Here is a 144,179-nt window from a genome sequence, read left to right on the forward strand (position 1 = left end):
GTTCAATGTCCAAAATAATGCAAACATTCATAAATTTTCTGTCTTGTCAAAATAGATGCATCAACATATGTTAACAGGTAAAATACTTTTGTTCAACAATTATTTCATGTCTTATCTTTCATTTCTCCTTTCATAATCACATGATTTTTAACAGTTTCCTTCTGGCTCTGGACTATCCAAGTCTATACCTCAGTCATCATCCGGATCGAATCCATTTAAAAAAGTCTTTCAAGACTGTCCCAGGATGAGCTCCTGGCCGGCTGTCCCACGTACCAAAGTCCGTGAGAGGCTGTCCCAGGCATAAGCTCCTGGCGGGCTGTCCCAGGCATGAGCTCCTGGCCGGCTGATCCACCTGTAAGCCAGTGGGGGCTGTCCCAGGCATAAGCTCCTGGCGGGCTGTCCCAGGCATAAGCTCCTGGCCGGCTGTTCCACATGACAAGGCTAGTCCATACCATATATCTCTTTCTTTTCATTAAATCATTATGTGTTGATTTCATCAAATCAATTCTGACTTGCATTATGATCAATTCAGATATGTCATATCCATATAATCATGCCATCAATCTCTGATACATATATATTGACATAACATACTCATGCTCAAAATCAAATAACAGTATCTCAGGTATAATAAATTCATCGATCTCAAATCCGACGATGCAAAACCAATGATGCAAAATCAACAGTAAAATAGCATATATATAATAGTGATCATGTACAGGGATTCTTACCTTTACCGGTGACTGATCCAAACACAGAAATCAATGTTCTTCTTTGATTTATGAATTTCTTTAACAAAATATTCCACTCGATATCATTTGCAGATGATCATCTCTTCGTAACCCTGATCAATATAAAAATCACATATGGAGAAAATTACCGATAGTCGACCTGATAACACAAATCTAGGATCTCTCTTAGGATTAACCAAAATTAGGATTTACCTAAGTATTTGGATCCTCCACTGATCCATAAGACTTCTAGAGAGAGAAAATCCATGAAGAGAGAGAAAATTCTAGAGAGAGAAAGTGGAGAGAAAGTGGAGAGAGAATCTTCGTATCTTTCCGATGAGGCAATCATGGTCGAGACCATCAGAGGTCCTATCAGGATGACTCAATATGAATCAAGTGTTATAATTTTGAATAGAATCAGACTGGAATCAGATCTACCGCACGAATTTCGGAGCAATCTCAAATCATCTTATTTTCATCCTCAAGTTTATTCTAGGGTTCATGATGCAATCAGAGAGGAAGAAAAGATCCTAGAGAGACAAAATCCGTAAAGAGAGAGAAAAGTCTAGAGAGAGAATCTAGAGAGAGAAAATGTAGAGAGAGAAGGTAGAGAGAGGAGAGAGAAAAGAGAGAGAAAGGAGGGAGAGGAGAGAGAGAAAATTTCTCTCTCTTCTTCTTCTTTTTCTATTTTTATTTTCTTTATTTTTATTTTTCTTTTATTTTTCTTTTTCTCTTTTTCTTCTTTCTCTTTTTCTTTCTTTTTTTCCTTTTTCTTTTCTTTTCTTTTCCCTTTTTCTTTTCTTTTCTTTTCTTCTTCTTCTTCCTTCTTCCCGCGGTCAAAAACAGAGAACCCGCGCTCTTTCCGAGCGCCTCCCCCATATCCGGCCAGGTGAGCCACCTCCGGCCACCCTTTCCGGCAACGTCCCGACGCCGGTGGTGCTACCCTGTCGGTGGCAGTGCCACCGTCCCTGTTGCCGGCGGCAGAAAAGGAAAAAGATCACACAAACAGGGTATCCCTGTTTGAGCCCGAACCGGCACCTCGCCGGCTTCCCAAAAACATCGATGACCGGAGAATAAAAAGGAGAAGAGGAATACCTTGTTCCGCCGTCCAAAGAAAGCTCCGACGACCCCCTTTCTTCTGATCAACCACCCACGGTAACCTTTGAGAAAATTTCTCAAATCCCTCGATTTTCCTCAAAATTTTTGTTGTAATTTCCTAAGAGAGGACGGAGGATCTTTATACTGGAGGTTTCCTACCCTAGCCGGACTCTTTGAGTCCGATTTTGCCGGAATCGTGAAGGAAGAAGACTCTGGCACGGAGTCTTCCTCCTCCTCTATTTTTTTTTTTTTATTGGCTGTGGCTGATTCTGGACCGGGGTGTTACACCTTTTATCAGACTTTTAGGGTTTCTACGACTACATTTTTTGTCGGATAACTCAATTTCGATCGATAACACGCGAAAGAATTCTTGTTTTCTCATAACCTTGTCTTATTTTGGGTCCAATTAGGAAAAGGAACGGATCTTGATGGTTTGAAAGCATAAACCCTTGTTCTGCGATGCTACCACATGTCTCAAATTCAAGTCATTATGCGAATGATTTCTTTTTTTCTTTTCTTTCTTTTTTTTGGAATAATCTTGTTTACTTTTGGAATCGATTAGAAAAAAGAGCAAATCTTGATAGGTTTCATTTTTCATGGCTTCCCTCCCACTGTGATATTACCAAATATCCCATTCGATTCAAATCATGCAGAAGATTCCCCCCCCCCGTAATCTTCCTTTCTATCTTTTGGTGCTGATTAGGAAAAGGAACGATTTCTTGATAGCTTTTAGCGCTAGATCCTTGAGCATGAAAGACAATACTATGATCTGCCAGCAATCTTGTATTAAAGAGGAGAAGGTTGTAACACCTGAAACAACAAAAGAGAGATCTTTGGTAGAAAAAAAGAAAGAAAAAAAATTAAATAATAATAATAATAATAATAATAATAATAATAATAATAATAATAATAATCTTTGTGTCTAGATGTCAGACTAAGGCAAAGGAGGTGCAAGATGATGTATTTTGACCTTCAGAAGCTTAGATTTGAGACTATTACAAGATCTTTAACCATGGCAGCGGGTAGGATTTGCTTACAGAGATGAGAGGAAAGGAGAAAAAGATCGGTCAGGATCCAAAGAGTTCTATATCCTGTTTATCCGATAGGCTAAGGGATAGAGGATAAATCTAAATTCGATCCATTAGCCCAATCCATCAAGAAGTAACACAGATAGAAGCTGACCAAATTACATTACATTTCATTTTCCAAGCATTTCATTGTAATTTCAGCCATTGTAACTAAAGATAAATAGATTGTAACAGTGAGATCTGAAAGCGAGTAAATGAATGAAAATTTTTCTTTAATTCTCTCCTCCCTCTCTTCAGATCACCTCATTGTCTCCCTCCTTCCCCATTCTAATCTACCTGAGATCCATCCCTCTAATTCTCTACTTATACCTCTATACTAAATTCTAATCCTTTTTCTCTCTTCCAACACTTAGAATTCCAAACAGCAGGTTTGTGATCACCTTCAACAAACCAGGATATTACAATTTTGGTATCAGAGCAAGTAGAGCCTTGGACCTGAGGCATGAAGTTCTGCTATAACTGAGTTACTACTTCCTAATGGTATTGTAGCAGATCATCAGTGAAACAGCAACAGATCGGATTGACAACAGCTCAGGCTAGCAACTGATCAGATTAACTGAAGAAATGACTGAAGACAAGCAGCAGATCAGATCAGTAGTACATCAACAGTGATCAACATCATATTAGAGCAGTTTGAAAGCAAATTTGAAATAGATCTACCAGTCCAATCAAATAGGCTGCTGATGCATTAGGTAATCCTCAAATTTTTGAATCTACTTCCAGTGGAGACAGTGGTAATTGATAGGAGAAATATCCCAAAGTTTTTGTGGAGTGATTACTATTCCAATCAGTTAGGAACAGCAACCTGATCTCATTAGATCATCATCAGCCACCTTAATTGAATATACTGTTACTAAGAGACTGTAAAATTTTTTCCACCAAGTAGTTTCAAAATAGTTCAAAATAGGGATCAAAAATAAAAATCGATCCAAACACTATAATCAATTTAATTGGAGTGAAGTAAAAGAAGAAAAAAAAATGGTAAAGGGAACCAGATTGAAGGAAATCAGTGAAAACCTCAGAATTTTAAAAGAAAAAAAGTAAACACTCTCCATTGAATGCCACAGTCACATTGAAGACAGGTTATAGCAAGTAACAGATGAATATAACACTAAAATATGAGTGCTAGTAAGACAGTTGGATGAGATGCAGATAGAGAAAAAATAAAGATATGAAGCTTTGCAAATAGAGGCAGCAAGAAGGCATGAGATTATGATACAGGAACAAAATCGTAGGCACGAGCAGTTACTGAAGCTAATTGCACCACAGCCATCAGTTTTCTAGCCCACTCCTTCATTCACTACAAACAATACCCTATTAGCCATAAAAAATGAAAGAATAAATATAATGGAGCAACCTAGCACTAGTTCTTCAGCAATTGCAATTGAGGATAGGGGCAAACGAATAGTGCCCATGCCATACCATCATTTGGATAGGCTGGGAGATACCCAGAATAGAACCTAATTTCACTTACCTTACCCCAAGCTAGAATTTTTCACTTTTAGTGGAGAAGAACTTAGGGAATGGAGCAGTAAATGTGAGCAATACTTCAAAATATATCAAATCTCTGTTATCCATTAGGTGGAAATAGCTACAATGCACTTCATGAGAAAGACACACAGATGGAAAGAAGATACTTAATCGATAAATCAAATCTGAATTGAGAAGAGCTAGTAGAAGCAGTGAACAGAAGGTTTGATAACGGCAGTATGAAGCAGCTAATTAGAAAATTTAATAAATTAGTACAAATAGGTACTGTGGAGAAATATCATGAGAAGTTTAAAGATATGAGAGCTAGAATGTTGTATTACAACCCAGCACTAACTGAAAGATACTTCATAGAAAGTTATATCAGTGGATTAAAAGAAGAGCTGATACGATACATTGATTTATCTCATCCTACAGCACTGGAGGAAGTATATGAGCAAGCTAAATTACATGAACAGGCATTGTTTATGATGTAGAAAAGGAGCAAGATGAATCACAGAACAATCATAATATAGCCAGCATCATAATCCTAAATCGGTAGTACAAAGGGAGGGTGTAAAACCATAATTATCAAAAACTCCAACTTACCTCAGAAGGATAGTAAGCAGCAGTAGGAACAAAGAAGGACTGTCGATCTTTGTTTTAAATGTGGGGAGAAATCACCCAGGCCATCAGTGTTCATAGAGAACAAGTCATTCCATCAGTGCTACAATAGAAGCAGATGAGGTATTTGATGAACAATTATTGCATAAAGAAGAAGAAGAAGAAGAAGAAAAGGAGACTGGTGGAGGAGGAAAAAAAAAGGAAATAGAAACTGCTATGTATGCCTTAGTGACACAGAATCAGAATGAAACTATTAAGATCTAAAGAGAGGTTGGTAATAAAATAGTAGGTATCTTAATTGATACTGAAAGTACCCATAGTTTCATTGATTATCAGGTGGCTAAGGAAGTGAAAGCTATTCTCACTCCAGCAACTCCACTTATAGTAACAGTGGCAAAAGGATACAAGGTATTGAGCAAACTTTAGTGTGTTAGCTTCAAATGGACCATGCAGAGAGAGCCATATCAAGCTTATCTAAGGGTGATTAGATTGGATGGATCAAGTATAATCCTAAAAATAGATTGGTTGAGAACCTATGGCAAGATAACTTTTGACTATCAAGATAATGCGGTAACTTTCACTAAAGAGAAAAAACAGATGACTCTAAAAGGTATTACAGAAGGGTCTAAACTGAGGTCTACTAAGGCTAAACTCCAAATGATCACTGCCACACAGTGGTACAAGTCTGGATTGAAGGATAACTGTTGTGCTGTTAAACATCTGGTGAACTTTGAGAAGGACAAGGCTAAAGCAGAGATACCCACTTCAGTGAAGATGGTATTGGAACAGTATACAAATATGTTCTAAGAATCCAAAGAGTTACCGTCTAGCAGATCATAGGATCACAGCATACCACTATTATCGGGTACCAACCCTATCAACATCAGACCTTACAGATATACTTTTGAACAGAAGGATGAGATAGAGAGACAAATACAGAAAATGCTCAAATCTACCATCATTCAGCCTAGTACCAGTCCTGATGCATTACCAGTGCTTTTAGTCAAGAAAAAAGATAATAGTTGGAGATTTTGTGTGGATTACAGACAACTAAACAAGGCAACAGTGAAGGACGAATATCCTATTCTTTTAATTGAAGATCTCTTGGATGAGCTTGAAAGGTCTCAATACTTCTCTAAGATAGACCTGAGATCAAAATATCATTAAGTAAGGATGAAACCAGAAGATATGCACAAGACAACATTCAGAACTCACATAAGGTATTATAAGTTCCTGATTATACCCTTTGGGTTAACTAATGCACCTGTCACATTTCAAGCCATCATGAATGAGGTATTCTCTATTTATCTTAGAAAATTTGTATTAATTTTCTTTGATGATATTTTTGTATACAGTCAGACTGTAGAGGAGCATGTGGAATACCTCAAGGAGGTTCTAAATCTATTAAGAAAAAATCAATTGTATGCCAAGAGGTCCAAATGTTTATTTGGACAGCAATAGGTGGAATATTTGAGGCACATTATTTCAAAAGAAGAAATGGCCATTAATCCAGAAAAAATGATAACCATAAAAAGGTGGCCTACCCTATCTACATTGAAAGAGCTGAGATGATTTTTGAGACTCACAGGTTACCATAGAAGATTTAGAAAAAGATATGGGGCAATCAGTAAATCCTTAACTGAGCTCCTTAAGAAGGATAATTTTTATTGGGATGAAGCTGTCACGCCTCAAATCCGAGATATAACACGGCCATGCTACCGAGGGATGGAGCCCATGATAATACAAAGTCAATCAATCATAATCAGCTAAAATCTATCAAATAAAAGATTTAATTTCATTATTCATCAAATAATTAAATCAAAATTGGTTCAAAGCATCTAAACTCAAAATCAAATACAAAACCCATATAACAAAATTCATCAGTACTTGATTACAAGCCCATAATAATTCTATAAATTCAGTTTTAGCTGCAAATCTCTATGCTTACTGGCGTAGACCATCCAGCCTAGATCATCCTTATTTTCTAACCTTATTTGTCTGGATAGAAAATAAAAAATAAAAATATATGAGCTACACCAGCTCAGTAAGCAAACCTTACACTATCTTATCCAGATCAAATATAAGTTTATACATGTATCAATAAATCATTTAGAAAAGATGATTATCATTGAAACATAAAATTTTCATAATAACAATATATCATAAATCAATAATGCTCTTGTACATGCATAAATCATGCGATTTACACAAACATAATTTTCAATGCACAGCATAAATAAATTCATAAATTATGTCAACTTTGTATATAAAATTATAAATCATTTGTCATTTTTTTTCATATCATGATTCTTAATAATTCTCTCAGACTAAATGCTAAGGTCACTATTATACTCGTGACAGGATCATAATCATGTACCAACTACTATTACCTGCTGGCATGATCGTATACCAACTACTGTTACCCGTTGACAGGATCATATGCCAATTACTATTACCCATTAGCAGGATTATATGTCAATAACTATTACTCATTGGCAGAGTCGTACATAACTATCTGAGAGCCTTTTTCCATATTTCTTAAGATAGGCATTCTTATGTCATATTTTATCAAATCATATTTTCTTAAATCATACGTAAATAAGATACTAGATAATTTTATAAAATTCATAATTCATAAATAATTTTTAACAATAAAACAATCATAAAATCATTTTATTTATAACCATGCATATATTTCATAAATATGAAGTTCGTATGTCATAAAAAAAATATTCATATTAATATATTTATAAATCATTATTTTACTATAAATCATAAATTTTATAATACATATATTTGATTCTTATTTTATGAAAATAAAAAATAATTTTTTTCATGATAAAATAATTAATAATTTTAATAGTAAATAAAAAGTGTTAGGATTACGTATCTTTTTCGTCCTAGATCTTTTATCTTCCTTAAATGGATTAGATAATCTTATTTAAAATATTAAATTAGGATCAATTTTTATTTTATAAATTTAATAAAATTAAATAATAACAGAAAGTGATTGATTAGATGATCAGTCTGATAAACCATCCGGATACTGAATCGATTCGGAGTCATAGGTCTCTAAAAGAGGAAAAGATAGCCTAACATAGGATCCATAGGTTTTTTAGTGAGAGAAAAGAGAAGAGAAAAAATTTTTAGAAAGAGAAATTCTAGAGAAAAAAAGTGGAGAGAGAAAAGAAAGAAAGAGGGGAGAGAAAAGAGAAAAAATTCTCTCTTTTTTTTTTATTTTTTTATTTTTTCTTTTCCTTTTCTTTTCTCCTTCTTCTTTCTTTTCTTTTCTTCTTTCTCTTCCTGGCCGAACAGAGGGGCCGAGGGTAGGGGCTCGGTGGCTCGGGCTCCGACGAAGGGCGGTGGCACGAGCGGAGGTCCGACAATGGCAGCCGATAGCGGGGAGCAAGAGATCGCCGGCAGCGAGGCCTGCCGGCAGGGGATTTAGAAAAAAAAAAGAAAAATAGGGGACCCGCCCCTTTTCTTGGATTTCTCCGGTCATTGGCCAATCACCGACGGCCATGTGTCACGCCCCAAATCCGGGACATAACACGGCCATACTACCGAGGGATGGAACCCACGATAACACGAAGCTAATCCATCATAATCATCTAAAATTCGTCAAATAAAAAGATTCAATTCTATTATTCATTAAATAATCGAACCAATATTGGTTCAGAGCATCTAAATCCAAAAGCAAGTACTAACCCGAATCTCAATATTCATAAATAACTATAAATTCATGATTATAAAATAAATTAAACTTTTGCTGTCAGATTTTTAAGCTTACTATGCCGATCTTCAAGCTTGGATTCCTTTTGCCGATCCTAACCTTATTTCTCTGTTCCAACAAAAAGAAAACAAAAAGAATATGAGCTACACTAGCCCAGTAAGTAAAACTTGCGCTTCCTTATCGGATCAAACATAAGTTTTTCATGATAATACAATATTTAAAAAATAATAAATAATATAAAATAAAGTATTTTATAGAGCATATAACAAAACAAGTTATAAATTTATCATGCATGCATAAATCATGTATATTTCACAATCATGAATTATAAATCATTTTCATCATGCATTCATGTCATATTTCAAAACATTGCTCACAGATATTCATGCTAAGGTCACTATTATACCCGTGACAGGGCCATGTTTCTTAATCGACAGAGTTCTTAATTCATGTGCCAACTTTATACCCGCTGGCAGGGCCATATTTCGTGTGGATGTTAGCTCCGGATGTCGACCTTCCCAAAGGGATTCATTCATAGCCATCTGAGAGCCTTTGAAATCATTATATCTTTTTCTTAAAGCATACATATACATAGATGAAAAAATAATAAAATTCATGCTTCATAATCATGCTATTTTCATAAGACATATTCATGAAATCAATGCTCATAATAAAATATACTTTTTTATATCACATATGCTGATTCCTATTTTATGAAAAATTATGATTTCATCAATAGCAATTCTTTGCATAAAAATATGATCATTTAAAAAAATAAATAAGGAGAATAAGATCTACTTACCTCATTCATCTTAGACCTTCAGACTTCGTTAGAAGAATCAGCTAATCCTATTTAAAATATCAAATCATCATCAATTTCTATTCCATAAATATAATAAAATTAAATCATAAGAAAAGAGGACTGTTGTCCGGATGTGTCGGACCATCCAGATACCAGAGCAATTCAGGGTCTCTGATCTGAGGGTCAGATTTAAGTGACTTGATCAAGAAATCATGAAGCACAGATCGAATTAAGGTCAAGATCAATCAATAGGGTTCTTTAATAATGGGTTTGAAAAATACTTGATATGACCAAATGAGGTTGACATACAGCACGAATATCAAAGCAACTTCGGATCATCTTATTAGAGTCAATATGAGCTCCTAAAAGATGAAGGCATGACTCGATATAGGATTCATAGACCTTTTTAGAGAGAGAAAGTCGGTCATGAGAGAGAAAGTAGAGAGAGAAAGTGAAGAGAGAATCTTCGTATCCTTCAAAAGTGACAATCATGATTGAGATCATTAGAGGTTATATCAGGGTGACTTAATATGGATTAACCATGATTGATGTTATCAATTTCGAAGAAAGATCGGATCGGGATCCGATCTACTGCACAAATTTTAAAGCAGTCTCAGATTATCATATTTTCATCTCAAGTTTATCCTAGGATCTGTGATGCAATCAAAGAGAGAGAATGACCGTAGAGAGACAAAATCTATAAAAAAAAAATAAAAGGATCTAGAGAGAGAAAATAGGAAGAAAATCTAGAGAGAGAAAATATAGAGAGAAGGTAGAGAGAGGAGAGAGAAAGACTTAGGAGAGAGAGATGAGTAAAACTTTCTCTCACATATATTTATTATTATTTTTTTTCTTTTCTTTTTCTTTTTCTTTTTCCTTTTTCTTTTCTTTTTCTTTTTCTTTTTTCTTTTCTTTTTTTTTCCGTCTTCCTGCAGCCTTCTTGGGCCGAAATAGGGGAAGACCGTGAGGTCCCCCCCCTCCTCGGTGGCTCGGGCTCCGATGGGGTGGCGGCTTGACCGGAGGTCTGGCAACGATGGCCGACCATGTGAAGCCGGTCGGCGATGGGGTTCGACCGGCAAGCTTTCCTTCCTCTTTTTTTTTTTTTTGATTGTGGACTGATTCTGGGCCCAATTGGGCCGGGTTATCACATTCTATCCTCCTAAAAAAAATTTCGTCCTCGAAATTTAACATACCTTCATTTTTTAATAAGTATGGATATCTCGTCTTCATATCATCTTCAAGCTCCCATGTAGCCTCTCTCTCTTCATGATTACTCCAATGAATCTTCACATATGGAATGATGCGCCGTCTTAGAACGTGCTCTTTTCGATCAATAATTCGGAGAAAAAATTTTTCATAGGTTAAGTCTTCATGAACTTGCAATGGCTCATACTTTATCACGTTATTTGGAATATAAAAGACATTGTGCACTTTAGATAAATTTGGTGGTAAGGCTAGTTCGTAAGCAACATCTCCTACTCGATTTAAAATTTCAAAAGGTCCAATATATCGCGGACTCAGCTTGCCATGTCTCCCAAATCTCATGACACCCTTAGTAGGTGATACTTTTAGAAAAATATGATCACCGATCTGAAATTCTAATTCTCTTCTTTTTCTATATGTCCAATTCTTCTGTTTATCCTGTGCTGCTTTGAGTCTTTCCTTGATCAATTAGATTTTCTCTCTAGCATCCATTTATTATCAGTAAAATTCTTCCTTATTTACAACTAATATATTTCATAATATCTTTTGATTTAAAGGATTAATAATGCTAATCAATTCAGACCATCATGCTTTTGCTGCGCACTCTGATCTCAACTTACCAAATTATCTAAGTCTATCAAAAATATCTTTGTATATTAAATCAATCAAAGATAGATCCAACTTTCAGATTTCATATAAAATTTAGGATAAAATTTAAGGTTTTCTTGTCATTACTATCTCTTAGGCATAGCATATCAAAATTAAATCTTCATCCACCTTCTATGTTTGAACTTATTACATAAGCTTCACCACTCCTCAAGAATCCAATATGTCTAGAATTAATTTGAGTTAACCTTCAATTTACCTTACAATCATTTAGACAACTTCCAAACCAACCTTTCTTTGCAAAGAAATTAACATCAAAATCAGCAAAATTATTATGTTCTTTATCCATATAGGTTTAACATTCCAATGTCATCGAATATACCCAACATAATATATCAATACCTTCCACTTCATTCTAGGGTCAACACTTCTCGTACTTAGGCCAACCTTGCTAATTGAAATCTAAGATATAACTCATCAATTCTATTATAGACATCATATGCCACTTATGCATAAATTTTATCATAATACCTATTGATTCGAAATCAAATTATTGATTCCTTTCTTTTATATCTATCATGTTCCTCATGATCTTAGCCTCAAGTTCAAATATTACTAAAGTCACAATCCCGAATAATGGTAACCTTAAGTTTAAATACCACTTAAGTCATATTCTCTAGTGATCATAACCTAAACTTTATATCATTCTATCACGTCCTTAATGATCATAATCTTAAGCTCTGATATTATCCATTATACTCCACTCGATCACATCCTATTGATCATATATAAAGTTTTGATATCACTTTATAATCTCAATGATCTTAAACCTACGCTCTGATATTATTCTATCATATCCTAATCATTTATATCATAATCCCCAATGATTATAACCTAAGCTCTGATACCATAAAATGTCACGCCCCAAATTCGGGACATAACACGGCCATGCTACCGAGGGATGGAACCCACGATAACATGAAGCCAATCCATCATAATCATCTAAAATCCATCAAATAAAAAGATTCAATTCTATTATTCATCAAATAATCAAACCAATATTGGTTCAGAGCATCTAAATCCAAAAGCAAGTACTAACCCGAATCTCAATATTCATAAATAACTACAAATCCATGATTATAAAATAAATTAAACTTCTACAACCAAATTTTCAAGCTTGCGATGCCGATCTTCAAGCTTGGATTCCTTTTGCCGATCCTAACCTTATTTTTCTGTTCCAACAAAAAGAAAATAAAAAGAATATGAGCTACACTAGCCCAGTAAGTAGAACTTGCGCTTCTTTATCGGATCAAACATAAGTTTTTCATGATAATGCAATATTTAAAAAATAGTAAATAATACAAAATAAAGTATTTTATAGAGCATATAACAAAATAAGTTATAAATTTATCATGCATGCATAAATCATGTATATTTCATATTCATGAATCGTAAATCATTTTCATCGTGTATTCATGTCATGTTTCAAAATATTGCTCACAGATATTCGTACTAAGGTCACTATTATACCCATGACAGGGCCGTGTTTCTTAATCAACAGAGTTCTTAATTCATGTGCCAACTTTATACCCGCTGGCAGGGCCATGTTTCGTGTGGATGCTAGCTCCGGATGTCGATCTTCCCGAAAGGATTCATTCATAGCCATCTGAGAGCCTTTGAAATCATTATATCTTTTTCTTAAAGCATACATATACATAGATGGAAAAATAATAAAATTCATGCTTCATAATCATGCTATTTTCATAAGACATATTCATGAAATCAATGCTCATAATAAAACATGCTTTTTCATATCACATATGCTGATTCCTATTTTTTCAAAAATTATGATTTCATCAATAGCAATTCTTTGCATAAAAACATGATCATTTAAAAAAATAAATAAGGAGCATAAGATCTACTTACCTCATTCATCTTAGATCTTCAGACTTCGTTAGAAGAATCAGCTAATCCTATTTAAAATATCAAATCATCATCAATTTCTATTCCATAAATATAATAAAATTAAATCATAAGGAAAGAGGACTGTTGTCTGGATGTGTCGGACCATCCAGATACCAGAGCAATTCAGGGTCTCTGATCTGAGGGTCAGATTTAAGTGATTTGATCAAAAAATCGTGAAGCACAGATCGAATTAAGGTCAAGATCAATCAATAGGGTTCTTTAATAATGGGTTTGAAAAATACTTGATATGGCCAAATGAGGTTGACATACAGCACGGATATCAAAGCAACTTCGGATCATCTTATTAGAGTCAATATGAGCCCCTAAAAGATGAAGGTATGACTCGATACAAGATTCATAGACCTTCTTAGAGAGAGAAAGTCGATCATGAGAGAAAAAGTAGAGAGAGAAAATGGAGAGAGAATCTTCGTATCCTTCAACAGTGGCAATCATGATTGAGATCATTAAAAGTTATATCAGGGTGACTTAATATGGATTAACCATGATTGATGTTATCAATTTCGAAGAAAGATCGGATCGGGATCCGATCTACTGCACAAATTTTGGAGCAGTCTCAAATTATCATATTTTCATCTCAAGTTTATCCTAGGGTCTGTGATGCAATCAGAGAGAGAGAATAACCCTAGAGAGACAAAATCCATAAAAAAAGATAAAAGGGTCTAGAGAGAGAAAATAGAAAGAAAATCTAGAGAGAGAAAATGTAGAGGGAAGGTAGAGAGAGGAGAGAGAAAGACTTAAGAGAGAGAGATGAGAGAAACTTTCTCTCAGATATATTTTTTATTATTATTATTATTTTTTTTTTCTTTTTCTTTTTCTTTTTCTTTTTTTTTTTTTCTTTTTCCTTCTTCCTACAGCCTTCTTGGGCCGAAACAGGGGAAGACCATAAGGTCCCCCCCCGATGGCTCGGGCTCCAATGGGGTGGCGGCTTGGCCGGAGGTCTGGCAATGATGGCCAACCATGCGAAGCCGATCGGCGATGGGGTTCGGCCGGCAAGCTTTCCTTCCTCTTTTTTTTTTTTGATTGTGGGATGATTCTGGGCCCAATTGGATCGGATTATCACACCATGACCTTCGGAGAAAGAGGCTAGGGAGGTGGGGGTCATGACCCATAGGTGCGGCACCATGGGCGGCGGCGCTGGTGGCCAGAAAAGAGGAAGAAAGGGCTCGACCGAACAGGAGAAAATAGAGCCTTCCTTTTTTGTGGGTTTTCTGATGAACCCGACGGCCGGCGGCCATGTGCAGTAGCATGGAAAGAATGGGAAGAGGGAGAGAAAAAAGGAGAAGGGCTTACCTTAAGCTTCAGCAGCGTCGTCGGCTCCAATTTCTGGCGAGCACGAGTACAGGAGGCCGCGGCTTCAACGGAAGAAATCAAGGAGAAAGTAGAGGGAGGAAAGCCAGTGGAGGATCTTAGGGAGGGGGAGACTCATTTATAGAGAGCCCTAGGACCTTCGGTGGTCCTAGGACTCCTGTTCTAAATGGAACTCATCGGAAAAGAAGACTCCCGTTTTTCTTTTTCTTTTTTTTTTTGGGGGGGGGGGGGGGGGGGGGGCGGGGGCCTTGGTGGGCCGCTTTCGGGTGGGCTTGAGGGGCTTTAGGACGGGGAATTACATTTCGAAGAACAGAGGAAGAGAGGAGGAGAAGAACTGGTGGTGGTTTACGTGAAAGGCGGTGGAGCAGCAGCATGAGTTCCTTTATGTGCCTGTGCCATTCGACCATTGACAGGATCACCGAATCCATCTTCGACATTGCCACAGTCCTCCCACCTAGTGAGACACCGCTCCCTCACAGGGATAATATTATCAGAGAGGTACATCCTCCTCTTCCTCTTCTCTTCATTTCTTCTCTCTTTCTTCAAATTACAGCTGAAGAAGAATTTTCAAGAGTGTGATATAGTTTCTTCCTTTTTCCCCCTCTCATTCAATCTACAATTGGTGGTAACCACCTTAAAATTTGAAACTATCATGGCCCCATGTTTGTTAGACCGAATTAAGGTTCCTCACACCTCAATTGCCTCAGCCACTGTGCTAGTGTCTATGAGTCACTGAAAAAGAATGCTTGTATATGTTTCCTTGGGTAAAAATGCTTTAAAGTTTCAAGGTTTTTAACATTTGGCAGATGAGTTTCTTCTGTTTCAGAAAAGTTATATAGAGGTCGTGCTTTCTTTACAGGATCCTTATCAGAGGCTGAGGCTTACGCTTCTAAGGTTACATTTTGTTCCACTTTCAAATAACTTTTTCTATTTCTTCTTTCAAGCTTCAGTGTGAAGGCTCTATGGATTATTCAGTTTATATGCAAGCAAGAAGCATGGAAGGTCTGGGATAAACAAAAATTGCAGAGCAGCGGTGAGTTTACACTTGTTGGTTTTGGTGTTTCGCAAGCACCCATTGAAAGCATTTGTAATTTGTTCCAGGACCAGGTTCAGCACAATCGGTTCTTGTCAACTCATGCCCTCAGAGCGCATATTTAGAGCATTGACAAGGTAGTCAATGGTTCTCAATTGATAAGTTTGCCGGATTTAAATCTGACACAAATCATTTTGGCACTTCTTCTGTATACACTACTTGTCATGCTGTCCAAGTGCTATACATTATTTTGAGCTATTCATGGGCCATCTAGAATAAAAGCATTATTAATTATCTATTTTATGTGTTGGTTAAAATGAAATTTCATAGAGGGATTCTTGATTAAGTTCAATGGCAGTAGCACCTAATTATAAGTGGTTGGTTTTACCAATTAGGAACTTAGTACACCTTACCTTGATAGTACTCAGGCTGTGGCCATCAAGTTTTACTAATTTTGGTCATTAAAGTTATGATAACTTTCAAATTTGTAAAAATTTGCGGTAGGTGGTAGCAAAAAGATCAAGGAACATACCAATGACGGAACGAAATACACATTTTATGAGGGCAATAAGGATCTAATACATTGTATAAGGTCCTAGAGCATTTGTTACTGTAATAAAAACAACTTGGTATGAACTAGTCTTTGAAACATGAATATCTATCATTGAAAGATGGAAGCTTGTCTTGCTGCTTGAGACGATCTTGTAAACCTGTCTAACTGCGAGCCTTCACCGTTATTCCTCTGTTCACCTTGGCCTTTGAAACTTTTAATATAAATCACTTTCGGTGGTTCAAATTCCACTAACGCATATCTTGGCAAGCTCTCAGCCTATTCAATACCTCAAATGTTTCATACCCTGATAGTTCCTAAAGAAGTTCGGTCACTTTGGAAGTAGCATAAGGAAATTACTGCAGATCTTTGCCAGCCCTCAGTTACTGATGGAAGAATCAATCAGCCTTTTCAAAAAATAGATATTTTTGGAGGCTTGGAAAGTGAAGGGTGTATTGTAATGATGGTAGGTGCTTTCTTTTCTAGGCCTTAAATGAGGATATAATAAGCTATTTGAAGAAAGTTATCATTCATAGTTTAGTAAGACAAATTTCTTCCTCTTGCACTACTTTTAATCTTTTTAACTAGAAAACACTTACTTTGTAAGGACTGTGGAGGAGAACAGGACAAATAGCACGACTTCCCTATGATTGATAAAATTATGAGAAGAGATCCTTTTAATTCCTATGTGTATGTACCAGACCTATGACCAGACAGAGTAAAGTCTAGCACTCATGATGCATGCTTACTGAACTTAATGGTCTCTGGAGAAGGGAAAGACGGGTAGCATGACATCACAATGATTACTGAAAAAGAGAATATTGATTTAGAAATTATTTCCTATATAACAATAAGAAGTTTGGTGAGCTCATCAGTTTTCATTTTATAACATAGTATTTATACAACCTACTAGAAAACTCATTCATATCATTCAAAGCAAGAGCAGTTACTGGGAACTTGGTGACCAAGCAAAAGTACACATCATGATGCTATAACATATCCAACCTTTACCTAATCCTTTCACTGTTCTTCCCATTATTATACTCTTTGTGAAGGATTGCTCCATAGTCTCACAATTTTTTTTCCTTTTGAAAGAGCCTCAGCTCACAGTTTAAAAGATATCATGCCAGCATTGCAACCAAAAAAAAAAAAAAAAGGCCTTCCACTTCACTGTTATTCTTGCATTTATGCATTAATTAGTTTCAGATGCTATTCCTATGTAGTCACTTCAATTGGGCTAACTAAACCAAAGGATGCAGTAGGGACAGGCAATGAAATTATAAGCTAGCTAGATGCCTTGGATCAAAAATGATTTCTCCTTCTCGAGAATCTAATACAGATCTGCTTCTTGGGGGCCAATTTCTACTTAGAACTTATTAATCAATATATATCACATTCCTATGTTTACCTTCCATAATAAGGGCCACTAGTCATGAGGTAGAACCGTCTAAACCTCTAACAGGTAATCTTTACATATATGCACTATGGGTGCTTTCTACCACCTTCTACATATATACATGTGGGTGTATGGAGTGCAGGTGCACATGCATGTGTAGAGGACTTAAGCATTTCAAAGTTTCTAGTTTACTTGCCATGGCTTTGCCATGGATTTTATCAGAAATTAAAAACTGACTTCTCATTTGGACCAAGAAATCCTTTTCTGTGCATAGCTTCATTAAGGTGCATCTGTTTTTTTGCAAATTTTGTTTCCTTTAACTGTACTCCTTTGTCATTCTATATAACCTTAAGTTTCCTATCTTACACACTAACTGCTAATTGTCACTTTGATGTTTATTTAACATTATATTTTTTTTGCACTGCTGTTGTATTGCCTGGTAGTATTATACAGAAATCCATTATTTTTTCTAATTCTCAAGCTATCTTTTATTTTCTAGATAGTGAGCTTGATGATGATATGCAACTGCTGGCTGAAGGGAAAAAAGTTATCTGATTGCGAAGGTGAAGACAAAGATGGATGTACTTTGTACAATCAGAATCATATATTGCCAGGGAATTCCTTGCATGAGTCAGTTTTTTGATGGCAGATTATCATCAGATTGAAGTCAGCTTCCTTGAGGCTGTAAGCTTTTCTCTCACATTACTGGAAGATATAAAACTGGTGTTTGCTTTTGTTGCTTGTGGCTGTTTTGTAAGCTTTTAGGTTCTTTAGGTGTCTGGTACATCTCCATTATGTTGTCACTAGGCCTGCAGTCCCTCACTTGCTGAACTATTCTTCTTTCAGAATTGCTGTTCACCTGACAGGCAAGAAGTTCAGAGGAATTCAGAAACCATAACAGTAGAATTATTAGTGAGCAAGGTATCCTGTGAACAGATATCTCAAGGAATCTTGACCACATGACTCTTTCAGTTCAGGCACATGCATTGTAACCCTGAACTTATAATTTCTTTTCTGACGTATTATGAACTTTATGGTTTAGCGAAGATATACTGTCAGATTCTAAAGCAACTGAATCCTAGTTAGAGGATATTTTATCCCCATAAGTACCGTTCAAGACATCATCTGTAATCATTATTGTTCAGACCAATGATATTCTTGTCTGATACTATATGTTGCACAGTCATCAACCTTCTGAAATTACCAGAAGGTATATCAGACATCAGAATTCACATTGCCATCTTGTTGTAGGCCATCAGTTCCTTGCAGCTGAGAAAGAAATTTTTTTTTTAATACAAGTCAATGAATTGGTCCAATTTTTGCCGAAGCCTCTTCAATAGCTATAAAGTCGAAGGCAAAGGCATAAACTTTCTGCTCATTTGCACACACCTAACAAAGAAGATCGAGGCAAGATGTTCCATTTCGATCTCTTGTTATACTCATCAAAGTGATATAGGTAACAGCTCTATGTACAGTTGCGGTTGCTGATAAATATAGTGCTGTTAAATGCATGGAGCATATTGAAACTTCTATCACATGTTGTTGAATATGACCCCATCCTGATTGCCGCTTTTATCTGTAAACTAATCGAGTAATATTGAAAAGATTAGTGGTATGGAGGAAAGGTTTCAAGACTCTGCTTTTCTTGTGTTCTTTTCCTGCCATGTGAATGCCACTTGTTCTAAGTAGCATGCATTGCAATAAAGTGAAGACAAGTTGCTTAATGGAGAAGATTTCCAACTGAAAAGCATCTGCAAGGAAAAAACAAAAAGCCACCATGGATCGCTTGATGTCGTGTATGTGCTCTGTTATGAAAGATGCCTTCAACATAACTTATGCTCTTGCTGATATAAACTTTCAATTTAGTATTTGTCAACAACATGTTAGATGACAGAGAAATTATTTTATTTTTCCAGAACAGGTTTTGAGATATATGCGTATCTGAGTGATTAAGCTTGTTAATTATCAATATCATCTATGACTTAATGTTCAGGTCAAGGGTGAAGAATTTGAGTACATCTATAATCAAGCATCTTGTAGAACTTGAGATGTTAAGAAGCGCCACTTATTATTACCTCAAGAAAGGAGGTATTATTTAAGAAATACATTTACAGTAGAATAATTTTTGTTTTGTCAAATTTAATTGCCTGGTTGCTAAACAAAACTAAAGCATTATATTCAAATAACAGTTGGTGAAAAGGTTTTGAGATACTTAAAGATCATGAAATGCCATTAAATGATTATGTTCACCTTGATTATGCTTCATTTGAAGCGACAGAGCCTAGGTACCAAAAATAATTAAGTTAATAGTCTCCCTATATCCACAAGGTGTCAAAAATGTTGCTGCACCAAAATATCGAGTTTGTGTCTTCTAATTGCATAGGTGCAAAGCTATTAATCACTTAATCATGGAGCAGTATGTCATGTCAAGTGACTGTTACTTTATTTCATGGGTCCAGAAAGGTTCATATTTAGTGGAATCTGGTTCATGAAGAACCACCATGAGAAGATTTTCTTATGAAGGTTCTCCCATTGGACATCAATAACATAATGACTTGATGCATCAAATATCTGGGTGAACAAATAAGATACTAAATCATAGTACATTGTAATCATGTGTCCAAAATTAGATGTACTTACAGAAATCCCTTCCTCTTCTTATTTTCTTGGAGAACATAAACAATGCATGACTACTGGCATCATGCAGCCAAGTGCACTAAATATATGAATGAAGAATCTCATTCTCTGCCCTGTGGAAGCCAGAGAAAGTTGGGTGGAGAAAGGGGTCCCTGTTACATGCTTATCAGCACTTAGTGAGGTAACTTATGCTGCTCCCTTTAGCTTTAATCTGTCAGACCTTTTACTGACATGCCTACTCAGTTCAAGATTTATTTGTCTGCAGCCAAAGATCTCCAGTCCTTTGTTTTATAATCAAGGAAACATTTTGTCATTGAGCAGGTGGTATATGCAGTTATGCTTATTTTAGGCAAAAGTGTCAAGCAGCTTAAATTTTGTTCTCTGATGAAATCATCATTAAGGTGCCCACTGTGAAAATTTATAGATAGCTTCAGACTAAGGTGGCTGTGAGTTATAATATTAGAGATCTCCTAGATCCTGTACTTATGTGCATCTCTCTCTCCCCTCCCCCCGCTCCTTTTCCTTTTTTTTTTTTTTTGGTTAAAATAGAAAAACCTTCTTTCTCTAGTTGATTTCTGGTTTCTTTGCTCTCCATTTTCCAGTGAAAATTGACCAGTTTATGCAAACTGAAATTCCAGTCATCAAAAAGAGGATTCTTCCTAGCAGGGATACAGTCCAAAGTTTTTTGTTTAATGACAGCTGAGAAGCATCAATAATATGTGATGACAGACTCAGATTTAACTGTAGTGTCTCTTCGTTTGAGAACTTGCCAAAATCTTCCTTCAGGACATGTTTGTTGGTGGAACAAGGAGGTGGTCTGTCGCATTCATTGGAATGTTGTCTAATGGTCTTGTCTGATGGTCTTGCTGGATGGAGCCAGACAATTCAAAAGATGTATCCGTATAGCTGGGTCGTCCCAACAAACTAATCCCATACCGAAGTTTGTAATTAACAGGGTTTTCTTGCCAGTACCGCCTTCCGAAAATTTTGTTCTAACCATCCAAAACTTCGTTTGATCAAGGAAACCAACCCTATGAAGGAAGCAAGTTAAAAAAATTCAATTGAGTACGTGCAGAATAATTCACAAATTTGTAGGTCAGATATGCCTTTGGGGAAATTTAAATTTTTTCACTCAAATCACCCCACCATGTTCTAATATATTATCGCAGCGCACAACAAAAGCATGTGGCTCTGGAAGTACCTGCGATGCTTTGATTTAATGCACAAACAATTGACGCTAGAAGACATACAAGATCACATGATTCTTGTTGGTGATAATTTAACCTAAAGAGAGTTTCAAGCATGATCAATTTTATCATTCAAGCACCCAAATCACCCCACCTTTATACGCAAGTAGGGAACTGAAAACTATCACTGTCGTTGTGAAGAGCAATACTGCTGCTTTTCACTATAAAGCAGTGTTATGGGGAACACAGTAGCACCTCCATCCAGGGTCACATCTGATTTGGGGGCCATAATCTGGCCTCTATAAACTGTTCTCACTAGCTATGCCTGCATGCTTTTCACCATTAAGTCCTTGCATTTTAACTGTGATCACCAGATGCCCCCAGGTGTTATTTTCTTGTGAACTTGGGGCATTTGGTCTGGGCGATTAGAAGACACACTGAATCTCCTTGACAGTGCTGAGGCTTGGGAACTTGAACCTGAGGAAGTAGCGTGTGTCCTCCAGCGTACAAACCAAAGGATTAAATGAAGTATGGCTCCAGATTGTACTTCAGACCTGTACCGGTTGACGTGCCAATTTGTTTGGATTGCTTCAACCGCTATTCTAGTCCAGGAAGCTATTAAGTTGGAAGTGAAAATAACTTTTCCATCTTGTATTCCTTTTCATATATATACCCATGGCAGTGGGTTGGAAGTTGGAATGGTATCAAGTTTGCTTTCGCAAGTTTGAGTTGTTACAGGTGTAATTATTTTGCAGCTGGTTCCAGTGCGACGCTTGCTGCATTGAGGCTTATCATAAAAGCTATTTGAGTTGTCAGTTTGTGTAAAATCTATGGAGGTTTAACTAAGTTGCAAATATGATTCAAGTGGTGAACAGAAGTATTTTCTATCACAGCCAATGATTTTTGTACAAATGAAAGAAAGAAAGATGTAGCATGATCCGGATGCAATCGGACAGAAACAGTTTGTTATTTGTGCTGCTTGTGATTGACCAGATTTCAGGTTAGAAACAAATGTAGCCAAAAGTTCAACCTTACGAGAAACATAGAACCTTTGATTGCTAAACAAAAGGGGGCAGATCTCAATTCTTCTTAGTCGTTATAAGAAGTTTGGATTTGAATGAAGCTTTTAATCTTGGCATACATGATTAGGCCTGCAATTCTTAGCCATCTCCAGCTGAAGTAAAGCACAACCAAATCCTCAAAGCGTAGCAAAATCAAATTCTCAGAAACTAGTAAAAGAAAAACTCACAAAAACCACATATATCAAGTACTGATCTTATCCTCCTCATCCCTGCAAAGGGCGGGTCTCTCCTGATTCTCACAAGCTGCAGCAATAATCCTAGAAGCAGACAGAATAATACCCAACATCACTTACACTCTTTCTCGCGCATACCTGCTCTTGGGACTTCTTGCAGTAGGCTATTGCCCCTTGGATGGAGCTCTCCACTTCAGAATTAAAACTGCTGCTCCTCTTCAGAATCTGTGGCTGGTAGTATCCATTTGAACTTGCATTCGAAAAGGAGGAAGAGCATGATGAAGAGGTAGATGAAGATTTGGTTGTCGAATTCCATTTAATGATACCAGAAAAAGATCTTCTATGACCCAACTCTTCATCATTTGGCTTCCCACCATGAATGCTCCTCATGAGAGCAGCAGCACTGTTGTCTGCCGCTGGGTATCTTTCTCTCTGAATTTGGCCCAACGGCTTCTTTTTCCCCGCCTTCGCATGGCCATTTGAGCATTCCTTGGCTTTAGGGAGGGCACATGACTCATCCGAGCAGCTTGATTTGGTGAAGAAAGACTTGAGGTAAGCTCGCGATGCCTTCAGCTTGAGACCCACAGATGAGTGGCTGATCGACTTGAGCCTCTTGGACCAAGACTTCTTTGGATTTGATCGAACGAGCCCGATAGAACATTCGAATAAGTAGTCCTCCGGATTTAGCTTTCCACGAGCGTAGCCAGAAGTGGCAGGAGAGATGTTGCAGGACTCAAATGGAGTGCCTGCGGCAGTGTTGGTGGTGGTGGTGGTGGTGCTGGGAGTGGTGGCCATCTTCTCTTCAAAGGCATCTGGAGGCTTTGCATGAGGTGGGCTGGTGGAGCTCTGGAGGAGCTTCTGAACCATTTGAAGGCGAGGCGGGAGGTGTAGAGGGAGGAGCTTTCCTTTGTAGAAGAGCTCATCGGCAGGGGAGGTGGTGCTTTCTCTATCTCTTGGGTTGGCAGACATTTGGAATTCAAATTCTCTAGAATGTGGAGGGGAGGATATGGTGTAGTACAAGAAGGTGGCAGAGCTGATATCCATATCTATGTAGTCTTCTTCTACCAAGTGGTCGTAGGGAGCAAGGCTCTTCGCCATACCACTATTTGGATGGCCAACTAACAATTGCAGCTCTGTTCGGTGCTCTCTCCGATTCCTTGTCTCCCAATGTGATCAGCACTTGCTTGATGGTGTGGCTCTGGAATGGAGGTAGCCTTGGAAAAAGAAGTGGGAGGAAGAGGGCATCCTTTAGTATGAATAGAGCCAAATATACAAGAAGGAATTATGGAGGGGCTGTCATCCAAGATAACAAATGCAGGGAATTACAAAGGGGAGCCTTCTTATGGTCCACACTCCATTCGTGTGACCCATATCTCGTCCTCTTTTTAAACTTGTTTCCCCGACCCTGTTCCGAGTTAAATATAGTCATTCATTAATAGTACCTTAATTGGCATTTTTTTTTCTGATTGTTTCTGTGGTTTGAGCATCAGACTTCGAACAAGGCGACAATAAGAGTCAAGCTTTGATTGTGTTAAAACAAAGACAATATGAAACATCATCATGTATGCGGAAGTGGAAGTGTTTTAGGCGATCTAATGAAGTAAAGAAAAACTGATTGAGATGGTAATATTACCACGGTTAAGTAAAAAGAAAAAAGAAAGGGCTAACTCAGTGCTTGAAGACAAGATGGATTGTTGAAATGGAAGAGAACTTGAAAAGGCTCGCGTGTGGCCCCTGATGGAGTGAATGGACCCACAAAGCAAATGACAAATAATTGGCGACAGGCCACTCTGGCTGGAGCCTTTTTTTTTTTTTTTCACCCTCCCACAACACCCCCACCCACATATATACATAATCTTCACCCTCCAGGTTACTCAGTGCATGCTTGGCGAAATCCTGCGGGATTCAAAGCGATACGGACAACATGGTGCGAGAAGATCGCGGCTCGATCTTGGTGAGATGGAAAAAAAAAAAAAACTTGGGGACTTATTAAAGAACACTTCTCGAGATGTTTCTTTGTTTTTTTTTTTTTTTCCTTCCCCACGCACATATCCACCCCTCTTCCACTCTCGTCCCTAGCTCCTCTGTATTTGTTTAAGCAAGGTTACAACTCAACGCTAGTTTAAACCACAACGTCGGGGACCACATTCTTAATCCTTTGTGGAGGGATTGGAAATCAATGCGGCCAAATTCTACAGCTGCCATTCGATCAAGATCAGACACGAGGCGTGCTCCCTTCAACTTGTCAGCATGATATCTGGTCCGCCTCGTACTCCGGCACTGTTGGGTTTGCCATTATTGAAGAAGCTGAAGCCCGCACTGTTGGGTTGGAAGGGCATCACTTCTGGACACGCCACGCCCTTAGCCTGTCAACAGAGATGTCCGATCGCATCCATCTATGCAAGATCATATGGCTATCAGGTGTTGTTTGGATTATTTCGACGCGTACACCCCGTCACCCTTCACTAATGATGGAGTTGGTATATAAAGCTCATCATATCACGACATTTTATGGTCGACGAACCTCATAGTTTGCATCCCAAGTCCCGAAGAAATTCTAATTGTTTGTCCATACACCGGGCCCTGCCATCATCTTTGGATTCTTTTCACTTGGAAAAGGTTCAGCTCAAGTAAATTTACTATTTAATCTCTCCAAATACAACATCCGAAGCCCTCCGCAAGGTCTATCGACCCAACCCCTTCTTTAATGGCTCCTACAGTTGCAAGGAAAGCACGTAGGTTCCCCTCTCTCAACACCCGTTCCTAAATCTGGTGGACTGTGCTTGTATCCCACATCAGAGACAATTTGGATCAGTATTCCGCACAAGAAGAGACAACCGACTGGATTTGGGCATCACCAGTTGGGATCATCACTCAAGGCCAGAAATCCTGAAACGCAACAGTAATTTGACACCCATTATTTACACAGATACCTCAACGTATAGTCAACAGAATGCTCGCAAAAAATGCAAGTACAGAATGCAACTGTAGATGATGAAAAAAAACAGTTGCAGTGTCTAAATTATCCAGATAGCTACAAATTATGTTTAAAAAAAATAATATACACCCAAAGGTAAATATACAATTCATTTTTGAATGAGTGTCCTACGTAAAAAATTCACCGTCATGAGTATAGAATGGCTCTTCAACGACTGCTATTCCAGAGTCTATTTTTTGGATTCTGAAATACCTGACCTTAGTTCCTGCTCAAGCTCATCAAACTCCCAACCACCAATCTCATCTGCTGAGTAATCTTTGCTGACTCTTCCAAATTCTAGCTCCAGTTTTGCCAGTTCTGATTCTGGATCCAAGTGTTCGGTTGTTGCTTGTGATGACTTGGGAGATTCTAGCCCTTTGGATTTAGGATTAGATGTTGACTTGGGAGACTCAACACCTTTGGATTTAGGTGAATTAGATGTCTGTGTAGTATGACATGGACCATTTTGTGATCTCTCTTCAGATGGTGTCGACTTTTCTTGAGGAGTCTCAACATCTAGTATTGGTCTCTCAATGGATTCAAATTCTCCTCTCATTTTCTCAACAGATTCAAATAATTCTTTGACCTCAGGATCATCTTTCCTGCATAAATAATGAACATGATTTCTGCAATGTTTAGCAAAAAGAATGAATTTATGACAACAGGTATGGGCCACATGTCATGGATAAGAATAGGATAAGAATAATGCCATGATCATAAAACGGGAGGGAGAGTTTAGATGCTGGAAAGCAATACCTTGATGCGTTCCCTTGTTCAGCATAAAACAGCTCCTTCATGCGATCAACCACACCAAAGGCCGTTATAATCTGAGAAAATAAGCCATGAGCATGACAATATTCAACATCAACAAAAACAATCTAGTTGTCAGCAGCTTCATCAAAATCCTTAAATAAAGTAAACAATGAAATTCGAGAACTGAACAAAAACTCCAGGGTACAAACACATCCACTTCTAAGTTCCTATACTTGACATACACTTTGGTCAAAATTGTACATGGCAGACAATCTACATGTAAAAGTCTAAAACTTGAAAACTTATCAAAACCTTAGTGTACTGCACCTGCTTAAAAAATCTAGCCCTTGCAACTGCACCCATGCTTAAAAACCAGTGTTATGAGAATAGAACCAGTCCAGCCAATTAGACTGGCAAACCCCTCAACTGGACTTCTTGCCGGTCTGATTCCTCTAGAAGAACAGATGTAATTGGACCAACTAAACCCAAGTGACTCAGCAGGTTTTTACCTAGTTCTTCAACCGCACAAGGACATTTCTGCACTAGACTTTAAACATTGTTAATCTCAAAATTTTTGGACAATTTAGTAAATCGACTGAATAATATTTTTATTTTAAAAAACCTAGAAATTAATCCTATTACCTTGATCCCTCATCCTCCTCTCTAGCATTCTACAGTTCCATTCCTCTCCTCTCAGGTTCCGACAATGATGACCACCAGTTCCAATGACCACATGATAGGAGTTCCAAGCACCCTTCCTTCACCAGCCAAATTTCTGCTCCCCACTATCCAACAGTAACCGCATACTTTCTCTCTCCCCCTCCCTCCTCTTCGTGGCCTTACAGTCATAGCAAGACTTCCCACATAAGCACCCTTTCACTCTCCTCAAACCTAGCCATAGCAAACCCCCCCCCCCCCAAACTCCCACACAACCAAAAAAAAAAAAAAAGAACACAGAGAGAAGCATCCTTTCACCCTCTCCCTACATCTATTCTATATTATGGTCTTTGATGATTTTCTTTTATTTAATATGGCTATTTTTTCCATTATTTTGTAAGACTGATGGATGGGTAATTAGAAAAAATGACTACTCATTCATTTTTTAACTATTTCTGTCTTGTAAGTGTGTTGTGCTATGCATATATCAATCTCTTTCAGACACATTGACACCAGCCATCCTTATTTGCTAGTTTTCGTAATTTGCAATATCTAAAGATATGCATGGCGATTGTGTTATGCAGAACTTGAGACAGTTTATGAATAATTGTGAGAGAAATTTATTCAGAATTTTAATATTTAAAATTTTAAAATGTTACCAACTAGTTTTGCATATTTTTCTCAAACAATATCGAATGTGTTTGTAATCATTTGGTTGTTCTAATTTAATACACACATAAATACACTCCAACTGGTTCATTAGGTGATCAAACCGGTAAGCCAGTCCCTTGGCCAGGTGGATGTCCAGTTCTATTAACTGTGATTAAAATTGCCTTCTGCTTCCACATCTGTCTTCAATCAAGCATCTCTAAAGCATTCCATATTCCATCAAGAGAAACCACAGTTTGCAGCCATAACATTGTTTTTGTCAATCTCTTTTTTATGACCATTTGTCTTGTAACTAGTTTATTTTCAAGGATAGAAGAGAAGGACAGAAAGGAGAAATGCAGATGGACATCTCAGACACATATCCAATTGACAAAATTGACCAGGTTTGGCTCAATAATCAGGTCTAGAAAACTGTTGAAGGCCTAACATGAAGCTATACAGCCAGCTACATAATATTATATTAGTATGACTGCATTTTGACAACAAAAATAAAGCTTTGGCACTACATTTGCCTGTAGCCAAGCACAAACTTCAGCATGAAATGTTTTTAAGTACAAATTGCCACATGCATTCAACAACCATTATTTTAAATTTTCCAACATATCAAAGCTGGTACAGACACATACCTTTGTCTCAACTTCCAAATAGTCCTCTTCCAGATATTTCCGTGGGTTGGATTCTTTAGATACGTCACTATCTGTGCTCTCAGTCATCCCCGGACTTGCAAAAATATATAAAAGAAAGCATTTAAGCAATGGAGAATTCATTGAATTTACTTCAAAAGAATCCTAAATGATAAATAGATAATCATACTACCTTTCAGTGAATCTTTTCAGGTTATCCACAAATGTCCTAATATGATTTATAGAATGCCTCAGTTCTTCCTATGTAAGAAAGAGGGTACAGCCAACAAAGATAATAATGACAAAAAGAGCATTAGATCAGTGGTGACATGAAGGGATGACCTTCCATGCAAATCAGTATATTTGAAAATTTCAAGGTAAATAAGTGGAAAGAGAAATACCTTGCATGCAGAAAGGTGATACTTGATCAACTTCACAAAACAGTATGCATATTTCTCCAAGTCATCACTTTAAGGAAAGATACATGAAAAGATATAATCAATTTTCAAAGATCCACCAGCAATCAAGCATGAAACTACCAGCAATCAAGCATGAAACTATGAAACTACATAAAAAATACGGATCATGATAATCCTATCTCCTTCCATGATATAAAGCACCTAAATGAGTTTCACCCAAAAAGAAAGTATTCCAAAAAAAAAGAAAAGAAAAAAAAAAGGAAACAACTTAAATGGCTGGAAAGCTAAATATTTGCACGCCTATAAACAGAACATACATACTTGGTCTGCTTCTCCTTCAGTTCAGCATAAGAGGACTGGAGCTGCCAGGTATCCTCCAAGAAATTGATCCATGTATGGACAATATCAGCTTCTACTTTGCATGAAGCAACAGATCTTGAAAGCTCATCCTCCTGTAATTTATAGAAATATTAATGAACCGACAAATCTCAGATCTATTTGAAGATTCCTCAGATCTTTAAAATGATATGATTCGACATATTTTCACAGAAATTTCCATGATGAAAAAAGAACTGAGATCAGAGAGAAGTCTGAAACCTTGGCTTTCAAATGTACAACAATCTGATTGCTTGCTTCATCAAACTGGTCTCTCTCCTCCCTGGTCTTGTTAAGGCGTGCAACAGTGGCCGACAAAGAAATATTAACCTACATTGCATAATTCAGTTCAAACCACAAAACTTCTATGCAGATCATAGCACAAAATAGATGAAATTTCTGAGATACAGTTAGTAGAATTATAAACTGGATTCAGATCTACCACCATAAAGTTTAATTTGAGTAATTAGACTTCACTATCAGAGTTGCAAGACCATATGTATATAAATATCAAAGTTGCTCCTCATGTTCTTGATATATACGTTCATAATTGCACACAGTTGCCACACACCATCCCTCAAGATAAGAATGATGGTGTTACATGTTGCTTTTTTGATCCTTCTAAGAAAATAAACAAGATCCACATGATCCATGTATGACAAACTTATCAAAAAGAATATTGAAGAAGTAGAAGGTGATGATACATCAGGAAAAAAAGTGATCCAATTTTTGACCCATATTAACCACAACAAGCAACATATACAATTAAAATATGACCTGAAATTGTAGGAGCATGATTCCACAATATACATCAAAGAAGAAGAAGTGCTGCATATTATCAGACAATAAGCAAATCTTAAATTGCGAAGGAGAAGGAAATTCGTAGTGGTGTCACTTTGAATGTCTCATATTTAATCTCCTATTTGGTACAATTTGTATTAGTAAGATCAAAGCATGAACATTGCCCAGTATTTCTCACCTTTATCAATCTTTAATGGTGCAAAACTAGTGGGACAATTATGATTGACATAGTAACCTACGTATGCAGTATTGCATCAGTTAAAAGCTTGCAACTAAAGCACATCCAAAAGGGAAAATAAAAATCTAAGAAGAACCTCAGGAGATAGAAAAATTAAAATCTTTTGAAAAGTGTGAACATGATCTTTTTGCATCTGCTTTTTATTTTGTGTTGGTTGAGGGGTTTTCGCGTTGGGGGGGGGGGGTGCGGGATGGTGTTGGTGGGTTTGGGGTTCAATACTTTCTTCAATGCAGCTTCTAGCTCATCTCTTTGCTTCTCCAGCCCAGCAATCTCGGCGACCAATTCCTGATTTGAAAGACAAGTTATTAGTGACACTACCAGATTCACGTGTGACTAAGTCTTGACTATCCTACCAGCAATTTACCTTCTCCATCTCACTAACTTCTTTGGATTTGGCCACACGAAAGTTGAGAGCCTCCTCTTTCTGATGCCTGCTTTAAATATATATGAAAGCATTAGTGAATTCATAATTTATTTACATAGGAAGTCATAGTAATTACATAACAAAGAGCAACAATGATTGGTAAAACTCAACATATTTTGAAAACAAGTAGGTCGGAGAAGGTGAAAATAACATATTTGAAATGCCTATGATACACATACAGCGTCTCCTCAATGAACAATTAGAAATTTTTACCCAAAACAGCCATACAAATGCTGGATCACTGACATCTGTTTATCTTCCATGCCAGTTACCCCTGGCCCCATATACAGGGTCGTGACTGACATGGGAAAGTGCAGGTAGAATATCATACAATGTCTGCATGTGAGCATTTCAAGTATGGTAAGAATAAGAAGGATGCTATGCCAACCAGAATGGATTGATAGCCTGTGATATGTAAGGTATCATGGCATATATGCATGCTTAGTGCCAACGCTGCCTAACATGGCAAGACACAGTCACAACAGACCAGCACTCCCATCCTCGATAATCATCTTAATTTCTCAGCCCATACATTTTTGAAAGATATTTCTTTAAGTCTGTGGGCATTTGGTCACAAAAAGTTATGGGGTAGCTTACTCCATGCAAGGGGGGAAAATTTTTTTTTCATTTGAAGTATGCAACAAGAGGAAATAACAAACAAGCATTTTAATCTTATGGCTGGGTGCTAAGATTCATAACTAATTTAATTTTCAACCTGTTCTTCAGCATGCAATATACAATGCAACACATGGCAGTTTGACAAAGAATCATTCTGATCACATGTGTATGGTATGGTGAATAAAAGATAAAATGCTCCCATCAATATGCTTGGTCTAGCTGCAAGAAGTTCACCACAAGAGAGAAGAAAATAACTTCAACATTGTTAAATATTTAGGTCACTCCATATTTTATTGGTTTGTCATTATCTCTAGAAAGCGGTGATTTTGGAATGACTCAGCATTTCTCATTTATAACAGATGTTATAGGTGTCTTAGAGTTAAGATGACTGCTGGAGAACAGATGCTACTTCACTGCCTAGAGTTCAAGCAGTCACTAAATTCACCTCTCAACCAAGAATGTAATTTTGGCCAGACTGCAAGAGAGAACTCTCTCACTGACAATATGCTTAGTCTGAATGTATTGAGAAATAGCGGATTGCTTTCCCCTTCACTGGGATATGACGTAGGATTTGAAGAGAGCCTCAGTTTTTGGCATTTTGTGGGTTATCAGTCCCTTCAGACACAATGAATGAGATTAAAAAAATATATATATATATTGAATACCTACAAATTATGAGAAGAAAGAATAGACTACTGTTTAGAAGGAAATATACCATTTTTAGATTTTGGGGAAAAAGTTGCAAAACAACAATGATAAGGCATAAAAACTTCAAGGTATGTACACTTCTGGAAAAAAAAAAAGCCAAGGGTAAATTAGCACCAAATAACTTGGTCAGTTACCAGTAACTACATATCTTGGATGGATATGGATCCAATTTTGGATTTAAACATAAATGACAAAATCATATTGGGATTCGATCTTAATACCCCCTAATCATTAGTGTAATTTGTGTCGTATACCTTAATAACAGAAAACTTCTAGTTAGAGTGCTGAACCCACTGCAAAACCTCCATGAAAACTCAGTCCCTGCACCCACTTCCTAAGCATTTTATTCTTTTTTTTTTTTGAGAGATCTGCTTCCTCATGCCCACACCCAAATCTGACCAGCACTTGATTCCACTTCAGGTAGCTAAGATCTATACACGTGATTTCATTAATATTTCTTTTTTGGGTCCCTTATTTCAAGTAAAACTTTCAAGAAAATATTCTGAAAAATACATGATAAAAGGATAAAAATCAAACAGATACAAAACAACATGTAAGAGGTACAAGAAATGCATACAAAAAAGAATCCAGCAAGAACAAAGCTAAAAAGGAAAACCAAAGTCTGCTAGGTTATTCCAACAAAAAATAACTGAGGAATAACACAAGCCATTCATAACAATATGATTCTTCTCATCAATTCAGCAATCTCCTTCTATAAGCCATCCATGTGAAATGTTTTTCATAACTTCTTTGTTTCTCACCACAACTTCTAGCAGGCTGCAGCTAACAATAGCCATCAATATTACCTGTATCTCTTGGTCCTGTTGTCAGATCTCCTAAGAACAGTCCTTTAGAAGGATTTGCTGCCTTCTCTCTCATACTCCAATTCGCTTTTGTTGTAACTCCTTCCTGATGAAAGCGTCAATTATATATGGTTTTATGAATATACCACTTTCACTTAAGAACTAGCTTGCATCAAGGTCGGTGGAACTGGCACTGGAATCCTACTGATTGCTTGGCAGTACAATATGGTACGGTATGGTGCCATGCCGACTTGTGGCATACCAACAAAGGGGAGCTAGAGAGCGAAGAGGGGGGGGGGGGGGAGAGAGAGAAGGAAAGAGAGAGAGAGGAGCGCAGATCCTTTGCTGTACACTACATGGTGTGGGCCACAGCACGCACCGTCCATCGCATGATGGACGGCCACACGCGACAGCAGGTTGTGTGATGCACATGGCATGTGCTTGCACAGCCCGCCGCCACATGCGGCCGTCCATCGTGCGATGGATGGTGCACGCGATGCACTGCACCATATAGTGCATTGCGGGTACCACAGAGGATCCGCGCTCGAAAGAGAGAAGGGGGGAAAAGCCGAGAGAGAGAGACACAGAGTGAGGCCTTTCGAGCCTCTTCTCCCTTTTTTTCCGAAATGAAATTGGCTCTGCCGCAGCTACAAAGTGGCCAGAGGAGGGGACTCGAAAGCACACTCTCTCCCCCCCTCCCTCCCGTCCCTCTCTCTCTTTTCCTCTCTTTCCTTCTTCCTCTCACCCTCCATTGCTGCTTTCTCAAACTGAGGGGCAGAATCGTGCTAGTCTGCCCCTAATACGGCTCGATACACCCTGAACTGGGCAGTTCTGCACGGTACCACTTATGTTGGCTTGCATTAATGACAAATACTACCAAAGATGAGTCTCGCTGCTTATTTGTTATCACCACAAAATGGAGACCAAAATCATAGGTTCCTGAATGCAAATTTCTGTCTTGCAAAGCAGCAGACCATTTCCTCTTCTGGATATATTCCTGTGACAGAACTTACTGTATTTGACATGTTAATAGACTTAGAAGTCCAGGACAAATCTTACATAACCAATATCATGCTACTCAGTGGAGCAATTGTATTTGATGATTGCATACACACCCCATCATTCAGCATATGCAGTTGCTGAATGTAACATCTCAGTACATCCTTCAGATAATGAAACCACGATACTTAAGAAAATCCATTTAGCTAAGCTTTTTTTCTGTCACTTATAGTTGCATCGTTGACTACACAGGAATAAGTTCCAAGCCATGTGCTCATCAGTGAAGACAACATGATATGCAAAAATCACTTGTATCAAAGTTCATATTTGAACTTTGACCTTGACCGAACCCCCAACATACTCTCCCATGCATGAGAAAAACAAGTAAATTTATCATATTAATGTTATCCACAAAGTATCCATCAAGAAATAACGGTAGAGATAACATCCAAGGGAATGCAAACTTATAATTTAATTAATAGATCACAAAAGATAATGAAAAGAATAAAAGAACTATTTAAGACCTTTGATCTAGTATTCGTTTTTCTGCCTTGGAGCAAGAGTTGGCAAGTGATTCTTCTAGAACCTTCAACTTATCAACCTGCCATTTGTTACACAGATCATATTGGAAAAGGAAATTAGAAAATGTATCTCGCTAATCGGAATATGAAATTAAATAATATAGATCTAATCTTTATGATGATAATATAGATCTAATCTTTGTGATGATAGATTCAAGCACAAAATATTATGCCTGATTCACATGAATTAACACAAGATTTATAAAATCGAAAAACTAGTAGGAAGAGTTTTCAAGAAAATAAGTTTTTATATGTGAAAGTGAAAGATATATTGCAAGAGAAAGGAGAATGTGTATCCTCAAACATACACAAAGAAGGTTTCCAATGCTTATCGTGCAGCTAAATATGTTATGCATCTATTATAGGAATAATTAATACAAAATAAATGATCATTTATTATGACAATCAAGGTTTTAAATCCCGTGAGACGGGACTGTCCCAATTTTCTTATGAAAAGAGACATGCCGCTATCCCACCCCATCCCGACACTTAGGATAGAGGATGTCCCAAGACACCTTGATCGGGATGCTGGGACGCTAGCGGGATGGCCCTATCAGAATACATGGGATAGTATCCCATCCCGGTGTCCCACGGAACGTCCTACTGGGACCTGAATCCTTGATGACAATCACCTTCAGTATCAATGTACCTAATGACAGTTTCAACATTTTATAGCAATCGCTACTTGAACATAATATTTCAAATTTCAAAGTACCAGCCTACCGGGGCTTTTAGGCCCCCAGACATGGCAGGGCACACAAATGAATATCTTGCTTATATCATCACAAATGTCATCTTGACCATGGTTCTTTTTGGAAAGTTGTTGAAGTGATGACACTTCAAGTCTTACCGTATCTGCTGCTAAATGTTATTAATATTGAGTTCCTTAACACATTAACAAAATATGTAGATAACTAGTCTACTTGCCAATGCATAAACAAACTCATAAAAGTATATATTTGTTCATTTTATTGCAAGAAAAGTGGTGAAATCAGGAGATTTGGGACATAACTATCACTGTGATACAAGGTTCTTGAAAAGTGTTTTTTTTTTTCTTATTTGATGGATTCCATACACCATTATTGCATAAATCTAGGTTGCCAAACTGCAAGGCAAAAGCACATTATACAGCATGGCCTCAATATTGGAAATTAGCATCAACACAAAAACTGCATAGTTTTCCATAATTCAACTTTCAATGATCAAACATCGAAACAGAAACCATGAGCATGCCTTTTGAGAATGAATTTCTTGAGAGTCCCCACTGTTTATGGATTTCTTCCTTAGTAAGAGTGCTTCCAGTCTAAAGCATAGGCGAACTTCTGCTAGAGCTGCTTTTAGAGCCTACAAAATCAAATCAGAAACCTGAACATGAACGGCTTATAAAAAATCCAAGCAACTTAATGGCAACAATCAAGATAAAGTAAGAGGGTAATGGATTAACATAACAATAAATCTATGACACAAAAAGGCATGGTAAATTTGGATTAATTTGATGATTCAAAAAATCAAGACTGGCATCACACCTATAGCAGAAACACTATTTACAACTGAAACTCTCAATAGAATTAAGCAAATGTTCTTCACTGCCTACGCCCCAAGTCCAGCAAAGCTCGCTTCAAATATCTGAGACCAGCGTTGCTAATCCTAGTAAGTCATCTCATCCAATAAAAGTAATATCCTGATCCTGATAATTTTCCTAAACTAAGTGACCAAATCAAGTTAAATGGCAGCTGTTGTGCTCTTTAGAGACCATTGCACTGATGTTTGGCCATGTCCTTGCAAACTTGCTATACAGGCGCCTCAACATCATCAACTTGGAATACTAATCTTATTTGCATCCACTTCCTTTGCAAGTCCAGTAACCCATACCATAAAACATTCTTATCACTTAGTCTGATTATTATTATCAAAGAAAACATTTCTTATTGTTGCGATAGCCTGCATTACAACTTACATAATTTCTTCAAGAACAAATCTTAACAGTGCTAATTTGTGCTTCTTGATAAACAATTTAATCTAGCAACCAATCCATAAAAGCATCGGGCAAAATGAACCTGTAAACATCATGACAAAATATATATCTAGAAAAAGAAATCGATACTGCATAATCAGTCATCAAGTAAGCGAACAGATAATTTTGTGGTAGACAAATACCGCAGTAGGTATCATGAAAACATGACAGATGATTATTCATTTTCTACTATGAGAAACTTCAAACTTCCATGGAAGCTTCTCATGGAAGTATAAGCTACACATTAAAGAACCAACTACACGTATCCACTATACTCTGGAACATTATGACAGAAACATAAGCAAACTCATTAAGACTGACAACAAAAGTAATGACCAGAAGTTTACAAACCGTGCATGATTGGAAAGGCAGATGGGTGTAACTGAACAGAAGTAGCAGGGTGGTTAAGAAAAACGAAATGTGGACTCATTGGTGCTCATGAAATGCAGATGGAATGATGCAAGCATGTCACATGATTTTGCATCATTTACTAGTCCCTCAAGAAATGTACAATGTGGGATCCCTGTAGCATGACTTGAGAAATTTTAATAAAATTAAAACATGACAGCATGATGGATGCAAAAGGGAGGTGTGAACATATATCTAAATAAATCTAAGCTATTATATAATTGTATTTCAAATAAATTTATATAAATTCATGCATGAATAAAACATAGTAATGATGCTTTCAATTCTCCCATGTATTTCACAAATAAGAAGCAGACTAGATATCAGGAAAAAGTGCATGCAAAAATATATGATGTTTAATTAGGTTATAAGTATGATAACTGAAAAGCAAATAACCTACATCCTAAAAGGACATGACCATTACAAAAATGGTAGTTCAAGAAAAAAATGAGTTTATTGCATGTTCAATGATTTTCCATGATGATTTGCAAGCATTCCATCTATGTTCTAAATCACTGGAAACAAGGTCAGCAGAACTGCTAGTGGGACCCGTAATGGCTGCATGGTAGTATGGTATAGCAACACCAACTTGCAGTGTACCGACAAAGGGAAGCCGAAGAGGGAAGGGGAGAGGGGGAGGGGGAGGGGGAGGGAGAGAGAGAGAGAGGGAGAGGGAGAGGGGAAGAGAGGCCACAAGAGGGAGGAAGGGGGGGAAATGAAATAGGGGCTCTAGCCCTTTTTTCCGGAATTGTTTTTAAGCGAAGTTGGCAGCAAGTGCCCTTGTTTAATTTCAAAACAAGAGCTCTGCCCTTGTTATGCAACGGCCGGAGGAGAAAGCCCTCTCTCTCCCTTTCTCAGCCTCTCTCTCTCTCTCCCCCTCCCTCTCCCTCTCTCTCCCCCCTCCCTCCCTTTTCCTCTCTTTCCTTCCCTCCCCTTTTTCTTGAATTGAGAGATGGATCCATGCCGGTCCGGCCCTGTAGGCTCAGTACACCCCGAACTGCACGGTTCAGGATGGTACCGCCTTCCTTGACCAGAATTCCCTCTTCAGCCAAAAAAATAACATGAATAGATAAGTTTTCACATTAGGTACCTCCATGGTAGGAAGAGAAGTCTTTTCAGATGATGCTCGATCATGATCCTCAACTGATGGAGCTTGCAATGCTTCCACTCTGTCTATCCTTTTCTGCAGCTTTGAGACTTCAGCATCTAGTCTATAATCAAAAAATAAGTGGCTTAGTCAATCTATCCTAGCAAGACAACAAAGTGTCCAGACTTTTTTATCAGGGTAGAAAAATGATGAACAGAAATGTACATAATACAGTGATAACACCTAGAATCATGTCATTTGCGCAATGGGGAATATATATTCCCCTACAATCATTTCTTTTCCCTGCCCTTGGTCTAATATATTCTCACATTATGAGAAGCACATATTTGGCATCTAGTTTGATATGGAAAATTTGAAGATTATATAACAGACAAAAACTAGTTAGAAAAGTTATATAATCTATCCCAAATCTCCAATATAGTATGGATTATCAATACATTTCCAGCGATACATTATCCATGATTAAACACTTTGCTTATATCACAAGATCACTCAAAAGATATACCTATATCAAAATCTTGAAGATCAACACATTCTCCATTAATTTCCACTATTAAGTAATCATACTTAACCGGGAACAGTATCCAAATATATAATGATGCAACATCACAAATGCAAAGAATTGCATGTCACGCGCGTGCGTATGTACATGTATGTATGTATATACTCTATTAGTCGGATTTCCTAACATGAACCTCAGCAATTTTTTTCAGCAAATGTACAAAAAACTGGGGAAGAAAAAAAACTGATGAAACACAACCTCTACAAGTCAAAGGAACAACCAATGATTGCAACTACAGACAGAAGCACAAACTAGAGCATTATCAGACTAAAGCAGCAGGCATCTAACCATAGATCCTGTTCTTAAGGATCTTGGATTTTTGTTTCCTTCACACCACACAAATGAAACAGGTGGATGGCGACCTTCTTTTGATCAGAGAAAGAACATAAAGGAACCATAAAATGAAGTTTATTTGATGACCTTGATTGTTCAGCATTTACTTTAAGTCCTGAAATAGCACCTTGAGCAAACTGAAGCAATTCTTCCCGTTTTACCTGAAACAATAACCACATCACAAGAAACATACATTTAGACCACTATGTAAATGCTGACAAATTTGTCTCATCTTGTACAATATCTCTAGAAGCAAAAACAAAAGAAAATCTATATTTGCCAAATCATCACTGAAAAGATGAAGACATAACTAAAGGTCACTGAAACCAATAGCATTAAATGAAAGGACTAAATGCAAAACCATCACTGTAAAACAACTCAAGCAAAAAAGTTCTCGTATGAGACTAAGCAGCTATTTGACAATCATACTTGCTTGTACAGATACTAAAAGACAAAGTAAGGATCATGGTTTAGCTGCAACTCATAACAGCATTCTTTAGGTGGCAATAGACATCAGTTATCATGTTGCAATAAAACATAAGAACCATATCAACTAGCATTTCATCTAAAGAAAATTTCTCCATTGTAACCTCTGCAGGAACAGCAACTACAATATTTATATAGAAAACAGAACATCTAGTTTTGAGATTGTGTCTTTAAGAGAAAAAAATATGGTAAAGCAAGGTATGAATGTGAGTCAAATTGTAGAATACATGGATCAGCATACTGCCATGCTGCTTGGTGCCATACATCATGGAACATGCTGGCAAGATAGACAGTGTAGAGAGGGGTGCATGCCCCTGTATCATGCATGTCCAGCTCATCATGGACAAGCACAGAGCAGTCCATTTGTCAAAGTTTGTCTTCTTACACTAGCTAAAAGCCTAAAACAATGCCATAAATTAGTAACTATGGTTTTGTGTGATGATTGATGCATTAAGAGGATTGGAATGATGCAAAACCTCCAGAACAATATTAACTATATTTATATCAAGATGCCAGAAGAAGGTACTTTTATATTGGTACAGCAAACAAGCAACTATGGTTTTATATGATAATTGATGCATGAAGAAGATTTTAAATGATGCAAAATATCCACACACACATGCAAATTTACGTACCTAGGAACATACATACATGTACCTAGGTACCAAGTATGTACATACACATGTCCAACCTACATAGGTACATAAATGCATAGGCATTAGGTACATAGGACCTACGTATGTAGGTATTAGGTACGAAGTATGCACGTACATAGGTATTAGGTACATAAGATATGCATATGTAGGTTAGGTACGTAGTATGCACATATATAGGTATACATATACATACATACCTACCGACATATATATGTACGTACGTACATGTGTACGCACATACATACATAAATATGTACCCATATATGTACATAACTACATGCATACATACACTCGTACATACATACATGCATATATACATATATGAAAAAAGGAAACAATTGGGAAAGAGATATACCAAAACTTCATCTTGGTAACTTGAGAATGCTTTTGCTAGATCCTGTATACTACTCATAATTGCATTATGGACTTCCTTTCCTCCTGTTAAACAGAGTCTGCAAGTAATCAACCAAAAAAGCTTAGATGCAAAATCAACAAACCAACATAACAGACATAAAAGAAATTGCAGTGTCCATGGTTTTGGACAACTTTTGGCTAACAGTTGGAGTATTTGGGGTTCCTCCAAACCTCAGAATGGTTAAGCCACTGCTAAACCTAAGTGAAGCAATAAACTTCAGATGGTAGTCTGTAAGTTCCTCTTAACTTCTGTAACAAAATGATTGAAAATGACCATGCTGGTGCGATCACATTATTTTCAGAAATAGTGAAGGCTACATATTAGCATCAATCTTCATCTAAAGATGTAAGGAAAATTTAAAAATAAGATACAAAGATTATGGAATAAACTAATTAAAACAATGTAGATGAATTACATATCATAAAGAAAACTTTTAGCCTCATTATATTCACATACAGAAATTGAGAAATGGACACAGCAACAAATGGTAAATATAAAAATTAAAACTAATAAAAAGACGCTACTTCCCAAGATCCTTAAATAATTAGGATTTGAAAGGGCACCGGCTGACTCAATGTCTCTCGAGCCAAGCTGGCTTCCGGTGCGGTTCTTGCTATTCAAAATCATAAATTTGGCTCTGCACATTGGAGCTTCAGAGATAGGCTTCTTGAATTACCCTATAAGTGATGAATATAACACATGATAGCTTGAAGAGGAACAGAGGTTACTTAAATTCACAATTCTAAGTGCTCACTTCTCAGTATGCAATCAATACCCTAAACACCAACATGCCAAATATATATAGAGGAATCAATTGTCGTACATTAAGTTTTTTGATCAGCATTTTCCATATCATGTTCAAAATATAAATAATAAACAGATTTCTCTTTCTAACATCATCATTTTAACAGTGTGTGGTCAGCGAATCTACTTGCGCATAAATTGACACACCATTATCTAGACATTGTTAACCAACACAACATTTGGACCATATAGGTTGCCAAAGAATATTAATCTAACTTATACAGAATTGAAGTATAAGTAAAGTTTGCAATCTCAATACCGGATACATCAAACAGTTTGGTCAGCTTTAGATTTTCTACGGCGTCAACCATAAGCTTTATTACATCATGTTCAGTTCCAGCTGGGCGATGAATAGTTGTATAAACAATAGCATGAATTCCTGTTGTTTTACCATATGGTATGATATGCCCCCCAACTAAGACAGCTTTCGAGCCATTTTTCTGACTTTTTCTATAGTAGCACTTACAGCCAGGCAGCACGGATTGGTATGGGTCAGTATGAGGTCTATATACCAACCAGTGTAGTGTTTAGTACCCGTTCCGACCCAGTACGGTACAAAATACACAGAACCAGGCAATTTATGGCAGTACAACAAACACCGAGTATAACCATAATGTTAATCATAGCATATTAGGAAAACTAATATGGCAGGCAGACTCACCCAAAAATTTCCAAGAGCAGAGAAACTTCTTCCTCATTCGGAGCATCCAGAATCTGAGTCATAGAAAAGAGTTAACCTGCGGTTAACTTCCATGATCAGAAAGAACAATCCCCAACATAAAATGCAATCAGAAAAATGTGAAACTTAGATCAAAGCAACTAAAGGTTGTCGCTTCAGAAAATACTGAAAACCGGTATTTCCACAAAGTAGACAATTGATTATGACGATCCACCAGCATGACTCAGTCCATGAGATCAAGGTAGACAGAGATTTGAGGTTTGAAAACACCATTGTCAAAAAGACAGATTTAGGTTATAAAGTATATGATGCAAGTAGCTCAATTATGTGAGAAATAGATGATTGATCAAAAACTGAGTGCAGCAAAATGGATCTGACAAAGCTGGAGCAAGACTTATCGGGGCTTGTGCGACAAAGAGCATACAAACGCTTTGGAATATTATTTCCGGGCACTAGAATGAAACCCATTTTTACCACAAGCTTTCAATAATATGGCCGTGATCTGTCATTACGTGCAACTATCTCCACTATAGAAAGAAGGAAAAAAAGATCGCATCAACTAGTAAATACTAGAAAAAAAGGGGCTTTCAACATATGCATCGTTCAAAGCAACGATTTTGATCAGTTGTAGCAAGGAAAGAGACTTCACGAGAACCAAAATAGGAAGAAATAGATACAGCCTATATATTCTATGGATAAAGGATCAAATTAATAGAGAAAGCACCATAAAGATCAATTAGTGAGCTATTGGGTCGATATAGTTAAGAACTGCTTACTTATATCATGATATGGAATAAAAGTTAGGAATCCATTTTACTATGCTCAACTTGAAAAACCATCTACTATTTTTAATTACTGCATTGCCAAATAACCCTAAACGTCCAGGTGCAATTGCTATTGCAGGTGTCCTGTATCCATTAACCAGACTAGAATTAATGAGGAGGATTCCCAAATTAAATTAAAAAGAAAAAAAGAAAAGGATAAGATCATAAGCAAGCCAGAAAGTCCCATAAATCTGTAAGTGAGGCACTTCTTACTATATTTTGTAAATTATCATCTTAAAGTTTCCTAGTGATTGTTTTCTTTTTTTAAAAAAGTGTTTAATACTGTACCTCTGGCTGCTTCATTAGAGACAGAAGAATTAGAAGTCTCAATTTAATCAGTTTAGAAGATTACATTGGATCAATCTGTTTTTTCAGTTGGGGAATATGGAAATCTGGAAAATCCTTCACTCCCTACAAATGTACTCAATCTTGCCACCTGTGCCCAACTGCCTTTCCTTCTCTCATTTTTAATCCTGATCATTAGAGAATCCTTTCTTTTATGTAGGATTACATCATCAAAATGGTTGATGGGAACTAAAAGTCTAAAACGTGCATCTGACCATCCTGAACACAGCAGAACACCTTAAAGCTATGGCAATACCTCTCTCATCAGACACAAAAATGATAATGACTTTACGGTACATTTCGACTCTCTTCACTGAGAAAAATCCAGCCATGACAGATTGGTTGACAGGAACCACTTTCTTCTAACTAACCAATTTGGTAATGTTCTGCCACTCTTTTTGACAAAAGGTCCGCAAATAATTTCAAATGCCCATGCATTGCCCAGGTTAAGCTCCAGTTTTCATGCATCCATGTGTCAGCTAGATTGATAGGAAAGAACAACTACAAAAAAATATCAACTAAACTCCAATTCCACCATATGAATACAAATGTCAAGTTCTAAAGATTGTACTTTGTCCCACCCATGAAGAAAGTAATTTAAAAGATCACATATGTTGTCTAACTCAAAAGATAACATATAGCGGTCATAAGAAAAGAAGCAAAATGATACACCCAAAATCCATACTACAAAAAACTAACAGATATCCAGCCAATCTATGAGTTTTCTCATAAGAGTACATAGCTATCTGAGATTCTGAATAAACCCTTTTAATTGATTTAAGATACATACAATATGCACATCCCCCATTAACCTATTTTTACATTCAACTAAGAATTAAACTCAACATAAAAAAGAAAATGTGGCAAAACTCACCATGGCCAATGTGATGCCTTCAAGAGCTTGACTATGAAGAAATACGTCACGGAAATTCATGGGCTCGCCCCCCATATCAGAATCAAAAAATAAAACCTGTTCATAACAAAACAAAGCAACAGGCAAGCAACCTTGAAACGTCAAAATAGTTACCCTAGACCAACAACTGCTAAGAGCAACAGCTTTCATTCAAACATTCAGTAAATTTTTCATATTAGATCAAATCTAATAAAAACTGTTAATCTCATTTTTCAATATTAGAAGAGAAGAAAGAAAGAAGACACAGTTTATTAAGGTTGTATTCATGCTTAACTACATTATTTTTACATATAAACTTACAATATGTTATTGACATAATGCATAACTCTAGACAATTTTTTCAGCAGATATAAATCATCTACATTAAGAAACAAGAGAAGAGAAGTGAATGCATCATCGACAAAAGGATCTTAAAATTCACATCAGGTTTGTGTGTCAAGATGGACAAGAACACATTACATGAACAAGGCATGAATTGCAAAATACATGAGGAAAGGGAAGAGGAAGAAATTGTAAAATCCAAAAAATAAGGGAGGAAGAAAATGAAAATAGCAAATTTATATTCATGAATAATGAAAAGATGAAAATTACATTCCAGATAAATATCATTCAATCAATGTCTAGAGTCGATATGGTAAGTCCGCAATCTACACCTTGTCAAACTAGCACATTCAAAGTCATAGCCATGTCAAAAACTTCGGGTGAAAGTATTGAAACTTAAGAGAAGAAAATTAGCTTTGCAGAATTCAAAGCTCCAACCAGCAAAATGTCAAATGCTACATCTTAAGAACCATTTTTTTCTTTCAGATCTAAGAATGAAACACTAGAAATGTATGCACATGCAGGAAACAATTTTTTGGAAAGTTTAACAAAAAAATAAAAATGATGCACCTTGACATAAGGCTCAAAGGAGAGGTTTTCTAGTTAGTCACACATGCATTACATAATTGTCAAACAATAAAAAGAAGCAGTGCATAATAAATATTGTGACTGATTTTATCCAATATCAATCGTGTGTGCATACTGACCAGTTAAGCATGCAGGCGCAAAAGTTAACCTTCCTGCAGAGGTCAAAAACATACCAAGATGCAGAAGCAAAAAAGATGTCCTTAGCATACAAATAGTCCCTCATCGTTACATTTTTCAGCCAAGTAGTTGTCATTTTGTTAGCATCATGTCAGTATGTCAGTTAAGTCATACAGCCTAAATGCATTATCTAAATATAATTACAACAGGCCCATATGGTATTGCTCTTGTTTTCTCTTTTTGTTTTCAAAAACCAAGATGAAAAGTGAATTATATGAAACAACAAGTATGATGAAGCCCTTTTCGTTTTTCAAATTGTTTGCAAAATCTTGAGTGCTTTTGGAGGAAAAGACTAATAACCTCCCCCGCCCTCCTCCACCCCCACAAAAAAGGAGAGAGAACAAAAGCAAGGGCAGTTTTGCCGAATGCCACCTTGAATCGATCTCCATGTGATATTTCAGTAACTTGCATATAAACAAAAATGTAAAAACAAGAAGGATGTGCCAAACAAGCCCTGTGTAGGAACCTCCAATATGCATTACCAGCATTACCTCCCAACACCCAAATGGATGATGTTCTTGAAATAACCCTCGGCAATGAGGTTGTGATGCAGTACTGAATCATGACAAAAAGCAATGCCCCTCATTTAAGACATGGGCCTTTGCTTCACATACTTTCCTCCTAGAAGCCGGAAAATACTAGCCAAACATCCTAACTAGCAATTGCAAGCACCATTCCATGATTGCAAGGGCCCCACATTTGAACAAAGTCAATGTCAAACTTAAGATTTACCCCATCATTTCTGGGACAACTGTGAGACTCAGCATTCTTGGAGAATTGGAGTAACCAAGAAAATATCACTTTAAACCTTCCCAACAATCCACTACACCAAAAGATATTCATCCCCCCCTACCTACACCAAAATATTCTTCCTTCGAAATTTTCAAAAAATGATGATTTCAACTATCCACAGTTCCACACCATGCAAAGAAGATTTACCATACTAATCGACAATCACATTCTTCACCAAGCGAGTTAAGAGATTGAATCCAACTACATCATGTCACCTCACCTTATCACATTGCATAAGAAAACATTTTCAGACTCACCCATTCTACACCTAGCATTCTAATGGCTAAGCTAACAACAATTATATATAACAATATGCTTAGTTCAATTTAACTTCAATCCTTTGCCTGTACTGATAAGGTTGACTTATGGATCAACCTATGACCAATCAAAACTCGAAACTTTTTATATCTCTCTCACCCTGACATCTGCATGATATGGGATAGTTTCAATTTTCCACCAAGAAAACTTCTGGAAAGAGAGAGTCATGCCCTTGTTATCAGAAGACTAAACAAAGGTAGAGAAATATTAAATTGAATTCAACTACTTCCCTTATTTTCTTTTAATTTTCTCATGAGCTATCTAGACCAGATTTTTATTTTAATTCTTCCGTCTTTCAACAAATTATAACTTACCACTATTTATCAGCTAAATTGCATGGCGTGACATTGCTGTGCATCACTAACAGGATACATTACATGTCAGGCTCAGTAAATTCACTTGCCACTACCAAGATTTAGGAAGTCATGTTTTCCCTTCAAGAAAGGTCAGTTGATCTTAAATTCTAGATTGTCAATAGCATTGTTGCAATTTCAGGAAATATGAATACAATATCATGTAAAATGATCCCATCAAATTGAAACTAACAACTGAAAAATATTAGTGAAACATATGAAAACACCAAGGAAATCCTTTTTAGTTTACCTTTTTTTCATTGGTTTTATTTTTTTGGGTGATCCTCACAAGTTACCTGATCTAAGAAAATTTATACAAATGTTTTCACGAACGCATACTAGGGAAATTGCATGCTGAGCATGTTTGGATATGTTCATTGAACTTTCTTTAACATTATAAGCATTCTCAACATGTTGTATATATTACAAATAGAGTGACATTTTACAGTTGTATGATTACTCATTTTACCACATAAGCATTATTAGTCATTCTAACAACTGAGAGAAACAGAATATCTAGTTTGACCTTTATTTAGTGCAAATTGGATACTTTATCTATACAGCTAGCTACAGTCATAAATTCTCATCAGCAGGTTCGGTTTTACCAGAAATATATGGGGAAAAAAAAGGGAAAAGGTTAAGATATCACTGTACTTTGCCATCAGTTGCTTTACTCCAAGAACATAAGACTCTACTAGCGATGCATTCACAGCAAATCTCTTGGCTTTTTGACATCAAGCAAGTTAAAAATCAACAGATACAAAGTCTAGTAAGCAAACGTTCTTCATAAGCAGTCAAACCAACAAAACAAAAGGTTACCTTATTCATTTGACATGATAGAAAATCAGAACATGAAATGCCAACCGAAAGGCAATTGATATACTCACCAAAGATGCATTTCTAGGAGATGAATTGGGCTCATCAGATGATGTCGGCTGCTCAGGAGTCTTATCATCCACTGAACCTCCAGATAATCTCTCAATTTCTTTGAGTGCGACCAACCATCTTCTTAATAGCTGGACTCTCTCTTCTCCTCTGCAAGTTACAGCAACGTCTTCCAATCTTTTCACGGTATGCTTGAAGCTTCTGTAATTCCGCATTCCCTTAAAATTTATGAAAGTTACATGAGCCAATACACATCGGTTGAAAAATCTTAAACATGCTAAGTGTGTAATATGAAATTGACATTTTGAATTTTTGATATCTTCACTATGTTTGCCTATTCTTGTTATTGGCTCAGGAGAAATGATTGTACTTTCATATAATTCCAGTACAGAACTCTGGTACAAAAGACACGACACTGAACACTTTGTTAACACTTTTTAAAGCAAATGCACATGAAACTTAGGATGTCAAAGCAGCATTCTTGTAATTGTATACCAACTTTTTTTTTTATATTTGTTTAAAGAAGATGGTCAGTGACAGATTCTGGCATTTGAAAGCTTGAAATAGACTTCTGCTAATAAAAGCATAGCCAAAACATTTGGAGCCAAGCATAAACTAATGAAAAGGCTGATCGATTTTCACAGGTTATTTGGTATGTTTACATATATTCTGAAATCTAAAACCCCCGCAAAACGAGGAAAAAACTTACAAGCAGTGGAAGAAAACTATGGCTCTAAGCAGCAACAAGAAAGTGCACCAAGAACTCTCCAGGACCAAACTTCCAAAGGCTATTGGTATATTTCCAAAGCTTCTTTTCCTGGTAAAGCATGTGACCTAATCTACGCATGCAGGCAACCCATTAAAAACCCTCTCAGCCATAACAAAACAAGGTTTTTTGAAGCAAAAGCCTTAAAGAACAGAGTAATTTATCTAGCCCCACAACTGCTCTGGAAGACGGAATCTAACTCCAGCTCCTGGCACCATCTTCGTGTCACTCTTAGCCTCCTGGCCTTCCTTTATATCAAGAATATTCCTTCTATCTCTATTACTTACAAGACCCAACTTTCGAAACCAAAGTGGAGATTTGTTACAAGGACAGGAAAAGTCCATCCAAGAACGAAGATTAACCTTCAATCCACGAGTATCGTTAAGAACGAGAGAATAAAGAAGATTTATCAGGATCGTTCTTCTTTCCCCTTTTTGCGCCATGATTGCCAGTTCTTCGGCGTTCGTGCAATTCATCATTTCAAGAACCATCAAATTCCCATTTTTTTTCCGATCATCAGAATCAAGAATCATCGAATTCTTGGTCTACTCGGAAGAAAAAAGGAGAATAGGGGATCGGAAAGGAGATTACCATGCGGTCTTGGATGATCTTGGCGCCACCAACGACAGCCTGGCCGGCGTGGTGGACGACGGTGTCGGCATAGTTCTTGACGGCACGGGTGAGGTTGTTCTTGCCGCCGACCTCGACGGCTTTGTTGACAGCCGATCTCAGCCACGACATTGACGAGAAGAATCCGCAACCTAGGGTTAGATAAGGACGAAGAAGAGGAGGAAAGCAGGGAAAGGGGACGAGAAGAGACGGAGAGAGGGAAAGAGAAGAGAAGGGATTGGGTTGGGTGAGAGAGACGAGGGAGAAGTAGTCAGCGGGACCGCATGGCGATGAGGGAGGGAGACCCGCCGTGGAATCCGGGAGTTTAGAGATAACCAGGGGGTGCCCCTGGAGAGATGGACATTGCACCGGTAGTTGAAGCCAAGCTCTCGTGGCCCGCTTACGCTGCTCCGCGGGTTAACATGATCGCCTATTCTCAGGCCTCATACGTATCTGATGCAATAATGGCTGCTCCACCGAGCGTTTATGCATGCTGCTCACGTGTATGTGAATGTATACGTGATGTACGCTACACTACCTGGTTTGTTTGCTCGCTGAAGCAAAAGCAGGTGGGCTCCATTACAAATTAACAAATTGGAATCATTGGGCTTAAAAATCAAACACCAGCAGCTGCTAACCTCGATCTATGGGCACTGACCAATCTATGGACACTGACCAAAACCCTGCCGAAGAATCAACTTGCTTCCTATAGTAATGGCAGTTTTAGATTGCAATCTTCTAAGCACTTACATAGAGTTGATCTGCCTGAATGGCCACCAGAGTCCACTAACTCACCGACCAGCTTCCATTGTTTTGAATTCACTAGCTTGTTGGACATAACAGCATAGACTGATGGGCGGCATTAAAAGAAGAAGAAGAAGAAGAATATTTGGATTATAGCACAAAGCAGAACAACATATGATGCCTGATGTGCATTCATCCAAGAGCAGGATCCATGTCACGCGAGAGAAAACTATATATATACCACTATCCAGGATTGCAATCCAGCATGCACCATGGCTCCATTCTTCTACCAATCCTCGTTGTTTCTGCAACCAAAGCTTCTTGTAGTTTAAACCGCAAGGGGTTTTTATATAATTTTCGGGACATTAAGATGTCCACCAACCTTCTTCCGCATGCTGCTGTCGTGGACGGGCGGGGAGGGCCGCGGGCCACCACTGGTGATGACACGACATCAAAAGTTCTGCAGGAGAGGCGTGATGTCAGATGGCATGGCAACAGGAAAAGAATAATACTCTGAGATAATCTAATAGTTTTTGCTAGAGTTTTTGAAACGCATGTTTGAGTACTCTTATCATATTAGAGTCAAAAAAAAAAAAAAAAAACTCTATCATACTAAAAATACATACATCTTATCGAAGTCCCACAAAATTTCAACCATTCAAACATAGCTCTGGATCTGTAATACCTCTTGTGAAGGCAACTGATTTGGCTCTCAAATTATGATTTAGACAATGCAAGAATATGGCAGAATTATGACAAGGAAATAATCTCAGACTGCAGAAGTTAGTGGAAGTGCTGTAACTTTTTTTACAAGTTTACAAAATAGCCTATTGAAAACTCCTTTTTTAATAGAAAGAAAGAAATCTCATTTTTCGGTGAAGGTTTTTTCACAACCAAGAGCAAGACTGAGAAACCAGTTCACAGGTTCCCCTGTCTAACTTGAACAGATAAGTTTTAGATTAACAGGCTGGGCAAACAGGACAACTTGACAGGTGATACTTCTCATTTTTTTCCAGATAAGTAAAAGTGAAGGCACAAGCTATAGCGTCCATTCTTGTAACATACTCAGTTCATTCTCATAAGCAATTAAAGAGCTTAGGAGAATTATAGGTTTATAAACTTTTACCTTAGAAATTCTAAAAAAAATAATAAAAATAAAGATAAAGCAAAAAGAAGAAATATGTCTTTAGTCCATAAGAAGCCTAGATCGTGTATTTGATCTGTACATATGAGCATAACTTTCCTGCTATTATATCATAACTAGTAAGATGAAACCCCAAGGTGCATACCTTCCCATCTTTGCCACCACTCCACTCCATGGTGCATGGTCTAATTATATCATGATAATTAGGCAAGAATATCACCAAAATATAATTAATATATTTTTTTTTATCAAGAATCTTATGACAGTGACATTAAGACTGATTTTTCTAGTTATAATTGTCCATGAAAATTCAAAGCTGATTTTTCAAAGAAAAAAGGCAGTGATATTTGTCATTATGACTTTGCTGATGTTGAACAAACACCAATGAACAAACAATGTACAGGTCCCGTCGAAGCCAGTTCCATCTCTGGAATCAGAACTTTGAGTCAAATAGTGGTCATACTTCTGCATTTATACTGTTTATTTCATCCATCAGCTATAGCATTTTATGCAACTAGCATGCATATTTCTGTTATTTTGCTTGTTCACTTCTTAGTGGTTGTGGGAATCCCATTGGCTAATATCTATCCAAGCCACAAAACCCACATATTACATAGTTAATACCTTTCAGACTGGATTTTATTGGATCAGACATTTTCTGTCACAGCGACAGTTCTGATCTAGGAGTGAAACTTGAATGCTGCTGGTTGCTATCAGGTCCTGTATGACCAACCAGGTAGCTCACAGATCTTATTTCCTGTGTTGGCATCAACAATTTTTCTTAAAAGAAAAACCCTAACACATATGAAGTGTTGGAATGACATTCTCAAAAAGCTAGCATCGAAAATTTGGGTTGGCACATGTATCCTTCTCTGCCATTTTGTTTTTAGTTTGTTGCGGAACCTTTGTCGAAACCTTCTGACAGCCATTTTAGTGATCGAAATTTTGAAGATGGTTATCCCACTTCATTTCAAACTGAAGTTAGAAGATTACATTATGTCAGAACTAATGTGAATGCCATAATAGTGAAAAACTAAGCTCAAAGAAAATAGGTACAGGATATTTAAATTTCATTGAAGTTCTGCTAGTATACTTATCTGCATTAAGTTCTATGCTCAATTAGAAGATTCTTGAGATAAACTTTTTTCTTTAAACAAGGTTCTATAATATTTTAAACAATCAGATTTCTATTTTATTCAGAATATATATGATGCGATCCCTTTCATAGATAATAGTTCGCATCTCCATGATCTCATTGCTCATTATAAAGAATGCAATCCAGACAAATCAAGAAGAATATTCTGTTGTAACAACACATTACCCTCTAAACATTCTGGGGGAAAAACCATAAGGGAAATTACAAAAGGCTTATTTCATATTCCTCTCCAATCAGTGCCATGGAAGTGGTCCCAATTATCAGCTTGGATATGAGGCCATCCAGTACTCATGACTACAAGCCAGTTTCTATGCTTCTAGTACTTGTCATGTTCATTCTTGGTTTTGCTACTGTACCTTCACAAGAATGTAAAGGCAATCTGAACATTTAGGTTTAAGGCAATCAGCTGTTTGAGGGCAGATATTTTCAATGTAGGTCTATTTTAGTTCCTCGCATTCCAAGGGAAAGAATTCTCTCATCTATATAATATTGAATATATCAGACCACAACCATGATTTTTCTATATAAAATTGCATATATCTCTCATGGTTTGCTTTTTTATTAAAAAAATAATTAAAAAAAAACATACAAGCAGTACATGTAGGACTGATAACTATCGCTATGGCAGTGGGTTTCTAGCATGCCATTAGTTTTGAAGCTGGAAAAACAAAGCTCCAAATTCTTCTTTCTTTCTGTATGATCAGAAAAAAAAAAAAAATTTTTCATGTTAAAAATATTTTAAAATATACAGTCAGATGCTTAACCGTGCAGATTCTCTGCTGTATACCGCACTATACGGTGCACCATATGCCCCGTCTATCATGCAATGGACAGCTGTGAGCGGTCGCATGCAACGGGCATGCATCCGCATGCGGCTGTCCATTGCATGATGAATAGTGCGCTGTGCACCGCATCGTGGAAAAAAGCACAGCTTTAGCTTTTCTATCAGTTACACCTAAAGTTACATATAGTGCTTGCTTACTATACTATCAACATAAAAATTTCTTCTTCAAAAATAGATAAATGAATAAATAAAAATCAAATTTCTTTCTTTCAATTGAAAGAAAAATAAATATCAAATTTCACTGAACAGATTTATGATTTCCCACTCCAAAAGTCCCCCCTGCTCCACAGGGGGTTAAGCAACCCTATGTTTTCTATAGTTCTGGTTTAGTCTTTTCCATCATCAATAGAAAAGTTATAGAAGTTTTAATTGTTTAGATCTATTCTGAACATCATGTAATCATTGATTTGAGAGGTATTTATCTCCCTCCCTGCATGTCCTCTTCTCCACTCATATCAATTAATTTTGGCCTGGGATCTCCTTCATCCATTCCTTTTCTTGTTCATCCTTTTTTAGTTTCAGAGGCATAAACCTATACAACTAGATGCACCTTATTATATATGTAGTACAGTAACATTTCAGATCATATATTTTCCTAAAAAAAATTAAAAAAAAAAATCATATTATGTGTACCTTCATTTATTCTGATTCCTGTTATATAATGCTTTTAGCTACATATAGCTGGGTGAACATTGATTGTGGAGCAGAGACCAGCTACAAAGATAACAAAGGGATAGAATGGAAAACTGACGAGGATTACATCAAATCAGGGCAAAACAAACCAGTCACCAATGGTGGGCTTGCAGTATCTAATCAGATGGGCACTCTTCGTTCCTTTGGAAACCAGAACAAGAATTGCTACTTGCTTCCTTCACCTAGTAAGGTGAAGTATCTCATCACTGGGTTTTATTATGGCAACTATGATGGTCTAGGAAAGCGCCCTACTTTCGACTGAGTGATCGATGCAAACAAATGGGTGACTGTAGTTACTTCAATGGAAAATCCTATTCTGGAGGAAGTGATCTATGCAGCCAAGGGTGACACAATCAGTATCTGCCTTGCTCGAACACAAGCAGATCAGATACCATTCATCTCCACTCTCGAAGCAATGCCTTTGACAGAAACAATGTATGACAAGATGAACCGAAACTATGCCTGGTTCCTGAACTACCGTGTCCATTTTGGAGGGACTGGTGTCATTGGGTAAGCCTATAAACAACATCAATTTAAGCTACCTTTTCATTTGCTACTAATGGCTCTCAGCCTTTTTATTACAGGTATCCAGATGATGAATACAATCCGTGACTGCTAAATTCACTGAGCTCACAGGCAACTGCGCAGATGATCCTCCAGTGGCAGCAATGCTCCATGCAGTGGAGGCAACAAATAACACTAGTTCCATCTCACCATCTTTTAATTTCACTGGAACCAGCAAGTCCAACTATCTTCCCTCTATTTTACTGAAGTAGACCAACTAGGTGCTGATCAGAAGGGAACATTCAATATAACCATCGATGGTCAGGATTATGGCCTTACCATCACCCCTCCATATCAGATTTGTGATGAAGTCAATGCGACTACAGATCCAGCAGTTGGTGTGATGAACATATCCATTTCTCCCCTTGAAGATTCAAATTGACCTCCAGTCATTAGTGCAGCTGAAGTTCATACTGTGGGCCCAACGCATGTGGAAGGGACTAATCAAGCTGATTGTATGCAATAATTTCAGCCCTATGTCTTGCAGATTACATATGACTGGCTCATCCTCAGAGTGAAGAAAATTTGTTAGTGTTGCTAAAATCTCTATTGATGCAATCTAATGATGCAGTCTTGATCTTTTTGAGCAGTGGATGGACTCGAAACTCTCAAGAATGCTTTTAACCAGCTACAAGGGTGGATGGGCGATCCATGTCTTCCGAACAATATGGTCTGGGAATGATTGGGCTGCAATGCAGATGACCCTCCCAGGGTGACATCACTGTAAGCTTGTTTTACCTATACTCCTTCTTAGCTTGATCCAATATATGCAATTCTATAGTTCTTCACCATCTTTTTCCCTTCTACACCAGCAAGCAGCATCTTTTCTCTAGAGATGCCTTACAGGTTATGGACTACAAGGTTCCATACCAGAGTTCAATCAAATGCAAGCCCTTGAAATAATGTAAGGTTCAGTTTCAAAAAACAACAATGTCCAAACCTAAAATTGATACTCAAATTTGTTATTTCTTTGTCCTCAGATACATGGACAGCAAGCAACTTAGTGGTGAAATCCCAGACTTCCTCGGAAGCTTGCCGAATTTAAGGCAACTGTAAGCTGATGAAACTAGTATTTATATATCACTTCAGAATATTTAATAGTTTTTCACAAACTTCCTTTTGTTCCAGCAACCTAGCTTATAACAATTTGGAGGGATTTATTCCACAATCGCTGATAAGCAATAAAAATATACGATACAAGTAAGACATACAGATTTCCTTTGAAGTTAACAAGATATCCCACTCTGGTCTCCACTCTGTTATCAGTGCATACTATGGAACAGCGTGACGGGTAACCCTTCATTCGAACAACAGCCCAAAGCTGAAGGGAAGGGAAAGAAGGTACTCAACGCGCTGTGGTCCCTCGTACTCCAGGGCCTGTTTGGCTATGGTATATGGTGGTGTTGCTGCCGACCAAGGGGGGACGTGGTTCTGGTGGCTCCACCACCACCACCACCACCACCTCAACAATCTACTATGATACATGTGGAGACGAGGGCGACGGTAGTGACAGGTTAAGTGGAGGCAAGTATATGTTCGTTGTCACGAGGTTTTGTGTATTATGCTGGCCGTGTAATTAAGTGGCAATAATTAATTATTAAGATCTTCCCTTCTGGTTTGTACAATCCGACTAAGATCATGGTTGTTTACCATCCAAATATTTTAGAAAAATACTGTATTTAAAAATCGATTCCTAATAGAATACCATCAACACAAAGTGGTCGAAACTAATCATGCGAACTAGACATATGAACAAAATAATGTCGGAAGTAACTTATTCCCTGCATTTTACCTCAAAAAAAAAGAAACTAATCATATGAACAAATAACCAACAAGAACTAGACAATCCCATCACCGTTGTTATACTTCACTAAGAATGCTGCCTTTTAACTGCCTCAATCATTGCCCGGCCAACTTGTTCAACAATTTCTGCTGCACCCTGGGGTTACTTCCATCTTGATTTGCTTATGCCTGCTGCTCCATCAGAACTGCGAGCTCTGACCCCATTTGCTCCGCAATCTCCACCCTATGTTCATTATTTATGAGGTGAGGATTCGTCCCACTCATGGGTGCCACCTGAGTCGATTCAGTAGGCTTACCGAGCCCATTCATTTGGCCTAAGAAAAAAGGAGAAGAAACCTCATTAGCATGAAAGGCTATCTCAGATCCTGCAATGGCACAATTAAAGACTTAGGGCCTGTTTGGATGGCCGGACCCAAAATCTTATGGGATTCGTGGCCCAACCATCCAAACAGGTCTTAAAGTCTAGGTGCCTGTGCTTATAGCAGCAGTTGTTGGAGCTCTTCTCCTGTTCAAGTGGTCAACCACCACGGCTAGAGCAGCACATAATATGAAAGAAAGAGGTAGGGTAAGCCAAAGTATTAGTTCCAAATTTTTGCTCCTTTTTGGGGACCTAGATGAGGTGGAAGAGGTAGTTGTACTCGAGCCCGAATTCCGGCATGTCTGGCCGGAAGCACATAGGTTTGGATTGCCAGAAACACTGGAGGACATAGGAGAAAAATATATATATATGAAGAAACAAATAGCTGACATGAGAAACTGCTGAATCTCAAGATGTGTTTGAAATAAATATCAAAAGATTTTGATTCACTTGATCCACTACGAAGCTGTTTTGGATCACTTACTCCAACTTAAGCTTGGTGTTTTGGGATAGGGAGGATGGAAGGATCCACTAAAACTGTTGTCTGCCAGGTTATTTCAGCACAGTAACCATACAATTCTTGTTAGTTGCAATGAAAACGCCAAAGGAACTTAACGGTACCAAATAGCAGGGATACTTTCTAACTTACAGCTCCTGTAGGTTGGGAAAGTTGCCTAAGAATTCTGGAATATCTCCACCGAAGCTGTTGTTGTTCAAGTCTCTGTCATCCACCAGTAGAGTAAGCTTAGAAAATTCAAATAGATTTAGAGATTTTTCGCATTTTCAATCATTGCACTCACATAATTTCTAGAGCATCCAATGCGCTGAAGTCTGGGAGAATACTAGAGAGCCCAAAGCCAGAAAGATATCTACAATCCAACCATCAACTCCATTACAAATCTTATTCACCAACTAACAATAATATAATCTGATTTCGAATAATAGATTGATGTAACTTACAAGGCAGTGATTCGAGGTGTTTCATCAGAGCTACAGTTCAGCTAATCCCAGTTGTAAGAGGCTGGGAGGGACGGATCACTGCTCTAATCCTACTGGAGTACTTCAAATTATTGTTGCAGCAGAGCAAGCGTCTCCACTGATCGATATAAAGTTAAATCAAGGTACATATCATTTGTAATGAATTAAAATTTTATTCAAAAATATTAACGAAAAAATATTATTTAAATCTTTTAATCCTATACAGATATCGTCAAGAAATTAAAATATTAAATTTTGACTAACACCTGTTTGATACTCTAGTCCATCTATTAAGAACTCACTTTCAACCATTCTCATGGAGGGTGAAATCAAAATTGGGACGAAGATCTACCGTCATTGGAGTTTGTCCCATTGCTTAGCACATCACTTAACGACAAAATCTCCATTGCACTGATAATAGGCGGAAGAGTCGAGACTGTTGTAGCCACCAATGTAAACGCCGTGCTGGATTTCGCCGTCCCATTGATGAAATATTCTGATATATCCTGATAAGGTGGTACTATGGGATCGGAGTGCTCGCCATCCACATAGATCTCAAATGATCGTTTCCGAGTGGAGCTGAGCGAAGACACCTCGGTGAAAGCGGAACAGAGCTTGATACATCCGTTGGTGCCACTGCAGTCTCTAGCACGGTCGCCGGAGAACTATCACATGCATTGATGTAGATACTGGGGTCGCTAATGAGTGCTCCGCGCCCGTTGGGTACAACGCTTGGATCCCATATATACGGCCATATAAATCATCTGGATAGCTGTAACAGCACAGAGCATTTGAGGGAACGATGAAAGGACTGCACGAAGCATTGCGAGTCTATTATAATTCTAAAAAAATTATTGATCAGAATAATTTTACCGTATATATCTCATATCATCCAATAAAAATATTTTTTTATTCATCATGTGCAGTATAATAATAGCATACTATCTAATAATATTGAGGAACGTAATGCATTTAGATGGAACGGACATTTAATACCGCTCAGTATTTTTCTTTCCTTAATTGAAGATGACGAAATATCATTTTCTATAAAGAAGAAACAGTATTATTATTTCTTGGTATCTTGTATTACTTTCCGTAAATATATATGATGTCTTGAACCATATATATAATTTTCTATATTTTTATGACATCCTTAACAATATATATGACTTCCTCATCTTTTAAATGATTTTCTATGAGTATATATGACATCCCGAATAATATATATGACTTCTTATGAATATATATGACATCCTAAATAATATATATGGCTTTCTAAATTTTAAATAATATATATGACTTCTTAATACCTTATATGACTTTTTATGAGTATATATACATTCCAAACAATATATATAATTTTTTGTGAATATATATGACATTCCGAAGCATATATATTTATATATATATATTATATATATATATATGATCTCATGTGAATATATATAATGTCCTAAATAATATATATTACTTCCTAATGCATTATATGACTTTCTATAAATATATATGACATCCCGAATAATCTGTATGGCTTCTTATGAATATATATGATATCCTGAACAATATATATAACTTTCTAACGCCTTACATGATATCAAGAAGTTATATATGTTGCTCGGGACGTTATATATATTAATAGAAAGTCATATATATTGTTCGAAATATCATATATATTTATAGAAAGTCATATAATACATTAGAAAACCATATATGTTGTTTAGCATATCATATATATTTAAAGAGTTATATATATTATTCGGGATATTATATATACTCATAGAAAGTCATATAAGGCGTTAGAAAGCTATATATATTGTTCAGAATATCATATATATATGAGCATAGAAAGACATATATACTGCTCGGGATATCATATATACTCACAGAAAGCCATATAAGACATTAGAAAGTCATATACATTGTTCAGAATATCATAAAAATAATAGAAAGTTATATATGCATGCTTCAAGATATTATATATATTCACAGGAAGTCATACAACGTATGAGAAAGTAATAATACTATTTCTTCTTTGTTCTATAGAGGAATAGATATTTTTGTTATTGAAAATTGGAGAAAGAAAAAGTTGGACAGCATTAAATATATGTCCATCATTAAGTACACTACGTGCTTTAAGGTAATTGGACAGTGTGCTTCACATCAAATTTATTACACCACACATGGTGCACAAAGACTTTCTCCATCCAATAAACCACCACATCATTTATTATTGAAAAAAGATGCACTGTTATTCATACTTGATTGAACGTGTTAGATGAAAAAAGTTTCACTATTAACTGTGATTGACCAACTGACAATTTTTACTATTTTATATGAGCAAAATTTTATTTTTTTGGATGGTGTACTGGTTTGTTATTAGATGATACAAAATATATGCGGTAGAACTATTTTAATAATTTCTCATATTTCTATTGTGTGAGATGCACCTATTACAACATGAGTAATTATTGATTAGAATAGGCCTATGTTCAACTAGTGGATCAATGTAACCATAAAGCAACATGCATAATGATAGACAAATAAAAAAAAATGCAATACACATGCTTCCATGCATATTGGTCTGCGGTTGGACTAATCTACTAGCTGAGCGGTGGATCTGGTCCAATTAATGATCACTCCTTATAGGAAGTTGGTAATAGGCCCAATTCACTAGTTAAAATTCAATAATTCATAAACTTCTCCAAATGATAATATGAGTGGATACCCAGGGTATGTTATCATCCAAGGTGGATCAATTAGGTCTTCTAGCATGCTTAATCCCATAAAGTTATAAAATTGACCATGACCAAAGCCCATAGCGTAACACATGAGGTTTGAGTGCAAGCATGCACATAGAAAATAAGTGCAACCAATGATAACATATATTCACGTGGCCATGCCAATAACCATAGCAACTCATTTTTATAGTAGTATACCAAAATAAATACTTAATAAATAAAATCTATAGAAATGAGAAGCTCAGTGTACAAGACTACGTGATGCATGCAAGCAAGATAGGATATAATTTAGTCTTATGGCCTTCAAAATTTCGAGCACAAAATTTTTTATTTTTATTTAAAAAATGATCTCAGCCTATTTGATCATCATTATACATCTATTTTTTCGGACTGACTTTTAATTATTATTTTTTGGTAGTATTCTGACTGGCTATTTAAGAAGCATTTTATACATAGATAGATATATGCGTACATCCATCATCGATGTAGGCACAATAGCTCGGGAGTTTGGTCATAATAACTTTGCTATAAAATTTAAAAAATAAATCATCCCTTCAAAAATATTTAAATAGATAAATAAAAGTATGCAAGTATATATTTTTTTTTCTTGAAAGTACCATCATAGTATCACTAGCACCGGAGGCCACCCTTCTTCTCAAGAGCAAGGCATAGATGGGGTCCACCTTGGCATGCATGCAGGAGACCAAGCTCCTCGCCTCGATCGGGGAGATGAAGGGCAGCTGGTTGGGCTGGGTCTGGGCCATGCACACGCTCGTTGCGTCCCCGTTCACCACGTAGACGGCCTCGTACCGCACCGCTCTCCATCGTCGTCCAACTGTTCGCATCAATTATGCTGGAGCCCAAAGCTCGGCGGCGCGCGACGACTTCCCGTCGCAATTGCCGTCGTAAAAGCTAGCTCGAACGAGGATTCGGCCTCCACCACTAAGACCTATAGGATAGCAGTTCTTCCTCCTGGAATCGAACCGAGCCAGGGTCTTTTAAGGTCAGGCTTTGGCCGTTCTGGATGTAGTTCTCGTCTCCCACCCATGTGATCGATGTCGAGCTCATCGGAGTAGGCGTCCGATGATCCACAGTCTATGCTAAGGAACACTGCATCTCACGTAGCATGCATGCAAGAAATCATGCATGGGTTAGAATCACCAATTAATAATGTGACGGGCCATTGGATGAGGATAAATTAACGGTGATGGGAGAGAGTGAGATGAACTTAATTACGTACCATCAGCTGAAGTGGATATCATATGGGGAAGAGAAGTAGTGGCAGCAGCAGTAGGAGAAGAAGAGGGACTGGGCATCTAGCCATTATGGATGGTGAGAGAAGAGGAGGGTGGCTGAGGGCTACATGTACATATATGGGGACTACATATCGTGGAGATAGATTGCTATGGACTGACTGTAGGAAAGTTGACCGCTGACTTCAATGTGGGAGGTGGAGTAGACTTTGACTTTGGCGATTGAATGCGCTGGAGTGATGCGGTGGAGATGGATATGGTGGTTTTCTGTTTAAGCCCATTGGTCTTTGTTATATTCACATACTATTTTATTCATTCAGAACATTGAAATCGTGGTTGGGTTTCTCCAATCTTGAGGCTGCTAGCCAGCCAAACTAATAACATCTACAAACAAATTAAAAACTTAGATCCAAATCCCACCTTCCCTATTTTTTCACGCTTTCAATAAAATTTTGATGGGATTTGTCTTTATTTCTTCTCTAATTTTAATCATTAGTTACAATGTCCACTATTAACAAAAAAAAATATAAAACAACGAGCAATAACAAATAATAATGATGCTATATGCTTCAGCTTATCAAGTAAAAACGATTATTTTAGCTAGCAAAAAAAAATTTGAAATTCAGAATTTATTTGTCCATGAATATGTAACATCGAAATAACAATCACTATTGGTGATAACTTGACAAATAAAAAAGACCTTCATGTCGGCATTTCTGGCCCAAAAGAATCGTTACAACCATGCACACGTCGTGTGTACTCGAGATGACTGAGGTCTTCCTAATTGACTGATGAGTGCTAAGCATTTGCTCGGAAGCACAGAGTGGTCACTGGTCAGAAATAACGGCCGGATTAATTGGAACCATGCAAGGGAACGGACAGGATAGCGAGTTGACGCCCAATATGAGCTGTGGGTCTCCGCATTCCGGCATGATGGCCGTTCGACGTTTTGCTCCACTTGGAAATAATGTTGCTTCGCAGCGAGTCTAAGGATGATAGAACATTTTTTTTTAAGAGAACCCATGGATCACTACTTCCAACTGTTGGACGGAAGCAAATGAGCTGGCTCAAGCTGTGGATATCCAAATATCCAAGATTTTTAATAAGAAAGCTTGGCCGCTCGGGGTCCCACAAACGTGTGTCAAAACGAACCAATCAGTTCGGCCAAGGCTGGAGCTTAGCTTGAGAAAAAAATAAGCTTGACCTAAATCTAAACAAATCAAGTTTGAACCAAGAAAGCAAATTCGGAATTAATCTCAATCCGAGCCAAAAATTGATCAAGCTTGCACAGCTCGATAGCACTCGAATGTGTTTATTGATATATATTAATAATAAATCATCAATTTAATGTTTAATGAGTATTTTTTAAAAAAATTCTTTAATTTTTTAGGTTAAGTTTGAAACAAGCTTAACTCGAGCTCGAACTGATTTCGGTTTAACTTAGAATTATTAAGTTGATCTGATAGGCTTGGTGCTTTTGTTGATTCAAAAATAAACTAAAAATATATAATGATAAACAAATCAAGCTGGATCTCAAACTATCAGCTTGAGATTAATTTCAAACATAACTTGATCAAACCGAAGTTTGGCTAGTTAGAAAAAGGAAAAACAACAGGACCGGCCATTCGTATCCCTCCGTTAGATTTGCTTGTTTACGAAAACCAAGTTTAAATTTATTCCGGTATATGTTAATATTAAACTGATCTAGGCAGCGAGCTATTCTCCATTTGTCTACCTAGGCAGCAAACTCAGACTCCAAAAGAGGAAAGAAAAATATTCCTTGGAATAAAAATAATAAAAAATAAAAGCCTCTCCATGTAAATGGGTAGGTATGGCATCTCTCTAATCGTTTGGAACTGAATAGTCCATGGGCCTAAATTGGTTGATTCCTATTGAAGCTCTAAACTTTGCAAGACCCAGGCCGCCAGGCCCATCCCCAGTCTTGGTCGTTCACCTTGTGGTACATTGCGTTGTAGCTCACAAACTCACAAATATCATAGCAAATGCATGCACACAGCAATTATTATCATGGTCTCGAGCTGATATTGTGAGATTCTACTTGCATAAACAAAGGTTTGTGATCAGAATTAAAGCTATCAGGATTTTAATACGTAAGAAGGTTCTCAGATGTATGAAGGAAAGCAAGCAAGCAGGTGGCTTACATAGTTACAGGTCTCTAATTACTTCAAATTTTTTCCCCATAAACAACTCTAATTGTCTAATAATCCAAGATATAATTTTAAATTTTCTCATTTTAATTTTTAAGGAAGAAGGCATGTCTAATCAACAATCCTCCAATAAAAATTTGATACTAGATTTCAGTAAATCTTATGTTACGTTATATGCGGAAAGTCCATCATCATTATATCTTTGATGTATGTTTCAGCACAATATTTAGTGTTTTTAAAAACTTGGCTACTCCACTTGCAACCATGGTAGGTGGATGATTTCTAGTAGTCTCTGCATTCAAACAAGGTACGCTAGTAGATCCAAGACATTTCCACTATGAAGCAAGCGATAAAACAATAGCCATGTTACGTAGTTCCGCAGCAATGTTAGTTGATCAATTTCCCATGAAGGTTTATTAAAAACATTCTGTGCCAGGGAAATTTATTCCCTGATAACTATGATTAACGTCCCTACCGTGCTTATTAGGAACCGAACCCATTCGACATTTGGATACTTCATGTCATTTGCAAGGCAAGCAAAAATAATGCTTCTTCTTGCCGGCAGTTTGTTATGCCAGTTGATATGCCTTGGATCCGACCTCTGCTGATGTTATCCAACCAACCAATGATAGCTCACCATGTGGTGGCAGGCCCCCTACAACTGCAGCCTATTCATTCTCAAGTCAAAAAGATGTAATATTGATCTTCCATGTTTTTATCTGAACTAACCTGTTGGATTCCATCAATTTTTCTTGTTGAGTTGGCAGGGTTGCTAGCATTCTTTAACTTTGTTAATGTGTTACAAAACAAAAAAAAGAACACAGATCGTACAATCACAAAAAAAAAAGAAAAAAAAAATACAGAATTACGTGTTCGACTGAAAACTACATCTACAGACAAGAACGAAAAAAATTCTACTATGATGAAAAGAGATAAATCATCAGAACTCTCCAACCTACGCAGTTTGATTTTCCAACTCTCTCATAAATGTCGAGATTGACAGAAGTATATTTATTGATCGATCGGATTATAGTTCGAATTTATAAAATATTCAAATTCAACCATTAACATAATGATTAGTCAATCCATAGAGGCTAAATTCTATGCGACTCATCTTCACCAAACCCAAAGGATTGTCCTCCACTTAGGAAAGCTCAAAACTTCATGAGTTGTTGCCAATTGCCTCAGGCATGGCAAGACTGTGTGCCCGAGTAGGTAGTAAAGCATTTATTGTACGATTTGATCTACCATGCTTCCACCTTAGGATGTGTATGCTGTGCACCAGAACCAAATGTGTGATATGGTATGGAGGGCTGACACTTTATTAGATGGGGTTCGATTAATTGTATCTTTTGTGGAAGATTAATGAATGATCTTTTTATGCGATGTCGCCATTGGATCCTCTTCACACAGCTCTCAAAGCACTCCAAACATGTTCATTCATCCATCTGCATGGATCTTGAAGCAACATCATGTGTGAATTCATGTGAAGGAAGGTGAATCATTCTTTCGAAAGATACAACCATGTCCCCATCGGACGGTCAATAAAATTAATCCAATACGAATGATGATCTAACCTATTTGAGCTCAAGTGGATATAACCTATTTATCACTATTTCGATATAAAATCAAGGGAAAATAGATCAATATAGGCTAAAGCTTGGACAATCTAAGTTATGAAGAAGCAAACCGATGAACAATAGGCCAGTGGTCAACATATGCTGGTAAGATATTTTGCATTTAGAACTTGAGAGGTGCATCCCTGATGTTTGCTATGAATATCTTTTTCATCATTTACATGAATTAATTAGTCAAGCACCGATCATGATGCTTGAAGAAAAAATTATATAATCGACACGTATAAAGATGGAAATTAGAAAAGTCAATGCCCCATCCCCATTTAGCCAGCTTGAAGAAGCTCCCCACCGCCATCACCATGGACAAAAGCAAATTAATTATGTGGGAAGACAATGACCTACGAAATACCATGAACTAGGCTCAAGTAGTGTGAACTTGTCTCATTCAGAACAACTTGAAAGTGGAGGACGTTGAGCCCCCCTTCTTTATTTTGAGGTAAGGAATGGGTCACGGCGCTGGCCAAACAAACTAGCTGAAAGGCAGTTGGTGGCGACTCCTTTTTTCCCCCCTTCTTTTACTTGCTCCAAGACTTTAGGTAGCTTCACAACTAATTCGGCTAAGGTTAGGGAACAGCTTTGGACCCACACACGATCATGGAGCTGCCTTAATTGTGGTGCAAAACCATATATCTTTTCTAATTGTGCCTATATAAATTATACTATTAAATCCTTATCAAGCCAAATTTGATTTGTTATATCCCAAATATATCGTAGTCGAGGCTGCATGGATGGACAAAAATTAACAAGGTCAAGGCCGTAGAGGTGGCAATCAGATCGAGTTTGACAAAATACAGATTTGGTCGAATACAAAATAGATAAAAAATCTATTAACCTAGATCCATTCTATTTATTAATTAGATCAAAAATCCAGACCCATCTCGATATTTTATTAAATATATAACCTAACTTGATCTATAATTGATTAAATCAAGTTAAATAGATTAAAAGGTTAAGTATGCCATCCCTATTATTGGGTATATATATAGTTGCAATTGAAACCGTAGGCTCTCAATATCTTGTGATTTGTTTGGTCAGAGTTTAGTTTTTAGTTTTTCATGTATTATCATTAATAACCATATCAATATGAAAAGAAAGGTGCATGACAATTTATTTGGGTAAAGTAGTAGCAAGGATCTGGATCAAAGCTGGGATGCAAGAAATGGTGGTCTTCTAAGTTCTAACTAAAGTTTTTGCTCTATATATATATCAATACAATTCGGTTTCACCCTTCAACCTTAGAATGTGTCCCAGCCAGGCCTGAGCTGCTTACCTACTGGGTGGGACCAAGCCAACTACCCAAACCCATGTCCCATGATCCTGATGCGCTCAAATTTATTGAACCCTTAGCTGTGACACATGCATCACCTTTCTTGGAATAGACCAAGCACTGCATCCACATCACAACCTGTGGGACAACTTTCTTTATGCCCTGACCAAACCCATGTTCTCCTTAGATTCCCACCCCTAATCCTTGGACTTGGCAGAGCACCAGACACTTGGTGCATGCCCTCCACCCCCATGCACTTATTTGGATTCTTTTCTCTATACGCGGAGAGCCGGCACCACTTTCCCCACCATTTAAGCCGGCCAGTGCATGTGTAATCTTATATTTCTCTTCTCTCTTCCTCTTTTGTATTTTTAAGTTCTTTTTCCCTTTTTTTTTCTTCTATATCTTCAGAGGATCTCTTGTCATGTTTCATTAACATGGACATTTGCTCCTTTTATCTTTTATGTGACCAGGAGGTGGGTGACAAGTAGGCAGTCAAGGATACGCAACCGCGTTAGGTTCAGTGTTGCTTTCTTCCATGCCATTATAATGTATGGCCAGCTGTAGAAGACGACACAGCTATTTGGTCTGGCTGCCCTTTTTTCTTCTGTCAGACCTCATTACCAAACCTTTCACATTCTCCTCTCTAAGTTGGGCAGGTAACACAGTGCCAGTTTGAGCTTGGGGCCAGCCCCATCCAAGCGGTGTTCGGTGCTGTGGGATGTGAATGAGATGCTTAAAAATGGCACTGTTGCATGATATTATATATGTTAGAATATAATAGATGGTGTTTGTGTGCAGTACACACCTCCTGAGGTAATCATCTTTTAAACAATGGACACTTGGCATATAGTAATCACGTTTATATATAGGTATGCCATATTCGAATCATGCATGATCTTATCTTAAAATATATGGTATTGTGTTCGGTTCCCAGCTTTCATGCGTGGTTCTAGGACTAAGGTAATTATGTTTCAAGCAATGGGCACTTGCTACCAGTAATCAGGGTGATGGGTATTGTTATTATTACCTCATCATGACGTTGCGAACCTTTCTTACCCTTTTAATTATCTTTGTTTTTTTTTTTTAAGGAAAAGGGAGCAGGGAAACTGCGACCAATTATTTCTATGTAGAGAGAGGACCAAGTAACTGTGATGCAACATCACGAGAGGGTGGTGTTCTATGTTCCTTCACTTTTTCTGAAATAATAGTTTCCTTTCAACCTTTTTCCACCTAATTTACCTTTCTAAATGATATAAGAGCAGTGAGCACTAGGACTAAATTTATATCCCAAAATTTTATTAAAAAATTAGAGTACTGCCTGTATTCTATATTGCCCCATTTACAGAATAGATTTAAAGAATAGAAGACAGACACACAAATAGATAGATAGATAACAGGACAGATCACAAAATTGTGTGTTTAGTATTAGAACATCTTTTCTGGACACAAGTGGAGCAAACTCTTCTTATAACAAAATCTAATACAGGACGCACTAATTGAAAAAGAAAAATCATACCATTGTATTGGTGATCTTTTTTTTTTAAGTAGCTGCACATATTTCCAGGTTATCAAAGGAGACTTTGACCAAGCCAACCCATTGGGTTGGCTCTCGTGCATCCAATGACGGGCAATACGGTGGGAGGTTAGAGAACCCCTACGCTACGGAGTTCATGCATTTACTTATATAATTAATAAAAGGCTACGCACCGCATGGATCCAGAAGAAAACAGTTGACTCTTAATATGTGATGCGAATAATATGTAAAACTTCATCACTTCAAAGCACAAATTAAGATGATCTAAAATATTAAATATTAATAGTATATATATCAATGTAAAACGCTTATTCATTGTTAATATCCATGAAATGCTTTGACCGTTAAAATCCAAAAATATATATATATTATTATTTATGATACTTGGCTGTATCAATCATATTACATGAATTGACATATCAAAAATTTCTAACCTTCATCATTGCGAATATAAAACATTATAAGAGATTGAAACATCAATCACCCTGGCAAATCTAGCCAAGTCAACAATGTAGAGGTATAAAACTTATTTTAATTAACTGGGGAGATAAGTTCACTTAAATCAACAAGGAATCTTCCACACATAGCTTTGCGCTTGGTTACATGAAATATATCATGAGATCATAAAAAATGTGAGGGTGCCCAAGTTGCTTGGCAATAAAAACTTGGCCACCATGGATTTATTGCAAAGATTCGCAGACGCTTCACCTTGGATTTGGGCACAGTGCCACGTACCTACCGCGTTGAAATCAGATGGACCGGAGTTGGCACGACAAAGTATATGAATCGGACGGCCAGAGATGAAGCGATGGATAGCTGACGGAGAGTGATGGTGATGTCTCCTCAGAACGCCAAGCCGCGGGCGATTTTTAGTGAAGAGAAATATCTTTGTTAATATTTTCTTTCTTATATTCTATTCGTAAACCTTGGCAACGGTGGCGACCCCTTTAAGACATGGGCCGGTGCTGTCCCCTTATTAGCTGTCCTTTTTTTTTTTTCTTGTTTTCTTCTTTATTTTTTTTTCTTTAACTGCACCACAGCAGCGGTTTCACTTCATTGATTCGCTCTCTCTCTCTCTCTCTCCTAATCTCTGGAAGCGCCGTCCAATTGATCAAAGCGCGGTGGCTTCTTTGGGAGCTAGAGGAGGACTGGTTTGGATGTGGAGGGGAAGCGATCCTTCGCTGGCCTTTGATCCCTTGTTGCCGATGTGGTAAAACCCTTGGGAGGCGCAAAGGTGCCATCTTTTCCCCTCTTGCTCTCCGTTTGAATCCTTTCCGTGATGCTTTTTTTCTGATGGGTATGAGTAGGTCCAGTTGATTGTCTATTTTGGGCTAGTAAAGGAAAGTTGGTTGCTTGATATCCCCACTTGCTTTGTTTGGTTGCGAACTAGAATTTTCCTGTTTGAGTTCTTGATAATTGGTCTTTTTCTTTTCTTATTCTCGTAGAAAGCGTTACAAGATTGGATTTTTTTCATAGCAGGGTTTATTTCGTGATGATTTTGGTCTTTTTTGGGGTTGTGGGGGAGATATGGGGTGGCTTTTTTTGTATGACTTGGAGTTTATGAGGGAGAATTAGGGTTTCCTGGTCCCAATTTCAGAAATCTCACTCTTTTTATCCTGTTTTGGGTTAGCACGATTTTGTTATCAGGGGGCTTTCCTTGTTCTCCATCCTTCAAAATCGTATCTTGATTCCTCTTACATCTGTCTCTTGGTTTAGTGTAGTGCTTCAAAAATTCTCCAAGAATCTATAGCTTGTGACATGATGGGCATTGGAAAACTTGGATTGGGCTTCTGTATCCTTGTGGCCATCAGTCTTCAATGTGTTTGTGGTTCGTTCACCCCTGTTGACAACTACCTGATAGACTGTGGGTCTTCAAATAGCTCGACCATGGACAACAGAACTTTTGTCGCTGATGCATCCAGTTCTTCTACCCTGACAGCCCCAAATAGCATCTCAGCCAGCACCTCATCGAGCTCGGTATCGGCTCTTTACCAAACTGCACGGATCTTTCGTGAGCCCTCCTCATACTCTTTCTCGATCCAGAACCATGGCTGGCACTTCATCCGCCTCCATTTCTTCCCGTTTGTATACCAAAGCTACAACCTTATGACTTCAAAGTTCACGGTCTCAATCCAGGATTTTGATCTCCTCCAGAACTTCCAGCCACAGGGGAATTCTTCTCCTGAGTTGAAGGAATATTTGGTTAACGTGAATGAGGACACCCTCTACCTGTCCTTCATACCAGTGGGAAACTCATCCTTTGCTTTCATAAATGCTGTAGAAGTTTTTTCAGCCCCTGATGATCTAGTAAATGATTCAGCCCGCACCGTTAATCCTTCCGGGGAGTATCAAGGTTTGCTAGGGCAGGCATTGGAGACAGTTTATAGAATCAACATGGGTGGCCCAGAGGTTACTCCGGACAGTGATACTCTGTGGAGAACCTGGGTTAACGATAGCAGCTTTATAGTTACCAAAAGTTTTGCTAAATCGGTTTCTTTCTCTGGACAACTTAATTATCAGCAAGGACAGGCCACTCAAGAGACTGCCCCCAATATTGTCTATAGCACAGCAACGAGGTTGGTGGCACCAAATACTTCTGCTGCAAATGCGAATGTGACATGGCAATTCAATGTAGACACAAATTCTAGCTACTTTATCCGGCTTCATTTCTGCGATATAGTTAGCAAGGCACTTGTAGATCTCTACTTTAATGTTTATATCCGTAGCTGGGTTGTGCTTCCTAATTTTGATCTCTCTGCTGTTGCATTGAGTCTGGCTGCACCTTATTATGTCGATTTTGTATTGGCGGCTAGTGATGTATCCAGTAAGCTTCATATTAGTATTGGTCGTTCGTCATTACGCTACGATTCGGTTGATGGCATTCTAAATGGGCTTGAGATCATGAAGATTAGGGACTCCAATGCATCTGCCATGGTTATTGCACCACCTGGTTCGAAGAAAAAACTCGGTGTGATATTGGGTTCAGCCGTTGGAGCAATTGCTGTGGTGATTGTTGCTTTTATTTTTTTCATGGTGTGTCGGAGAAGGAAACTGGCAAGAAAGCACCACTCAAAGACTTGGATGCCTTTCTCAGTCGATGGACTGACTTCACAGAGTACAGGGAGTAGAACTTCCAATGGCACTGCTGCTACATCTGGGCAAAATGTGAGCCTTGGTTACCGCTTCACCTTTATTGCACTGCAAGAGGCAACAAACAATTTTGATGACAATTGGGTAATTGGAGTAGGAGGTTTCGGCAAGGTCTACAGGGGAGTGCTAAGAGATGAGACTATGGTCGCTGTGAAGAGGGGCAATCCGAAATCCCAACAAGGCCTCAATGAGTTCCGCACTGAAATTGAGTTGCTATCACGGCTGCGCCACCGTCATCTGGTTTCTCTTATTGGGTACTGTGATGAGCGGAATGAGATGATTCTTGTTTATGAGTACATGGAGAAAGGGACTCTTAAGAGCCATCTCTACGGCTCCGACCTTCCAAGTCTTAGTTGGAAACAGAGGCTGGAAATATGTATCGGATCAGCCAGAGGACTTCACTACCTTCACACTGCTTTCGCCAAGGCTATCATCCACCGTGACGTTAAATCTGCAAATATTCTACTTGACGAGAATCTCATGGCTAAGGTTGCAGATTTTGGGCTCTCAAAGACTGGACCAGACTTGGACCAGACCCATGTTAGTACTGCAGTGAAAGGGAGTTTTGGATACCTTGATCCGGAGTATTTCCGAAGGCAGCAGCTGACAGAGAAGTCAGATGTGTATTCGTTTGGAGTGGTTCTGCTTGAAGTGCTTTGTGCAAGACCAGTCATCGATCCCACCCTTCCAAGAGAAATGGTGAACTTAGCTGAATGGGCAATGAAGTGGCAGAAGGGAGGAGAGTTAAAGCAGATTGTTGATCCTCGGATTGCAGGAACAATTAGGCCTGATTCTTTGAGGAAGTTCGGAGAGACAGTCGAGAAATGCTTGGCAGATTATGGCGTGGAGAGGCCCACAATGGGAGATGTGCTGTGGAATTTGGAGTATGTGCTGCAACTCCAAGAGGCAGAGTCAGGGACCTCTGAGGTTAATAGCATCAACCGGATTGCTGAACTTTCTTCACAGGTTCAAAACATCGGGAACCTCGAGAGTGCAAGTGTCAGGGGAGTTGGTTCCTCAAGTTCCAAGGATCTTTCTGATGTTTCTATGAGTCAAGTTTTCTCGCAGTTGATCAAGGCTGAAGGGAGGTAATTTGGTTATCATTTGCTGAAGTACATCTTGCTGTAGAGACTTCTAAAATGTCATTAGTCTGTGTCAAAAGTGACCGCTTAGTTCTTTATACAGAGTTTTATATTGGACGCTTTTTTTTTTTTTAATTTTAACTTCCGGTTTATTCTTTTTATGTACGCTTGCTCACATACAAACAGTCTGACCATGTAATTAAGTTGTAGGTTTGTAATACCTTCCATTTGATTGTTCATCATCTTCATCAGTGGGAATCGTTATTTGTGTGTGTGTGTGTTTTTTTTTTTGGAGGACCAATACGAAGTGTGAACCTTCTCCAAGGAGGAAGTAATGGCACGAAGATCTTAACATAACTATCTTTTTAGAGGACCTACAGTGGACATTTAAATACACTTTGTGTAAGTGGTGGTGCTTTTGTGTAACATGACGTTGTTAGATCTGAACCCTGAACTACTTATAGGCCTGCAAGCTGAAGCCGGACAGGATTCCGCATAAGCTCCAACTTCAAATCTCTAAGATAAGGTAGAGCACTCTGCTAACTACACGATTCTGACTTCCCACTACGTTGATTGTTTGGAAGCCACAACGGCCCAGCGGACCATGACCGGATTTGTTGTATTGGCACCTCATTATTCCCAACTTTTAATTGCATTTGCCAACCTTGTTTCCTTTGCATGGTCAAATTGTTCGAGTGGGCTGCTACGGGATGTGTTCTTATAGCAGCCTTGTCAGCAAAGTGGAGGGCAGAAGTAGAACAGATGCAAATCATGGCAAAATCAGTCTGCTGGTGGATTTGTTGTGACCAGCTTATGTGGATAGGCAAAGAAGAAGTGTACTGGAGATGCACAGCAACCTGATCATTAAAGCAGGATATAAGTCTTAGCAGAAATAGTTTGCCTATAGATTTGTAGGCGGATTTATCATTTGTTAATTAGCTTGAACTCGTTGAGTTGTTTGTTAACTAGCTTTTGCTTGTTGAATTATTTACCGAACATGCAACCAACACGGATATGTACACCAGTGAACTCACGGTTGAAGCAGGAACTCGAAATCTTACTGGTCCCAAAAGTTACACCAGATGTTCCTGCCAAAAAGACAGACAAAAAAAAGGGTTATCTCGGATATTAATCCAACGCTCGTAACACCAGACGCATCAGCAATCTTTTTCGACGGTAAGACACTCGAGCTTTCCCAAAGGCAGCAAAGACTGAAAGCCGCCGCTGCTGGCAGATTCAGATCCACTATAATGGATGATGTTTTCTTGAAAACAATGGATGACGTGTGGGAAATCGGAGGCTACAGGGTTGGGATAAACAGCACGAAATATACAAAAGTCAAACCACAAATTGGCCATATTTGAGTTGCCATTCTCCTCAGTCAAAACAGTCTGTGGTACATCGGCTGCAATAGCATCATTGCCTATCCAACCTAGAATGTACATTCCATTGCAGTGAAGATGATATATAAAATAAGCTGCTGTTAAAATTCAGCATCCTTTAAAATCTGAAACGAGTTCAAAAATTGAGCTAGTCTTTCCAGATTCCATGCTTATCCAATACCCTCTTGATTTTCCAGTATACTACTAGTCAACCATTCTCAGACGATCCCCTCGAGGAAGAAAAAGAATGAGGGTTTAGAACAATTGTGTTGCTATGCTAGTAATAATGCACGATGTGAAACTTCCAGCTCCCAACTTTGCTTAGCTGCTACTCATATTTGTGCTTCTCAGGTCGTCTTTTGGCACCAGAAGAGCTGGTGCATCGGCCAACGAACTTGAGAACCTCATCAATAAGAATTACTGGGAAAGCAACCGCCAACACCAAAAGCCATTCATTGAAACTGAGAGGCACAATTCCAAACACTTGAGCAAGGAAGGGTACATATAGAATCAGGAAGTGCAGCCCAAATGAGATGGACATGGCCAAAAGGAGCCATGGATTGACCCAAGGAGGCATGCTCAGAAGGCTCCCATCTTCAGAGAGAGCATTCAGTGAATTGAACATCTCGATAGCCACCAGGACAGAAAGAGAGAGCGTCATTGCCTTCACTTTGCCAGACTGAAAATAGTCACAGGGGTCAGTATCAAAGGTAAAACGCCGTGCTCCAGCAGTAAATGGGGCGACCTTGAAGCCCTCCCATGAGGAGCATTGGCCCCAGTTGGAGAGCTGAGAATACGTGACAAGAGTATGCCCATCACCACTCAAGTCAATTCCCATGAATGATCCATGTGTATACCATATGATAAAAATGCCAACAGTTGCAATCCCCACATAAAGCCCAATGACCTGCAATGTGGAGTGAAAGAGAGTCATTTCACAAGTTACCATAAATATTTCTCTCCGGGCAAAAGAATTTCAAGTGAAAGGTCCACTAGCAAAAACACATCAAATATTCTCTTCAGAAGACCTAAGCTCAGTTTGAATGGTAAATTATCTTACACATTAGAAAAGACAAAATAAAACCATATAGCACTACAGAATGCTCTATAGACACATGCATGGAGGTGGCACGAACATGTGCGATGTACCCAACTTGTCACTGAAGTGTATGTATCCCACCAAAGGATTGATCTGGAATCCATACAGTTGGCACAGGATAAAATGTACACAGCACATGTACGTGCCGTCCATCCACAAACACATGTATATCCAGCATGCCCCTGGATATATTTTTGCCTCAATTATGATAATGTCTAGTTCTGATGGCGAGGTTTTCTTACAGGAGTTTGCAAAACAAGCACCTTACAAATCATTTCCATGGAGAATATCCTTGTCTTGAACCACCACCAAATATATATATATAAATTATATATATATATATATCAATCAAGATAGTGTGGGTCATCATGAATCTACCAAAGTCCATTACCTAAATATTTAACTCTGACACTTACGAGAAAGTTAATTCACTTACTAGAATAAGATAAAAACTACAGAGTTTCAGAGATGGATGTACGCATATACAAGGCAAATATGACAACTAGTATGCACATTGGTCAAGATGAATATATAATTGTCAGTTAAATGCATGAGTCTGTAGAGTAGACAGATTAATCAGCTTGTGCATAGAAGCAGAAATAGAATAATTTACCTTTTCAATATTTTAATTATAAGTATTACATGAAGTGCATCAAATGGCACAGACAGGTGCCTGTATGTGTGTGAATAAATTTGGAGGAACGCACAGAACAGTCATCAAGTCATCCATAAACTGGTCACAAAGGACAACAGAGAGAAGATGGTTTACCATATAACGGAATAGAATCCATGCAGTGATCAATGAGTCACTGCTCCTTCGAGGGGGTTTCTTCATAATATCTTTATCTGGTGGATTAAATCCCAAAGCTGTTGCGGGAGGGCCATCTGTGACAAGATTGACCCATAAAAGCTGAACTGGAATAAGCCCTTCAGGAATACCTAAAGCTGCTGTTAGAAAAATAGAAGCAACTTCACCAATGTTGGAGGAGATCATGTATCTGCAATACAAGAGGCAAGAAAATAAAAAACTAGGCAGCAAAACCATCATAAAATCCCCAATTTGCGTGTTAAGTGAAAAAAGAGCATATCTTTCAAAAGCCATCCATTAAAACAGAAAGTGTGGGAAGACCAATAATGGAAATGAAATGGCAACTAGACAGACAATCCTGCAAACTGGACTACAGCCCAATGATTGCAAAACCCCCTCCGTTCCTAACCCACCAGGGGGTCTGCCAAGGCTTGACTGAAACCCCCAGATACTCAAGCCAGATATGTCTATCCATTCTGTAAACCAGCTAGCAAATGGAAATAAATGGAGAATGGCAAAACAAGAGAAGGGGTAGGCAGCAGGATGGCAGTGGTAGACCTTGATGCAAGCAGTGAAATGATGGTTCCAGCAGTTGCTGGGCCATTAAAGAAGAGAGAGGACAGGGGAAGGAGGTTTTTAGATTGTGACAGTGATGACTGATGGATAAGCTCAATGGCAACAGTATGGTAGTGGTGGGCCTGAACTCAACGAATGGGTTCCAATGATGGCTGAGCCAGTGGAGATAAGGAGAGGAGAAGAAGATAATAATCCTGTAAGGGGCTGAACAAAGAGGCGAGGGAGGGAGGGAAAGACGGCAGAGACAAAAAGGAGGGGACAAAACAGTCGAGGTGGGGAAGATGGGGAGGAGGTGAGGCAGGTCATGATGGATTGGAGGATAAGGGCAAGGACTAGGTTCTTTCTTTCCTTATTTATAAGATGAAATTTTGTCACTTCAAGTAATTGCTTTAAAAAAATATAATGGATAACAACACGTTCTTTCCTTATTTTCGTGATGGAATGTTGTCATCTCAAGTAATTGCTCTAAAAAAATGAAACTGAGAACAACACATTTTAGTAAAACCAAACTTAAAAAGGGTATTTGGGATGAAAAGTGGCGATATCATGACACAATGGTAAGAAAATGTCGATATGCACCTGACACAACCTGCTAGTGGTCGAACCTGACCGTTTTGTACTGGAACGGGGGACCGAAAGAGTCGAGTTAGATGGGGCAAGTCCTGTTAAATCAGATCAAGTAGGTAGCTTTGGGCTGTGGGGAAAAAACATACTAGCCGAAGGGCCAAACATAAAATCTAGGAGGCCTATTGTCAAGTAGAGCAACTTGCCTTAGTCATACAGTTTATGCAACCAGAAAGCACGCCTCCAAGGCACCCCTCAACATGGAAAGAGTTTATACAACGGGCCAATTGTAGAAGACAGAATACCAGTGATCATACATAGAACAATGATTACTAAAATCCAATCAATCCATTAAGAAAAGAAGAAGAAGAATACAAGCAACAATATAAGCAACTTGTCATAAATCATTTCAATATTTCCTAGACATTCTAAACAGCTTTTTGCCCACACATAACCTCTCCCCACATGATCATAAATCAACCTAATATTTGTTTACCAGAATGTAAAATAATGAAAATCTCATTTTGTTTCAAATAATACACTTTTTTCCTATAATGACTGCCCATCACCTAGATATCAATCAGTACTCTTAAAGAATAAGAAAAATAGCAAATCCAATAACCTCATAAAAAATTCTATGCAAAAAATAAAGATTTATATCCTCCAAATTTTTTCTTAAAAAACATAATGGGTTCTTAAAACTTTTATCAAATTATGCTATAATGGTTTTACTGCTAGTTACTTGAAAAGACATTCCTTAATATTTTGTGTTCTGTGTTTTCCAGATACAGCTCATAAAGGCACATATTACAAACTGCTAAGTCTCTCACGTCCTCAGAATTGGAACATTCTGGTAGCTTTGATTTTTCAAATTAAGATATTTTCTCGACATTCTCACTTCTAACTGCTGGTGATGGACTCTACTAGTATCCAGAAAGTACAAACTAGAACTATGCCAATTATGACCGATCACTCAGACCCCCTAGATCCTGATTCTACCCAGACATGACTCCAATCTAGAGCAGTAGATCTTGGGTTGGGTACGTGTCCAAAGTTAGACCCATAGAAAGTTTCAGGTCTGGATCTGTGTCTAGTAAAAACATAATCAATCCAACCCAAGCCTGAAGATTTACTTGATATATATATATATTCTTAACCCTTAGGCTTTTTGTAAAATATATTAGTAAATTTAGGTCTTCCTTCCAGGCTTCCATCACCATCCCTTGGCCTCTGGTGTTTCATTATCATTCACCACCATTTCTTCTTTTTCGATCATTGTCTCTAACTTCCAACATATGGATCCACTGGGTACCTGCCCATGGACATGACATGTTTTATAGTTTCATAACACACCCGAGCCCAAACCAGACTTGATTGATTGATGGGTAGAGTACAAATGAAAATTTAGACCTGATCCCTTTAAGGCCCAGGTCCAGGTTGGATGGTACCTGACCTAATCCTTAAGTCCATACCACTAGTAAAAAGAAAGAAAGACCTATAGTGCAATACCTTCACTAAAATTGAAACTTGGGGCATAGTTTCTAATTTCAATAATGTGTACCAGCAAACTTTGCTGATTCATGATTATCAGAAATTTGGGTGAAATAAGGTTCAGCGAGCTATTGAATGACTCTGTTTGTTCAATAATATTTCGACCCAAAAGTCATGAGAATCAAAATATATCCAATAACAAATAAGGTAGCAATCTCACATATAAGACAAGCCATGGGACTGTAACTGCGAAGGTCATCATTGGATCAACATTGAACACAAAATTTGAGAAGGCTCCACAAAAGAATCGATCAATTCAAGACCAACTGATATCAACCCTCATGCATATGGTAAAACTATGGCCAAGAAAAGTTTGGGCAGGACAAGAGGCCTACCGTACAACTCAGAATGACAAGTCATTGGTAGGAAAGTCAACCTTGCAGGTGACACACAGTCTAAGGTTGCACTAAGGAGTCCACCCAAATTGACCTACACCTGGAAAGGGGCTACAGTTAGAGCAACCACCTTTACTAATGGCAACATGAGACATTTTTATGGGTATTTATGTGTTCAACCAAATAAGGATCTCCAACCTACAAAAAAACTACATCGAGATGCATGTCTTCTTCTTATTATTACATGTATCTGTTTACATCAAATTACATATTCCTCAATACTGATTGTATAATTTATTAATCGAGAAACATTAGTATGGTGAGTTGACTCTCACTGTTGCCACCTCAAGATCCTTATTAAGATACCAATTTATGGCCATATATCCATTAACAGATATGCCAATGTCTGATTTATTTACATCATTAGAGTTAACGTACTCCACAAATAAAATTGCACCATTGAATTTATTTGTCTAAAGCTATTTGAGATATTTTGGTTAAGAATGATTTTTTTTAAAGTTCAGATGATACATCAGATGATACTTAATAAAATCTGCGGCAAGGCTAGGTATAACAAAATTGATGAGAACAAGAAAACCTTATAAAAGCCTTCATGTTATTGTAAATTGATCTTCCTTCACCAACTGCAGCAACTATTGTACTGAAATTATCATCTGCTAACACCATGTCTGAAGCTTCCTTAGCAACCTGGAATAAATAGATGTCCATTAACTGATACTGAAAACAACTGAAGCAAAAAGTGAATGAGACAACTGGAAGAAAAATACATGACAATCAACAGATAATAAAAATAACTGGAGCAAAGAAAGAATAAGGCAGCTTGAAGAATACCTTTTTCTTGATTGAGAAAAGGCTCTGTTTATTATAATCAGAAAGAAAAATGGACCTGGAACAGGTCTCAAAATGACAAGAATAAAGTAAAAATGTAAACCAAAACAACAAGCAATCCAACCATCATGCCAAGCTTATATTTCAATAAAAGCAGTAAATCTGGAATCGCAGCAGACTTGAAACATGAGCTATTAGGTTACGTTCCAGCAAGTTATCTGCCATCTTATTGTCATTCGCACAGAGCAAAAATTGCTGCCATGAGCACATTTCTAATCTCAAAAGACAGGCAGTCCCTGGCAACCCCCACACCACAACCCCACCACACAACCCCCCCCCCCCCTCCCACCCCCAAACACACACAAAAAAAAGAACCTTATACACAACAATGCTACTAGTGCCAATTTCCATGATAATCAATTCAATATCATAAAAAAACAGTTTCAGAGTACTGGAAGATTCCCTCTTGACTTTGTCTGTCAACTTTTTATATCAAAAATATGCTACTTCAGTACCAAGATGCATTTCACATGTAAAACTGTAGGAAGGAAAGAAAAAACTAAATTCAAAAGAACTTTTAAAGAAAAAATCTTACCCTCTATCTCTGCTCTCTTTTTTTTTTCCTCAGGTTTGGGGGGGCAGGGGGGTGGAGACTGGATTCTCTGACTCTAATTAGGTGGATTCTCCTTTGTGGAAAAAAAAGGGAACAAGATGGTCTCCCTTGTTTCCTAGAATTCAGCCCCTGCTCTGTTCCAAGTTTCTACTGCACTTTTATTTTTGAATAAAAAATTGAACCTCTTTCTCCCCTTAATTTATCTCTCTATCCAACTAAGTCTACTCAGAAATCCCCACCTTTCTTCCCTCCCACCCTCCAATCTGTTCGCTCAAGATGATATTCTGTTACCATCTCAAAATCCTGCCATGTCTAGCCTTCGATGCAATTCTTTTTATTTTTAATGCTCCAATATCCCTAGAAGAAAAATCAGAAGACCTAAAGTAGAAGATTTGAATATGGATATTTATCATTGCATTTCTTAAACATAACATATCGATGTTTATTTGTTTTTTTTATCACTTTCCTTAAACATGCATGGCACATTCCTGGTTACTAGTCTCATATAAAAGAACTGGATTCTTGACCGTCTAATGCACAACTTCAAAGGAATCTAAACAAAGTAAACACACAACCTGACCTCTATCAGATGACATTGGGTTCCTATCAAGCTGATATGAGAATTAGCTAAATAGTTAAGATGCCCCACAATAGGTGACTACAGTCTAAATTTAGGAGTGAAAACTTTAATTATGGTGCTACAGATGTCCCTCTCACAAATACAAGCACAATCTTTAGAGAAAATCGTCTCCATCAAGAAATAAACCACAATTTCTTTCCTTTATGTTCTTCATTTTCTACTTTTATATGATTGTGACCAATCACATGACAATGTTCCAAAACAAACACATGCACCTTTCCTCCCAAATGGCCAGGACCAATGCACGGGATAACTGAAGCAGTTTCCCATGATGCCATCTGGACCCTATGCTAGCTCCAACAATTGTTTCCCAACTGCAAAACCAGAAACTGAGAGACAAGAAGTTGTTTACATGAAAAACAAAATAATTTAAAAAACTCAAAAATAATTGCATTCTCACTCAAGAAAATGCTTAAAGAATCGAACATTTATTGCACAAAAACGATGATAGTGTGTGATAAGAGTTATTGGATGCAATTCTTGCAATCAAGTATCCTTTAAGTCTAGACATCAGTTTTTAAGAAGTTTCCTTTTCTAGAATATCATGGAAATTATATGTAACATTGTGCTGCATATAGCCAAGAGGACTATGAGGTTTTCCATGAAAAAAGTAAGGATGGTCACAGAGAAAAAGAAAAAGAGGATAGTAAATGTTATATACCTCAGTTCCAGCAATCCCCATTGCAATACCAATGTCAGCCAATTTCAATGCAGGGGCATCATTCACCCCATCACCTGTCATCGCAACCACCTCACCTTCTTCTTTCAGCAATCTGACAATCTCTTGTTTATGCTTTGGTTCAGCCCTAGAGAAGAGAAGACTACCACTTTGCCTTAGAAGGACCTTTTTATCAGGGAGGGACATAAATTCTTTCCCCGTAAGACTTTTCAAGCTAATGTCTTCGGCAGGTCCAAAAACACCTATTTCACGGCAAATTGCTTCTGCTGTTTCTTTGTTGTCTCCTGTTATCACCATGACTCGAATGCCAGCTTCTCTACAGTCCTCAATTGCTTTGTGAACCTCTTCTCGTGGAGGATCCTACAATAATGCAAATAAGACAAAAGACATGTTCGTCAATGACAAACAGATTTCAGAAGAAGATATAAGCCAAAAAAGCGCAGGCTTATCAAGCTATGAAATGAGCGTGGATTGCCCTACCCTCAGCCCAACCAGGCCAACAAAAATGAGATCACTTTCAATTGAAGAGTAGTTAGATGGATCAAGTAGAAGCTTGTGAGCCGGATGGTCTTCACCATCATAGGTTGAGAATTCTGCTAGATCATCCTTATATGCAAAACCCAAACAGCGCAAAGCATCAGTGGACATTTCATGAAGGGCTTTCAAAATGAGACCTTTTGAACTTTCATCCAACAGCACAATGGAACCATCAAGCAACTGAATGTAAGAGCTCCTCTCCAGCAGAGTTTCCACAGCTCCCTGCAAAATGCAGCTTCAATTCCAGAGGCACATTTTCTATTTACGACAAAATGACTTCAGAAAACTTTGAAAACATGACAAAACATAATGTAGATGTCAAAACATTTAGTAGTTATGTAATGCAATGGTAAACAAGCACACAAATGAATAAAACTGATTAGTTCATCACACCATAGTTGATAAAAACTACTGCTGAGGGGACTAAAAGAATTAGCAAAAAGGCTTTACTAAGGATGCTAGATCACTTGGTCTTGAAAGGAGAGAGGGGGGTCATTAACACATTACATTGTCAGCAGAGGGCACTTTGAGATAAACATCATTGAATCATTTGTTAGAGAAACATGCTTCTCAAATTGCATCTGCATCTAAATTCTACAAGCCGATGCAAAATATTCAAAGTAATAACCTATTCATCATTTACAGATTATAAGATTGTGAGTTCTACCCAAACCTTGGACTGCTTACATCCCTATAAAATCCATTCTTTTCCCTTTTCTAGTTATATGAGCAAACTAGAAAATTTAGTCTTCCAAACCCTTCCCCACAAAAAGAAAAAGGTGAAAAAGTAAAGTCCTCTCTCAAGATCATTATATGAGAACTCCATGCGACCAATTTACACAAATTAATTAGAACTAATAAGAATCCCTAGTAACAAAAGCTTTAAAAAAATTTCTACACGCTAAGCAAGAGAAAATTTATTATAAAAACATTTTGATAAGTAAATGAAGGAGAAGATAGTGTACCTTCACAAGTAAGGAATTGCTTCCTGATTTAGATTTCACAATGATGCTCATTGATTTTCGACTGCGGTCAAACTCAAGAGTTGCAATCCTTTGTGCAACTCCATTCCACCATTGACAGCATCCTAAAATTTTAAGCAATAAGCAAAGCATTTCATATAATTTTTCATACAACTGTATGATACTTGATGAAAAATTTCAGGTATGACCATTAGGATTTTAACATACTTAATATCTCAGTGGACTCTGCAGATGAAAAGTCACACCCTCCAGGAAGTCCCATTTTCTCAACCAGAACCTGATGGGATATGTAGATGAAGACCACTTATTAGTCTACAAGATCAACTGCATTTTGTCGACTAAATGTCAAATCTGCATAGAAACTGTAAAATTATAGTTCCAACAAAAGATTTAGCATACAGGAATGTCAAACATTGGAATTACCTTCCCTCGATACAGACAATGAAAATGGGCACAAATTTTTTGGGGCAAAAAAAAAAAAAAGACAGAGCGTGCTATGTCACATGAGTTCATCTACAGAAGCATGGAAGAAGTGATAAGATTGTGGAGTGATCCATTCCACAACCCTTCTCACATCTAATCTTCTTTTATGATGAACTCACAAAAGAAGCATCAGCTATATTTCTATCTAATTAAGGGTCAACCAACCTAATCTCACGTTGCAGGATCATTCTGCTTTAGAATGTAGATAATGAACTGTCTTAAAAGAATTGCTTTGAATGCTCTTAAAAGGAAATTAATAAGGAAAAAAATATACAGAGAATAAAATAATTTGATGGATTCTTACCTTCAAAGCTGCCTCCGTTGGCATTCCACTGACAACAAACTGATGCCCCGAGCGTGCAATACTGGCATCATTGCAAAGGGCAGCAACTTTCGCAATCATTTGAAGATTTGCATCCATTTTACCAGTTGGCCAGTCATGGATCTTCCCATCATAAGGATCATATGTAGTGCCATCCACTTTAAAGCTTCGAATAGTATCTGTCCACCGCCCCATGGCCACAAGCCTTACTGCTGACATCTGATTGGTTGTCAGTGTACCAGTCTTATCAGAACAGATGACAGTGGTGCATCCCAAAGTCTCGACACTTGGCAGCTTCCGGACCAGTGCATTCTTCTGTGCCATCTTTCGGGTGCCTAGCGCCAGGCAAGTAGTAATCACTGCCGGCAAGCCCTCAGGAATTGCAGCAACAGCCAAAGCCACAGCAATCTCAAAGTAATATGTGCACTTCTCAAACGAGAACCTGAAATTCCTCGGCCATCCATCAACATATTCCCAAGTCAAAAAGTACTTGACATTGATGAGCCAAACCAAAACACAAATTACACCAATTATAGCTGTGAGGACCTCACCAAATTCATTCAATTTCTTCTTCAATGGCGTATCGTCTTCACTCTGGGAAGCTTCATGGATCTGAGAATGTATCTTACCTATTTCTGTGTTCATGCCAGTCTGGGTTACCAAGCACACACAGCTCCCATTCACAACAGTGGTGCCTGCAAAGACCATGCACTCTTTCCCTTGGATATCTGTGTCCTCAGAAGCAACATGGTGATTGGTTTTATTCACGGCAGCACTCTCTCCTGTCAGAGATCCTTGCTCTACCCTAAGAGTGGAGCTTATGAGAGACAGAATCCTCATATCAGCTGGGATCTTATCCCCAACCCTGAGCTCCACGATATCTCCAGGCACAAGCTCTTTTGCAGGCAAATTGGGGATCAACTCCCCGGCCCTCCTAACCATAGCATGTTCTGACTGGATTTCTTTCAGTGCCTCGAGGGCCTTCTCGGCATTATTCTCTTGCCAAACCCCAACGATGGCATTCACAATGAGTATAAGAAAGATCACCAACGGTTCCACGAAGGCAGTGATTTCCAACTCACCCCCCTCCTCCCCATCATACCAAGCGAGGACGAACGAGACCACGGCGGCCACGAGGAGGATCCGGACAAGGGTGTCATTGAATTGTTCGAGAACCAGCTGCCAGATCGAGGGCCCAGAGTGCTTCTCGAGCTCGTTCCAGCCATGGATCTCGCGGCGCTTCACGACCTCATCGGATCGGAGGCCCTCGCTGGCCGAGACCTCAAATTCGGCCTTGCACTCCTCAATGCTTCTGGCCCAGGCCGGGAAGGCGGAGGTCGGGCGCTCCAATCCGCCCTTCCTCCCAAGATCCTGCCCTCCTTTTCCCATCTAGACGGCAAACGACCACACACCGACAAAGCTAGCCGCGAACAAACCAAAAAAAAGAAAAAAAAACAATCTTTCCCACAACAAACCCGAATCTACGAACTCCAGCATCAATATCTCATGCCAGATCGTTGTAAAACAAACCCTGGCAACCGATTCGCCCACCGTAAAACGACCGAAACTCCCGTCGATCCGAGCCCCATAACGAAGCAAAGACTCGAGAAAACACTGAAAGATCTATGACAAAGGGATGAGAAAGATCGTGTTAGGGTTCGGTTACCGGATTGGATTGCGACAAGAATTCTTTTCTTCGTTGTTCTTCTCCTCTTTCCCGTCTGATCCCCACTTCATGGAAGAAAAATAATAATAATAAGAGAGAAGCGATGAGGCGAAACGTGCTCGGCTTTCTTGAGAGGCGAGCGTGTTTGTGCGTGCCTGGAAACTACTTTCTCCGTATATATCCCCAAATTCCCCGGTCAAATCCACGGCAGTTAATCACCAGAATAAGAAGAGTCGATTGAAGCGGATCCGGTTCATCCAACTAATTTAAATATCATTATCAACTAATAAAAATCTAAATTTAATTTGTAATAAAAAAAATATAAATAAATAATTTTATAATTTATAAAATTTTAATACCTAAAGTATATAATTATTATTTATTCTTTAATATATTCTAGTTGCACATTAAATATCTGTAGTTGATCACAAAATCATTGGGTAGTTGCTAACTTGAAATATATAAAATAAAAATTTATAAAAATATATTTGATCCATCTTTATGTATGGTGATAAATAATTTTTAATCATGATATTAGCATCAACCATGCATTTCTTTTTTAATTTTATAAACAATAATGATTGAGAGAAAAGTTAATATAAAAAACTAAATACAAATATTATAAATGGATACATATAAAACAATTATTCATTTATTTTGCATACGTAATATTACATCTAAGTGCAATTTTAGCTTCTACTTGTTTGAGATTAACTTAAAAATTGAAACTTTTCGATTTGTATCTATGAATAAGTTAATTTTATAAATTAAATCATGATATGGCTGATATTTTATCTGACCTTAGTAACGATCGAAGTGGATCCACCTCAACTGATCCACCTCAACACCTCAAACATGAATGAATCAAAAGCACGATCATACTCACTTGAGATTACCAATGATAATTACACCCACTCAATTATTATTGCACCATTAACGTAGCTACTGCTGTTCAGTAATTACACATTTCATTCATCTTGATAATGTATATCAAACTCTCTCTATAAATAAGAGGAAGCAAAAAATCTTCACATAGCTCTATATACTCTATTCTTATTCAACTCTTGTCGTTTTTTTATTGTTCGTCAAATTTTAGTTGACTTAAACATCAGAGAATCTCTTGTTGAAAAAATTCAGATAAAAAAATTTTATTTCAGATCACCGAGAGACAACGACAACAACATCCTCAAGCCCATGTAACGCATCAGAACATTAACAACTTCATCGTTAGCTAGCCTCATTGATCTCGGCCTCAGAATTTAGCATCAACAAAACATATTCTATTTTGCTAGCATATCTGAATTTTCATAATTCAAGTGACATTATTAAAGAACAAACCAGACTATTCTTAAAAATTTTGCACCAAAAATGATGATCCTCATATAAATCTGCAGTACGACCCTCACCTTAGAATATGGAACAAACCAATTTAACATGTAACAGATCCGAAAGGAAAACCTCCCTGGACCTGAACTCAGAGCCAAATAGGATCACCTCACGCTGTTGACCTCAGGCCACATCTGGTTTGCAAGTACTTGGGGATGAGACTTGGGTGACGGAACACCCCTGAGACCTGATACGGCAAAGTGCATATTCCGTGGCAACTGCTTGCCGTAATCGGAGGCTTTGGTTACGAAATTTCCGGGCTCCATCGTCCTTGACTTAATTAAATGAAAACTGCAGTTTGGCGTGGTGGCGTCCGTCACCCACCGCTTTATAAAATTCCAGGTCAATCACGTCGCCTAAGCGTTCTTCTCAGTCTAACCCGGGTCTCCTGTAAAGATATAGGATTTGGACGTCCTAAAGGTACGGATTCGGATAATAGAGAAGTTGATGAAAAGATAAGCACCTGAACCATCCAGCAACTATTTCATCCCTATTTTTTATTAACTTTTATCCATATAATCATTAAAAATTTAATTGTCCGAGAATTTTAACATTTGGGTCCTTCTCGGACACGATTAGCAATGGCATCTGTCCAAAGAGATTGACATCCTACCCAATCAGCTTCATAAGGTGTGAGAGCATACCAAATTTCCGATCGGTCATAAGTTTGATAAAATAAATAATTTTAAATTTAAAAATTTTTGATGATGAAACCATCTCTCCTCCTAAATTCTATATATATTTTGGAGAATGATAAAGATAGTGATGATGATGCAAAATATTCAAATCCAACGTGTCCATTATTTTCTCCATAATTTTTTTTTATAAAATTCTTCATAAATTTAAGGTATATAAACAGTCAGATGGGTTTTTGTGAAGACAGGATATTTTGTAATATTCATCCTTGCTATCCCACCAGTAATTGAGTCCAACGACGATCAGATATATTATCTGAAAAATAATAAAATTTTTTATATATTATAGACGATGTAGAATTGTATATATCATCCATAATGATTGACTCATGCATGATATTAAAAAAAAAAAAAAATTTTTGCACGCTGCATCCTGATTCTATGAGCCAATTACAATGATACATATGTCCTGCATCATCTATGGTGCACAAAAAAAAAAAAAATTTGATAGCGAAATTTCTGACTATGACCTGCAAGATACCAAACAGCGTACGTAAGAATTTCTCAGAGGGAGAAATTCTTGACAATGGCCTGGGAGATACCAAACAGCGTACGTAACCATGGCCATGTCCCACCGTTGACCATTACTAAACAAAATTGTGAGAGGGGAGACACGTGGCGCAGGCTGAAAATTTTAATGAATTATTGGGGCAATTGCATTGCGTTGGCGCCGAAGATGGTGGTACAATTTAATGACTATTGTGGATGGTAGTGAGAAATACGTCATGGAGAATTTTGTGCTTCGATGCTGGTCCAATCACAAAGCTATCGCTGACAGAAGAGCCTTCATTGGAGCTTCCAATGACGTGATTTGACCAGGAAAGATTCAGATGGAACTTTTAATGTTTGCTTGCACGTTTGGTAATTGGTATGTACTTCTTTTTGACTTGGGCTTATCAAGTCTAATGTGCTGCATCCGATGACAACTTTTGCACATAATTTCTTGCAAAGCAAGTAGTCCACCTTCGAGCTCTACGAGTCATTATTTTTTGCAATTTAATAACCCCCACCCAAAGTTTTGATGCTAACCAATGGCTCAATGAAAAGAATAATGTGAACCAATGGGCTTTATATGGTAAGGATATCTACAAAGGCGTGCACATTGGAAATTTTATTTTTAATGTAAGGATCCCAAAGGGGAATTGTTTAAGCACAATTTGGAACGACGGGAGTTAGCACGCTCATGTGGGCTTGCTAGGCTGCATGTTGAATGGAGAGTACACATCATGCTGAATCTATTCTATATTGTTATTCTAATATAGTTGTCAAAATATTTTTTTTAATGATTAATTATACCGAATCTATGTTACGGGCATCATTGATAGATATTTTTACTAAATTTTTAATATTTTACTCAGAGAGAAAAAAAAAGGAAAAATGATCCCTATTTCATCGTGGAACCAAAGAAACAGAGAGAGAGAAAAAGAAAAAAAAAGATTTCTTTCTTCTCTCTTCTCTCTAGTCTCTTTTTCTCTCTATTTTTTCTTTATTTTCTCTCCACAAATTTTCTCTCTTTAGATTGTTTCTCTCTTTTCAATATTTTCTTTCTATATCATGTCTGTTGTCTCTCTATTTTTTTGAGATTGATGAAACTAGAAGTCCATCTTTCATGATAGTTTGATCTTACTTTAGAGATCTAATCCATGAGGCACACCCAACTTTCAATTGGATTCTAAGTAGGATTTTGATTTAGAACTTTATTTTGATTAGTCATCAATTAAAATTACTATAAAAATATAATTTTAAATAATAAGTTCTGAAAAATCTCCTCAAGATTAATTGATCTGTTTATTCAGTATTATACAAAAGATAAGTAATAAATTATTTTTTGAGATATTTCATAATTTATTTTGAAAATAATTAATTAGTCTTTAATTTATATATGATTTATAAAACTATTTTTAAATAAAAAAATTATAAATTTGAGATTTTTAGAATATTATGATTTATTAATTTATTATGGAATACTAAATTTTTAATATTTTGCTCTAATTCACATAGATATATTTATTCTGGAATGATTTCATTAAATCATTTACCCAATAAAAAGATAATATATAAATGTGATATCCCCAATCAACCACATAAATCCATAAGCAAGATTATAAAATAAAATATTATATAAATTTTAAAGCACAAAAAAAAAATGATGAAAAAGACTCCTATTATGAGTCTTTTTCCATTCGATTCCATTAAAGAGGAAGCCGACTCTAGAAGGATTCGACCTCTTCTCCACTCTATTTAAAGATCCGAACTCCTTTCAATCCCCACGTCGGAGTTCACAGACTTTGTCGCTGATCATTGAGTTTCTTCATGGGTTGTTCCTCTACAGCTGTGGCCAAATGTCGCCGAAAAAATGAGATAAGATCTTCCCAATATTTTTCAATAATCTTCTTCCCATCCTCTATGACCATAGATCATGAATTCTGATCGGCTATTGTCGAATTTTAGTTGGAAAAGAAAAGCACGAAATGATTTCAATTTTTTTCTATTTTTTTGCATATTATCCTTGATTTTTTCGATGCTAGTAGCCATTGCTAATTGTCATTTTGGGTTCACCGACTGCACCATTGCAGCCCCAACCTTGCCGACCAAAGCCATGCCGATAATGATCCACTACTCGGAGAGAAAAAAGAGAGAAAATGATCCCCTATATCATCGTGGAACCAAGGGAACAGAGAGAGAAAAAGAAAAAAAAAAAAAAAGATTTCTTTCTTTTCTCTCTCTCCTCTCTCTTTCCTCTTTAGTTCTTTCTCTCTCTATTTTCATACTATTTTTCTCTATAAATTTTTCTCTTCAGATTGTTTTTCTCTTTTCAATATTTTCTTTCTACATCATATCTGTTGTCTCTCTATTTTTTTGGGATTGGTAAAATTAGAATCTATCTTCCATGACTAGTTTGATCTTACCCTAGAGATCTAATCCGCGAGGCACACCCAACTTTCAATTCACTTCTAAGATTTTGATTAGTCATAAATTAAAATTAATATAAAAATATAATTTTAAATAATAGGTTCTGAAGAATCCCGTCAAGATTAATCAATCTGTTCATTTAGTATTATGCAAAAGATAAGTAATAAATTATCTTTTCGAGATATTTCATAATTTATTTTAAAAATAATTAATTAGTCTTTAATTTATATGTGATTTATGAAACTATATTTTGATCGGAAAGTGATTTACAAATTTGAGATTTCTAGAATATTATGATTTATTAATTTATTATAAAATATACATACGTTGAATGAAACTATAACATATATTATCTTGTAAAAGTACTTTGATACACATCGAATTTGAGTTCTCAATCTAATTATATTTAGTGGATCCTACTAATGGGTGTTAAATATTGGTATTCAGTGGATCCTACTAATGAAGATTAAACATTGATATTCAGTGGATCTATCAATGAAGGTTAAATATTGATACCCAGCAAACTCTATCAATAGGGGTTATGTATTGATATTTTAATTATTGAGCTCTGATCCTATCATAAGGTATAAATATGGTCGTAATTATGCTATTGAGTTATAAGTATTTTATTTCGAATTGGATTTATAATTATCTATGCATATTAATATTTGAAAAGATTCGATTTACATTAATTAGGATGAAATATGTTCTTATACTTATTCATAGCATTTATTTTCGAATATTATATCTTATGATAATATCTAAAATGTCTAGTTAAAATATTCATTACTTTCTGGACTATCGAGCTTGTTACCTCTTCTTTTTTTTTTTCAAATTCAGATTTTTAATTATAGATGTGGGTACTGTTTAGGAAGTGAGTTTAGAGGCGAGAGTCGACAGTATCAACTGTGTTTAGACAAAGATTTATTATTTTATTTTATAGGATTGTAATTTGAGGTTTAATTGATGTAAAATTTTTGAATATCATTAAAATTTTGTGGGAGATTAAAGTTGATTTTAGTTAGTTAAATTTTAAACTTAATTTATTATTAATTTTGCTGTAATACATTAATATCATATTTGGAATATCTTGCATGCTTGTTGAGATAGTTCTTCATAAGTATGTGACGGTTGCCATAACTTTAGACTCGCGATTTCGGATCAAAAGCATGACAATAAATCTAGACCAAGATAGGATTAGTACTTGCAAGAGTGGCCGTTGCTCTCAATCAACCCAAACAAAGGTCCCAATGGGCCGAGTGGACTCCCCATTGTTGAGCCGGTAAGAGCAATGTGTATACCCATCCTTATACCTAGCCCAAGTTGACCTAACCCTATACCAGGTCAAGATTTTTAACTCAAATACAAATCAACCCTCACGATCCAAGATTATAATTAGTCATGAATGCCTGTAACCTACGTTAGCTACACTCAATCCCAAGCCAACCCAATTAGATGCAGATAGGAACTGCTTTGAAAACGTGACATACCGACAGCCAATCTTAACCAAGTTAACTCGGTCATTGTGCTCAATAATTCTAGATCACTATGGCCAGAAAGCAAATTCTTTTCGCATCATATGCTATAATTGGTTAGCAAAGCAACTAGACAGCTATGATTGTTGTTACAAAATGATGACTGACTACCATCAAATTTCATAACCTTCACAAGCAAATCCCACTCAATGAGAACTAATTCCTAGAATCAAGCAAATAATTAATCTTCCCTCTTGACTAACTGATGACGTAGAGAAATTTATGCTCTTTGGTGTCTCAGAGCCAAGACATATGTTTGGTGAGCTGACGCGATGCCGGCGTCGGATTTGTTCATCGAGATGATGCTATGCAGGAACCTTTGCACCAGAAGGAAAACCAAATCTTTCTTTGTATACGAGCTAACATTAACAAGCAACAAACCATCCATTCCGTCTTGGATATGCTAAAACAGCACGCATTTATAAATTTGTCTTGCTGCTTTGAATGAGGACGCTTGTGCTTGTGTCCCTTCTAGTCATTGTTACAAAGCTAAGCTCCCCACAGGCTTAAAAATTCTTGAAAAATTACGGCTAAACTTTGGTACATTTGCCTTGCACCAAAAACTCTTCATGGTTTGTTCACATCCATCGAGATTGTATAGGCTGGTTAGATTCGCTCCTCTATACCTAAGGGGTCATTTCGCTTATGCTCCTGTAACAAAAATGAGAAAATTAATGAGGTAAAAATTATCTGTATTAGGAAACAATCACATGGCGATCCAATATGCATGTAGAGATTTCAAAAATTTTAAATACGCAACAAAAAAAAATTTCAAAAATTTTTCAACATCGTTCTAAGACAACCATGCAACATAACGTACCAATATTATGCCAACAACCTTATATCAGAATGATATTAAAACAAATCTCTAATTAGATCTAATCTAATCAAGCATACATATAGAGATCATTTCTCAATATAACCCAGATATCATCATATGTACAAGATCAAAATATAAGCAAAAATAAAAATATGATTTTTATCTTTACGCGGATAAATTTGCACCGCAATCCAATGATTCGTGGATATCTTCATGGTCCGTTGAATCCATGATCTAATGATCTGTGGATGTCTTCAAGGTCTTTTTAAAGCCGCACAAGTATACGACCTTTATAGGTATCCATACGAGATTGATCTGATCAGAAGATCTCGATCTCACCGGGATGCTAGCTTCTTTACAGAGATCGCTATTTGAATTATCGAATCTTCGATATTTTTTGATTCTCTTCTCAATGGAATCAAAGAGATCCATAGGATGATCAAGAAATCAGATCTAATCTGATTTTTTTTTCTTTCTCTGAAAAAGAAAAAATTTGAAGAAGAAGAACAAGAGATCCAATCTCTTTTCTTTTCTTTTCATCCAACTTTGGACTGATCATGAAAGAGAAAATATGTCCAACTCTTGGATATCTATGGAGGAGAAGGAGAGAGATGGCTGGTCCAACTCTTGAACCAAGAAAGAGAGGACGTTCAACTATTTTGGATGCATGGAAGAGATCTTAACAACCAACCTTTTGTTGTAAGAAAGAAAAGATGAAGGCGCCCACCATGTTTCACGTCTATGATGTTTCATGCCGGCCTCTCGTTGTCCCGCACCCTCTTCTCTTTATTTCTCACGCTCAAAACCTCATGTTGAGATTAGGATATATGGCGCCCCATGTTTATATCCTTTTAAATAGGAGTAGTTAGGGTTTTAAGAGTCCAAGAAGGATTGGACTCTAGAAGCAACTGCCCACCCCTTGTGCGCCACTTCTTTTCTTAGCGCCATCTCCCTTTTGCGCCCCAATTTCTCTACAATAAAAATCTACTTGGGCATCCCTCCTGGGTGTGGACAAGGAGAGAGAGTCCTAGTATAATGGGACTTTGATTTTCAATCTTAATTTCACTCCGAATCGAATCTTATTTGAGTCAAATTCAATTAGGAATTAAGTCCAAATCTTATTTAGACTAGAAAACTCAAATTAAAACAGATCCAATCTGATTTAATTCAGCTTATATTTGATCAAATTAAATAATTAATAATATTTATAAATTAGTCCTCCTATAACTTACTAACTCTTAGTAAATCCTTCATATAACTTTTACATGTTAGTCCAATCATCAATCAAATTGATAATTAAATCATTTTACGATTCAAAATTGCTATTCGATATTTCGATCAGTTAGGACCTCTTTTGTATATGATTCCGTAAGTTATATTCTATCAGATAGTGAGATATATTTTGATCTCCATCAAAATATCATTGAAACTTTTTTCAATAAATTGAAATAATTCCAACTCTGTCCATCAAGGATCATCATCATCAAGATAATACTCGATGAGTCTCACGATCCACTAGTGATATCTAGCAATATGCAGTAGCAATCTAACAGAATGAAAGTAATACACCTCTAGGTGTAGTTATCATATAATTCAGTTCTTTTATCGTGAGTCCCAACAAAATGAAGGTTATAAAAAACTCGTCAAATCCCATCGTCTGTCATATGCAAGATTAGCTCGACTTGAGTTCATTTGTGAATTTCTGTAGAAACTCTTTTTCGATATTTATACTTGCTTTGCCAAAAACTTTCTGAACTCAGTTTCGCAAATTATATAGAACTTCTCCTTTTCTACTAAGATCAATAAATTCCATCTAAGTGCACATCCTATTCTTATAATAAACCTACTGCAGTCAACCTATATCTCAAGACTCCGTATGGCTAGGAGATCGAGTTATGGTATAGTCAAACTACAATAACCTCATTGTGAACCATCGAGGCACCGTAAATCAAAAAATCATTCACACTACTACAACATTGAGAATGTCACTGATGAGTGAGTAGACATCCAAGTGACTTCTCATATTGATCATGCTCAGCATCTTTGTTTCCTAACAAGCATTTGCACTCTCGTTCAGCATCCTCACACTGTAGATTCGAGACTCATCTACCCATAAGGAAGCGATCCATACACCAATCTATCTGGATCAATCACGGACTCCGTGATGATCCTACAGTCGATAGTAATTTATGAATTAACCACCATGACATATGCGTCAAATTTTCAACTCTTGAGAATATGTGTCATCATCTTGTTAATTTATTGGACAATTCATGGATACATACTGTCATGGCCCGGCCCATTGGGCCTTCAACCTAGCCCAATGCACAAAAAAAAAACAAAGAAAGAGAAAACAAAGAAGACTCCTCCTCATCTCACCGACTCCCAATCGGAGTCGGAAAGAGGCCCCCTCCGACTCTATTTAAGGAGGGAATCCCTCCTCTCTCTCTCTCTCACTGGAGAACTCGAAGTCCATCGCGGTAATCATCGAAAAATCATCACGAAAGATCGACTCTGTGCCCGTCTAATTTTCACATCGGAAAGCTTCGCCGACGTCGAAGGTGAGCCTGCTCCCCTTCCTCTCTTCTCTCCTTTCTTTTCGTACCTGTGTGCACGATCGCCGGTGATCGGAGTCGCCAGATTTTGTTGCAGAAGAAACCTCTATTTTTGCCCTCTTTTCTTCGATTTTCTGACGCCGATGGTTACCGCCACCACCAATTTGGTCCCTCCGGACCATGGGATCGTCATCCCCTGTCGTCGGCCACGCCATGCTGGCTGTGGCCCTTGGTCGGCCGAGCAAAGGAGGGGACCACACGGTCTCCTGTTTCGGCCCAAGTTAAGCCTGGGAAGAAGAAAAGAAAAAGAAGAAGGAAAAGAAAAGAAAAAGAAAAGAAAAAAAAAAAAAGAAAAGAAAAGAAAAGAAGAAGAAGAAGAAGAAGAAAGAGAGAGACTTTCTCTCTCTCCCTCTTTTCTTCTCTCTACTTTCTCCTTCTCTCTCTAGTCTCTCTCTACTTTCTCTCTCCTAAGATTTTTTAGAATTTTGAGAAGAATGATGATGAATTTAAATAATCCTAGTGATGGATTTTTGATCTGTGATCGTCGGACGGTACACCGGCATCCACTTTGATCAGATTAGATATTTTTAAGATTCTATTTTTCATGATTTTATTGAATTATCCATATGATAATCTCAGCATGATTTGATCTGATCGATTGGATTTGTTGAATCATATCGTCTGAAGAGTCCAAGATGAATTTCTCTCTAAAATTTTCTCTCTCTAAAATTATTTCTCTCTCTTGATCGATTTATCAATGAAGAATTTTTTTTAATAATTCTGATCTGATGAAAAATTTTGATCCATGATTGTCGAACAACGTACTGGCACCCTTCTTGATCAGATCAAATATCTTTAGATTTTATCACCCATGATTCTATTGAATTATCTATATGGTAATTTCAGTATGATTTGATTAATTTATCTTGATCTGATCAATCAAATTTGTTGAACCATATCGTCTGATTAGTACAGATTCATCTTCATGAATTTCTCTCTCTAGAATTGTATCTCTCTAGAATTATATCTCTATAGAAGTTTATTTTTTTTAGAATTTATCAAAAAAAAAATTTTATTTTGATGAGTTTGAGTGATGATGAGTTTGAATGATTCTAGTGAAAGCATCATGATCCATGGTTGTCAATAGTATGCCAGCACCTTGATCAGACCATAAATCTTTAGATTTGATCATCCATGATCCCGATCTAGCTATGACTTGATTTGATCATATTGATTTCATCAATCGAGATATTGGACCAATCGTAATGTTGGATTGTGTCACCTGATCAATTCGAATTATACCTCAATGAATTCTCTCTCTTTTGATTTTCTCTCTCTACTTGATTTTATGAAACCAATGAAGAAACCTCGGTCCTATCACTTCGAATCCGATTTGATCTGATAGTCAAACTTTGGATCGTCTATGTCCTAATCAAATTTTGATTATATGAAATTAGATTATCAGACCCAATCTAAATCGTTGAAATATGATATTCGTATTCTTTCTGATTTATTAAATTTGATCTCGTACAGGTATCGTTGACACCTGATAATCGGATATTATGATATGGTCTATGAACTAAAAAATTTTAAAAAAAAATTATAGAATTATATGGATTTATTGAAATACGTTCGAGGTAAGTAATGTTTCATTTTTTTAGATTTATCAATAAATTATAATATATTTTTCTGACATAAATTGTGAAACGATGCATGAATTGGATGAATGATATTTTATTATGAAAAATATCTTATTCGAAATGTTATGATGAAGCATGATTGAACATATGAATTTCATGATGCATTATATTGATTGATTTTGATACTACATGATTATATATTTTTTATTGAAATTAGAATATGAAACATAATTTCTGAAGAATTCTGATATAAGAACAATATGAATTGACAACCTAACTATGTAAAGGATCCCGCTAATGGGGGCATATATGTTGGCAGTTGATTTATCCTGAAGGTTTATATTGCCAGAGAAGGAACCCAGACAGGGTTCCGAAGGACTTTGCTGCCAATGATTCGCACCTCACCGCAAGAAGATACGTGGTGTTATGATCCTGCCACAGAAAAAATATGGTCATAGCTCATGATTGATGAAAAGAACTTAAGAATGAAAGAAATTGAAATCTCGAAAGAAACTGAATTTTCGAAAAGAAATGAATTTGGCATGAATTATGTTGCATAATTGAAATTGATTTCGAACTGATAAACTCTATACGCTTATTTTCTATAAATGATTATTTACTTTAATGCCTGATGAAATCTATTGAAAGTGATCATTGCTTAATGGGCTGTCTAGCTCATTACCTCCTATTTTACTATTTTTACAGATGTTAAAGAATTAAGATGATATAAGATACGAATGGAAGAGTGATTAGAAGCAGAATTTTCATACTTTTATTTTAGATTGAAAGTCTTATTGAATTTGATATAAGGCCTATGAATCATTGTTAAATTTATTAAGATATTAAAGAAAAATTTAGATCGTTATGTTTTGGATTTAAATTATTGACTAATTATTCCGCTGTTGTTTTAGGATAGCATGATAAATGCCTTACATGCTTATGGAAAGAGTTTTCTATGAGTATGCGGCGGTTGCCATGACCCTCGATTCACAATCTCGGATCGGAGGCATGACACATACACTACATGAATGATAATTAACTATCCTAAATAATTAGATCAAGTATAAAATTATGTCCTAGAAAAAATTAATATGTCAGACTGATTGACTTCTAGAGTACACATCTAACAATCTGAAAATGATGTAAAATTTAACATAGCCAATGGAATGCACGTTCTAAAGTGGTAATATGAAGGGCAACACATGCTACATTATCATAGACATCCATCATATTTGAAAATAGAGATGCACAAGAATATAGGCATATCTTTTCTTTTTTGTTAATCTACGAGTCAAGGATTAATTGAACTAATATTTTCAATGGACCGTGTGTGTAATCACAATATGGAAAACACATTTATATCATAACTTAAGTACCAATTTTGCAAAGATAAAAAGGGAAAGATATTTGTGCTTTGTTATGTTGGAAGAGTGTTGAGAATGATGTAGAGAATGGAAAAACATTTTATTGATTAGATGGTTACTTCATCTTATATAATATATAACTAGTAGTTATTTGATATAAATAACTACTAGTATCCTCTATCTCTCATCCATTTTCAAATAGGCATAGATCGGGTTTTGCTTGTTATGGACGTCTGACCCGGTTTATATCCAACAATATCTTTTTAGTGTTTAGTATTGATTCGATTAGGACATCTTTCTTTCATTCTTTTTTCAATGATAACTTAAGGTGCTTGGATGAGAAATTATCACATCATGTGGTGGTGCGGATCAATCATACATCTTAGTTCTTGTGGATCCTATTCATTATGCGCTCATCTCAAATTGTCATCCCTTTGTTCTCGTGGTGGACTGCTAATATAGTGTGTGAAGTATAAGATAAACTTCCTCCACTCAAATAGTGACAATGGACCATTTTGCAGAGTCTTACATGTTGGCATGCGGCGCGTGCCCACGTGCAGCATTGCGCCCAGTTGTCAAAGCCCCCATCAAGCGCATCCTTGCTTGCTCGGGCTCAAGCATGACATTAACATTGTTAGCACAAAAACCAAATAAGATACTTATTGACCCAAACCCAACCCAACCCCAGCTAATGTGACCTTGTGTTAACCCAAGATGCACTTCTAATTCGCTAATTCTGAGTATATAGCTCGTCATCAAGATTTTAGATCCATGAGCCCTCCTCTTGAATTATCCAATAAAACTTTTCCATAACTTAACCCAGCCAAGATGCCTACCTTTCTTCCTTTTCCCTCTTTCCAGCTACTTTTCTGCTGTCATTAGCCTAAAATCTAACTTAGCTAAGAATAGGTTATGCCTATATCCAAACAGGGCCCAAATGGCTTCACCTTCAACAGCAACTAAAAAATATCGTTGGCTCCTTCTCATGCTATCTAACCTATATCCATCGAAGTTTAGATTTTTTTTTCTTCGTTTATGAGATTAGGAGAGTAATCCCACCTAAATAAGAATAGGAAGTCCTAGGACCAGTTTGAAACATAAACCAAGGATATACACGTAGAAAAACTCCAGGGATAAAATTTCGAAACCATGCCTTACGGGGCCCCGTGGATTTGTTTTACTAAATATTGTCCATGCATTACACCATCCAATATTCAAACTCCTCAGCCTTGCTTGGAAGCGGGAGTACAAATCGCTGGTCAGATGGGTTTGTGAACATTTGATATTCTTCGCATGAGATCACCAAGATGTTGGTAAGAAGCTCCAAAAAGGGCCTTTCAGTTTGTCCCTCTCGAGAATAGCTTTAGTAATTAATATAGCTTCCGTAATAAGAATGAAGAAGAAAATGCACGGCATGACTTAGTGGTAGCACCCCTCTTCATATCGGAAATGTTTAATTATTCGAATACCAACTAGATCTGATGTGGTTGCCAGTTTTTCCCAAAGAGAGAGAAAATTAATGATTGAAACATTGTAACTAGAAAATCGAAATAAATTTAGACCAAAAATAAATTCCTCAGCTCTCTCGACGCCCGCGAGAGAGAGAGAGAGAGAGAGAGATGCTTTGAAAACGTTTACCAAATAGCACAGAATGTCAGAAAACAAAACAAATTTAGATTAGACTTCCATCCGAGCCAATCTCACTCCTATCAAATTACAAAATGCATTTACTAGTATCTCTAGGCAGCGAACTAACACGCTCATTTGAAATAGGAAGAAACAACATACAACGGTAATATTTAAAGGATATTTATTTTAGTGACGAATTAATTGTCTCAATCGTCACTGAAGCTTTCATAAAATCCAGCAATCACAAAGTTTTATTCCATACCTTTCTTTGAGAGCAATCACTCTTACCAGTAGCGTGTGCGGCACCAAAGTGAGAGCTTCTTAACTACATCCTCTGCCCATCCGTTCCTGTGCTGCGCCGCCGCTACGACAAGGAAAGGCCCGGTGGAAGGAGGAAAAACGGCGAATGCACCACCAAACCCAACCCCCCGGCCGCATCTCCGCCACCAAATCCAAACATCGTGATTCTTTTAATCAATACATGTACGAGCTAAAATCTATAACGACGATTATAATAAAACCACATGAAACCAAATGGATCGAGTTAAGCTAGCATACAAGACCAGTCTCTTGAATGAACCCCTTACATACACACACACACACACACACAGAGACAGAAAGAGAGAGAGAGAGAGAGAAGGCAAGATAGCACCTTCCGGCAATTAGACATATATAAAAATAGTCAATCTCTGGTGAAGGATGATCGAAGGGAGGACGAAACCACCAGTTTTGGAGGAGGGAAAGAACATGACGACAACAAATTAAAGGGAGCAAACTAAGGAGGAGGAGCAGGATGCGATATAGATAGATACCCTCACGAAGGCGAGGAGCGATCCACCACGTCGACGCTGGAGGTGCAGGAGAGCAGGCGTCGGAAGATGAAATCGAGAAGCTTCTTCGCTGCCACGCACCCCTTCTTCTTCTTCTTCTTCTTCTTCTTCTTCTTCTTCGTGTCATCCTTGTTACTGATATTTGAGTGGATACTACCGAAGCTATCGGACCTCTGGTGGAGGAAAGGGCAGACGACGGCCCTCTCCTTAACTCTACCAAGGCACCGCTGTGTCTTCTCCGGGAAGCTCTCCTTCTTCGAGAAGGTGTAGCTCCTCAGATACATCTGCCGGCACGAGTAGCTGTCCACCACCCTCGGGCTCGGCCCCAACTTCCTTCTCCCATCGCCGCTCATGTCGTGCCTGTGCTCGCTTCCTTCTCTTCTTCTTCCCGCCACCCACTTCACAAACTCGGCGTCGGATTCCGGCCACTTGTAGAGATTGACATAGGTCGCCCTCACCGGCACACGTGCGTCAACGCAACCCACGGAAGACTTGCACACAGAGCTCATCCCTTCCCCCTCTCTGGATTGGGAGGTCCTTTTTCCTTTTTATACCTATCTTACACAGCGTATAAAAAGGGATTAAGTGGATGAGGGAAAAAGCTTTGGTTGTGAAGAAAGACGGAAAGGTAAGTGGAAGAATCCAAGAGAGCACCGAAGGGAAGTGAACTCGGTCGATAGATGTGGTGGGTTTTATGGCTTACCGTTTCCTTTGTGTGAAGTGTCTTGTGAGTGTGTGTGTGTGTGAAGGTATGATGCGGCATCATTAGCAATGAGTGACACTGCCTCTTACCTCTCTCCTAATGCTGTCCTACAACCTATAACTTCTCATTACATGATGGTGTTTGGCCCTTTGGACAGGTCATGATACGTTTTTGAATCACAAACCTATATATTAACCAAAAACAATAATCACACGCCTGCATTCCCCACCAACGGATGATATCTTATAGTTGGGAGTTTCCGAACCCGTTCGATAATCCGAAGGAGTTGGGTGACCTCCCATCGGACTGCCGTTCCATAAGTTGATAGGACGGTCCCAAAAGAAATTAAAGAGGCTACCGGTATGTCGTAAGGGTAGTTCGGAATTAATGATAATAATAACATGTTACGTGCCTGAAAGATGGCATATAGAATCAAGTACAAAGCAGATGTGAGACCCACAATGGGTCTAGAAGCCCAGCTTGGCAACGGCCTACCAATACGTTCACCGAGCGGTCTCAGAATCATCATAACAGTGACTTTGCAATAACATAGATCATCAATACGTATGCCACAGGCCGCACCTTGGTGCCATCGCGAACGTCAATACGGATAACCCGAAGAAGCATCGAGTCATGGCTGAGCAAGCCATAAGAAAATATAACATCCGACGCTAGAGAAACGGGATATGTTGATGAAGCACGGGACAGTGGACTCCCCAAACGTAAAGAAACCTGGCCGGATTGGAGACAGGGAGCTGAGCGTGCCCAGACTCCAGAGGTGCCCTCATGAAGGGAGCATGCCGTCATCCAGGACTCAGTCAAAGGCACGGAGAGGGGGGGAGAGAGAGAGAGAGACTGCAGTTAAGACAGCTCAAGACTGACGAGACACAGGGCTCAAGAGTCCATAACCAAAGTAAATCCACGTGGATTATCATTATTGTGACCACCGAGAGCGGTGGCAATCGCCATCAACGCATGCTACCACTGCTTTTGGTCCAGAATGTTTAATCGATGAGCCTCTTTTAAATGGAGACCACACAATTCACGAACGCTAGCTACCAACGAATTTCTTCCTTTCTCTATTAAGAGGTAATGAAAGACCGGTGTTGGAAGGCGAAAGGAAGAAGATTGTGTCCACCTAGTTCAATCAGTCACGTAAGTTTAGATATCAAGGTCGTGGTCTGCAAGGAAGCAGCCAGACCTGGCCGCCATAATTATGGGACCGCATCATGGGAAGGTCCCTATTACAACCGTAGCCCACACTGCAAGTATAGAACATTACTGAGAACATACATTATGGACCACAATATAAAAACTGAAGGTTTTCATATTATAAAAGGAATACAAAAGTTTGCTGACAGTACTATCTTCATACAAGATCATGATAAATTCCTGAATGACGAATAAATGATCATGATAAACATACCTGCAACCAAATTCCATGAATAGAACGGGGGAGTCTTGAGGTATCCCACTATATGGTAGCGTGCGCACTAATATACTCACTTCTAACATTTTCCAACAATTTCTGATAGCACTTGAAGGGTCAGGATGGTTCAGAACATTTTTAACAACCGATCATCAGCCAGCCAGAGCAGACAGTGCAAAACAAAAGTAACCAGCCACCCGGACATCATAAAATATCATGAGGTTCAATTGACAAAAGTCAATTCTTAACAAAATTCTACATATCATGGCAGATAGCAAAGTCCTTGAGCGTCCCATCTCAATAGTAACAGTGGTTTTCTACGGCCCCCCCTAAGAACCGGATTGCAATAAGAACCTAAAGATGCAAGCAACTTACCTCCTCCAAAATACTCTGACCTCCCAGTTGACTGGAAGTTCTTCACAATTACTTCTAAATTCTGCAGAAAACAAAGATCATGGGTGACATGGAAAGTAGATGAGCACATCAGAAATTAGAAAATCCAAAACATCCAGATGGAGTCAATTTATTTCAAGGCAAGCCAAATCAAGGTGCAGAAGCGCCCATTTTTAGTCCAACTATGAAATCCTAATTGAATGGAGCTCAAGGTACTTGCACCCGTGGAAAACCAATTTCAACTGTGAAATTCTGATTGAATAAGATATGTTAGAAGTAACTACCGCCAGAACCAACTGATTCTGAGCATTTTAATCAACTTAATCAGATAGGAGAAATGCTTCATGGGCTTCCAGTCTAGTGTTTAGCTTGCTAGTGGGAGAAGCAATATACAAGACAAATATCAGCTCATCCTCCTTGCACGTCCTTAAACTTCTTTGGTGCTTATTATCTGCTAAAGAGAAATGCTTAAACAAAAACAGTTCCACAGACCCCTTAAAGAAGGTGTGTCCAATTTCAGTTCATTACCTCCACAATATGCTGCTTGTTTTGGACATTTGGATCAAGAAAACATTGAGCTGGCCGATAATGATTGTGGATGAATTTGGCTTCCAATAAACAAATCCACAATGCCGAAGCCTACATGTAAAAGGAAAGCCATGAAAGTTACTAAAGAAGTGACTGCAACAAGACGAGATACTGCCCAGGAAAAACAAAATTCACAGATCAACCACCTGCTTTGGCCACCCAAACTGCAAATAATTGGCCTAGCTGGATATTCAAGCTAGCACAAGATCAAAGTCAGCATTTACCTTCGAAAAGCCCCTTTTCCTGAATGTGGTTTCATTGCTGACTCCCAGTACAACAAGCAAGGGTTACAAGGCTATTCTTGACTGGCAGGTCCAGCAACAACTTCAGATGCATGATTCCTCTTGATCTCCAGTCAGTCCAAGCAAAAAGCTCATGAACAGCCAGCTATGATTGTGAAATAATATACAATGCAGATGTTGATTTATTGTTCAATATTCAATCAGGTCTCATACCATATACGCTCATATGTAGACGTGTCAGTTTGTGCGGAGACTTTGCAGCAACCAATGGAAGTCAACTGAAGGGCATTTGTTGTTTATTTATCCTATCACGTGAACTCAGAGAAGTCGCATAAACTGCCTGTCTTCATATTCATCTGGAATCAATTTTTACCAAATAAACCTCAATTTCCTCACAAACTAGAAAAATATCATCCTTTGGCCCTCTTTGATCTTTCTTCTGATAAGTGACATTTTCAGATGGACATTCCATAAGCATGCAAGCCCTCAACAAAAATGAAGGAACTTTCGGCGTAGCATAAAACGGAGTATTAACAGCAAATTTTCTCACTTCATCCCGGCCAGTAAATTGACATGAGTCCAGAAAGACATACTGGACAGATACACCAACAGCCATTCGGAGCCACAACCTGTCATTGGTAGAAATGTTGTGCACAGTTATCTGGAATGTGATACCCACAGGCAATCCTGGAACAAAGGGCAGAGGATTCTCAGAATCATTACCGAAAACTTGCAGTTCTGCTTTTATGCACTTAAATCTTCCAGTGAATGCCACCTGTTGAAGGTTGAAGAGCTCAAGCAACTTATAAATAGGAAAAGGCTGAGAAGTTTCACCTGTTCCCCCTTCAGCACATGACCTTAATAGCTCTTTGGCAAACTCAGAAAGTTTAGAAGATCCTTCTACACAAAGAAATTCCGCACTAGAAGTTATAGCTTGCAGCTTCTTCAGCACAAAGTTGGAACAGGTTCCAACCTCGCACAGTCTAAATACAAAACCAAGCAAGGTTAACTCTATAATATGGCATTCCACTTCTCTAGACAACCCTGGGAAGCCATATCTCATTCTTCGGAGGGACATACTTAATTTTTCAAGTAAGAACTCTAGAGTCATTGTACCAACAATATGTGACTTTTTCAGTTGCAGTTTCTCCCAAATTTCAGCAATCAGCTGGATTATCTGAACATACTGCAATGCAAATTCCAATAATGCAGAAGGAGATCCACTAACATTCCAAGCAATCATTTCCAGTTCCTCCTTGCAAGTTCTACATGCAACAAAAATTAAAGCACCCATAAGTCTACTAGAAATATGGTAAAGAGATTATTTTTATAAAAAAGACTGAAGTTTTAGATACATGGTAAATAAATATTATGAGACCTTAATGTCCTTCGCACTTCATGTGCACAGTGTAACTTTATCAAAGGCCAGGTTTCCACAACTTTTTCCAAAATAGACTGTATGGATTGCATTAATTCTTCGTCTGTCTGCTCCACACCTTTTTGAGAATGTTTGAGATGTGTTGCTATCTCATTCATGCTCAACAAATTTTCCTTAACTTTTACTTCTGATATTACACTGTGCAAGGACCAAGAGTGGCACATTTCATTAGCCACTTTAGACTTCAGTGTTGTGTCTGAAAAAGGTATTTCACTGTGATGGCACAAATAGGCCATGAGTGCATCTCTGTTTAGAGCATTTCCCAGAGAGCAACTGATCCTTCCAACTAAAGAAACTGCATAAGAAAATATTGCCACCGGTATATTACAAGTAAGATGCTCATTCGAGATGGATGATGAGATAAACAACACTACTATTGCTGCCACACGTGGACTGTCCAAGCTCAGTTCTCCACAGGATGGTACTATCTGCAAAAGGCCAAAGGCAAAAACATCACAAATTTCACAAACGGCTTTGCTAAATTGGGAAGTTCATTAGACAACAATATTCCAAGAAACCGAAAGCGTAAGATAGTAATTAAAAGGCCTTATATAAAGATCCCACAGAAGCTTTTAGGAGTTTCATTACTTATGATCAACGATCAACAATCAACAAGCAGGAGCGACATGATGAGTTGCAACCATAATAACCTTTATATATATATATATATATAAATATATATATATAAACCCACACCATATGGCAACGATAGCTATGATCAACAACATAGGACCCACCACAGAAGATGTGGTTCTTTGAATCCTCTGGCTTATTAAGTGTAACTTATAAGCTCAATAGTTATCTGTCGCTTAGTGGTTCACAAGACTACGGTCACTGTCACTCCTTGATAAGTTAATACTACATCGTGACTAGAGATTCCTCATATATCACGTATGTTCCATCATCATCAAATAACAAATTGCACTATAAAATAATGACTAACCTTTTATTAACACATAATATTTTGCCCTAAAGAAATGATCATTTCGTTATTGAGTAAATCTGCTGAAATCACCATACGGGAAGAAGATTGATATGCACCAAATATGAGCTCAATTTATAAATTAACTGCCTAAATCATGATCTCACAATAGAAGATAGTTGCAATTACCTTGGAAAATTATGGACAAATTTGGCAAAACTGATGAACTTTCCTCTTTTGACTCATAATTAATGATCTTCCCTCTAATTGAAGAAAATACTATTTCATGGTGTTTGAACCCTACTACTAAGAAAGTCAATGAACTTGCCACGTAAAAGGATGAGAGGAGTTAAAATTTATGTAGAATATGTTCCACCATTTGGAATTTGCATGTCACCTTCCACCACTAATGGAACCGTCTTGCAACTTTCCCATTCTAATAAAGTTTCTACATTTACCACCCAGAACAAAAGCACCTAAATACATTCCAAGGACCCAATGAGAAGGTTTCGTCATCAGCTACAAAAAAAATATATATATACATCACTTATCTATTCGAAAAAATGATACATATTTTTCTAATCATATATACTAAAATTGTATATGTTGTTTCTAATTATAAAAATAAAAGAGATAATGTTGTACCTCCTGTGCGAATTCTTTTGCTAACTTGGCAAAGAAATTTCCATGGTTCTTACCAATATAGCACAAGACAGAGAAAATATCTTCTTCCTCCTGAAATAGAAGGGAAGGAACACATAAATAAAATAAAGAAAGAAAGACTTGGGCAATTTTAATAGTCAGAAGTTCTATGTATTCTCAAAGATTTGGGCGCGCGCGCTCGCGCACACACACATTCACACAGAGAGAGAGAGAGAGAGAGAGAGAGAGAGAGAGAGAGAGAGTTGTAATAGCTTATTCCTGGGACAACCAAGGCAGCCTTCTTTTGGTAAATTTCCTTTAGAATCCTTTTCTTTAGGAATAAGAATAAACTATAACTATCATAAATGTAAGCAACATCACAAAACTATTTCTTAGTTGAGACTAAAGGGAAGTTGCAAACAGAATGTTAATTTGTCAATCAAAGATATGTATCCAATTATAATTCTCATGAGCTGGCCTCATTATCAAATGTCAGAAGTTTATAAACCGATCAAAAATAAACAAAGTAATAAATTCTGACATGTATTCCTAACCGTGACAAGAATATAGATGTTGCACTTTCCTAAAAAAAAAAGTTGCACAAATGACAACAATAGCATCAGCTCATAGATGTTATATCATATTGAAGAAGAAGAAGAAGACACCGATGGTTCTCATTCACAATACTCCTATCTCCATCAAGTAAATATATCATAAAGAAAGCAATTCTGGAAAGTGACTTCCATCAAGAATATTCCTAATAGTACTTCACAATTTCAATGGTACATCATTACTAAAACACAGGCTTTTTCTGACACGTCATGAGTCATACAACATGCTTGACAAGAACTTGATAAAACATGAACTGACGGTTGCATGCCCAGAATAATTGAGAGTCTATCAAAGAGAAAAGCAGAATAGAATTCTGGACATCATGACTTCTTGTTTGAGACTCTTTTCTTTTCTTCCCCCATTTTTCCTTCTGAATGGCAAATACAAAAATTACAGCAGCAGTCCCTCTCCAGAGAAGGAAACAAAAATTAAGTCTCACTTTGAACAATTACAGAGAAAGTCATGAAATCTTCATTTAGTTTGATGTCAAATACAAATACCAACAACAGGCACTATGGAAAGAATGACAAGTACTTGGCCAAAAGTAGAAGATGCGAAAAATCAAACTACATGACTGTTTAAAGAATAGCATTAAAATAGGCTACAAAATAAAGCCAGATAATCAAACCTCTGGATATGTCTCCAAGTTTGTGATGAGACAATTGATTGCGGACTTAAAAGTCTCGATATCAGGCAGCATCATTAGCTGGAGCACCTTCCTTGCTGCACGTCTTATTAAGGCACTAATATCAGCTAACAAACCAAGAAACTGCAAATACAACAGAGTTTTGCATGGTGAACATTAAACAATATCATATGAGAATGATAAGACAGCAAAAATATTTGAATGCAAGCATGCAATCAAGATTCATCATACTATATTGTCATGATTGCAAATGTGGTGGAGTCCAAACAGTGAAACTAGTTTGAGATAGTCCCAATGTCCAAAACACATGGCAAAAGACACAAAGAAAGTATATTAATGTAAGAAAGCTTACACTTCAAAGCAGTCATCACAGTAAGCTATAGTGGTGAAGCACACAGACCAAAAGTAAAAGAAAAGCTACCTACCAAGACACACTTCTAAAAGTTAAAACTCCCCTGCAGTAAAATCTCCAGCCAAGACCTCTACAAGCAGGCCATCAAACCACTAAGCTAAGCCTCATTTGGTCAAGTTCATCCCCCAGTCAAACTCTTCATGAAAAGGACAGGAGTGGAAATGATTTATAACCTGGCTATTATCCTACCATTTTATATTAATTTAACTTGGCTGCTAACAAGAACAAGTTGGCCAAGCTGTTTTTCATTAATGGCTGGATCAACAATGATTGCATTAGTTAGCAAAATAAGGCAACCTATATAGTTTAGCAATTTATCATAAGCTTGATCCCCTTGCACTGTTTGTTTGCAAAAAACAGCTAATATGTGGGAAATACTCTTATCACATAATATAAAGTACCATTAAAGCATATAATAGATGCTAGATACATTTCATTTTCTAACACACTTTAAGGTTCCCAATTAGAGGAAGAAACAGCTTCCTACAATAGCTTGATTCTCTTAGCTTGTATTCTTATATCTCAAATAACCATAAGAAAAGAGTTTGATAAAAGGGACAACAACTTTAGTTAATCAATATAATAAGGTTTTCCTCAATATCTTTCGTTCACTAGCATAATGCTAAAATGGTGTTCTGAAATCATCAACAGATAACAATTTGTAACAAGAACAAACATCATGAAACAATGCGGGGAACGCTATCAGACATGTACCACTGCTTAACATTAAAGAACTAATTCATGGTCCACAACTTTAGAATATTTTTTCAAGATGCTTCATGAGTTTTTATAGTTCACAATTAGAAATGATAGACTAAAGAGCAATGAAGAATAGTAACAAAAGTTAGCAATAAAAATGATTTAACAGAAAGAAAAGGCAGCTCAAAATTAACATCCTTAATGCTTAAAGTTGACCTGATAAAGATATTGGCTCTAATATTCACAGATGACTTATGGCAAGTGCATACCATGTCCATGTGTTTTTCCTGCACCCTCAGATGATCATGTGTTGCCATATGAAACAGTGTCTGCAAAGTCTGCAACCTAACAGCCTCTGCATCATCATTCAACATGTCCATTAATAAGTTCAAAGCATTGTCAGCAAACTGGATAGAAAAAGTTGCGAGCATCCCCAAGGATTGACAGGCAATTGTTCGTACCTAGAGTACAAAAAAATAGTCAGCAAGATGCAGCTTTTCATATTAAAACCCCCCAAAAGAATAGACCATAAGATATATAAAAATATCTCTTGTCATGGTTGTCAGGAAAACCAAAAGGATTTTTTGTTCTTTTTCGGAAAATAAAACCCAAAGGATTTAGGGACATCATAGACTCCAGCGTTACCTCATAAAATTCATCCTCAATCCCATGTACGAATGCACCAGCTGCTGATAATGAAAATTTAGATTCATTTACAGACCATTTAGTAATAGTTTTGCTTCCACTTCTAACCCCCAAAACTTTCTTAGAAAGGGACTGTAACAGAACATTCTCTGATACCAATTGTACTTTCCCAAGGGCAAGAAAAGCTTCGATTCTAACCTTCACACTCATATCTCTTGCCATTGAACAAAGCTGAATAAACAAAAGTTATAAACAAACACAAAAAATAACAGCTATAAGATGACCACTTTTTAACCTACGAAAATTAAAAATATGATATTTAATGTAGAGCGTAAACTCCAAATCAATTTGCAAGCATACATGCGCATAAGGTTGTGTGTGAGAGGAAATCAGCAGCAGAGTCAACATTTTTCACTCTGATATAAACTCGTGAGACAAGATGGAATACATCTTGGTAATGAATGAGAAAAACAGTAAAGGATAGACAAGTCAGACACCTTTTTCTACATGTTAGGAAAAAGAAAAATATCGGGCACAAGAAGCCAGATTTTTCAGCACATCAAGGTCTGTAAAAATGATCATCATACATCAGACAAGCACAGGAAGCAAAACAAAAAGAGAAATGCCTCATTTAAAAGAGTGCTTGGAAACTAATGCCTGCTAAACCTTAAGGGCTAATTAACTGAGTTAAATGAATTTTAATGTTCCAACTTGGAAGTAAACATGCTTAGATCATCTTGACTTAAGGAGATCTACTTACTACATGACTGATGAGTTCGTATCTTCCTATATGTGTGAGTGTGTGACAACTATCATATTCTCTCTCATACAGATAGCAAGTGCAGCCGTCTAGATCAGATGATATATTTATGTCGGAACTCTATCCGGCCATAACCTGCTTCCCTAGGCATCATGGCTGCTATAGCTCATTCTTAAATATGATTTAGACACGATGTGGCAGACCAGACCTTTTTTTATGGTACATTGCAGATTGGTTGGAATAAATGGCTTTTCTAAGTGGTTCAGATATTTTTTTCAACTTTATAACCAAGAACAGGAAAACCATCTTGCATCTCAAGATTGTAAAAGAGAAAAAAATTGAAGGGTCAGATTCTTGTCAAATCACTATTTCGGCATCCACCAAATAAGATCACATTGCAACTAATATGATATTATCATGGGATTGAACAGACGATGGCACATTCAATTTAGCAAGAAAAACAGTCTATCACTCAAATTTTGCAGCCAATCTGATGCACAGCTAACAAGATCTTACAAACCTTAAGCAACATCAACCACTGAAGAATTAGTCACGTAGCTAGTAATCTTGCAATTCTCATTACAAAAGTTCAAGAAAAAGTCATCTGACAAATGTGATAATATACTGAAAAAAGTCCTCATATTTCATTGAAATAGCATAGAAAGTATACATATGAAAAACAATCAAGTTTAGAAGTACTTCTAATTGCTCGTGATATTTAATAAATGAATGCCAGAGACTACCACTGGGTAGTAATCTGTTTTGTCAATTCAAAGTTAAGCTTATGTTGAATCCGAGGAAATATCATTGGCTGCAGCAACTAACTTGGCACATGATTTAAATTTTTTCTGCACTAAGATAGATAAAAGTTGCATCTAATTAGAAGATGTAATCAGTATCTGAAGCATTCTTTACATAGCAACAGATTTTAACAACAAGAGTTAAACTAACAAACATTTGGCATAGACTGAACCAAGCAATTTAAAAAAAAAAAAAAAACGGAAAAGTGAATTAGTTAAGTATCAGAGACTGCAATGGCATACAACTATCTGAGGTGAATTTTATCACAGCAATATTAACTTTTAATGGTCAATTCAGCATTCTGGTAAGTTTGCAGTTCATACAAGTACTCCAATAACACCACGGTAAAGGCAATAAATTTCACATCAAACACAAATACCTGAACAAAAATCACATCCATCCTCTCCATGTTTCCCATTCTCTCTTTGCTCGCTGCAAACATCTGCCCGCACTTACTGACCTAACCACCAAAAGTCATGCAAAAATTATCCCAGCTTTTACCAACAAATTAAAGCCCAATAAATTTTGAAAAGAGAGAATAATCCATGGTATGCAAAGAAGATTGTCTATCCAACTACTCACCACCCGAACAGCAGCGGACCTCACGAGCTCATCTTCATCCCTGAAAAGCTCGACCGCACGATCATAGCAGCAGTCGATGATCGAACCGTCGAGATCAGATCCAGCAACCTCACAGAACGCCATGATGCCATCGAGGGCCACTCTCCTAACCAACGGGTAGAGGTCCACCGCAAGGCCAAGAAGCACCTGAAGCATAAGATGAGGCCGTAGGAGAGAAACAGAACTCTGAGCTCTTCCAATACTCGAGACCAACAAATTAAGAATCCGCGATCGAACCAACGAGACAGGGCTCGACGCAAGCGAGAGTACCAGATCCTCGTCCAGTACCGAGGCAAGAAGGGAGACGCCTCCCTCTCCTCCTCCCTCCGGACTGCTCTCCGCTATGGACGCAACAACGGCGATGGCATCCGCGGCGAGGCTCTTGCCACCGTTCAAGAAAGGTCGGACGGCGGCGATGACGGAGGGGGCCAGAGGGCGGTGGAGGACGGCCGCGTCGCCGAGGAGCTTGAGAGCGGGGCGGAGGAAGGCGGGGTCTCCGTAGTGGGCGTCGAGGGAGCGGATGAGGGCGTCGACAGTGGAGCGGCGGGTGGAGTCGGAGGAGTCGGGGTTGGCGATCAGAGCTCTAGCGGAGGCCAGAGCTCGGAGGCGGCGGCGCTCGTCGGAGAGCGGGTCGAGGTGGACCTCGAGCCTCTCGAGAAGAAGCCGTTCCATTATGTCTTTGAAGAGAGAAAGGAGATTATGGGCTCTAGGGTTTTGTGGAAGAAGGAATTAGAGAGCAGGGGGCTGAGGTCGCGAGGGTTTTTGGGATGAGAGAGGGAAGGGAGCTCCGAGCTGGGATTTCAATTTGGGCGTGCAAAGGGCGGTGGACAAGAGCCGTTCGATGAAGGACCGTAAGTTGTAACCAAGAAGGACCATATGGCTAACAAAAAAATTTAAAAAAACAAAAACGTTTAGTTCAAAAAATTTCAACGTTTTTATGCAGAATAAATCAGAGATGCCTTTCATATGATGATCTACTCAAATGATGGGTGAAAATTTTCTTCCGATTTTGGTTGTGCAGGGTGTATTAGTTTTGTTTCTATTTTGTCAAGGTCAGTTGCTACTCCATTTTTAGTAACATGTTCGAAATACTCAACCTTAGATTGACAGAAGATACATTTGAACTACTTAGCATATAATTCGTTACTCCTCCGGGTCCCCAACACCAATTGTAAATGCTTAATATGCAGTTCATTGAAGGACTATAAATGAGAATGTCATCCAAAAAGACTAACACAAATTTCCTCAAATATGCTTTTAAGGCTTCATTCATCAAAGCTTGAAAAATTGAAGGTGAAGTTGTCAAATCAAATACCTTTTAACCAATGGATGGAAATAGCATCATTGTACTTAGAAGAGAAGGTAGAGGTGTGGTTTGAAGGGCTTGTAGTCAGGAGTGAAGTGGGGAGCTCGGCACATAGCAGAGAAGCTTTAGACAAAATGATTAAGAGCAATTAAGGAGGGCACAGAACAGAATGAAATAATTGGCTGATCAGAGAAGGAATGAAAGAGAGCATCAAGTGGGAGATGAAGTTTATTTGAAGTTACACCTATTCAAACGGAAGAGTTTGTTGAAAGGGAAGTACACAAAATTTAGTCCATGTTTCTATGGCCCTTACAAGATTCACAGGAAGATTAGAGCTATGGCTTATGAGTTACAGTTACCCCCCTCATCAACAATTCATCCAGTGTTCTATGTGTCTCTACTTAAGAAGAAGATTGGGAATAAGCAAGTAGTCATGACCGAGTTGCCAGAATTGGATTCAGAAGGTAGGCTAAAAGTTTTTCCAATTGCAGTGCTGCAGAGAAGAATGATCAAGCCAAATAATGTTGCTGTAGTTCAAGGACTCATTCAATGGTCCAATCATTTGCCAGAAGAGTCTACTTGGGAAGATATCAATGATCTCTATTTGCAATTTCCAGAGTTCCATCTTTGAGGATAGGGATGTTTTCCAAGAGGGAGCCAATGTTAGTATTTTGGTGTACAGAGTGTATTAGTTTTGCTTAGTTGGATAAGTGGAGTATGTTAATGTTGCTGAGCTGGATTAGTTAATAGGGGAGTCTGTTATCCTGTTGATGGTGAAGTCTATTATTCTATTAAATAGCTGACGTGTATTGAATAACCATTTTTTTTCCTCTTATTTTCGATTAGGCACAACTGTGAGAGTCCAAAAGAAACTAAAAATTGTTCAATCGAAGAATAATAACAGACATATTTTCCTCTCAATTCTCTTCCTTTCCTCTCTTTCTTTTCTTCCTTTCGTTCGTTCTTATTATCGTTTCTCTTGATAGTTCCCTGTTATAATTCTAGAAAAAAGGTGACTTTGTTAAGATTCAATTACTTAGGAATCTTAACAAATTTATTTCATTAAAAATGCTCTCAGATGATTGAATACTATGCCATGTGACCAACTGTACTAGATCTATAACGTAGGATATTTTGATAAATATTTTAAATTCATTGTTTTTCTAATTCTTACCAATGTAGCTTTTTTTGAATGGTTTAACTCATTTTTACATTGTTGCCTTAAAAAAAAAAAAGAGCTCTGAAATTCATGTCCTTTTACTTTTGATTTTTTTCCTTCAATATCCATTCATAATAATATAATCCAGGTAATACACTGGTCACGGTAATTAGCAACTAAGATAATTTGGATGCATCGGTTATAAACGGGTAAGGATGGTGATACTGCACATCCAAGTGGAACTAATCAATACCCATCAATTTCGTTGGGTAAGCATGGATTGGATTGTTTACCTTCGACTTCCCACCTCCCTCCTTTTCTCTCCTGTTTTCTTCTTCTTGTTCTCTTTTCTGACCCTCCCTTCTTGACCCCAATATGTACTTTATTTCATTTACCAATAATATACGATGGTGCATTTTCAGCATGTTATTAAAAAAGCTAATACTTTGAGATATGCACATGATAAGAAATTTTTTTTTTTGTTGTTAAGATATGATGTTTTTTCTCCTAAGTTTAAACTCAAAAAACTTATCAATATATATACATCACAAGCAGGCAAAAGTATGTTACTCACAAAAACAAAAAACTAAAAAATAAAATAAAATAAAATAGAACTCAAACTTTAGATACTTACTACTAGTGAAATGATGTATTTTCACTGTATCCAACTACATTATTAAATTACATTCAACATTTTAATTATGTACTTGGCACAACATATAATTCGATGGGGAACTGCATTTACAAGGACCACAACCATCGGTATGTATTTATAGTTGCACCTATAAGAGAAGCCTCTAAATTTACATTGGAGCGGTCTAATAAATCATTTTTATGTTCACAATTAATGAGTATAGAACTAATAATCAAACAGAAGATGCAAATAAAATGTTGAAAGATATGGCAAACAAGCACTAGCAGCATAAAAGATTGCCGATGACAATTTAACTATGATCATAATCGAAGAGACCATGACATCTATTGCGGCTGGAATCCATCTTGCGCCGGAGACGCTAGAGTCGGATGACGTCCGGTACATCAATAGTGGCTGGATTTGCAAGAAAAGTTTCCATCGAAATTGGCTCCGATGGAGACCCTTAGATGCTCAAATCAAATTTTCCGCAGCAGATGGAAAAGAGCGAGCGTTTATGAGAGGAAGAAGAGGCGTACCTGGAGAGTCCCTGATTACCTTTTTATATAGATGAGGTTGGATGTTTAAGAAGAAGAGGAGGCCGTAAAAGATTTTTTTGCCCTTAATTATGTCTCTTAGCGGTGCCATGCCTGGCCTTTTGACTTTTTGGATATTGTTATTTCATAGCACATGGAGGGGGCGCCGTAGTTAGAGGCAAGAGCCATCTGACTGGATCTTGAGAGCGGCGTGGACTTCTTAGAGATGATGTGACTTGAAGTGATCAGACAGAATAGTGTGACGGCCATGCTTGAGGTTCACCTGCTCGATCGATGCTCGTGCCCTAGGATCTCGGCTCACAAGCAGGGATCGTGGTCGGTGGGAGGATGAGAACTCGGAGTTGAGACTGGGCCCAACGTGGGTCGGAGGAAGGGGATCCAGAAGTCGGTTGAATCAACCTGTCGAGTGGTGCCATCCAGTCGTCGATTCAAATTGGCCGCTAACCAAAGTAAGGTGAAGAAGATCGGAAGCAAACCAAGGTGAGCATTTCGCTTACTAGCAATTTTAGGGAAGATCGGTTATGGACCGATGTCACTAGAGAGGCAGGTCAACTTTCTGATAACCTCGGCTTTCTGATGAGGTCGGCCTCCCAGTGAGATCGGCTTAGCAATGAAGATCTATGCCAATACTTGTCTCCCAACTCCCGAGTCCGATTATGTAGCTTTAATCGGATGAAAGGAGTTAGTTGTCGTGCGGATCTGAGTTGCTTCTTCGACGATCAGCGCTCTTTCCCAAATGTGGACCAGGCCCGTTCCTGGTGTGCCAATCTATTGCAGCTGGAATCCATCTTGCGCTGGAGGCACTGGAGCAGGACGACGTCCGATGCATCGACGATGGTCAGACCTACAAGAAAGCTCTCATCGGAGTTGGCTCCGATGGAGATCCTCCGACGCTCAAATCAAATTTTACATGGCAGATAGAAAAGAGCGAGCATTTACGAAAGGGAGAGGAGGTATACCTGAAGGATCTCTGTTTACCTCTTTATATAGGTGAGGTTGGAGTCTTGAGGAGAAGAGGAAGGCTGTAAAAGACTTGTTTACCCTTAATTATATCTCTGAGTGATGTCGTGCCTGGCCTTTTGACTTTTTTGAATATTGTTATTTCATAGCATGTGGGGGGGCTCCATAGTCAGAGGCAAGAGCCATTTGACAGGGTCCTGATAGCCGTGTGGGCTTCTCAGAGATGATATGACTTGATGTAATCTGACAGAATAGCATGACGACCACGCTTAAGGTTCACCTGCTCGGTCGATGCCCATGCCCTGAGATCTCCGCTCACAAGTAGGGACTGTGGTCAGTAGGAGGATGAGAACCCGAAGTCGAGACTGAGCCCAATGTGGGTGGGAGGAAGGGGATCTAAAAGTCAGCTGAATGAGCCTGTCGAGTGGTGCCACCCAGTCGTCGATTCAGATCGGTCGCCAATCGGAGTAAGGTGAAGGAGATCGGAAGCAAACCAAGATGAGCATTCCGTTTACTAGTAGTTTTAGGAAAGGTTGGTCATGGGCCGATGCCACTGGAGAGGCAGATCGATTTTTTAATGATCTCGACTTTCTGATGAGGCCGGTCTCTCGGTGAGGTCGGCTTAACAATGAAAATCTACCCCAACAATATCAATAAAAGGAATGTTTGGGATCGATGCCATTTTGTACGAGGAGCTTGATGAATTTTTTTGACCCTCAAACCCATGCCCAGCAATGGATAAGCAATGGTATGGCCATGAATGAGAATGCAAGAACACAAGAATATATGGATAATTCATTTTGTAAAAAGAATATAGTGCAAAAATTATGCATAATTTGAAATATGTTGATTGACGCAGTGTGCTTGGTATATAAACAAAATCCCACTTGTTTACTTCACCCCCGACACATATAGACCCACCAAAACTTTAGAACTTAATGGATTTGAGAAGTAAATCTCTACTATCACTCAAGGCTTTTAACCATGATTTCCAAGACTACATCATGCTGAATTGTCGTTGCATGCTTATTTGTGAATAAATCCATATATGCCTCCTTTTAAATACAAATACAATCCAATTAATAAGATTTTATTTAAAAGGAGAAACAATTAATAGGAGGACACTAGTCGATAGTTCATTTGTCCCACATCACTGCAACTTTGTATGCTTCTGTTTCCTCGTATTGCACATACCCAACACTGTATATTATCCTATAGGGCCTAGTCCTTGAGCAAGCATGTCTCTAAAGCATATCAATTCCTCACCTTACTTCACTCAGGTGCTTCAGCAATTCATAGTTTAAAGATTAAGTAGATCAGCCACCTGTTTGCAACTTATTTGCAGTGGTGCAGGTAATTCTTCGGCATTGCTTGTCTTGTCAGAAAAAATTGAGAGAGAATTTCTCCATCATTCATATTTTATTTTGACACAATGAAATCAAAAGTTGGTTTAATATCGATAGATATTATTATTTTAAATAACTGAAAGAGAAAGGGATTGCATGTTATACAGCAAGTTTAGTTGGAGTGGTGCCTCGATTGCTTTTAATCAACCATTAGATGATGATAAATTTCATCTTTTTTTGAGGAAAATAAAGGAAGTGAGACACTTCCCCATGTTAATATGATCAAAACAGTGGCACATACATGTTAGCTAGCTATTTTTTTGAAATAAGTGTCACAAAAGAAGGTATTCAGCTGCGGTGATGTTAGTGGGTAACACCATGAGGCTTTCATGCTTGACCTCATGCAATCCCCACGTTGGATAACTACGATCATATGCTCATATTCCCCATTCTACCGGTAAGAAACGTGGTATTGTCATGGATTGGTGCCCTTATATAAATGTGATTTCTTCTATGTCCTTGGAGTGGGCTGAGCTGGGAGGATAACCAATCTATTCCTTTATTCTTTGCATTCTTCGTCCAATCCCTCAGAAGAAAAACCATCATTTTCGCTCCCTTGGTAATGGCCACAATTAGGAATCAGAATATCCTATTATTCCTTTCCTTCCATTAGCACCAACTTACGATGGCAAGTAGCGCACTTATTGCAAGAGAAGTCTCCTGTTTAGTTTGATTCATCTGGATGCTATTCGGCATCTATTGAACTTAGAAGATTTTGCATCAATGGAGTCTATGGGCTCTTTTTTTTTCCTTTTTTTGATGATTGGAGAGGCAAAAAATAGCCACCGAACCTTTATTTATTAAAGAAAAGAAAGAACAGATTACAAGTTGAAAGGGATAGTGGAGCAAGATTACAACAGTTGAGAGAAGAGCAAAAAAAATAGAGCTAAATTCAGAGGCTGAGGACAACTGAAATTCAACGGTGCAGGATAAGATAAAAAAACAAAGGAGTAAAGTAAAGAGAAAACCAAAAAAAAGATTCAATTTCTAAGCTGTTAAACATCTGATCTTCTGCCAGATTTTTTCAAATTCATCTATAGAAGAAGGCTTACAAAGCATAGACCAATCTCTGAAGAGGATGATGGCAGTGATCATTATCAACTCAGTAGAGGACTCTTTTTTGAGAGACAACCCAGCATTTCACTCCTTCCAGCAAGACCATGCAACAGTAGACAGTATCGTAAGGATGATGCAATAGGATCTTTAGTAGAAGTTTCAATGAATCCAATTAAGACATAAGAATCTAAAGGATGAGAGAGGATGTAAAACACCTAAGGCTGAACAGATTTTTTCCAAACTGTGGAGAAGAGGATGCGATTTGAGAAGAGATGATCAAATGATTTAGATGTCTGATTATAGATAATACAACCTCCAAGATTTTGATCCAGCTTCTTGTTAAGAACTTTCCTAGTGTTAAGATTGCTTTTTCAGCACAACCACATGAAATATTTAACCTTCAGTAGCATGTAGAGCTCTCAAGGAGCAGAAGTAAAACTGCACTTGACTCCCCAAGTGTTGAGAAATTGATACCTGAATGAGGTAGGGAAGAGACATTGAAAAGGTGCATCACAAACTCAAATATCTTTCCAAAATAAGATATTTTTTAAGATATTTTTTTCATTGCCAATCATATGTCGAATTCGATTTCAAAAGGCAGGAAGGGCACAGACAATATCTCTCCACATGCATGAACATCTCTTGGAGGATTTTCAAGTGCTAGAGAGCCATAATTTCCTATTGTATACAAAGGATATTTGTCGTCTCCAAAGATCAGGATACATGGAAACCATTCTCCACCCCCATTTGACAAAAAGGGAAGTGTTCAGCTGATCGGTTTCTTTAACACCAAGTCCTCCTTCTTCTTTTTGTAAGCATACAATCTTTTAATTTATCTTGCAAGAGATTCTACTAGTAGATGAGCTGCCACTCCAAAGAAAAAATCATCGAGAACAGTCAATCTTCTTTGATACCCAGACCAGAAGTTTGAAATGGGATATGTAGTATAAGGATAGAGAGGTAAAGATGGAGTTTACTAAGGTGAGATGCCCCCCGCAAAAGAGAGAAGCTTAGATTTCTAAGATGCCAATCTCGATTCGACTCTGTGTAGAAGCACCGTCCACTCTACTCTAGAAATTTTTTTGCCATCCAAGAAGAGACCAAGATATTTGATGGGTAGAGGAGCAGCCATACAGTTGATCCAAGTAGCACATTCCATTTCTGCAGGAGGGGACAAGCCAATAAAAGAGATAGAGCTCTCGTGAAATTTAATAGCAAGTTGAAAGATTTGTTCCAAGCTATATAGAACTTTCAAAGTTGTAATTTTTGGCCTGAGTAAAAAAAGAGTGTCACTGGCATACTAAAGGATCTTAGTGCCACCATGATCCAGGAGTTACCAAGCCCTTCATAGATTTCTTCAGAAGAGGCTTTTGAGAACCTTCTGCAAAGAGGATCAACTGCAAGAATGAAAAAAAAGGAGAGAGAGGATCACCCTGTCCAAGGCCTCTTTTGTCATGAATCTAGTCACAAGTGTCGTCATTTGCTACTGCCGTCACTTTTGCAAAGCACAAAATACTTTCAATCCATCCAATCCAATATGCAGGAAAGTTGCAGCATCCGAGAAGATTAATCAAATAACTATATGAAATTCGATCAATGATCTTAAAAAAGTCAAATTTACATATCACTCTATCCACCAAAGACCATCTCAAATGATGAATGATTTCATTTGCACAAAGAAAGTTATCCAAAATAGACTGACCTTTGATGTAGGAAGTTTGTGAGAGGTCAATAAGCTTATTCAGAAAAGGTTGAAGTCTATCTGCTAAGACCTTAGAGAAGATCCTCAAGCAACTATGATTAAATTGATGGGCCTAAAGTCATATGAAAATTTGGTGGCTTCTTTCTTAAGAAGAAGAGCAAGGGTGGCATAGTTGATCCTAAAGAGGTCAGATTGGAGCAGTCCAATTGTTTGAAAAAAAAAGTAAAAGATCATTCTAAATGACATCCCAAAAATATTGAAAAAAGCACATGCTAAAGCCATCTGGGCCCGGACTCTTGATTTCCTCTAGAGAGAAAGAGGCAACGAGAGAATTTAAATCAAAGTCCATCCAAGGATAAAGATCGTTCCAATCTAAGTCAAGGGTTATATGTCTGTCCAAAATCTTCTTGAAGAAAGTCTTGAACATCCTTTGAATGTCATTTCTATCTATAAGCTTTAATCCTTCCCAAATAAGATTTCAATTCTAATTAAATTTTTATGGGAGTTGGTATATTTATGAAAGAAGGCAGTATGGTTTTCGCCTATGGACAACCAATGAATTTTGGCTTTCTGCTTCCAATAGATTTTTTTAGACTAATAAATTTGAAGAAGCTCTCTTTTGTGGTTCTCCCTATAGACTCTTTCATAGTTGCTTAATTGACAGACTTTCTATCTCTTATCAAGGTGCTAAATGAAGGAAAGAAGCTTAGATTTTTTTATGCTTTCAAAGGCCCTCTTGTCATGAGACCAAGCTTTTAGAGCATCTTTGGTAATCTTGACTTTTAAAACAAAGTTTGGACAGCATCAGTAGAGGAGCCCTATGATTGTCAAGTGTTTTTGATGACATTATTAACGTCAGTATAAGACAACTAGTCCTTTCAAATCTAAAGAGAACACTAAACTTAGGGAGGCCAATTTGATTTGAACATGGTCCGAGCAAGGATTGACCAAAGCCATCTGCACCGCATTTGGAAAGAAATCATCTCAATCTGAGGACAGTAGAAATCTAGCAAGTCTTGCAAGGTGGTGCTTCTCGATGGCTACTGCAGGTAAAATCCTTGATCTTTTAAAGGTAGATCGATCGGTTGGAAGATTCTAATGAAAGATAAGGATGCTTTGGAGATTTTTTTGGCCTACGGCATTCTATTTATCTCATTCATTCTGTAAGTTGCAGTGAAATCTCCTTCAATGATCCATGGTCCTAAGAAGTTGTTTCTAATGTTTCTTAATTTACTCCAGAAAAGTGCCTTTTGATCATGCTCCACTGGCCCATACATAGTGATGAAGGTCCTAGTAACATTGATCGATCTATCAAGCCATTGAATAGAGATGGAGAACTTGTCAATTTTCTATCCAATTTTTAAAAATCTTGCTTCATTCCATCCCAATAAAATGCCATGAGCAAAGCCAATAGAATTGTTAACCACCCAACAAGAGATTCTACAAATAAAAATCGATCTAATGATGGTCGACGAGGGATTATCATGCTTGGATTCTTGCAGTCCTACTGCGTGGCAATCGTTATCTATGATGAAATCTCTTACAATTCTTGTTCTAGCTGGATCACCCAAATCATGAATATTCTAAGTTAACAAGGATATAAAGACAGTGAGAAAATTATTTTCCAAGAAATAAAAGAGGGTTTAGGAAGAAGGAGAAAGTAGAGAAAAAAATAACCAAATATGAAGATAGATAGATATCAAACTAAAAGACCATCATTATAGATTTATCTCATAGTACTACACCAGCAAAATAAAATATTCTGAACAATCAACAGAAATAGCAGAAAGCTATCAAATAGACTTCAACATCAACATCCATCATCTACTTAGCAGAGTTCTTCTTCCTCTCCATTGGCAGCATGATGTGCACAAAATGATCTGCCTCTTCATTAGAGATCTTCACTCCATACTTCGAATACAAGAAAATATGTGTGGCCATGGCCCACAGGCTAGAAGGCCCCACGCGGCCGTGAACTGCTGTCCCGACCCAGGCGACTGTCCCCGGAATGCCGGCACGCTGGCCTCACACCGTTCCCCATCCCCGTCCTTGGCCCGAACATAACCAAAAAAAAAAAGCTCAACACGACTCACCTCGACGGTGGCGACGGCGGCGGCGACGGAAGAGCTCCGGATGGCAGAGGAAGTCGGAGGGGACACGGGAGGCAGGGAGGCCGGGAGAAGAATGCAGGAGGCCGAATGCCATGGGAGAGGGAAGAGGAAGAAAAATAAGTTTCTGATGGGACGTTAAGGGACGCAGGGTGTTAGCGACGTAATTTTTCGTCGTCAATAATTAATTTTTATAATAAATAAATTGAACGAAAAAAATATTTATGATAAAAAATATATTTTCATCTCTAATAACTTTATTAGCAATGGAAAAATTTTTCCGTCGCTAATAATTTGTCATAAAAAAATTTTTCGTTGGAAAAATTCACGCCCCAGAAAAATATTATTTACGATGAAAATTAGATGTTTCATCGCTATTTATATAATTAGCGATGAAAATTTTATTCCATCACTAATAATCGTTCAAAATTTTTTTTTTTAATTTGGATAATGCAATGAAATATGTAATATATGTGCATATATATATATATATATATATATATATATATATATATATATATATATATATATATATATATATATATATATATATATATATATATATATGTATGTATGTATGTATGTATATGTGTATGTCTATATATATATATGTGTGTGTGTATGTATATATGTATATATATACACATATTAAGTTGGTAAAGTTTTTAGTTGTTGGATTAACTAAAATGGGATCAAATCTTATCTTCGCTTTTGGAGTTCTAGGGATATTTTGGAGAGGGCAACCTCAAAACACAAAATAAACTAATCAAACAAAGATAGGAAAAGATTTTAATCGACATATTTATTTTACTCCAAACTAATATTATATATTGATTTATATATAAAAATTATATATTATTTTATATAATATAAATAGAATAATATTTTATATCTTATACTAAATAAATTAATATTTATCTATCTTATTTCTTGATCAAAACTAAAGGTTGAAAACATAACTTTTGAATGTAAATAATTAGAGACTCGAGAAAAATATATTAGAATAGCAAAAATCACAAAAAAAATACTATGATAAAAGTTAAGAATAGAAATAAAAGTAATCACCTCGAGCATGCCTTCATCAACCCCATCCACTTCGACTCTCCCATGCCTCAACATTTGTGACAATATAATTTTCATAGGCTATGACTTTTCACATGCCTTTTATATACACATATCTTGATATTCTACATAATTTTATTTTGTACATATTATTTTTTAAAATTATCTAATAATTTTTTATAAATATAATAATATTTATTATAATATATATCTTTTAATATAATTTTTTTAAAATTTTTTAAAATTTTTTAACCATTAGCGATGAAATATTCCATCGTTAAAACTCATTCTAACGATGGAAAAAGCTTGTTGCATCACTAATAGTTTAGTTTTTTAATTTTTTTAAATATTAGTGATGAAAATAATTCATCATTAATAATCGAAGATTTGCGACGATAATATGATTTATCATCGTAAATAGTTCATTATTTACGATGAAAATATTCTGTCACAAATTATCTTTTATTTTTAATTTTTTAAAATTTAAATATTTACGATGAAAAATATTTTTTCGTCGCTAATATTTCTATTAGTGACGAAAATATTTTCGTCGTTAAGAAAATGACTAGTTTTTCATTTAAAAATTATTTTTGTCTAAAAATTTATCACAAAAAAAAACTTATTACATCGCAAATAACTTACTTTTTGAAATTTTATATTTTTTTAATTTTTTAATTATTAGCAATGAAATAATTCATCATAAATGTCCCATATTTTTTGATGAAAATTTTATTTTCTATCGTAAATATTTTATTATCTACGACGTTATATTTTCGTCATAAATAATAATTTTATTTTAAAATTTTAATTTATCTAACTTTTTAAACTATTAACGATGAAAATATCCATCGTTAATATTTTTAATTTATGACAAAAAATCTTTATTGGTCGTAAATAGTCAAATTATTTGCGACTAAAATTTACATCGTAAATAATTAAAAATATCTAATTTTTAATTTTTTTTGACTTATTAGTGATGAAAAAAAAATTATTGTAAATAACGTTATTGACGATGCAAAACCTAATTTCGTCGAAAAAATTTTTAGTATTTTTGACGAAAATAGTTTTGTCGGTAATATCTCTATATTTTTTATTTAAAAAATATTTTTTTATTTACGATAAAAATTTTCATCGTAAATATTCTATTTATTACGACGTAAGCAATATTTTCGTCGCTAATTATTTTTATTTGTGATGAAAAAAATTATTCATCATAAATATTTTTTTATTATCGATGAAAATTTTTATCATTATTGATATTGTTATTTGCGATAAAAATTTTATCCATCATAAATAATTTTATCGTTAAAAATTTCTTTCTTGTAGTATTCTCTCCCCAATCAGTAATGGTACTATGGGGATAAGAATGAAGAATAAGATTTTTACAGCTATCTTGCAAATGCTGATCCAAGCAACTAGCAACAGAAATCAAGTTATCCTCTTTAGAAAAGGACAAAGGCAAGGTTCTAGCTCACATTTGAAGGATAATTCTTTCCTAAGAAAGCCATCCAATTTCCAAATGCTCCACAATTGCTTTTTTCTTTTTGTTTGAGAGGAGCTTCATCGAAGTGAGCATAACAAAGCGAAGAGCTTTAACCCTGTGAAGTCTGCTTCATTGCCAAGTAGCCGCTGGAGCGGCAACTGACACATCTTTAAAACTTCCCTCACTTCTTCGCCTCTTATTGGCAATGAATAAGAAACAGGCAATGGTTGAGGACTCAAGCTCATGGGTTGGCCTGAAACAGGAGCCATAACAGGTGGTGAAACCAACTCCAAATGAAGTGAGTGAGGCTCAGCCACAATAACCACATCAGAAATGGTAATAGAGCAAATAGGAGTTAGAGATATAAAAGAGCGAGGAATTTGGGACCCGGGCTTGCAAGACAACTCCCATGATGGGCTGAAGGAAGTGGCCCAAGAGTACAGGAGCGAGCACCAAGTTGAAGGTTATCAGACTCGAGCCTAGGGGAACCAGTAGAGATTAACACATTGGACTCAAAGCCGACAATACTAAGGTTTGAAGTTTGATTAGAATTTGTTGGTGCCAGAAACATAGCAAAAGATGGATCAAGCAGGAGAAGAGATTTCTTTGAGAAGAAAAGTCATAAAGACTTTTTCAGAAGTAATTAATGCTATCATTTCATCAAGATCTGAGTTGGACAACTGAGTCACAAGGACAAAGGAGACATCTGGCATTGTGAGTGACTCAATGGGTTCATCCACCAACTCAAAAGATCCTGCAGCCAAATCGGCACCGGTGTAACCCCCAAAGCATCTTCGATCCTTAAAAAAAGGAGAAGGAACACCAACCAGCAAAACATCTTCCAACGATCCCACACCAAAAATACAGAGAGAGAGAGGGAGAGGAGAGAGAGAGAGAGAGATCAAAGTTCTCAGAATAATTATCGGCACTGGGTCATAAGCCGAGCTCCAAGAAGGGCAATTATTGCCACCAATATTATCTAAAGTAGGCTTAAAAGGGGAGGAGACGTGGGCTCGATCCCTAAAAAAATCCTCCTAATAAATGCAAGTCTTTGAAGTACTAATGAAAGTTAAGATTAAAAGGAGGAGGTTGAGCTAGGGTGATGTCAACATTATCAATACAGACTTGGTAGCAGGGGTTATCGCAAGTAATATCTAAGATCCTGGAGATTCTAATGGCATTTTAAAAAATATGAATGAAGTAAAGTTCCTAATCAAGCCCAGACAACGAGGCAAGAGAGGTTCTAACGTAGAGACCGAACCCCACAGTAATTCGATAAAGAGAATCTGCAGAACATAGGAAAATTATTAAGTTTGAGATGAGCTTTATGAAATAGTTGATGGTCAAAGCCTCCATCACGGATGGATCAGGGGGTGACATAGAAGGTATATAAAATAACTGGTTCTCACTTTTCTTTTCCGACTTGCAGCCCACACCTCCCTTCGATTTGGAAAGTCGATCAGGAATCAGTTTCTTTCGAACAACTTTGGCTCCCAACCATAGCTGGAGAGGATGGTGTTATATAAATCGGTGGCAAGCTAAGCCGTGAAAATCTACCAATTGTTGTTGGTGAAGACCTCAATGGTACCCAAACAAAGAGAGAAGCCAAGTTACTCCAAGAGGTGGTTATCCACTGAGAAATAAGCATACAACACATCCAGCCTACCGGAGATCTCTATGACTCCTGGTTCTGTAACTCTGGAAGCGGAGAAAGAGCTTTTAAGAACTTAGCATAAATCTTAGAGGTATGCCCTGGCTAAGGGCTAGAATTGGGCTTAAACCGATCCGACGGGCTTCAACTAGCCCAAAATAGTTTTGATCGGGCTTGAGCCTAATTATAGGGCATGTTTGTCTTTCGAGCCAGACTCAGGTATACCTTGGGTCTGGTGCGAGCCCAATCTAAATCCAAGCTCGAAGTTTCATTCGATCAGAAGCCTGAATTCTGTCTGATGCACCGCATTAAATCCATGGTGAATAACACACCACATTACCCCTTGTATTTCACCAACTCTGATTGCGCACTATCCACCGTGCATATGCTCCAAGATTTGCCATGGTTCACTTGGACCTAGTGCATGCGATAATTTCTCCCAAAATCCACCTGATCAAGAGCTTCTTTTCTCATGAGTCATGACTTTTCAAGAAGCTTCCCCCTCCAAGCCTCCTCCTCCTCCTCTGTAGCCTTCTGCACGGCGGCGGTCTCCAACCAAACTACCAGAGGCTCTCCCAATCCTCGAATGCCTTCCACTCCCGGTCTCCCTCTCCATGATCTCAGCCTCCTGCTCCCTTCTGATCTTTTGGATCATTCGATCGTGCATTCTCCTCCTCGCATTCCCAGATCATCTTTGGCTTTTTCTTCCTCATCATGCCACAATCGCCATCAGCTTTCCCATCGGCTTCGATAGTGCTTTAATGGCGGCCGAGTTCGCCATCAACGATAGAGTAATCCGAAACCCAACAGGCCTAAGCGAAAATTTGATGGTGGCCAGTGACAATGATCATCGTCATCAGAGACCTAGCAGGGCTAAGTAAAGTCATCCATCAAAAAGGAGCACTAGAGTAGGGTTTGGGGAATGGGATGATGGGGATTGAGATGGTTGGAACGGGTTAGGGCTTACCAGCTTAGACGTTTTTTTTTTTAAGAGAGGGAAGAGAGCTAGTGTGGGCCATGTGATTGAAAACTAAGCTAGCCCAATCAGGTTCGAACCGTGCTTGAGTTCGGGTTGGGCTTAAGCCTGAGTTTTTCAAAAACTTTCATGCCTAAACCCCATTTGAAACCCGAAAAAATGTTTCAGGCTGGACTTGGGCAAGGATATGGCCCGACTAGCCTGATCCAACCCACTTCTTATCCTAGCCCTGGCCCCTTGCAAAAGAAACATATAATGGGATTTCTACAGCCGTGTCTCAGGTGGTCTCTATCCCCACAAAGAAAGTATCTATGCAAATTATAGCCCTAGTGTCTACGGATGAAGCTAACCAAAGGAGCATGCCAAGTGAGGAGTAAGTGTTCAACCTACCCTTCCTATAAGGGTTGAACGGGAAGGGACAAATGGGAAAGTAGCTGGATGATGGTTTGGTTTCTGACCCTCATGCTGTTTCAATTTCATTTCTCCAATGCTTTAATTATGGTTCTAATGGGCAAGCTTTGTTGCTTCTGTGCCATTGGTACCAAGGGGTCTATGGAATTGTGTTTTCTAATTTTTATCATGTTGGAGATGTCTGATCAGGACATCATCTCTCAGAATCTTTTCGATACCACTTGTTGCAATAGGAAGAAGAAGAAATAAAACAGAAACAATCAAATACGTAGATCAACCAAAAAATGCTAGCCTCCATGGAGCATGTGAGCTTCACTATGAGAAAAAAAAAATTACAAAAAGAGATAACACTCTCAATTCTCGTACATCCAATCTCTCTCTCACAAGAAGCACTTCCTCACAAAAGCTCTCTCTTTAGGAAGATCCCTCTGAACCCCTGAAGTGACCGCTGTCTGCTGTCCAATAGTCTGTCTGAAGCCTCCTGCTCCTGCTTCTGTCAGTGCCTCGCCTCTACTCTCTGGGTTTACTACCGAACAAAGCTGCACACACACACACACTTTGTTACATGAACAGGACTTTTTAAAGTCTTAAAACCTAGGTTATATCAGAATCCAACTCCTGATGGGACCTCTATAGCTTCTCGACCATCCGATCCCACCTCAGATCAAAAATTGGTCGTTAGATTGTATTCCATCATACCAGATCAAGAGTCTGATCTCTCAGGGATGACTCACAGCCGTCCGATCGCGACCGCTAACTCCTTAAGCCACCTGATCACGCATCGATCCACGAAAAAATGCATAGATCGTGAGAAACCTATAGGAAACGACATCCGATCCACGGTGGACCGAGAGAAATCGATGGAAAATGGACGCCCGATCCATGCACCTACCCATGCACTGCCCGATCCACCGTGGATCGGGATACCTGCGAGTCTGCTCCCGTGCAAGCGCGGGGGCCTGGCCTGCGCTTGCGAGTGTGCGCCTGGGCCTGGGCGCGCCCGTGCGTGCGCTCGGGCTGGGCCGCACTCCGCGTGCTGGCCACGTGCTGCCATACACGGCCGCACCACCGTAGCCTCTGCTGGCCCGCCGCCGGCCTCCGTCGCTCCGAATTTCGTGCTATCTTTAATCGAGCGTATCTTCTTCATCAGACTCTGTTTGAGTGATCTTGGACTCGTTGGACTCCGTTCATCATCGCGGATCTCGCTGTGGGCTCAATATGGACTAAATCTCGATGTGTCAAATTTAACACATCATGATCCTGTTTGGATTATACTTTCCATGTGATTATTCACCTCTGGCCTATTATCTATTATTTTTCAATGTTAAGCTCCCAGATGATGGCTCAAATGAAAAAATCTGATGGGAAGCTATTGGTCATAGCCTTCTTTGGATTATACCGCGCATTTCATTGCAGGGCTCTATCCTATTATTCTTGGGTTAATGTATCATTCTTCAACTCTCAGCTCCCACATGATGTTTCACCTGCCACTGATACTGATGAGAGAGTGGGGGCTCAGTATCCTATTATTACAAGCTCTCATCAAGGAAGATTTGTTTTGAATATTTTTATAAGCTATTTGGGAGGGCTGAATATTAGTTTCTGCATGATGCCTGCTAAGGGATTGCCCTCGTGTTCTTTATACAAAATGATCTAGAAATGAAGCTGCCTTACTCTACATCTCATTCTCAATATTATAATCAATCATCAATTTTCTGGATGGGAGGCTGTCTGGATATCTGCTGGTTTCGGCATACAGGCTTATGTTGTGGGCTGAGCTGTGCACTCAGTTTCATTCGATGGTGCTCATCTCATTTCGTCAGCAGGTTTCAAAGGACTCGACAGGATCTATAGCTACGGAGAGACCATGGAGTTCCAACATTATGTATCGGTTAAGGTTGGAGTTTACCTATTTTTGTATAGTCTGTATGGGCGTTTCTTCCACTATATAACTCTTAGACTCTGTACTAGCATTTCCTTTTGAATTCAAGCCTTGTGCTCCTTTTTCTACCCAAAAAAAAAACTACCCTTCCTATCAATAAATGAAGAAAAAAAACTAGAGCCACCTGAGAGGAGCACCAAAGCATAAGTCGGCCTTTTTCCATGCAGACCATCAGAGGTCACATTCTGAGGATGGTCGGTGGGATGAGTAAAAGCATTCGACCCCAAACTCTTAACAAAAAGGATAAGCAAAAAAATCACGACAGGGGGCCCATGGGAGTCCTGTTGGCACCAGCGGCAGGGGTTAAAGCGTGGGGGGGTGGGGTTTGTGGGTGGGGATAGGGGCGGCGGTGGTCGGAGCGAAGCTGCACCTCATCTTGAGAACCAGTTCCCTTCCACTCGAGTCCATAGTTTTTTTCTGAGTAACTACATCTAATATTAAATGGTTTTAAAAGTCTCACTACCATCGTTGCACAGAGGGCAAAAGCTCGATGTTGAGATACCCTTTTTTTTTCGAAATATCAAATGTCAAGAGCTTATTATCATGATCTTACGATTTTTAAGAATTCGTAGCTTCCAAAGAAGGTTGTAATAAATTTCATCTTATGTAATCAAATCCAGAATCATCAATAAATTACGCGTCAATAAAGATGGTCAACAACATATACACCTTCTCGACCGTTTTTCATTTGCCATCTAATTATTCCATTAGTTAGTAGTTTTCACTCCCAAAGACATTGTGAATGATAAAGTGGACAACTAGTTATTGGGCATTAAATGATAGAGATGAGACACTTAAAAATAAAATTAAATATCTATTTTAATTATTGATGAAAAAATAATTTAGTCATCTCTTAAGAGCTGTCTTTTTGTGGATAAATATCATGCAAAAATTGATCAACTTTTTCTATGATCAACTTATCCATATTCTCACGCTTTTCAAGATAAATAAGTTACTTTTTTATAAATAGTATTTATCCATCAAATGAAAAAAAATCTTATCTATATAAGAAGTGGCTAAATCATTTTTTCATCAACCAGAAAAATAATCGTTTTAATTCATTCCTAATTACCCTTAGTCTTATAATAATATGATAATACAATACAATATAATATAATATTTATATAATATATTATTATAATATAATATACTATATTATATTTTAATATAGTATATTATAATATTATTATAAATTATTATATTATATTATAATAATATAATATATTATTATATATTAATGTATCATAATATATTATAATATAATAATTTTAAAAATATATTATATTATATAGTAACATTTATATAATACTATAATAATATGATATGTTTTATATACGATAATATATACTAATATAATATATTATTTATATTATATTATTATATATAATAATATAATATAATATAATATATATTATATCAATATAAAATATTGATATATTATTATATTATATTATATCATATTATTCTATTATATATATAGTAATATTTATATAATAAAAGATATTACGAAAAATATGGATAGATTTTAATAATTTATCTAAAAAATTAATAATATAAAAGAACATAGGTAACAGATTTTTGAACTATTTTTTTAATATATTAAAAAATATGAATAAATTATTTTTTTATCTAAATATTATTTGAAAATATTTATTCAGAAAAATATAAATTTTTACATAAATTTTTTTATTCTCAAAAAATTGATTCTATATAATTTTTTTTTAATTTTATAAATAAATATTATCTATAAAAATAATTTATTTATTTTAAAAATATAAAAATATAGGTGAATTGACCTATGAAAAAATTGATCAATTTATATACGGTAGTGACCCACCCAGGCCCCTAGGCGACGGATATAGTCTTTCGCACTCGTATCAAGGTTGTCCGCGCCGACGTACTCATTCGCACCACACCGTGGGATTGCAAATCCTAGCTAGTTTCCTTAAGCCGCTTCCATCTGCGCCGACACCTCCATAAATGCAAGAACCAGTGGACAAGGATCTTTTCTTACCCAAAAAAAAAAAAAATGGACAAGGATCTTTGACTACGGAAATGAGCATGTATGCTAAATGTTGTACAAGCTGGATAAAAGTCCACGGAATTGTCAACGGTTCCAACCATATGTGAAGCTATACGCTCATGAGCGAAGGAGGGATGATGCGGGCTAAGCAGGAGGGAGGAAACGTGATGCATATGGAATGGAATGGAATGTGGACAAGCAAACCATCAATCTTATCTAGTATGACAGGTGTATATACAAGAGTTGAAAAACACATGTAACCTCCATGATTGACGGACTACAAAAGATATACCATAGGAAAGAAAAAAAAATATATATATATATATAATAAAAAAATTAAAATTTATGTACTGATATTAAGTGCATCATATAATAATGCAACATGTCAATTATCTCATTTTGTTACTATAAATCTCATTCATCATATGATTTTTCTTAGGTTATTATTTTTTTCATCTCAGTTTAGATTGTTTCTATCCCGATACGAAGGATATAATTTCTCTATACACTGTATAGAGTATGCATGTAAGTTTGAGGAAAATAGTACACTATTTTAAAAAAAAAAAAACTTATAGAGAGAGCTATAAGAGTTATAAAAAGTAAAACACTTATCAGCACACGCAACATGCGCATGGATAACCATCCCCATCATCTTAATTTTGACCAACCCGCACCATCCGCTAATGAATCCCTCCTCTGTAAGTTTGGTGTGTTCTGGCCCAGCTGCACATAACTAACAGCGCTCATCAGCTGCATCTTCCCACGTCCAAATTTCCACCCACTTGACACCCCCACCGCAACTTTTCTTATAAAAAAACCCATAACCTGGAACCGCCCGCAACCACCAACTCCCCATTAATCTATTCCAACTTCCAACTCACACCCAGAAACCATCCATCCTTAAAGACTTCAAAAACAGTAGAATGTAGCTAAACACCCCCACCTAATTGCACGACCCTCGCCGCATGGCCTAATTTCCTGCCACGTACCCAGAGGCGTGCGAAGAAACACGTACGTACGTACGTACGTAGCATCCTTTCTTGAAAAAGAAAAAAAAATCATTTTGGTATCACGACGCTATAAATAAGATTTATTAGCAGAGAAAGAAACGACCCAGCGAGTTCAGAAGCCAGGCCACCCCTTCTCCTTCCAGGAGGAGAAAGAAAGAAAGAAAGAAGGAAAGAAATAAATCTCTTTCCCTTCTCCCACTCTACCTTCCATCCGATCGAGCTCCGTCGGATCCTTCTGCAAAGCCGACACTCATTTTCTTGGTATAAAAGGGGATGTCACGGTTCGTGGACAAGCTCCCCTTCTTCGATCGTCGGTCGACCTCGCCGATGGAAGAAGCCGAGGACATCGGCCGCAGCGGCCTCCTCGTCCGCCACTCCCACCCCACCGCCACCCTCGGCCAGCTCCTCAACCGCGTCGGCGACGTCCGCGCCGGCGACAGCGCAGAAAGCTCCCCCGCCCACCACGTCCTCGAGCTCGGCGGCATGGGTGGCCCTCCTGCTGACGGTAACCTCTGCCCCACTCCCCTCCACTTCGTCCTCTCCTTCACCGACCTCACTTACAGCGTCAAGAACCCCAAGAAGCTTTCGTTCTTCCCCTTCTTCCGCAAGAACCGGCTCTCCACGGATCCGGTCACCGCTGGTGAGGGACCCGAGGCCTTCTCCCGGACCAAGACTCTCCTGGACTCCATCTCCGGCGAGGCCAGGGAGGGCGAGATCTTGGCCGTACTGGGGGCGAGCGGGTCCGGTAAGTCTACCCTCATCGACGCTCTGGCGAATCGGATCGCCAGGGAGAGCTTAAGAGGTTCCATAACTCTCAATGGAGAAAACCTCGAAGGCCGGCTTCTGAAGGTGATCTCGGCCTACGTGATGCAAGACGATCTCTTGTTCCCCATGCTGACGGTGGAGGAGACGCTGATGTTCTCGGCCGAGTTCCGGCTGCCGCGCACCCTCTCCACAGCCAAGAAGCGGGCCCGTGTGGAGGCGCTCATCGACCAGCTCGGCCTCCGGCGGGCGGCGAACACCATCATCGGCGACGAGGGCCACCGCGGGGTCTCCGGTGGGGAGCGGCGCCGCGTGTCCATCGGTATGGACATCATCCACGACCCCATCCTCCTCTTCCTCGACGAGCCCACCTCCGGCCTCGACTCCACCAGCGCCTTCATGGTGGTCAAAGTCCTCCAACGCATCGCCCACAGCGGCAGCATCGTCATCATGTCCGTCCACCAACCCAGCTACCGCATCCTCGGCCTTCTCGACCGTCTGATCTTTCTCTCCCGTGGCCAGACCGTCTACAGCGGGGCCCCCGACGGTCTCCCTTCCTTCTTCTCCGACTTGGGCCATCCGATGCCGGAGAACGAGAACCCGACCGAGTTCGCCCTCGACCTCATCCGCGAGCTTGAGAGCACCCCGGCCGGCTGCAGGTCTCTAGTCGAGTACAACAAATCCCGGCAAGCTACGAAGCCCTCCCTCACCGAGAAGCCCTCGCTTTCCCTGAAGGATGCCATCAGCGCCAGCATCTCCCGTGGCAAGCTCGTCTCCGGTGCCACCGAAGGCACCAGCCCGGCCTCCTCCGTCCCGACGTTCGCCAACCCCTTCTGGATCGAGATGGCCGTGCTGACCAAGCGCTCGGCCACCAACACCCGTCGCACGCCGGAATTATTCGGCATCCGTCTCGGCGCCGTGCTGCTCACCGGATTCATCCTGGCCACCATCTTCTGGCGGCTCGACAATTCTCCCAAGGGAGCGCAGGAACGTCTCGGCTTCTTCGCCATCGCCATGTCGACCATGTTCTACACTTGCGCGGACGCCCTCCCCGTCTTCCTCCAAGAACGCTACATCTTCATGCGAGAAACTGCATACAATGCTTACCGCCGCTCCTCCTACGTCCTCTCCAACGCCATCGTCGGCTTTCCGTCGTTGGTCGTCCTCTCGATCGCCTTCGCCCTCACCACATTCTTTGCGGTCGGCCTCGCCGGCGGTGCATCAGGGTTCTTCTTCTTCTTCTTGATAATTCTCGCTTCCTTCTGGGCCGGGAGCGGCTTCGTGACGTTTCTCTCCGGCGTCATATCGCATGTGATGGTGGGCTACACCGTGGTGGTGGCCATACTGGCCTATTTCCTTCTCTTCAGTGGCTTCTTCATTAACCGGGACCGGATTCCAGACTACTGGATTTGGTTCCACTATCTATCCTTGGTGAAGTATCCCTATGAAGCGGTGCTGCAGAATGAGTTCGATGACACAACGAAGTGCTTCGTCCGAGGGGTTCAGATGTTCGACAACACGCCATTGGGGAGCTTGCCGACGGCGGTGAAATTGAACGTTCTGAAGGCCATGAGCAACACTCTGGGAGTGAGCATAACCGGCAACACATGCATCACCACCGGCTCCGATATATTGAAGCAGCAGGGGATTACTGACCTCAGTAAATGGAATTGTTTGTGGGTAACCGTGGCCTGGGGGTTCTTCTTTAGGGTGCTCTTTTACTTCACACTGCTTGTGGGGAGCAAAAACAAGAGGAGGTAGACACAAAATGAAGCTTAAAGTTCTGGAAGGAATAACCATAAATACTTGGATTTGGATGATGAAGTCTCTTTTTTCCCTGTATTTTTTTTTTTTTTTTGGTTTTTATTTTAAAGTTGGGATATGAAGAAGATGAAAACTCAAACATGAAATCTGTGATCACATTTTCCTTTTCTTTTCTTTTTCGTTTTACTACTTTACAAATATGAATATGCTTTGTTCATGTAAAGTGATATTTAGAAACAGCGAAACACTAATAAACAATAGTACACCTCGCATGGAATCGCGATCTTTCTATCGATCTCAGTTTGGATACGAGAAGGACGTCGTGTTGGATGAGTTCAAATGAATAATAGTACCATCGATCTACTAGATCTTGCAAGTTGCATCCAGTCATAATCTTTGTATCTTTAGGAAACGGGAAAGGCGTGTTGAGTTAAAGACGGTCGGTTGGATCAACCTAATTGGTCAGCTGTTCTACGTGAATGCGTATCACATCGATATATAAGAACTCTATCTTTCTACAAACCAGTGGATTTGGTTGATCGATTGGTGCCATACAATTCGATATATATCAAATTGATGGAGACCTAAGATTAGGTTTAAAGGTTCTGGTCTTCCCAATAAAAAGCAGACAAAGGGCATGGGATGCGTCGGTCCACGTGTCAAGTTCTTCCGGACATTTGCGACAACTTTGTGCTTCTTCCCATTAGTGAAACAATTGGGTCGCCTCTGCATCACTTTTCTGTAATCTCGCTAAAGCGTGCAAGTTACCTTGCCGGTTGGGTTTCCAAGAGAAAACACAAAACCTGTAAATAAATAAATGGGGTGGGGTTGCCGATGGTATTAGATTCGAGTAGTTGCAACCAAGCTTCTCTTAATTGTTTCGGCTAAACCAAGAGCTCTGGCAGTAATGGCACTGTGGGCTTTTGGGATAAAGGCGGCTGTGAGACTGACTCAATGCAGTCTTAAGTCAGAAGTTGATAAGATTAATTAGTTGAAACAGTGTAAGTCTAGTTTAGCTATCCTTTATCGGATTTAGACTTCTGAGTTGCATATATATAATTTGTTGGTGGTAGCTCAACAGTCAATAGCCACAGAGCAGGAAGATATATGGTTAGCCGGAGCTTTTCCCTCCATTTAAAAGAAACGTTCACCAACCTGGACCGAAGAGACTGCATTGAGCACTCTCTTCCCATTGTCTTCTACCTCTCCAGAAGCTTAGAAGGATTAATTAACAAAGACAAAGCCATGCCCCCGTAGATCTGACACAATCTTTTTTACGACTTTTGACTCATTAATTAATTGCATTCTTGCACCAGGGATTGCTAGCAGTAAAAATTTTAGATTCGCAAAAAGAATAATTGGTGTGGACCCAACAATTGCATGATTAAGAATTGATTGATAGGAATGCATATATGGTGACTGTGGTCCAAGATGAATCCAATCAATGGAGTTGGAGATGAGCATAAGATTTTCACATCAAGAAGTTTGAACTTATGTGATAGCCCAATCAAGCCCACAAAAGCCAAAAAAAAAAAAAAAAAAAAAAGGGAAAAACAGAGTATGCAAAAACGGGAAGAAGACTCCCGGTAGGAGTCTTCTTCTCCGGCGAAACCCAAGCGAATCAGGAATCCTAGGACCCTTCGGAGTCCTAGGACTCTCTATAAGAAGACCCCTTTTCCTTTAGACTGAAGATCGACCTCCTCCCTCTCTCTTTCTCTCCGTTTTTCTCAAATCGAAGCCGCGGATATCGTTCGGGTTCTCGCCGTGTTTTCTCGCCGGCGAGGTCACCGGAGGTTAAGGTAAGTTTCCCCTCTTCTTCCCCTCTTTCTTCCCCTTCCTCCCCGTGCATTTGTGCGCGGCTGCCGGCGACGAAAGTCGCCGATTTCCGGTCGGGAAAGACACTCTGTTTTTGAGCTCTTTTCCTTGAATTTTTCGGCACCGGCGATCAGAATTGATCGCCGGCCACCGCTCCTCCGTGACCGGGGGAGTGGCCCCCGTCGGCCGCCGGCCTCCGCCGTGGCCCGAACGGCCGGTCAAGGCCGAGGGGACGCCGGTCCCCTGTTCCGGCGCAGGAAGAACCGAGAAGAAGAAGAAAAAGAAAAAGAAAAGAAAAGAAAAAGAAAAGAAAAGAAGAAAAAGAAGAAAAAGGAAAGAAAAAGAAGAAAAAAGAAGAAAAAGAAAAAGAAGAAAAAGAAAAGAGAAAAAAAAAGAAAAGAAAATAATAATAATAATATAATATATATATATATATATATATTATATATATATATATATATATATGAACAAATAAGTAAGTAAGTAAATAAATAAATAAATAAATAAATAAAGAAAAATTGAAATTGATGAGAGAGAGAGTTTCTCTCTCTTCTCTCTCTTCTTTTCAGTCTGAACTCTGACTTTCTCTCTCTGAAATTGGACTTTCTCTCTCTACTTTCTCTCTCTAAAATTTTCTCTCTCTAGGATATTTCTCTCTCTTGATGGATTCCTCTCTCTCTAAAGTTATTCCTTTAGGATTAGCGTAGTGGGAGGTCTCATCTGATGATTTTGATCGAGTTTAGGAAAGAGTCGATTTTAAGTGAGGTTTTGAGTTGGGATTTGTTTAGATTTAATTTTGAATTAAAATTAATGTAAAAATATAATTTTGGATAATAGACACGGAAGAATCTCCTAGAAGTTAGTCGATCTGTTCATTCAGTGCTCCGTGAAAGGTAAGTAATGAATCATCTTCTCGAGATATTCCATATTTATTCTGAAAATAAATAATTATTCTCTGAAATTATGCATGATTTATGGAATTATGTTTTGAAAGAAAAGTGCTTTTGAAATGTTATGGTATATCGATTTATGCACATGTTTAGTGAAAGATTATGATATATAATGTGGTACTAAGTATTTTGATATAGATCGGATTTATGCTCTCAGTCTAACTATGTTTCAGTGGGCCCCGCCAATGGGGATTATACGTTGGTACTTTATGGACCCTGCCAGTGGGGGTTGTGCGCTGGTATTTGTGGACCCTGCCAGTGGGGTTGTGCGCTGGTATTTCTGGACCCTGCCAGTGGGGGTTGTACGCTGGTATTTGTGGACCCTGCCAGTGGGGGTTGTGCGCTGGTATTTCTGGACCCTGCCAGTGGGGGTTGTGCGCTGGTATTCTGTGGACCCCGCCAATGGGGGTTAAACGTTGGTCATAGTCGAGGCTGTTGAGTTTCGAGTGTTTTGAATCGAATCGGATTTATTATATGTAAATATTTGAAATTATTGGATTTGCATTAAATCAGCATTAAATATATTTTTATGTTATTTGCAGCATTATTCTTGAAAGTTAAATAATATCTGAAATATCTGGTAGAGATGCTTGTTACTTACTGGGCTGTCTAGCTCATTATCTTTCTTTCTATTTTTCAGATTCAGATAATTAATTTCGAGCGTGGGAAGAAATATTGGGACAGAGCTTTTAGAGGCGAGATTTAGTATTGTCAACACTTCATTGAACTTCGATCTATTAGATTTATTATTTTAGTAAAAATTTTATTGGATGTAAGACATTTGATTTAACTACTTGAATTACAGTTGAATAATAATTATTTGAATTTATTCCGCTGCGATGCATTTGATATCGTGATGAGATGCCTTGCATGCTTATGGAGAGAGTTCTTCATGAGTATGCGGCGGTTGCCGCGACCCTCGATTCACAAATCTCGGGTCGGGGGCGTGATAATTAATATGGTATCAGAGCATAAGTGGATAAATTATGACACATAGAATTTGACACAGTATGAGTGTAGGTGGGTAAATATTAGGAATATTGGGACGTTAGAATATGAGCATCATAATAAACCCATCCTAACAAATAGATAAATGAATCTAATAAGGTTTTACTACTACAAGGTTATCATGCCTCCCCGTAGAATGACAAGAACTACTCAAGGAATTGCAAGAGAGACATCACAACCACGGGATGGTAGCACTCCTCATCTGATCAGTGGCACCCCTCAGGAGGAGGGAGTCGTAGATCCTAATGGGAGTACTTCGAGAGCACGTCAAGAACCAGATATGGCTCAGTTAATGCAGACCCTAATCAGGATGGTACAAGCGCAACAACAAATGCAGCAGCAAATGTTTGAACAACAACAGATACAACGAGATACACAACAACATCAGCATCCACCACCACAACATGGAGAGCAACCAGTACAAGGAACAATATTTCAGAATTTAAAAAGCTTGCTCCTCCAGCTTTCAAGGGACTACGAAGCTTTGGAGGCTGACAACTGGATAATGGAGATGGAGAAGGCTTTCGTTGTCCAAGAGTGTCTTGATGAAGAAAAGATTCGATATGCAGCTTATTTACTACAAGGAGAAGCATACAACTGGTGTCAGCGACTACAGCGCAAGCATGAACAAGACGGCGAAATACTTACCTGGGAAAGATTTCGGATTGCATTCTATGATCAGTATTTTCCTCAGAGTATAAGGATCCAGAAAGAGCAAGAGTTTATTTATTTGAAGCAAAAGGGTATGAGTGTGATTGAATATGAAGCAAAATTTACAGAGTTAGCAAAATTTTCTTCGAGATTAGTGGATGGTGAGCAAGAACGTGTTCACAAGTTTAAGATGGGACTGAGAACTGAGATTCGAAAACAAGTGGTTCCATATGAATTGACAACTTATGCAGATGTGGTAAACAAAGCACTGATAATTGAAAGGGAAGTCAATGAAGAACGCATGGAAAGGGAAAGAAAGTAAAGAAAGAGAACACAATCAAATGATACCCAAGGGCAGAATAATAAAAACATCAAAAGATCAGCTAAGGGAGCAGCAGACAATAAGACTCAACAGATTGATGGTGAGCCGTGCTCCAGATGTGGCAAAAATCATGCAGACAAGGATTGCTATTGAAATACCGGTGCTTGTTTCAAATGTGGACAGAAGGATCATAAAATTGCTAGCTGCCCGCTAAATACTGAAAATCAAGTTGGCCAAAAAACTCATGAAGGACAACATAAGGGTGGTGGACAGATTTCTAAAACCCAGGGAAGAGTTTATGCGCTTACTCAACAGAATCCACAGGCTTCCAATACAATGGTGACAGGTATGAAAAATTTCGAGGACGAAATTTTTTTTTAGGGGTGAAGAATGTGATAGCCCAATCAAGCCCACAAAAGCCAAAAAAAAAAAAAAAAAAAAAAGGGAAAAACAGAGTATGCAAAAACCGGGAAGAAGACTCCCGGTAGGAGTCTTCTTCTCCGGTGAAACCCAAGCGAATCAGGAATCCTAGGACCCTTCGGAGTCCTAGGACTCTCTATAAGAAGACCCCTTTTCCTTTAGACTGAAGATCGACCTCCTCCCTCTCTCTTTCTCTCCGTTTTTCTCAAATCGAAGCCGCGGATATCGTTCGGGTTCTCGCCGTGTTTTCTCGCCGGCGAGGTCACCGGAGGTTAAGGTAAGTTTCCCCTCTTCTTCCCCTCTTTCTTCCCCTTCCTCCCCATGCATTTGTGCGCGGCTGCCGGCGACGAAAGTCGCCGATTTCCGGTCGGGAAAGACACCCTGTTTTTAGCTCTTTTCCTTGAATTTTCCGACGCCGGCGATCGGAATTGATCGCCGGCCACCGCTCCTCCGTGACCGGGGGAGTGGCCCCCGTCGGTCGCCGGCCTCCGCCGTGGCGGCCGTGGCCCGAATGGCCGGTCAAGGCCGAGGGGACGCCGGTCCCCTGTTCCGGCGCGGGAAGAACCGAGAAGAAGAAGAAAAAGAAAAAGAAAAGAAAAGAAAAAGAAAAGAAAAGAAGAAAAAGAAGAAAAAGGAAAGAAAAAGAAGAAAAAAGAAGAAAAAGAAAAAGAAGAAAAAGAAAAGAGAAAAAAGAAAAGAAAAGAAAAGAAAAGAAAATAATAATAATAATAATAAAATAATATATATATATATATATATATATATATATATATATATGAATAAATAAGTAAGTAAGTAAATAAATAAATAAATAAATAAAAAAAAATGAAATTGATGAGAGAGAGAGTTTCTCTCTCTTCTCTCTCTTCTTTTCAGTCTGAACTCTGACTTTCTCTCTCTGAAATTGGACTTTCTCTCTCTACTTTCTCTCTCTAAAATTTTCTCTCTCTAGGATATTTCTCTCTTGATATTTCTCTCTCTCTAAAGTTATTCCTCTAGGATTAGCGTAGTGGGAGGTCTCATCTGATGATTTTGATCGAGTTTAGGAAAGAGTCGATTTTAAGTGAGGTTTTGAGTTGGGATTTGTTTAGATTTAATTTTGAATTAAAATTAATGTAAAAATATAATTTTGGATAATAGGCACGGAAGAATCTCCTAGAAGTTAGTCGATCCGTTCATTCAGTGCTCCGTGAAAGGTAAGTAATGAATCATCTTCTCAAGATATTCCATATTTATTCTGAAAATAAATAATTATTCTCTGAAATTATGCATGATTTATGAATTATGTTTTGAAAGAAAAGTGCTTTTGAAATGTTATGGTATATCGATTTATGCACATGTTTAGTGAAAGATTATGATATATAATGTGGTACTAAGTGTTTTGATATAGATCGGATTTATGCTCTCAGCCTAATATGTTTCAGTGGGCCCCGCCAATGGGGATTATACGTTGGTACTTTATGGACCCTGCCAGTGGGGGTTGTGCGCTGGTATTTGTGGACCCTGCCAGTGGGGGTTGTGCGCTGGTATTTGTGGACCCTGTCAGTGGGAGTTGTGCGCTGGTATTCTGTGGATCCCGCCAATGGGGGTTAAACGTTGGTCATAGTCGAGGCTGTTGAGTTTCGAGTGTTTTGAATCGAATCGGATTTATTATATGTAAATATTTGAAATTATTGGATTTGCATTAAATCAGCATTAAATATATTTTTATGTTATTTGCAGCATTGTTCTTGAAAATTAAATAATATCTGAAATATCTGGTAGAGATGCTTGTTATTACTGGGCTGTCTAGCTCATTATCTTTCTTTCTATTTTTCAGATTCAGATAATTAATTTCGAGCGTGGAAAGAAATATTGGGACAGAGCTTTTAGAGGCGAGATTTAGTATTGTCAACACTTCATTGAACTTCGATCTATTAGATTTATTGTTTTAGTAAAAATTTTATTGGATGTAAGACATTTGATTTAACTACTTGAATTACAGTTGAATAATAATTATTTGAATTTATTCCGCTGCGATGCATTTGATATCGTGATGAGATGCCTTGCATGCTTATGGAGAGAATTTTTCATGAGTATGCGGCGGTTGCCGCGACCCTCGATTCATAAATCTTGGATCGGGGGCGTGATAACTTATTACGTGACTTTGAAAATATACGACCAAATGGGAACATGCCAAATTAGCCAGCCGCGAGACGGCCATGATGTTAATAGTTCATTGTCCAGACCTTCATGGATCGTTCCGTCGTTGCCGCTCTCTCTCCCATATTTATTGTAGAAGAAAAAAGATGGCAAGGCGTTAGGTTGGGTTGGAAATTATAGACTTCGATTAGCATCTTGGAGGCCTGAGTTGATATTAATGTTGACTGTGCACAAGGCCCGTTTTATGCTAAACTATATAGCATTAGCATGCCAATATAAAATTCCATCGACTATATAGCATTAGCATGCCATCTAGCTAAATCACTGTTCCCTCCAACCCACGCCAAAAGGGGAAGATGTTCTGCAATGTAAAATTATTTAATGCTCGATGCAAATCCTCTACATATAGGTTTGGGTTGTATTTTTCATGCGAAAGAGTGATCGATTTTTTTGATGCAACATTAACCGCTGGATTCCGTTTTGCACAAATTTCAAAGCAATCCAATCTCTTTCTTCCATCTGTTTGTATAGATCTCTAATTGGATATTGTAATGACGTAGAAATCGGTGGCTATTGGATAGGCTATTCACTATGGAAGGATTGTGCTTGGGCTGGGCTTGTTCGGTAGTAAAAGAGCCAAAATTTTATCCATGGCAGTGGAGGATTGAACAGTGGTTGTAACTTTAAGGTATCCCTGCTGAACAACATACGCACTCTTGCTTCTTCGCTTTCTACTAGTTTCACAAGTTTGACATTTCCCCCTCCTTCCAAAGTTCACGGATTCAACACTCTTTTCGGTTCTGTGGACCGCTGACGCAGGAATAGATGATTGTCCTGGTAAGTGACCACCAACCCTTATTTCACTATTGAACTCTTGTGAATCCGGGACTGCAATTGCAGACTTTGCAGATCCGGACGCAGGGATTTTGAATGAGTTTTTTAACCACGCACTTTCGGCAGGCTGATGAGGTTGCGGATTGGGCCGCGGGATGGGTTTTGTACCGCCACTCGACCATGGGCCCTGGCGGTTGTTGTATACTGGTTAACAAAAAAAAAAAAAAAAAAAAAATTTAC

At 38.0% G+C, this 144,179-nt stretch overlaps 8 protein-coding genes, 1 long non-coding RNA gene and 1 pseudogene across 25 annotated transcripts; 4 read left to right on the forward strand and 6 right to left on the reverse strand.

Moving 5' to 3' along the window:
- Positions 1 to 14,919: 14,919 nt before the first annotated feature.
- LOC114914230 (uncharacterized) lies at positions 14,920 to 18,154 on the forward strand. Its single transcript, XR_012141213.1, has 4 exons — positions 14,920 to 15,144; positions 15,597 to 15,679; positions 15,748 to 15,816; positions 18,125 to 18,154. It is a non-coding gene; the product is annotated as an uncharacterized lncRNA (long non-coding RNA).
- A 4,390-nt stretch (positions 18,155 to 22,544) lies between these two features.
- On the reverse strand, positions 22,545 to 24,478 carry LOC105044511 (probable membrane-associated kinase regulator 4). The gene has a single exon (XM_010922443.4). The coding sequence runs from the start codon at positions 23,800 to 23,802 to the stop codon at positions 22,789 to 22,791; it is 1,014 nt and encodes a 337-aa protein (XP_010920745.4). The 5' UTR covers positions 23,803 to 24,478; the 3' UTR covers positions 22,545 to 22,788.
- Positions 24,479 to 25,594: 1,116 nt separating this feature from the next.
- LOC105044512 (uncharacterized) lies at positions 25,595 to 49,049 on the reverse strand. Of its 3 annotated transcripts, none has more exons than XM_073257199.1 (19): positions 48,688 to 48,820; positions 48,040 to 48,169; positions 47,333 to 47,548; positions 43,858 to 43,953; positions 41,797 to 41,849; positions 40,272 to 40,368; positions 38,862 to 38,935; positions 37,862 to 37,982; positions 35,583 to 35,693; positions 34,293 to 34,369; positions 30,581 to 30,647; positions 30,436 to 30,501; positions 29,400 to 29,507; positions 29,124 to 29,254; positions 28,785 to 28,851; positions 28,577 to 28,644; positions 28,387 to 28,480; positions 26,438 to 26,508; positions 25,595 to 26,283 (listed from the first exon to the last, which is right to left on the reverse strand). In XM_073257199.1, exons 3-19 carry the CDS (start codon positions 47,543 to 47,545, stop codon positions 25,872 to 25,874), a joined length of 1,926 nt encoding a protein of 641 aa, XP_073113300.1. In that variant the 5' UTR covers positions 47,546 to 47,548; positions 48,040 to 48,169; positions 48,688 to 48,820; the 3' UTR covers positions 25,595 to 25,871. The 3 variants fall into 3 exon arrangements, with proteins under 3 accessions (XP_073113300.1, XP_073113301.1, XP_010920746.1); XM_073257200.1 differs by having other exon boundaries at positions 48,040 to 48,164; positions 48,688 to 48,812; XM_010922444.4 differs by lacking the exon at positions 48,040 to 48,169 and having other exon boundaries at positions 48,688 to 49,049.
- A 64-nt stretch (positions 49,050 to 49,113) lies between these two features.
- On the reverse strand, positions 49,114 to 61,686 carry LOC105044556 (uncharacterized protein At1g24485). Its single transcript, XM_073257019.1, has 9 exons — positions 61,681 to 61,686; positions 60,582 to 60,722; positions 57,342 to 57,654; positions 56,972 to 57,107; positions 56,812 to 56,880; positions 56,661 to 56,732; positions 55,706 to 55,967; positions 49,832 to 49,909; positions 49,114 to 49,754 (listed from the first exon to the last, which is right to left on the reverse strand). The coding sequence occupies exons 1-4, from the start codon at positions 61,684 to 61,686 to the stop codon at positions 57,079 to 57,081; spliced, it is 489 nt and encodes a 162-aa protein (XP_073113120.1). The 3' UTR covers positions 49,114 to 49,754; positions 49,832 to 49,909; positions 55,706 to 55,967; positions 56,661 to 56,732; positions 56,812 to 56,880; positions 56,972 to 57,078.
- LOC140857831 (uncharacterized protein At1g24485-like) lies at positions 53,255 to 55,718 on the forward strand (annotated as a pseudogene).
- A 6,912-nt stretch (positions 61,687 to 68,598) lies between the features above and the next one.
- On the forward strand, positions 68,599 to 72,072 carry LOC105044513 (probable receptor-like protein kinase At5g59700). Of its 2 annotated transcripts, none has more exons than XM_010922446.4 (2): positions 68,599 to 68,823; positions 69,306 to 72,072. In XM_010922446.4, the coding sequence occupies exon 2, from the start codon at positions 69,348 to 69,350 to the stop codon at positions 71,829 to 71,831; it is 2,484 nt and encodes an 827-aa protein (XP_010920748.1). In that variant the 5' UTR covers positions 68,599 to 68,823; positions 69,306 to 69,347; the 3' UTR covers positions 71,832 to 72,072. The 2 variants fall into 2 exon arrangements, with proteins under 2 accessions (XP_010920748.1, XP_010920749.1); XM_010922447.4 differs by having other exon boundaries at positions 69,311 to 72,072.
- A 1,079-nt stretch (positions 72,073 to 73,151) lies between these two features.
- LOC105044515 (calcium-transporting ATPase 4, endoplasmic reticulum-type) lies at positions 73,152 to 85,064 on the reverse strand. Its single transcript, XM_010922448.4, has 8 exons — positions 83,225 to 85,064; positions 82,645 to 82,714; positions 82,420 to 82,541; positions 81,398 to 81,676; positions 80,900 to 81,277; positions 78,735 to 78,844; positions 75,072 to 75,300; positions 73,152 to 74,110 (listed from the first exon to the last, which is right to left on the reverse strand). The coding sequence occupies exons 1-8, from the start codon at positions 84,629 to 84,631 to the stop codon at positions 73,532 to 73,534; spliced, it is 3,174 nt and encodes a 1,057-aa protein (XP_010920750.1). The 5' UTR covers positions 84,632 to 85,064; the 3' UTR covers positions 73,152 to 73,531.
- An 11,754-nt stretch (positions 85,065 to 96,818) lies between these two features.
- On the reverse strand, positions 96,819 to 102,541 carry LOC105044516 (uncharacterized). Of its 4 annotated transcripts, none has more exons than XR_012141325.1 (4): positions 102,405 to 102,541; positions 100,258 to 102,240; positions 99,734 to 99,883; positions 96,819 to 96,884 (listed from the first exon to the last, which is right to left on the reverse strand). XR_012141325.1 is itself a non-coding variant. In XM_073257204.1 (3 exons), exon 2 carries the CDS (start codon positions 100,782 to 100,784, stop codon positions 100,260 to 100,262), a length of 525 nt encoding a protein of 174 aa, XP_073113305.1. In that variant the 5' UTR covers positions 100,785 to 102,240; positions 102,405 to 102,541; the 3' UTR covers positions 99,473 to 99,883; positions 100,258 to 100,259. The 4 variants fall into 4 exon arrangements, 2 of the variants coding, with proteins under 2 accessions (XP_073113305.1, XP_010920751.1); XR_012141324.1 differs by having other exon boundaries at positions 96,844 to 96,884; positions 99,708 to 99,883; XM_073257204.1 differs by lacking the exon at positions 96,819 to 96,884 and having other exon boundaries at positions 99,473 to 99,883.
- LOC105044517 (protein SIEL) lies at positions 102,288 to 112,674 on the reverse strand. 11 transcript variants are annotated; one of them, XR_012141323.1, is made up of 10 exons: positions 111,790 to 112,674; positions 111,587 to 111,667; positions 109,647 to 109,877; positions 109,271 to 109,462; positions 107,873 to 108,013; positions 106,636 to 106,725; positions 105,009 to 105,496; positions 103,844 to 104,895; positions 103,613 to 103,737; positions 102,288 to 103,439 (listed from the first exon to the last, which is right to left on the reverse strand). XR_012141323.1 is itself a non-coding variant. In XM_073257201.1 (9 exons), the coding sequence occupies exons 1-9, from the start codon at positions 112,498 to 112,500 to the stop codon at positions 103,983 to 103,985; spliced, it is 2,700 nt and encodes an 899-aa protein (XP_073113302.1). In that variant the 5' UTR covers positions 112,501 to 112,674; the 3' UTR covers positions 102,288 to 103,982. The 11 variants fall into 11 exon arrangements, 4 of the variants coding, with proteins under 4 accessions (XP_073113302.1, XP_010920753.1, XP_019705913.1 ...); XR_002164651.3 differs by having other exon boundaries at positions 102,288 to 102,843; positions 103,329 to 103,439; positions 103,613 to 104,895; XR_002164649.3 differs by having other exon boundaries at positions 102,288 to 103,251; positions 103,329 to 103,439; positions 103,613 to 104,895.
- Positions 112,675 to 133,402: 20,728 nt separating this feature from the next.
- On the forward strand, positions 133,403 to 136,064 carry LOC105044518 (ABC transporter G family member 6-like). Its single transcript, XM_010922452.4, has one exon. The coding sequence runs from the start codon at positions 133,545 to 133,547 to the stop codon at positions 135,792 to 135,794; it is 2,250 nt and encodes a 749-aa protein (XP_010920754.2). The 5' UTR covers positions 133,403 to 133,544; the 3' UTR covers positions 135,795 to 136,064.
- The last annotated feature ends 8,115 nt before the right edge of the window (positions 136,065 to 144,179 follow it).

The sequence above is a fragment of the Elaeis guineensis genome, chromosome 5 (genome assembly GCF_000442705.2).
Source record: "Elaeis guineensis isolate ETL-2024a chromosome 5, EG11, whole genome shotgun sequence".
NCBI lineage: Eukaryota > Viridiplantae > Streptophyta > Magnoliopsida > Arecales > Arecaceae > Elaeis > Elaeis guineensis.

Bases quoted from the DNA above. Each gene is read 5' to 3' on its own strand.
- LOC105044515 (XM_010922448.4), bottom strand. From the start codon at position 84,631: ATGGGAAAAGGAGGGCAGGATCTTGGGAGGAAGGGCGGATTGGAGCGC. The intron at 75,301-78,734 runs GTTTTCTTGTTC...CTTGTATTGCAG, and splicing joins AACATGAAGGCTTTTATAAG to ATACATGATCTCCTCCAACA. The intron at 74,111-75,071 runs GTAAACCATCTT...TCCACATTGCAG, and splicing joins GGATTCTATTCCGTTATATG to GTCATTGGGCTTTATGTGGG.
- LOC105044516 (XM_073257204.1), bottom strand. From the start codon at position 100,784: ATGAGCTCTGTGTGCAAGTCTTCCGTGGGTTGCGTTGACGCACGTGTG.
- LOC105044511 (XM_010922443.4), bottom strand. From the start codon at position 23,802: ATGGCGAAGAGCCTTGCTCCCTACGACCACTTGGTAGAAGAAGACTAC.
- LOC105044517 (XM_010922451.4), bottom strand. From the start codon at position 112,500: ATGGAACGGCTTCTTCTCGAGAGGCTCGAGGTCCACCTCGACCCGCTC. The intron at 111,668-111,789 runs GTGAGTAGTTGG...TTTGGTGGTTAG, and splicing joins GGTCCGCTGCTGTTCGGGTG to GTCAGTAAGTGCGGGCAGAT. The intron at 106,726-107,872 runs GTTTGATTATCT...CTTCTATTTCAG, and splicing joins ACTTGGAGACATATCCAGAG to GAGGAAGAAGATATTTTCTC.
- LOC105044513 (XM_010922446.4), top strand. From the start codon at position 69,348: ATGATGGGCATTGGAAAACTTGGATTGGGCTTCTGTATCCTTGTGGCC.
- LOC105044518 (XM_010922452.4), top strand. From the start codon at position 133,545: ATGTCACGGTTCGTGGACAAGCTCCCCTTCTTCGATCGTCGGTCGACC.
- LOC105044556 (XM_073257019.1), bottom strand. The intron at 57,655-60,581 runs GCATAATTGATG...TGCATGTGATAG, and splicing joins CCGCCGAGCTTTGGGCTCCA to TTCTCCGGCGACCGTGCTAG. The intron at 57,108-57,341 runs GTAGATCTTCGT...TATATCGATCAG, and splicing joins TGGGACAAACTCCAATGACG to TGGAGACGCTTGCTCTGCTG.
- LOC105044512 (XM_010922444.4), bottom strand. From the start codon at position 48,837: ATGTCGTGGCTGAGATCGGCTGTCAACAAAGCCGTCGAGGTCGGCGGC. The intron at 29,508-30,435 runs GTATTGAACCCC...TATGCAATGTAG, and splicing joins TAGAAGCTGCATTGAAGAAA to GTTAATATTTCTTTGTCGGC. The intron at 26,284-26,437 runs GTATTGCTTTCC...TTATTTATGCAG, and splicing joins GAACAAGGGAACGCATCAAG to GAAAGATGATCCTGAGGTCA.